General features: G+C 42.2%; 3 protein-coding genes and 1 long non-coding RNA gene across 17 annotated transcripts; 2 read left to right on the top strand and 2 right to left on the bottom strand.

The window, feature by feature from the left end:
- Nucleotides 1–5,674: 5,674 nt before the first annotated feature.
- TP53INP1 (tumor protein p53 inducible nuclear protein 1) lies at nucleotides 5,675–17,490 on the bottom strand. 6 transcript variants are annotated; one of them, XM_074815616.1, is made up of 5 exons: nucleotides 17,394–17,490; nucleotides 14,040–14,323; nucleotides 13,188–13,539; nucleotides 11,482–11,515; nucleotides 8,915–9,102 (listed from the first exon to the last, which is right to left on the bottom strand). In XM_074815616.1, exons 2-5 carry the CDS (start codon nucleotides 14,149–14,151, stop codon nucleotides 9,085–9,087), a joined length of 516 nt encoding a protein of 171 aa, XP_074671717.1. In that variant the 5' UTR covers nucleotides 14,152–14,323; nucleotides 17,394–17,490; the 3' UTR covers nucleotides 8,915–9,084. The 6 variants fall into 6 exon arrangements, with proteins under 6 accessions (XP_074671679.1, XP_074671689.1, XP_074671728.1 ...); XM_074815598.1 differs by lacking the exon at nucleotides 8,915–9,102 and adding an exon at nucleotides 9,110–9,512; XM_074815607.1 differs by lacking the exon at nucleotides 8,915–9,102 and adding an exon at nucleotides 9,110–9,512 and having other exon boundaries at nucleotides 13,188–13,536.
- Nucleotides 17,491–25,780: 8,290 nt separating this feature from the next.
- On the bottom strand, nucleotides 25,781–36,597 carry LOC141919625 (uncharacterized). 2 transcript variants are annotated; one of them, XR_012622035.1, is made up of 3 exons: nucleotides 36,479–36,597; nucleotides 27,907–27,974; nucleotides 25,781–27,323 (listed from the first exon to the last, which is right to left on the bottom strand). It is a non-coding gene; the product is annotated as an uncharacterized LOC141919625 (long non-coding RNA). The 2 variants fall into 2 exon arrangements; XR_012622034.1 differs by lacking the exon at nucleotides 36,479–36,597 and adding an exon at nucleotides 29,456–31,482.
- Nucleotides 36,517–56,853, top strand: NDUFAF6 (NADH:ubiquinone oxidoreductase complex assembly factor 6). Of its 7 annotated transcripts, none has more exons than XM_074815524.1 (10): nucleotides 36,638–36,735; nucleotides 37,545–37,649; nucleotides 40,130–40,233; nucleotides 41,126–41,248; nucleotides 45,966–46,022; nucleotides 47,617–47,719; nucleotides 50,440–50,573; nucleotides 52,352–52,453; nucleotides 56,141–56,197; nucleotides 56,708–56,853. In XM_074815524.1, the coding sequence occupies exons 3-10, from the start codon at nucleotides 40,213–40,215 to the stop codon at nucleotides 56,834–56,836; spliced, it is 726 nt and encodes a 241-aa protein (XP_074671625.1). In that variant the 5' UTR covers nucleotides 36,638–36,735; nucleotides 37,545–37,649; nucleotides 40,130–40,212; the 3' UTR covers nucleotides 56,837–56,853. The 7 variants fall into 7 exon arrangements, with proteins under 7 accessions (XP_074671597.1, XP_074671607.1, XP_074671616.1 ...); XM_074815534.1 differs by having other exon boundaries at nucleotides 36,639–36,735; nucleotides 41,067–41,248; XM_074815496.1 differs by lacking the exon at nucleotides 37,545–37,649 and having other exon boundaries at nucleotides 36,517–36,735; nucleotides 40,130–40,229.
- Nucleotides 56,854–67,897: 11,044 nt separating this feature from the next.
- Nucleotides 67,898–89,638, top strand: PLEKHF2 (pleckstrin homology and FYVE domain containing 2). Of its 2 annotated transcripts, none has more exons than XM_074815471.1 (2): nucleotides 67,898–68,021; nucleotides 86,211–89,638. In XM_074815471.1, the coding sequence occupies exon 2, from the start codon at nucleotides 86,225–86,227 to the stop codon at nucleotides 86,972–86,974; it is 750 nt and encodes a 249-aa protein (XP_074671572.1). In that variant the 5' UTR covers nucleotides 67,898–68,021; nucleotides 86,211–86,224; the 3' UTR covers nucleotides 86,975–89,638. The 2 variants fall into 2 exon arrangements, with proteins under 2 accessions (XP_074671572.1, XP_074671581.1); XM_074815480.1 differs by having other exon boundaries at nucleotides 67,934–68,051.
- The last annotated feature ends 25,875 nt before the right edge of the window (nucleotides 89,639–115,513 follow it).

The raw sequence follows: 115,513 nt of genomic DNA, 5'->3' as shown, positions 1-115,513 counted from the left end.
TAGGCTTTGTCCTTCTGAGTCACAGCCATGTTGTCAAAGCTTAGTTAAGGGAAAAGGCCTGCTACAAGACTCTTGTGTGGATGAACTTTATTGTTTTTAAGAGGTGTTTTAAGCTTATTTATTGCAGAATGGCTCCAGCTACGTAGCTTAAGCAAAGCACTGTTAAAGTTTTATACCCCCCCTAAAGAAGAATCCTTTAGTAGGAAGTTGCACCCTTCACAAACCGTAATGTTTTTTTCTCTTGAACAGCATGGGATAACTTGAAACCCTGGGGTTTCAAAACCCTTGTTTTCTATTTGAACCTATAATATTCTTCTACTTTTCTGCTTGTTTCATTTCAGAGAAGTTTTCAAACAAGGTATGATCCAGTTTAATATGCATTAAAGAACATTTTTAAAACCTTACAAGATTGACTTATTTTGGGGCTTTTTTTTCTGATTTGGTGGGGAGAGAACCCATATTACAGTTATTAAGAACCTGTTAGCTAAAATATAACACAGAGTAAACCATATAGTCATAAGCATGTGAATATGTCTTTCTAAGGTCAATGCCAGCAATGCAGACCATAGGCAATGATGAGCTATTGATAAGCAGCCTGTATGACAATCAGATCAGCTTAAGACAACCAGTACTATGAGTTATTTTTATAATAAAGGAAGAAAACTCAAGTAGAGATCAAAAATAAGTTAAAAGTTCCCTTACAATTTGCAGGGTCAGACCTATGACAGAATGGTACGATAAAAGGATTTCCTCTTTGACTTGATTTTTTCAAGGCATGTTTTTAAAGCGGGGAGGGGAGCAGAAAGAGAGTTACCAACCTTTTAAACCCATATTCAGAAGTAGATGCTATCACTTCCCAGCAGTCATAAAACAAACCAGTGGACTGCATCCTTCTCACTCTTATTAGTAGCCTCTTTCTTCTTGAGTTGATGTACCTCTCTCAGCAGTAATAAGCCTACAATAAACATTATCTTGTCCTGAAATTTCATTCACACAGGAGATCTTTTATCCATGTCCTGTCAGAGACCCATATCCTTTCCTGTACGTGAACATTTAAACTTTCACTTTCAAGACATCAAAGGTGAAACACCTTTAAAGTACAATCCTTATGGCTGATCTCCTGAACAAAGCCCACAGTCACACCCCAGTAAGGACAGCATCTCTGCAGTGGGAAGCAGCACCTGTAACTAACAGCCAAACATTGAGTTTATCTTCACCTACCCCTCTGTTGGATCTTCTGTCTGCAGCTCAAAGAAATCACAGAACATACCTTTCTCATGTTTTTCAGCATTGCTTCGCCACTGGGCTGTAAGCATGACACCTTCTGGACCAGGAGATAAGTGTAGGTAGGGGAAAAGAAAGAATCTCAGGTCACAGAAAAGAACCACATTGAACACAAGTTGGACAATAATTCAGTATTTTTAAAAAATAATATAGTATTTTAAAATAGATTAACTTATCCTCACCATGGCCTCCTAGGGTGGGCAGCATGTTAGGAGACACCCCTTGCCCCTGCTGCCAGAAGAAGCAGGCAGCTGGCTGCAGGGGCAGACCCTCTTCTCCGCAGCTCAGCCTCTGACCTAGGAGTGTGTGTGGTTCTCATTCAGATGACTCACATCACCTCATCAAACCTACAGCTGCTGAGCCCTGGGCTCAGAACTTTCATTCCCAAGCATGCAAGGTGAAGAGTGTTTACTGGTGATGGTCCAGCTTTCAAGCACTGTAGCAAACACCTTTTCAACACTTGGGGACTAAGACTTATGATTCTCCATAGCCCCAGCCTTGGCTATGTTTAGGGCACATCATGACGCAAAGATAGCGTGCAGGAGATAATACCCCATCCCAAACTACCCACCATTAATAAAGATGTATGTACTAATTCAGCTGTTTGGCAGTTTGCCACTAGCCACAGAAGCCAAATTCCTCTCTCCTCCCTATTTAATACAAGACACATCCATCTCCTTTTCCTCAGTCTCACACCACAGACAGAGGAGCTAGAGCTGAAACTCAGTGCTGGGAATAGACAAAAGGATACCTCTGGCCGTGTCAGTCCCTGCTTCCTTAACTGTGATCTCATCTTCTTTATCCACCTTGCAAAAATTGACAGCTGTTGGCCATTACCCACATACCCTAAAAGTCTGAGGCATCCCTCTTTCCCACCTCTCTCTGCCTCTATTAATTTTCTCCAGAGCCCCATTCCAGGCAACCTGTGACTCTTAACGTTCAGATAGACTGATTTTGGGGCATAATTATATTTCTTATTATATTGCCTGACTAGGTCATCTTGCTTAGAAACATCAATGTTTCTTTATCCTTTCAGGAGAAAGTATAGACTTATGGCACAGCCCACATCTGTAAGTTGAGATCTGCAGACTGCTCCTGGCCACTAGCCCAGTTTTGTTACTCTTATCTGGGTTTTCTTTTTTGGCTATTATTATTATTTTTTCTTAGCTTGCCCATTAAATTACAATATAGTTATCTGCCTCATTAAGATATTTGAGCATTCAACTGTCAATCTGCCCACAAAACTTTGGAACAAGTCAAGAAACTTTAACTTCTTAAGTATTAGTTATACAGCAGTAGCTCCAGGACAGTATTTTCATGAAGAAAAAGTCTGGCTGAGAAACAAAATTTTACACACATCCTGTTAAGTCTCAGTTTAGTCCTATTTATTCTAAGACTGATTTATCATGACCACATCATGGAAACAACAGTGCCATAGGAGCACTGGCCTGTTCTTTTCATGAGTCATTTCTATGTGTGTCAAAAAGCCTGAACCCTCCTCGCAAGTATCGCTCAATAACGGAGGTGACAACATTTTGTGGTTATAAACACACACCAAAAGTCATGAATGTGACAAAGAAAGCAGATACTGAACAACTCAGTGAGGAAAAAGAGTGCCTCCACCAGTGTTATGTGTCAGAGAGAACAGTAATTAGTACGCTAGCTTCATCCAAGACGTACAAGGATTTATATAAACAGGAAAACTAGAATGTAAAGTGAGAATTTAAGTCAATATGGTTACGTTGATATGACCCTTTGTATGAACATTTTTGCTTTGGTACAGAGAAGTTTTAAAAAACACTAGTTCATGATGTTTTGGAAAGCATCCAACCTAAATTTAAAAAGCAGCATTAAGTCTGAACTAAGCACCCTCAAGAGGAACACTATCAGTATAGCTATGTCAGGTTATCTGTATGGATACAATTATATTATATAATTGGTCAAATTTCCTCCTGCAGAATACTGTACAGCTCTCAGCATAGAGTTGCTGCTTTGATAAATGTACAGTTCACAAAATCTACATTTGAAAAGGAAAGGTTTTATTCAGTGCTTGCTCTGAGAAGATGGATGCTTTGTTGCACAAATTCCTTTTCACTGCTGTCAGTTAAATAGATCATTTTGTCACCCAGTTTGTTCAGTGGGCAAGAATCAAGTCAGGGACTACTTGCAACAACTCAGATCATACAAGTCCATCAAGCCCAGCAGCCTGCATCCAATGTGCTGACTGATGTCCTTGCAAGGCCCCTCTCCATGATCTTTGAAAAGCCCCAGAGATCAAGGATCCCTGATAACCAGCAGGGATTAAAAAATATTCACACGCAGTTTCAGAAAAAGCCAAAACAACCAAAGACCAGTAACCCTATTTCTTACATTTAAATGGAATTTCCTGTATTTCAGCTTGTACCCATTGACTTTTGTCCTTTCACAGGGCACCACTAGAGCCTGACTCCATCTCCTTTACTGCCACCATTTGGTGTTTATACACCTTGACAAGATCCCCCCGAGCCTTTTCTTCTTCAGACTAAATAATCCCAGCTCTCAGCCTCTCCCCATTATTTCAGTCTTCAATACTATTATGATCTCCCTCATCTCTTGCTAGATACACTCCAGCATGTCCTTGTCTCTCTTGTACTGGGGAGCTCAGCACTGGACACCAGCACAGAGTGGAAGGGAAGGATCACCTCTCTCCATGCAGAGATTGCAACACTCTTCCTAATACATCCCAGGAAGCTTTTAGTTTTTGAGGCCACAAGGTTGCACTGTTGGCTCATGGTCAACTTGGTGTCCATCAGGATCCCCAGGGCCTCTTCTGCCAAGGTGCTTTCCAGCCAGTTGGCCTGGTGCCTGAAGTTATTTTTCCTCCAGGTTCATGACTCCACATTTCCCCTTGTTGATCTCCAATGAGGTTCCTGTCAGTCTGTTTCTCCAGTCCATCACAGTCCTCCTGAATGGCAGCACAGCCCTCTGGTATATAAACAACTCCTATCTTCTGCAGTCGTGCTGATTGTGCACTCTGCCCCATGACCCAGGTCATTAATGAAGGTTTTTAACAGTGTAAGATCCCGTATTGATAGGGTACACCAGTAGCAACTGGCCTCCAGATATGCTTCATGCCACTGATCACAACCTTTCAAGCACAGGGGTTTAGCCAGTTGTCAACACACCTGCTCACCATCTACTTACATGGTCCATAATTAATCAGTTTGCAAGGATGTTATGGGAGACAGTGTTAAAAGCCTTGATAAAGTCAAGATAAACAACATCCACTGCTTTCTCTTCATCCACTGAGCCAGTCATCTAATTGTAGAAAGCCATCAGGTTGTCAGGCATGCTTTCCCTGCATAAATCCATTCTGGCTACTCCTAATCACTTTCTTACTCATGTTTGGAAATGGTTTCCAGGATTATTTTCTCCAGAACCTTCCCAGAGATCAAGGTAAGACTGACTGTCTTTTAGTTCCCCCTATTCTTCTTGTCCTTCCTATCGTCAAGAAGGACATTTGCTTTATTCCAGCCCACAGGAACCCTGTCCATTGCTACAACCATTAAGATAATGGCAAACAGCTTCACAGTAACATCAGTCAGCTCCTTTGCCAATAATGGATGTGTCCCACAGGTCTGTGTATGTACCATCTCTTTAAGCATTTCTTAACCTTATCCTTCTCAACCAAGAGTTGATATTCCTTACTCTAGCCTTTCCCACTGGCCTCAGGGGCCTGCAGTTCCTAAAGGCTGGTCTTACCAGTAGAGACCAAGGCAAAGACAACATGGAGTACCTCAGCCTTCTTCACATCCTTGGTCATGAGGACTCCTGCCCCATTTAGCAGCAGGCCCACATTTCCTCTGATCTTCCTTTTGCAGCTGATACACCTGTAGAAGGCCTGTTGTCCTCCACATCCTTTGAACAGATTCAGCTACAGATGGCTTGGCTTCCCTATCCCTGGACATTTGCACAGGATCTGTTGTCCCTCACAGGTTACCTGTCCCCACTTCCACCTCTTGAATGCTAACAGCAGCCTTCCATATGGATTTTTGTCAGTATGCATGGGTGGAAGATGATAGGCAATGGGTATGAGTTGAAGCAAGAGAAGCTCAGCCTAGATAAGGAAAAACCTTCCCCCCACCCTGTGCACATTTTAAGTGGTAGTATGTCCTGTTCGTCTATGGTACTGCTGCATGCTGATCAGGAAACACAGCAGTTGGCAGAGATGTGTAACACTACTTAGTCCACGCATTGTCACTTGATCAGCAATGCAGATTGAGTCCCAGAGGAACTTCTGCACTAGAACAACCATTCTGAAATACTCAGTACTTGTACCTACCACACTTGAATGGAGTGCCCAGGCATTTGGATTTTGACCAACCTGTAACATAAAAGAACAGACTGACAATTTTTAATAGGCCATTTTTTATTGAGAGTTAAGACCATGGTGCGTAGAACGCACTATGAAAACAAAATACAGAAGATCGCTTTAGTAAATACACACTGGTTAAGCAATGCTACCTTTTGGCAAAGTGCTGTATTTTGTCGGTTTTCAGCCTGTGTTGAACTATTAAAAATAAGAGCCAGACATTCTTCCATATCAAAAGGACTGCTACAAATAGAGAAGTGGCTCTGGAGAGAAGCTGCCATATATGCATAGACTGATGTACAGTATTAATCCTAACTGAAATGTCCCTTTTGAATCTTCAAGTTTGCTGTGTAGAAGGCACAGTTTAAAATGCAAATCTGTCTACTGACCAATACATATGAAAATACAGTTTCAGCAAGATTCATGAATATCGATTGGTATGAGACAGTGCAAGGCCTCCACTTTTACAAGAAAAAACAACACACTTTAATACAATTCAAAAGCCATATAAAAAGCCACACAGCTCACTATTAAAACAGAAAACCAAAACAAATCTAATTGCCCAATAGCTCCAGGCATAAAACAGGGCTAGACCAACATAAATACTTAAAACAAATTAACAAAAAGCCATTGATGCAGTACTATCTCACACAATAATATGGTTTCCAATATTACAAATTGAGAAGCACAGCTTTGTGCAACAAAATAGTTTATATCCTGAAAGATATAGGTTTTCATCACCAGAAAGTCATCTAGTAATGTAGTATAAAAAGATCAGTATCTCCCAATTCTAGGAGCAGTCTAAAGTTGCATTTACTTGCCTAGAGAAGAACAGACCAAGGCCCTCATTGTAATGCCTGGGAGCCTTATACTCTCAACTCCATCTCCCCGTTAAGAGTTAGAGGATTACTCACTCCTCCTAACACAGGGCGGTGGAGACTCCATCTTCCTTCATTTCACTTTAAGAAAATTAAAGCTGAAGGACTTTATATTAAGAAAAATACAGGAAAGCAAAGAATTTTCCTGAGCTAGAAAGTTGGCAGTGAGGAGAAGGACGTTTAAGACAAAAAGTTGGAGTGATAAAAGTAGATAATCTGAGACAAGTAAGAGTGAACAGATGAGAGACTGGTGAAACTACAGCTATTGCAGATAAACCAGAGTATTTGGACCACAAAGGAATTGTTGTATGGCCACGGGCACATACTGAAAAGAGTAATAACAAAATCTGGTTTAGAAACTCACGAAGTGACAAATTTTGTTTTCTTTCACTGTCCACGTGAATTCAATGTGTCTTAGAAAAATGCCTAGCATATCCAGGAAAGCACCTCTTGCTTTTACACATTTAACTATTTGTCAACATTCCTTTGCAACAATCCTAACTAATCCCAGTGAAGCAGCACATCTGCAGCGAAACAGAGGTTATGAATGCTGTTTCCTGTACATTAAGTATGTTCCACAACAATTCCAGCTGCAGAATGTGCAACAGTACCACTACATCAGGGTCAATCCAAATTGTTGGGGTTTTGCTTCAGTGAAATTGAAGCTATTTGGCTGAATTTAAAATACTTCACAGGTCTGGAATAATTCTCATTATTGATCTTGTCTAATTTCAAAGACTCCTCACACTAACATCTGTATAAGGACTACTGGAAGACATAGTTTAAATGTTAACACTTTAATGCCCTAGGCACTAAACACAAGGGAAAAACAGTAAGTCACATTCAGCACTGACAGAAAGGGGGATAAACTTACTTATACTTCCCCTCTTCTTTCAGTGCAGATTTCTGCTTCCTCACCTCCATAGCCATTTAATCCACTTCCCAGATTGATCTATCAGAGTTTGGCGTGCCATGTGGCTGCTGTGTAATACACACTCTTTGTTAACAGGTGAGCTTTACTTCTTTTTTTTTTTCTCTGTCTAAGTGCCTGCCAACTTCCAAAACAAGTTGCACAGTGTTCTTAAGAAAACTCTTGTTAGTTTTGAATGGCTTTTCTTTCCTGTTGGCCCACAGAACTACCATCCAGTCCTTCTGCCCACCATGGGCTAGGAGAACAACCACTTGACAATCCATCTCAATTTTTATACACCCTGTTATCACTGTGTTTAGTTCTGTAAGACTGTTTTTCAGCATCCCCTTCTCCCTGCCACACACAGCCCTTCATTTCCAGTCACAATTAACTCAGACTTCATTTTCATAGGGAAAGAGAAAATTAGGAGAACTTCAAATAAAACCTTCCTTCTAGCCACTTTTGAGCTACTCTCGATCTGTAAATATGAGACAATCGAACAGCAATTAGCAGCTCAGAAATAGCTATCCATCAGCCTGACTTCTTTAAAGAGCAGTCAGCTACTGATGGGACTAAAAGAATGGTTGATCCACCATCTTTTTCCTTTAACTAGACTAGAGATTAAATGAAATAGGGTGGGGGAAATAGATCTTTCAAAGACAGAAAGAGCAAGAATTCCAGAAAGGGAGTAAGAACTTGAACTGTGCCAAGTAAAACCCAGTTCAGCTCTCTGGGTTGTGCGTCTGCACTCAACCCATAGGTCCACTTTTCCTTCTAGTCCACTGTGAGGTACTACATCTGTAACGCCAGTGCCATATCACACTGCAACAATATTGGGGGGACATTTAACCCTTTTCTGATATCCATATTAAGTACCCAACATACCTACACAGACTCCACTAACACAAATAGGTACTAGGCAATTCAGATTAGATGTCCTTCTTGTAACAGTTCAGCATAGCTATGTAATATCCACCGGCAGCTACAGTATTTCCTTGTTAGAAAGTAATCATTTATGCTGAATACAGACAGATGCACAAGCTGTCGAGTACTGGTCATTAAAGCATATGGCTAACCTCAAATTTTCTAACTCCACTTTGATTAATGCAAAATGTAACTGATTTCCATCTCAGTTAAGTTTCTTTAAAATACCAACTAAGAATCCATCTATACATCATAGTTTATAAAACAGCACACAAACTATCATACTGATAGGCTTCCAAGACATTGATATTTAGCATCAACATTTAGGACTTGCTGCAAGATGTTCAGAGATTTATGTGTCATTTCAAAAGAATGCAACACTAGTTATGATTGTATTTGAAGGATTGACGATCAGCTTCAGATTGACCAAACTTACTTACTTATGTATGAAAACAAGAGCAACCTAAAAAAACAATTAGACCATAGATTAAAACCACAAGAGCCATCAGTAATTGAACTGACGCTGGCAAGGCTGGTGAACAAACAGTCCGTTGTGCTTGATATGCCGAGAGTGGCAATCCCTGGTAAGGTTTTGGCGACGGAGACCATTTTTGTTGAGATAGTGTCTTTCATTATGTTCTTTTATCCAGTGGGTAGGACGAAAGCTCTTGTTTTTTTCCAGAAAAGTTGAACGAGTAGCAAGAGCTGTGACGTAGCAGTGAACACGCTGTCCTGTTTCATTTTGGGCCTCCAGTCTAGAAATGTAACAAGCAGATATAATTCATTACTGAGGTGCATTGGGAAGACACGCAAAGTATAAAGGGCAGAACATGGACATCAACATCCAGCATTTCAGAAGGGCACCCTTATTCTGATGGACAGAGATTTGGGCTAAGGCAAGGTCAAGCCAGTTTAGGAAAAGCACACTGGTAAGTAATGTGTAGTGCTGTTAACTCATTGTGAAGGCACCACAACAGCCTTTGGACTTTTGGTGTCTTATACCATTTCACCCTTCCTTCCCCACCCCACCTCCCTAAGCCCAAGATGCAATATAGATCAGAAATACAAAGCAACGTGTGTCACACTGCTCCAGCTTTAGAAGACTTGAGAGTTATCCACTAGGCAAAGTTTGGTTTAAAATCATCTTGAACATAGGTGGTTCAGCCTGAAAACAGAAGCACACGAATGATAGTGTGTTTGGACTGCTGGCTACACAAGTAAATCCAAACAATGTTCATGCAAAGGAACGGGAAAGATAGACCAGTGGTGACACACATGGGAAAACTTCTAAGGATTGTTCCTCAACCAGCCCTCCAGATTTCACAAGCAGAGAGTCAGCAGTTTTGGCAAACCCTTACTCCATCATGCACTAGTGAAAAACAAACCCAGAGCCTAGGCAAGCAACTGACATATTGAAAAAGGATTTCCCTACTTGACAGAACAATCACTGGTGTTTCCTGAAACTTCCAAAGTAAAGCTAAAAATAGCCTGGTAGTTTTAAAAGCAAAGCAAATCCCAAGTCTGAGTGCCACAGCTGGTGTGAGACCAGTGGCACCAGAGTTGCCTGCCTTCCCTCTTCCCACACAGGACCCAACGACAAGCTGTCAACTCAGTGGTGCCCAGGAAAGATGCCTGCAAGACCAGGAGCTTGCTCAGGCATGAGCAAGAGATCTCTTGGGAAGTCTGTTTTTCAGCAGTAGCATGACTCTATAATAAAGCCTCTTCTGGAAGAGCTTAACTTGCATTTATCGCATGATGTCTCTGTAGACATAAGTCTAGACTGCCATGCCCATGGTACGCCCTTGTACCCTTGCTCTTGGGGGGCTGCAGGTGCCTGGCATGGATGTGAACTCTCCTGCCTCCCCCCACTCCTCACTGGGGTGAAATACTACTTGTCAGCAAGGGAATACTCCCTCCCTTCTACTTTCTTTTAAATATCCAAATCAACTTGCTTTTGGCTCCTTGGGTAGCTTGATATGGTCAACTGAAGCCTACAGACTCCAGAATAGCCTTGTGTGACATGCTGGTTTCCCCCTGTTCATTCACTAGATATTGTCCTAAACCTAGCACTTGAAATACAAAGCAAGAAATAAGCAAATAACACAGCAGAGATCAATTCACAGTGCCTTGTAAATACTTTCTATGCAGATTACACCAGCTTAATTTACACGAGGGCGTCCACAAACACTGGGCTACCGTTTTCTATATGGTGCAATCCCTTAACATGTTCAACACTGCTGGAGGTGGAACTCTAAGTGAAGCTTTTCTGGGGAAAGCTGTAAGGAGCTAGGAAGCCACACTACACTTATCAGAACCCGTATTTCCTAAGATGCCCTTGCTGCATGTCACTAGCTAGCAAAGGGCATCAACTGCTAATACAAAGTGCTGTGGTTTGTTATGGAAAAATATGACTAGCCTGATGAACAGGTGGAAGTTTATACAACATCCTTTCACTTTGAAGAGAATTTAAAAGGAACAAATAACTTTCATTTGCAAAAGGAGAAAAACTGGTTTAAAATTGCTGGTTGAAGATATTTAAGCTTTTTTCCTCTTATCAAATACCCTTCCAGGACTAGTTTGCAAACCAACACTCTTCTACTTGTCATCACAAAGTGAAACTGGGATAGCAGAGGTGGTTTGAATTCGCTAAAAAGGCCACATACTCCAGAAATGTAGCATTTTGGTATCTTAGCAGTTGCTGTTGGTAGCCTAGCACTAGTGAGCCCTGGGCACCGAGAGAACAGGACTGATGAGCCTCCATCAATATTGTCAAAATGTAATTTTAGAGGGGCTGTGTCTAAAGCCAGACCACCACTACATACATCTGCTGCTGTGCCCCCAGCATCTATTTTGCTAGAAAGCATAGGTGCCCTGCTAGTTGTGCTATAGAGCCAGACCTCACAAGAAACATTAAAGACTTCAGACCCCACCCCAATTAACATTTAAGTAATTTTTCTGCACTTAGCATTTTGGCTTGTTAAAGCAGATGTAGTTAGGCTTGATCAAGTAACATGATTTGGCACAAAGGTTAGTCCTAAAACCAGTATTGTTTTGGCAGACAAGGCTCTAGAGGAAGCAGTGTTGCTAGCAGCCTGATCAAACAAAAAGCATTGTCCCAAAACAGTAGTACTTACTGTGCCAGTGTGCCTTAAGCAGCTTTTCTTGGCCCTACAATGTTAAATGGCCAACCATTAAACCACTAGACTTTCAAAACAGCTTTTGAAACTTACTGCATTCAGTGCAATTGACGTTCCCAGTTTCTGTAGTCTACCTCAGCTTTAGACTTAAGTCTCCTCCCATTTCTGCCACACAAAATAACCTATACAAAAGCCTAGATCCTCTGATGAAGCAATAGCACAGAATACAGTATGAAGAAACTTAATCACACAGTTTTCAACACAGTTGAAGATCATCACACCTTTAGCTTCCCCATTAAAGCAGCTTAACTGTACTGCATAACATGACAGAATTCTCCAGAAGAATTTATACCAGTATCCCCAGTTTAAGTCACTGAGAAGTCAGTATCCAACTTTGTGTATTACTAACCACTGAAAATTGGTATTTCAGATAAACTGGTCTACTGTTTTCACCGGGTCATGCCTCAGCCTACAGTTCTCTTGCAGGTTCCTTCAGACGCTCATTTTAACAGGTGCTGTGTGCTCATAGCTTCCCACCAATTTAAGTTAAGCTAGATCCTTGATGCTTAGCATCACAAACTGCCCTCCCCAAATAATTACACAGATCCCTCACTCTGAGATTAATGGTACCAGCACTATACTTCAATATTATACAGCAGCATGTCATCTCAAAGTCACCTGTTTCTTTGAACTAAGAACTTTAAATATGACAAGGAACTGATGAGAACAGTCAATGGGCATCTACCTAGAGCAACTCTACCACTACACTCATTTTTTCCTGTATAACAAAAGCTTAGTATGAGTTTGGGTTTTTTTAATTGTTTCTAAGGGTAAGCACCAGACAGGACAAAAAGTCAGTCTTTGTTATTAACCAGGATTCAAAAAACACCTGATTATTTCCAAATCAATGAACACACAGGTCAGTGTGGAGTCATAACAGCAAAGAAATACTCTATTTGTATACATTTATATATACTGTACTTGTATAGCTGTATATACTGTATGGTTAACACCGAAGAAGCAGTGCATGGCAACACGCCTCTACAATAATCCCACATGGCTAGATCTTTAGGGCCCAAAACCAAAAGCACAACTTCTTACCTTGCTAAGAGTAGAAGTTTGCAACACAAATTTTTACCTTGAGGGCAGTAAGTTTTGCAGAATATTTCAGTTTGCTTTTGTTCCACAAGCCACCTGTGGAAAAATTTAATCCTACCCTAATCTATCACTAGGCTAATAAAAAAAAAAAGATTACCAAAATAGACTTCCTTGTCAGGATAATTAAAGTAATATTTTTCATGTCATGAGGTGACTCAAAAATTACTGACTAATAGTTACGAAAAATGCAAAAAGCTATGAAGGGGGCAAAGTGCTTTCAAATCTGTGTTACCAGCTATACAGTTAACTGTCACCAGTTCCAACAGGACCGGAGCGTATTCTGCAAGGCAATAATTAGGCTCCATAAATATTCATTGCAGTGTCAAAATTGCATACCCAACTGTTTCCTGACACGGTCATCTTGTATAACATTTTTCTAAGCAGGCAGGCAACCCTGACCACCCTACCCACCTTGTGTAGTATTCATGCTTTATTCACTTGCTCTGAAATAAGCTGGAAAATTCAGTATTAAATGTCTAAGCTGATCAAGTAGAAACCAGATATTTTCAGCAACAGAGTTCCTTGACAAGAGAAGTCAGACGTACCTGGGACTACCTGGGCTGTGAAATTCCTCATCTCCACATCCAGTCTCATTAAGGCTGTGACAGGTATCATGGACAGCATACACAGACATGCTGGGGTGCTCTATTAGGAGGTTCTCCATTGGACTGGTTTCCACTTTGATAGTGGTTAATCCACCTGCAGTAAAACATGGGGGAGGGGTAATAAACCAACTCTCCTCCATGGGACACGACTCAAACTGGATGAAGCAAGATTCGTTGGCCTCTGGCAAGTGTTCCAAGGGAGACGGTAAACAAGAGAAGACGGGCGAGCTGTCTGTGGCCGATGCTTCAGCAATGTCCGCTTCCTCCACGGAGCAAGTAGTGCAAGTGTCTGCTGTAGGTGGCAATTAGTCAGTGGAGAGGAACCCATGAATGTTGGTGATTGCAGGTGGTCAAAAACAACAATGTTGCACGTAGCCAAAAATGGAATATAAAAAAAACAGAGAAACAGAAATAAATCTTTATTAGCATGTACACACATTTTTTTTTTTTTAAAGAGGAGGGGAAAAGGGAGTTCCCTGATAAGTCACGCTAGACACGTAAAACAACTGTTATCAGTAAAGCAATACAATTGCATAATAGGTCAAATATATTTTATCTGTACAAGTGGTTCTGCTGAAGCCTGTGTCAGGCTTATAAACCTGACATCATTTTTCTCATCAGTTTACATAACATGTTTTGGTACATTTATTTGGAAGACACCCTATAATCTAATCTACACTGGTTTTGCTTAGGGAAAGTTTCTCCCAAGCTACTGGTTTCTTCACATGGAAGACAGACAACTAAGAAGCAGATCAGGACAAAAACAGAGCTTATGTTTGACAGACATCTTACCTATAAAGTCAACCAGAATCCACTCATCATCTTCTTTCTCACTGAACTCTGGCTCTTGGCTGGACAAGCTATCAATCTCTCCCATGAGCATGTTATTTAACCTCTGGAACATTACTAAGGCAGGAACAAGACTTTGGCTGGCAGGTCTTTATATCCAAGGTTCAAGGCACAGCTCACACTGTACTAGCAGAGTGGCATAGACTTGAGATTAAAGTGCATAGATGCTTTATCAGCTTCGGTACAGGACATGCAGAGGCATGACTGGTAAACAGTTTATACAAAACCTGCAAAAAATGATGACAAGAGTCTTAATGACAAAGAAACAGGTAACACCCCTAGGGAACAAATTAAAAACCCTCTCCTTAGTGCAGTCTGAGGTACCAGTGAACAGTTTTCCTTAAGAGGAGAGGCAGCTTCACAGGTATTCACTGTTCCCTCCCAGCTAGATACATACAGAAAAAGCCTAGGTCTCTCCTCAGAGCTAAACACCTTTTTCTTGATTCTCCTCCCCGTGCAAATGTCTGTTCAGCTGTCGGTTCTCACCTTCTCCTGCGGGAAGAGAGGACTCCTGTACAGGAGTCTCATGCCTACACTCACCAAAGTGCTCCCTGCCTGTCTTCCTGGTCAGAAAATGATGCAAAGGGCAAGTGCATGCTTTCTGCTCCAGACAACACATCTCCTCTGTTGACACTGCCTTACGCCTCTCCCAGAGACTCCTGTGAGCTTCTCATCACACACAGCTCAGGGCCACTGCCTACAAGTTAACATAGCAGGAAGGCACGTCCTGTCTTCAGGGTCGAAGTGCACTACATAGTTGCCAGTGGGATCATTTTCACAGCAACTGCCCAACTAGTCATGTGTGGTAAGTCTAAGTAACAAGGAAAAGTAACTTATATACTTAATTAAAACATGGGTTTTTTTCTCAGTACACTTCCCTAATTCTACGTGAAGTTAGTCACCATAAGCATAAACTCTACATTTAGCAGTTAAGATGAAAAATCCCGTTAGTACTGAGAAGCTGAATGTTCAAGCCATCTCAGATCAGCATGCTTCCAGCCTTTGAATATTTATGTATGAGCCAATAAATAGAAGCCATTGAAGTAGCTGAAAAAGTAAAGGCTACACACGAAAAATATTGACTGATTTAACTACAAGTTAACTTCACCATTGCAATATTTCAATTATCACAGCATCTCAGGATTATTACAGATTAAATACCTGTTTCATAATTAAGTAGGGAAGAAGACAGGCATGTAAGGGGGCATTAGTGTCTGCATTCAGAAAGAGAAAGGGAGTAAGGCACACTATAAGAGACAAACCCAGCCATTAAGTAACGTTCTTTATGGATTGTATCTTCTTTTAAGGCCAGTATATACTGCTTCACCCTATAACTCTCAGGTCATTTTGGCCTCCTACGTCATCTTACCCCAGGACACCAGAACCCATCACCTACTTTTTCAATGCAAGGACAAGCACCTGCTCCATACAGTACAGCTCCTATAGACATTTATGCAGCTACCTCCTTATTCAAACAGCACAAAAGGGTAGGATTAGAGTTTAAAGTAGTCTTCAGAAGCAATATGAAAAGGAACAGTGTAACTCAAGAAGTTATGCACTCTAGTTCTTCAACAGGAACTATCAGCCACAGGAAAATACAAGACTAGGAACAACTAGCTCAGCTGCAGTAGTGATAAAAGGCTGTTTTTTAGGGCCACACTTGAAAAATTAAACATCTGGGCTCTCGTTAAAGAGAGCTACAAGAATGACCAGAAGTCTAAAGAAAAATGGTAAAATTTAAAAAAAGAAAGGCTTAACAGAGGGAAGGAAAAAATGACAACAGTAGTCAATTATGTGAAGAAAGAGGCAAACATTTATTCCCTTCTTCTACGTTCACAGCAAGCAGAAGTGGCTTTTAACTGCAGTAAAGTTCAGTTTTCAGTGGTTACTTGCAGGAAACACTTTTAACCATTAAGGTTGCTAAGCCCTGAATGGGTTACCTAAGGAAATGCTAAATGCCCGCAGTGTTCCTATGCATCTTCTTGAGAAGGTTTATTATAGCCAGAGCTTGCCCCGGATAAGGAAATAGACTCTAAGTGAAAGCTTAAAGTCTGTAGCTTTCCCATTATCTTCCACATCCATCCCTAACCCTTTTCTGGCACAAGGCCCAGGAACAAGAGAGTTCACTTTTTCTTTAGGCTAACTAGCAAGCCATAGTGTAATTGCTGGTCAGTGCTGGCTTTCCCTGTACTCCCACACGCATGCATTGCCTCTTTCCTAGCTTAAGACTGGAAGTACCTCCAGGCAGAGGCTTTTTGTTCTGTGCATAGAGTGGAGCAAGATGAGAGCTCACACTCCTATATTAAGACTCCACAAGCATCACAGAAACATCAAATAATTAACCTCTAACAAGCAAGTGAGCGATCACTGTTCCCAAGAACGTAAGCAAAAGAAACTACAGCTTTTGACCCATAAACATCTTTCTGTAGATCAAAATCAGTTTGTCCCATTTTCCCCTTCCCTCATCCCAAGGAAGGGCCAAAAAACCATCTGAATCATTTAGAAACCAGTTGATGTTTTGACATTCTTTTGGACAAGTGCCTTTAAAAATGCCACACTTGCCTGCTATTGTGCAAGTCAGATGGGGACCAAGAAGTGACACCGTTATCAAGCACAACCGTTAGGGGAGGCAAACGAGACAGAGGCTGAAAGAGAGGGACTCCAGCTCTTAGACAGGAACTATCAGCTCAAGAAATACAAGACTAGGAACAACTTGACTCAGCTACAATAGTGATTAAGAAGTTGTTACAGATAACACACCCAATGCACGTCAACAGTATTGTATTGTCGCATAAACCACCTTTTTCTTTCTATCCTAGCAGATGAGATGGGCGCACGCTAAGCAAAAAAAAACCCCACAACCCCAAACCGAAAAGAGACAGCCCCCCAAATCACTTCTGCAGTTCCCCGTTAGAGCTTGGCTGCTGATCTTCCCGTGCCCTCAGCTCGCAGCCTTTTAATTACCACCAGGAGGCTCCAAAAAGCCGCTTTCCGCGGAGCCGGCGGGTGACCCGGCCGAGCCCGCAGCAGCTGCGCACCTTCCCGGAGTCCAGCCCCACCGCTGGGCGGGGGGGACGCGACTACCGGCTGCTCGACAGCCGGGAAAACGGCAAAACCCTCCCGGTCTCGGTGTTTTCCGAGGACAAGCCGGCACGGGCGCATGGGGAGAGGGGAACTCTACCGCTGCTGCTGCGTTTCACCGCCTCGCCCGGGCGCTCAGACCGCGGGACACCGTTAAACCCGCCGGGGAGCGAGCAGCGCGCTGAGCCCCAGACGCCGCTAAGCAAATTCACTCACCCGCAGCGCTCCCAGCTCCGCCACCGCACCGACTCCGCACCCCGCGGAGCCCTTTGTTGTTATAGCCGCGGCGCGCAGCTGACGGCCCGGCCGCCCCGGCCCCGCCCCTCCCCGCCCCTCCGCCAATGGGCGCCGCCGGCGGCTGTCGCTAACGCACGTGACGGGCGGGCAGGGACGGGGCGAGGCGAGGCGGACGCGGGGGCGGGGCGGGGCCGTGGCCCCGCCCCGCCCCCGGGCCCGCCTCGCCTCGCCCCCGCGTTCCCGGAGCCGGTGGCTGCGGATAAATTCGCGAAGTTTGGGGAAAATAAAGCGCTGAACACAGAGGGGGTGGGGGGTTCCGTTAAGGTGGTAGTTATACGGTTAACTTGGAAAGCAGGTGGTTAGGAACAGAGGTAGTTAAGTACACCAAATCTTAACTAAGTAGTTAAATATGCAAATTAATTATTGATTAAGCATGTGTGTTTAAATATGCACAATCTTGATTTATAGAGTGGCTTGGGTCAAGAGGAGTCTTCAAAGATCATCTAGTTCCAACCCCCCTGCCATGGGCAGGGACACCTTCTACTAGACCAGGTTGCTCAAAGCCCCGTCCAACCTGGCCTTGAACACTGCCAGGGAGGGGGCAGCCACAGCTTGTCTGGGCAACCTGTGCCAGTGTCTCACCACCCTCACAGGAAAGAAGTTCTTCCTTATATCTAATCTAAATCCACCCTCTTTCCATCATCCCTCATGCTATCCCTACACTCCCTGATAACAGTCCTTCCCCATCTTTCCTGTAGCCCCCTTTAAGTACGGGAAGGCCGCTATAAGGTCTCCCTGGAGCCTTCTCTTCTCCAGGCTGAACAACCCCAACTCTCAGCCTGTCCTCACAGGGGAGGTGCTCCATCCCTTCGATCATTTTTGCAGCCTCCTCTGGACCCACTCCAACAGGTCCACATGTTTCTTGTACTGGGGATCCCAGAGCTGGATGCAGGACTCCAGGTGGGGTCTCACAGGAGCAAAGTAGAGGGTGATAACAATTATTAGGCTGAAGCACCTTAGCTGGGCTGTAAAGTTTCTAAGTCACACATCTGAAGCCCCAGAAAACTTCTGCATTAGGTCACTTACCCCATCCAATCCCTGTTTTTCTTTACTGAAAAAAAGAAGAGGTGATGAACATAAATGCAATGCTCTTCTGAGAGATGAACAGCTAAAAGGAAAGAAATTTCCAGGCAGTGAAGTTACAGTCCAGGAGAGCTGGTGTAGCCGTGCTGCACACCTTCAGTTGCTTTAATACAACTCTGACTATATCAGAATGTTAATAGTCACTCCAGACTGAGCAAATCCAGGCAAATATCTGTGTCCTTCAGAAGATGCTGAAATAAACTGGTGATGTGTAGCCAAGCAGCTTTTACATGCGACACATCTTAACAATTTAGGATTTTTCATGTTTTCAGTAGCACTGAGTAACTTGATTTGTAACAAGCAGTTTCTCCTAAAATACAAGGTGTGCAACATGAGTGTGTTACAACACAGATAAACTTCTTGATCTTTTAACCTCAGTATTTATTAATATATTTTTTTTACATTTTTTTTTCCTTGTAAGGACAAAGTTTTTCTATGTAAAACAAAATGGAAAAGTAAATTTTGGAAAAACACTGCAAAGTGTCTTCCTGTGGCTGTGAATAGGCTGTGTAATTTGACTGACAAACTGCCTAGCTACACAGTTTGCAATATTTTTGCAAAAACTTGAAATATCTGGTATTTGATGACACTTTTCTAGGCTGAACTAACCCTTCCTGGATTATGAGATCAACTTCATTTTTATAACATTGGCACTATCAAGGGGCATAATCTGATTGTATGTTTGATCGTACTTTTGGTTTATAAGTTGAAGCAACTCGTGAAGACACCTACAAAGTCTCTTTGATTTTCAGTGATAGTGGCTCCAAGATTGAAGGGGGGAGGGGAGATGGCAGAAGCAGCGCGTGTCTGCAAATTCAAGATAGGCGAGACAGAAAATTAAATTTACAGAATAAATGCCCCAAAGGATTTATCTGCATTGCAAAATTACATTGTGTTAGAACACGTTAATTAAGGCGATACAAAGCACTTGGTGTAGACAAGAACTGTCATGTTTGGCAGCTGGGTTACATTGGGTCAACAACAACAACAAATGTTAAACATAATAGTCTTTGTTTATAATGACTGTTATATTAAGCATTACGTGTTAATCAATTAACATAATGTATTTTTCCAGTGTAGGCAAGCCCTAGGAAGGCTTGGGTTGTGTTTGAGACAGAGACTCCTAATGAAGTTAAAAGGCCAGCGTTCATATTTTTTAAAGTCCCCTGAGAAGTAATTAAAGGGATAGAAGCTCTCCTCTTTCTGTAGTGTTGCTCTCCATTTCTTTCCTCTTCATTTCACTTACCTTATTTCTTAATTCCCTATCGTCACAAAATGGTGGAAACAATGGACTTGCTTATTCTTTCCTCCAAATCGCATTGCTGTTGGCAGGAGAGGGGCAGATCTGAAAGGTGCCCCTCTTCTCAGCCTGGCAACCAGTGTGCTTTTGTTCCAGATCTGACAAGTACTTAGGCATATGAATGGTTTCAAATGAAATAAATTATGTGTGTGGACTTAAATACCTGCTGACCAAGAGCCTGGGTATTTCATCCTGCACTCACTGAGGTCAATGACAAATTTTCTGGTGATTGCAATGGTGCAGGTTGTGGCCTTAGATGCTTTACCAAAGTCTTTCAAATCAATTAGCCTTTCTATTGATTCTAATGGTTGTTAGATCAGGCTCTCAGACAGCAAAAGAAATACAGTCATTTTGGTCTGGGGCTTGCTGGACACAAAAGTTGACCCAGAGATTGGCCTTCCCTTGGGAAATTTGACTTTTATAATTGTATTACAGAAAAAAAAATCTGAAAAGATCTCTGGAGCAAGGGAACCATTCATATTTCCAATAATACGTGCCCTTGCATGATTCTGAATTATTGGTAGAAGCTAGCAGAGAGTCTGTTGTACTTTCTGTGTGCTCAGTGGCAGCTTAATGGCACAGCCATTGCTGTGCCTGCAAAAACTTCCCTGAGCATCCAGAGTGCTCTGTGTGTCACAGGAATAGTAAACAACAGGGCAGCAGTCCCCTGTTACTTGAACTGCATTGATTTTTCAAGATCCTACACATTAATGCAAGGCATGGCCTATTATCCGGGTTCCCACTGCGATGAAATACTACAGCAGTATTTAGCAGGCACAATGTATGTCTAGCCATGGAGTACAGAAACACTGACCTTCCTACCACAAGACCTGCAAGTTACAATGAGTGCATTGAGCTTATAACAAAGCACTGCCATGTGTCGTGCCTCTTGGAGAGGCCCTGCTCTGCAGACATGCCTGTTTAAATGGTAGGTGAGTATGCAGATCTATCTCTGTGTTAGAAACATTGAGTAGCAGGAGGGAGAACAACACCAAACAGAGCTTGCACAGACTAAGAAAATAAACTCCCTCTAAACTTTGGAGCTGTATCCTCCAGACAAAGAGAAATAAAAATTCTTTCCAAACAATGTGTCACGAGCCACTTTATATCACTCTGAGTTACCTGCATGAACAAACCCACCATTCCCACGCAGCATGAACCTGACATATTTGTACAGGAACCTCCGCACCATTCACTTTTGCTGACGTGTGTCATTGATTTAAAGTCAGTGCAGCACAGCTACCAAAGTTTCCATTTAATGTTCAGTTAAAAACTGATGCTCTGAACCTTATCATGATTAAGACCAAGTCTAATGCCTTCTGCCCCATGGCTTCTCTCCGGCTGTGTCAGAAAGTCGTGTGTTGTATGGGAAGAGATTCTGCGCAATTCTGCAAGATCACTGCTGTCAGATAGGTCTTGGTCTGTCCTGCTGAATGCAATATGCAGAAATAGCAAGGGTTTATAATTTTAAAATTATCTCAAGTTTATGATTAACCACAATGAAATACTTTTTTCTTTTCCCCTATGGAAAAGATACTAACTGCTGTTCAAAAAAGTCCAAGCTTTTCCATCCAAATTTAGGTACAAACATTTCAAACCTGTTGTTTAAAGCAAGAGCAGTCTGAACAGATCCGAGCTTAAAAAAGCACAGTCTGACATTTGTGTCCTTGCACAAATGTCAATCCCTTTTTTGAAGTGGACTTTTAGATTTAAACATCAGTCCAATGAAAATGGGCACCTCCTTTTCTGCTCTTTTTCCTCTGACTTTAGTGCAAATGTTTCTGCAACATTGTCTTAAAGATACCAGATTGATTGTTCCTGCTGTAAGTCACAAATTTCTAATGCTATTTTCCCAAGCAGCAAGTTAAAATCTTGAGTAAGAGCAGGCCTTTCCAGACTTTTACTCAAAACAGGTGCTAGAGACCTGTTTCTGTATTTCTAGAGCATTGAACTCAGCAAATTCAAGAATCCAATTTTGACGCGACTAGGAGCCTCATGATTTGGCCGGGTGAAATCCAAGGAGGCAGAAATTACTGGATATGATCCTCTAAACCAGACTGAAAAAGTTGGGGGATTCAGTTTTCTGTGGAAGAACTATTGTCTTAAAACATTAAACCCACCATCCTCTTCAGAAGAGTCCTTGGTTAGAAAAACTCTTTTTCCTTAGAAACTGTCAAAATGCAGTTCCTGCTTTTCATATTGTTTGAGAGCAAAACCAGGTATAATTCTGTCTTCAAATTGCCATTGGCAGGAATCCATTGTAAATCATTGCCAGATTAAAAAAATAACGGTAAGCTTTAGCCACACATTGAGCTCTTTCTCTCCATTCCGTCAAAATAAAAATACTCTAAGAAGTCAGTATAGATTTCCATGGTCTGAATAACTCTGATTTTTTCTAGAGCACCTTCAATGACAGCATTTGAATTGTTAGCTTGGGCTGGAGTGTGTCGGGCGTCTCAGCAGGTAGTGCTGTACCACAGTGCCAGCCAGCAGAGAGCCAGAGGCAGATACCTCTTCTTGTGTCATTATGTGAATGATTTTTCTCCTGAGCCCAGACTCGTTCATCAAGTATTTTCCATTGGGATTATCTGCCCTCTTTATATTTGTCTCTTGTACTAGAAAAAGTCCAGCATATTTTCACTGCTCTTGCCTGAACCTGCCCTCTCTTTCAGCACTTGGTAATACAAGACCCTATTGTACCTCTGGGTACAGCCGGGAATCATGCTCTTCTACTGTTTTCTTCTTTGCCCTGTGATTAGAGAGGCTTTCCAGAAGCACACCTCCCACCTCAGACAGTCAAGTAAAGTGTTCTTATCATCCAAAGGGGAAATGACCCGTGAATTTTTGACTATGACATTGAACATGCATTTGTTACATTTATGAAATTTCTGTATGCTTCAGATGTTTGATGGGTTATTAGCCCTTCATTTTTTTCATTCTTTATCTCAGTGGTGATGTTAGGACGATGGGCACCCCACGGTCAATGTACAGGTTGAGTTTAGGAGGAACTTACCTTGGTGCCATAATTTATTTTCCTATGCTGGATTTATCTTTGTAATGATTGTCATTTAATGTTCAGTGAGAGGACAAGTAGGTTTCTTCATCTGTGGCATATCTATGCTTTAAATCATGTGGGAATGACAGACAGCGTGCAAGAGAGCTTCCTCCTTAAACTGTCAGCCCAAAGCGTGTTTTGTTGTGTGGCTAGCCATGCTTAGAACCCTTCCTTGAATTCTTCTGCACAACCGCAGAGTCAGCAGACACACACTGTTCACATCTCTGAGGCATTTTTAGTCTCACCAGTGATCTATTTGTTTCCTTTCAGCTTTCCCACTGATTCATATGCTTCCTAAAATAGTGAGCACTATCTTTGTTCTGTTGTGACGAGTTACAAAAGAATTAGCAACATCAGTTTAGCACCAAGTAATATGAATCACATCATATGCTTGGATGTGCTTGGATTTCTACTGTAAGACTCCATCCAATTGCAAATTACCATTATTTTTGAAAGATCTCTTAGTTTTTCCAGGGTACAAAGCCACACACCATGATTCTGTGTTGTTATTCTTTTCAGTGATGGATGTTTCTTGCAAATACCAAGCCCAACATTTCTCAACATATCTCAGACCAGCTCCAAAAAATTAAAAAAAAAAGGCCAAGTACTTCTGAGAGAAGATCAAATAATGTCTATTGCAACAGAGCCGGAGGGGATTATAGTGGATAAAAGACGAGACCCTTCCTGCTCCCAGGTCTCAGGCACTGCATCGGTAACAAAGCCAATCAATACTTCACAACGTCCTTAGCTCGCATGTTCAAATCTAATTTTAGCGCGGTATATATACAAATATATATGTGTTTCTCTGTGTATTTCATAAATTATTTATACAGTGTATTACAGTGTATATGTATGTATATGTAGTTTACACATGGAGGAATTGACTTGGGATCCCCAGCACTTATTGACAGGTTTCTTGCTTAGGTCAGCCACGACGAATGCCAGCACTCTGTGCCAGCTTAGCTCTGCTGAATGAATAAATAGTGTGGGAGGTCTTGTCTGTTGAGCTAAGCATTTCATAGAAGCCAGGTGCAAGCGTCATCGTTGCATACTGAATTGCTGCAACTCAGAATCTGGTATTACAGTCATCTGAAGAGCTCTTTTCAGATAGCATTTTAAAACTGGCTCTGTGCAATAACAAATTAATGAGGTCTCAGTCTCTGCAACATTTGTGCTAATGAAGCCTCTAGGCAAGAGACAGATTCTGCCACATGCCCTTCCAGTTTGGAGAAGTTAGTGTTCACAGCAAGGTATAGCCTCCCTGCATAACAATGTAACTCCCCAGATGACAGCAAAGATTTTAGTAAGACTTGCCAGCAAGATTGTCTTGTCCAGCCATCACGGCAAGAGACCTGTAGTTCCAGATTTAGTCGTCAACCTGTTGTGTGGCTTTGGGCAGACTACATAACTGCCTAAGTTCCTCATACCTAGGATGTGGTCAGGTAGTCAGGCACTCCACTGGGATGATGCAAGACAGCTGTTTGCTCTTAACCCTTTTTACTATAGGCTGTCTAAGAACGTTTCAAATAGCTGTAAGTTGTTGGAAAGGTTCTTGGATAAGGTAAGGTAGAGCTGCTCCTGGGGTATTCTTCCAGCTGACGGTTCAGCTGGTGTGAGGCCCAAAACCTAGAGAAAGTAAGTTAACATGCTCCAATTCTTAAACATATACACTGGAACGGCACTTTCTTGGCTATGAGTGACAGTGTGACAGAATGTGACAACTTGACAGTGATGCCCTCAGTCTCCAAGCACCTGGTATCACCCAGAGCTCAACCCCAACAGCTGACATGCTAAGAGCCATTTGCCTCACCTGTGCCAGTGCTTCAAAACATGCCACCTTATGTATTTTAAAGATACATTTTTCATCCTGCCGTGGTGAAAGTGGTCAAGTATTAGAAATGTTTTTCATAAAATTCCTGGCACAAGCAGGGTCTTACAGTGTCTTCCAGAGTTTTTCGACAAACATCATGACTGGTTGTGACAGAGTGAGGAATACGTTGTGAGAAAACAGGCAATTCAAGAGAAGAGTTAAATAAAAGACGCTGAAGTTGAAAGAACTCTTTTTCTCTGTGCCTAAATTTTAGACATCACTCAAATGTCAGTGCTTGAATAATTAAGGTGGTGTAATGAGATGTAATTGCCAGAGCTGCAAGGACAGTAAACATAACTGCACTATTATCAGGACAAGCTGAGCTTCCAATGGTGCAACAGGTCAAACAGCTATAATCATACCATCGTACCTGGAATAGGATAAGTGAAGGGGCCACGTGCAGGCTGCACATGAACATACTGTACCTAGGCTCTGGAACTATAATTAGAGCAAAGCTGGAGGTTTATAGATCCCAAGCTTAAAAAAATTTGAAAGCAAGTTGGAAGAAATATAAGCTTAATATTCAGCTGAGCAATGTCACATTAGCTAACTACATAGCTGGGATTGTTAGTGAAGAAAAGTAAGATGCTATTTAAGAACAGGAAATCTGAGATTTTATGCCTGGTCAAGAATAATCCACTGCAAAAACACAGACTGAGGAGCCAATGAGTAGGGAGCAGCCCTGCAGAAATATTCTGGAGGTTGCATACTCCTTCAAAAAAGCAAACTACATATTGAGAGGTACAAATATAAATAGAGGCTATAAAATACATGAACTAATTCTTGCACTTTTCTCAGTATTGGCAAAGCTTAGCTGGAGCTCAGCGAGCCTGGCTTGGGGCACCATGCTTGGGAGAGATAAAGCACTCATCAGGCCACAGAGAAGAGCAATGTGTATGATCAGAGCTCTAGAAGAACACAACTTACACGGGAAGATTGGAGAAATAGAGGGTGGTGGCTCTAGTGAAGAGCAACCTGACAGAAATATGAGAGCAGTCTTCAAAAATAAAGATATTGCAGATTATTAAGACATTCCGTTGCAGCAGAAATAGACTTTCGTTAGACATTAGGAAAAACTTTCTAAAAATAAGGCTAGTAATGCATTAAGCTAGATTGCCTGGGGATTGTAAATCTTTTTAAAAAGAGATCAGATAAAACTTAGTCAGGAATGACAGAGATAAAATTCATCCATCTGTAGAGAGTGGGATGGTATAGATGACTACTTGAGATCTCTTTTCATCTGTATTTTCCATGATCATCCAAAAGATGAGTGTTTGGTTTTTTTCATACTTGCTTGTTTATTCATGCTATTCACTTGCTTCTTCAACTTGGAAATGGAAATCCCATTATTCAGTCCCAGGTAGCACTGACTTCAGGTTTTTCTTGTACTCTGTAGCAACACAGTGTGACTGTTCAAGTTGCAAAGACATCAGGACAAAGTTTAAAATGGTGTTAGTTAAAACAATAACTTTGAAGTGACAATCATACCAGTCAAAATACTTATGGCTTCTAATCAGAAGATTTCATGAAAACAAGACTTAAGTCATGAGTCTCAGGTAATTCACGCGGCCCCTTTGACAAAGAGACTGCGCTGTTTGGATGAAATGTGCAAGTTTACTGGGACATGCAAGACAGAGCCAGGAACAAACCCATTTGGATCTGCTCTGCAAAGCAGCTGTTCCCACTCCGGTGTGCTGCAGGGGAAGCAGGAGACCTGTTACCGTTTCATCACACAGTCGGTGCCCATCAACACTTGCATACATACCCATATCCACTACCAACAACATGGAGCGACTTCGAGTCCCTCTAACACAAAAGAGGTGGCAGGTGGATCTAAAGCCTCCCCACAGCGCTCTCACTGAACAACTGGGCCCTTCAGTAGGATAAACCTGAGGGAAACTCAGCAATTTAGAGGCCTCCTCCTGCTTCCATGGATGTCTTTGGTGTTTTTCTTCCCCCTGTGTTCTTACAGCAGCAGAATCAAAGCCTTGAACAGATAATTCTCCTGCCTATATCCTGGGAGATTTGGACAACATTTGACTATGCTTCTGTTTCCATGTAATTTTGGTTATTACTGAGAGAATTTTAGCTCACCTTCAAATTATTTCAACTCCATTACAGTGATCCTTGTTGCAACACGCTAAGGCACTTGGCTCCTGAGCAAGCGCCTTATAAAAAGGATAAAGTGCTTCTACCTATTATGATTAATATTATTTTGCTAAATATGGAGGGCACTTAGGCTGCCCTCCTCCCAGGTTGCTACAGCAACACACATCTGTAAGGAGTCGTCATTCTAATTGTGTCAATTAGGCTTATATAAGAGTATTTCAGTGATCCAAACGCTATGGAAAGCATGGTCTGAGGTTTGGCTGAAGATGAACCTTATGCTCCAAACGCTAATGAAATTATTTTAAACTTCCTTCTGGTGTAATTGCGTTAGTCATGGCGAGCAGGAAGCAGTGCAGTGGCTCGCTGAGCTGGGCAGGTTTGTTTGCTTCTCTGATGGAAAGGAGCACAACAGGCGGCTTCTGAAATGCATCTCTGGAATAGAGGAAACAAAAAGTGAGCTTGCATTTTGTTTGCAGTAACACTATTTTACCATCAAGACAAAGGAAATTAGAATGCAAACCCAGCATGTAACAATGCCAGATTATTAATACTTTGCAGCTAAATGGTGCCAGATTAATGACTAATATTTTACAGATATACATTGTGTTTCAAATAAAGCCAATCTGTGAAATACATTTAGATGTACAAGCCAACAACAGTGAAAGTACAGCAAATTTCTGATTGACACCTTTGACTGGAGCAATCTGAAAGCTGCAGGGCCATATGGAAACTTTCCAGACAACAGCAGTGCCTTTCTCGTGCAAGAAAACTATGCCACTTTCCACACAACAAAATTAAATTAAGAAGTTTATACTAACTAGCTGCTTATTTTATTAGCTCTATCCTCCAAGGGTGTTTTTGCAACCCCGATCATTACGTGTGAATATCAAACACTTTCTGAAAACTTGGTCTGCTTGAGATGGTTGTCATTAAAATATTAGCAGAAGACACTGACTTGCTGTTACATGACATTACACCACCACACTTGCCATGTTTTGCCAATGCTGTGACTCACCGTAGGAGTTTGCTAGAGACTGGCTATTGAAATGCCATCCAATTGCAATAATTGCTGGCTGAAACCTCCTGAAACAAAGAAAATTATATCTTTAAAGTGAGACAACTATGTCTAACTACAGCCAGTGATGGTCATAAAAAATGTAACTGTCCAAACATAACAGTATGATTGTTCAAATATGCAATTCCATTAACACAAAAGAAGTTTAAAGGTTTCAAAAATCAACATGCTAACTCTTCCCAGATTCTCATCCTGTGTTGCAATGAAATTACAGATCAGGCTGGAATATTAGTTATTGTGTAGAATATGGAGTGACGGTCTTTTCACACAATGTTTTCAGATTATTAGAAAATGTAAAAATGGCACTTTGAATAAAAGTTTATCCTCACTTTATTTTTCGTGCAATTACTGGGGGGGGGGGGCATAAAGTAAGTCACAGTTGTGTATGCGTATGAGATCGACCTTGAAATGTTTTTATGTTAAAAGATGATTGTGGCTTACATAGGATAAAAGATGAGAAAAGGACTCCCTACGCTCACAGATGCCAAATCCCAATGCCAGCCACATTTAATAACTTGCTAACTCTAGGCTAAAATAAGAATCACCATGCTTGGAGCAACTTATTTTATCTTTGCATCAGGCTGCCTAGCGCTGGAGTCTTTGGTTAGGAATTAGACCATGGAGCTGAATGCTCAGTATGTGAAACCGCAACACTGAAACGCACTGGCTTCCCTTTGTCAAAGAGGGGGTGGGGAGGAGGCAACACGGGGCAAGGAGGTGACCAGAGAAGTTCCCCAGCTTAGCATTTCCAGTGCAAGCGTTGACCTACATTGACCTGCCTCCCAGAACTGAAGCTTTGCCATACTGATGCAGAAAGGATTACTTCCCCATGCTTTTTAGTGTCAATCTTCCAACCTAAAGCTCCTTTCTCCTTAAGGTTCTCAATAATTCTTCTGTTTCATCAACAGAGAATTGCCATAAATCACCTTTCTACATCAGCACTTTTCCCCCTTCTGTGCTCTCTAAGGGTGTTTTGTTATTGATCTCATCTGCCCTGCAACTCTTTTCACTATTTTAGCTGCATTTAATTAGTACGACCATTTATAATGCTCAGAACTGAACTCTGAACTGTTTGTGGATTTGAAAACAGTTGGTTTTTTAAAGGTGTTTTAGAAATGCTTTGAGACCCCACATCACCAGAAAAATGTGGGGAAGTGAAAGGCAGGGCAGTAGCTAGGCATCTCATTTTTTCCAGCAACTGCTGTACTTTGCAAGTTATTATGGCTGGTTGATAAGGGACACTTCTGGAGGAAAATGTTTCTACCTACTACTGCAGATTTCAGTATTACAAATCCCATGTATGTTTGTGTCCTGAAGTCCTCTACAGAAGATCCTGTCAGCTCCTGCCCAAGTGTGTCTCCTCTCCTAAGCTCCCTGGATCTGGCAAATTGCTTTGGCCAAGCAGAGTTGGGAGAGATTCTGAGAAATAGGAATGCCATTTGTAAACTAGCAAGGATGCTAACTGGTGAACAATGTGAAGGTTCCCTACCTGTGATGGCTCTGCTTTGCAGCTTCCTCATGTGCTCAGGGACAGCGGATGGAATAAAAAAAAAACCCTTGAAAATAAATTCAGCATTACTCCTTGGCTACATGGATATTTTACTATCTGTCCACTTCCCTGAAGCACTTCATAAGTTATTTCAGTTTGGTGTCCACAACTAAACTGTCAGCTTCCTTGTTTCCTTTGCAGATTTCTTCAGTACTTTCCATTTCTAGTACATTGTACATACTATTCCTAAGGATACTCAAGTGCTTTCTGTCCACCCAGTGAGGACTGGTAATATCATTTACATTTTTCACAGTCACAGAATGACAGCATCAGTGGATTCTGTCAGAGTCTGGGAGGTGCCTCTGGAGATCATCTAGTGTCCATGTGTCCGTCCCCCCCTGCCCCCGGCCCAAAGCAGAGCCAACCAGAGCTATTCTCTACCCCATGCCTGGCCTTTCTTTTGTCATGGAAAGGGAAAACATGCAAACACAAATGCTCATGTGGATGGTTGAAAGAGTAGGATCTCGATGTGAGAGGGAGCAGACCAATGTGACAGAGTGGAAGCACTCTGTGTGACCTCTGAGAGACCAGGCTGAGTTTCAGAAGGGGACATGGTTACCTGAAGTAAAGGCTAAGCAGAAAGCAGTTTGACTGGACATTCAGGCCCTGTGAGGAGCTGTAAGTGCCCAAGATTTTGTCAGGAAAAATATTTAGGCACCCAAGATTCTGTTTCTGCACATGGCTGTAGGTGCCATTGCCCTGGTAGAGCCAGCTGTCACAGCACCTCTTGCATGTCAGCATCCCTTACTCACTTGAGGGACCAAGCCCAGGAAACCCTGTATCCTCTCAACAATCATTTCAAAATGAGCATAAATAGAACAAGTGCTGCAGTGTCTCAGGAGCCTACGTGGGTGTCTCTACACTGTATTCTGCAGTCCTGTCCCTTCCCTACAATTGTTCCCTATGGTCTACATTGTCTAAAATCATCAAATCATGTAAGGGTATTTCAGTTGGGTTGGCAGCCTTGCACCCTTGCACAATGGGTTTCAAAAAGAAACTTTTTTCAAAGAGAAGCTTGCAGGGTTTGGGGCGCTCTCCTGCTAAACAGCTGACTGCATGGCCTGCTCTCACTGGGACTGCCTGGCACCTGCCATGAGGGGCTGGGATGAAGGAAGGAGAGAGGAGATGCTAATTTCATACAAGGACTGGGGAAGGAGGCTGCCACTGGGAGGCAGAGAGCAAAAGTCAGGGTGGAATGAATCCATGCATGTGTCCTTGCAGCTCTGTAACTTTTGGACATGTTGCTGCCAGCCGTTGGTTACAGGTGAGCTTCCCAAAGCATTGTCTCATCCCCATCGGCTGGCACACTGCCTGGCCTGCAACACCCCAGGAGTGCCTGTTCTGCACAGAAAGTTTTCTCTGAGCCCTTTTACAAGCTGTTAAAGGGCCCTGGAGGCAGCAAGGGTGCCTGGGATGCTGCAGCACTGTCAGCAAATCTGTAATGTTTTCCTCAGCTGCCTGGCAGCACACTCAACCCTGCAAGAGTTTGGAGCCTGGTTAAAGTTCCTGGACAGGTCAGGGGTCAGGCTGAATTGACCATAAGGAAGAGGGATCCCCTCAGGCCACCAGTTTTTTAAACAGCAGAAGACAGAGGAAGCTCCTGGCTTGTGTCTGGTGGAGCATATCCAAGTGCCAAAAGATGCCGTCATCTTGGACTCTGCCAGGGTAGCCAGTTTATTAATCATCCTCATTGACTGACAAGGCTCGGGCAGATCAGGGTGCAGTACCCTTCCTAGTTCTTGCTGATACAGACCCCATGTGGCAGGCAGCAAAAAGAATGTGGGTCCTACCTCTGTCTCTTGTTTTGGTGAAATGGCATTGAGCAAACTTCCTTACAGCTCAAGGTCTAGGACAGGGCACTCACGATGCCAAGTTCTACCCTTTACCTTGCTCTAACACACAGAAGCAGCAAGCACCAGCATGTCTGCGCAGGGAGTGCAAGGCAGAGGATGAACAGCACAAGAGGGAGCGGTCCATACCCAGCCACAGCGAGTGCTGCTGGTCTCATCCCCTCTGTCTCAGGTAGAAAAGCTGGAAACAGGCCTGTGGATGTTTCCCCAGTGGGACAGGTCTCATACCACCCTGTGTCCTTGCTAATATGCAGTAGTGATGTGTCCTGTGCACCCAAAAGGCCTTCAGATGTGAACACTAAAGATGCAAGTCAGTTAAAACGACATGGCCCAGGGACCATGAAGTATCAGCCACTCTCAGATGTGACCATTACCAACAGTACATGTGTTGCCACAGGAACTCAGTGACAGGACTTCAGAAGCCAAGCTGCCAGCCTTGCGCTTCAATTACTCAATAATGCTCCCTCCTGTAAGTCCCTTAAAAAAGAAAACATAGGAAAATGTAGAGATCTCAGTAGAACATGATAAAGTTCTGGAACAAGTTGTTCTCCCCTACTGTTGCCTCTTTGTCAGAATGCCTGAGGGCTCTCTCACCTTGCTACATCTGCTGTCACTTCTTTCCAGACTTGTCAGGGACAAGTCCGAGTGACGCAGTTTCCCATTATTCACCTTCCCTCCTTCTAAGTGCTAGTCTGGTTTGCAGGGATCCAAGCAAAAAGATATAAATAAGAGCAGCATTCACAACAAATACACCTGCCTCCAACACAGCAGGCACAACATTTAGTTCTATTTTGGCTCTGGTAAAAAAGCATTCACTTGGTGGATTCCATTGAAATCCTTGTTATATGTGCAGCTGATCTCACCTGCATGCCAAAACCGAGTTTGCACACCCTCAGCTTCCCCCCTCTCTCTCTTCTCCCTCCCAGTAACTTCACAAGAATTTCAAACAAGTAAAGGTTGGCAACTTGATGAAAGAACACAAAGATCATGCCCTTGCTAGCCAGAGAAACAGTGCTGATACCCGTCTGTCAAGAACTTGCGGCTTTTCAGTTTGCATGTTTCTTGCTAACACTATTTATACAGGTAGCACAGATGGGGTGTATCATTTGGAAAGCTTACCCCTAAGCTTTTTACAACAAAGATGATAACAGGTGCAAGATAAGGGATACATACAAAACCAAGAGTTCATTACAAATATATTTGCATCCAAAGCAGCAGCAGCAGCAGGACTTGGCTCTACTTTATCTTAAAAGCACACACTTTGTGGATTCCATTCAAATACTCACCGTATTTGCATCTGATATTGTATGCATGTCACCCCAGGCAACAACATGGAACCAAACTGTGTTTGCGTGGGCCTGCGCTTCTGTGCAAGGGCAGTCAGATAAGTCATCTCCTCTCACGACCGTATGGAGGTTTTAAGATGGCTCTTGAAAAACTAGAGACAAAATTCTGAAGAGAGTACGTTGTCCCCACAGAAAGCAGGATTTTCAAAAGAACTCAGATTAATAGCAAAGGCTTCTTAATTCTGAAGGTCTTATTTTGATGTCAACGTGGAAGCTGGGCAGTTAGGATGCACTAAGCCCTTGAAAACTTGGCCCCAAGTTCTGCTTCTGCCTGTTTGAGTGTTCAAAGAATGTGGCACAGCTGTGGAGAGGTTCCTGGTGAGAGAGGGTCAGTACTCTACAACTAGTAGGGAGACCGAGGTTAATTAGCATGATCTGAGTGCTGAAGCTATGTCCTTATTCTGAATTACTTTCTGTAGAAGTCCTATTTTAATCCACTGGCTAAAAAGAGATAAGAGACTATCTGAACAAAAGATAGGTATCAAAAGGTATCATGCAACAAAAGTTGTATGACCTGAATACCCACTGTTTCACTCATAAGTCTACAGTCTGAATCAGGAGTAACTGAAAGTTGGTAATATCTGGCCTTTACTTCATGGTGTATGTAGAGCGAGTTGTCAGATCCATCTCACTCCATAGGAGTAAAACTGAATCTGAGGTAAAACCACAGAAGGCTTGAGAATATCAGATGAGCAGCAATTCCTGTTGAGTGCAGTGGAGTATGCCCACGGTTGGCAATGGTGCTGGTGGGTAAGCAAAAATCGCTGTTTCCTTTCACTCTGAAGGACAGTCACACCAGCTCAGTCCTGCAGCACACAGCCAAGGAAGCATGCAGTGGTCCTCATCCTCCATAAATCACCAAGGTCTTTGTTTCCCACTGCTGTTAGCATAGCACCTTTTACAACCTTTATTTGTGTTTGAAACTGGGGAGTGAAAGAGCACAATGGTAACAAGAAACAAATGAATGTTTACTAGCAATTTATCTACAGAAAAACCTACAAATAACAAACAAATGCAGCACCAACAATGATGAAACCCCTTCACTGCAACGTCCTTTTGGAACTTTCCATCTACTTTGTAATTAAAGACTTAGATGTTTAAACCATGGAAAATGGGAAAACTGCATTTTAAAGTGGCCCAGTGCTTGTTACCACATGCTTTAATGTATTATTCTGTGGCCAGGACTGAAATGACTTCAGTTAGACATGTTTTCTTAGTGTACTCCTTTAAGCAAAAATTTTTGGTTGAATATTTTTAGCAGTCCAGGTAAAAATAACTGCATGCGCCTGTTTGCTGTGGCATGGAACTGGACAGGAAACACTATTGTTACTACATACAGATTTTTCCTTAACTCTGATACTGGAATGAATCCAGGATTATTCAGAAGAGAAAAATGAGAGAAAGGGAGAATATATCCTTGCCCATGTGAATGTAGAGAACAGAACTGTCAGATCACTGTTTATATTTCTGCTCTCGTTGCTACAGACAGGGGATCCTAGTGCCAGCCTCCCATATCCCAGTGAACACCTCAGCCTCCAGTCATTGGACATTCTGAGGCGGGTCTTTCTCTACCCTGTTCTCCTCTGTGTGAAGACTTATTTTGGTACAAGCACATGAATATATGTAGACCTTCTAAACTTCAGCCTCTGTTTGGCCATCATGGGATAGCTTAGGGTCTCTTTTCTCATTTATATGTTGACAAATAGTATCTGGATGTTCTTTTAACAAGGGTCAGCTGTAACTGATTGGTATTTCTTGACAAAAAACTTGTTTTTTTCCAGGAATTCCAGGTTAGAGCAATAACTGAATTATCTCTACCTAAACCAGCCATTGCTGTCACTAGCATTTCTGCCCAAGGATTTCAGAGTTTTATCTGAGGAGTCAGCGGGACAAAATACTTCAGTGAGAAGAACGTACCAGAGAGACAGGCAATCACCTTTCAGTTTCTGAGAGAGACATTAAAAAAGTGATGAAATGTGGTCTTTATCACAAAGAGATCATTAAAAAAAGTTTGTAGACACTCCTTACTAATCTTAGATTTTCATATACAGTGTTAAAATCTCACTAAAACGTTAAGCCAAATCATTACTCCCACTGAGCTGGCAGCACAAAAGGCTTACTAGAATCTATACAGACTTGAAGAAGCTTTTCAGTAACTATACACGACACGTGAAATATTTGTTTAAAGAGAAAAAAAAGTAATTTAATGAGAATAGTAAAGGTACAGAACAACAAGAAACAAATGTCAGCACACCAAGAAAGAGGTCAGGATTATTGTTTTTTATATGACCCCTGGTTTATTCTTTTCTTACTAAGGGTTTAAATCAGTTTAGCACCATTTTGGTTCATTCAGAGATTAACAAAAGTTAATATTTTATAAGATTTATTTATAATACCCTTGAGATTTAGAGTATGTTTATGTAACCCTTCTGCCAGGAATTGGCAGCAGCTGAAAGAGCTGGATTGATTTATCTAGGGGTTCTCCCTGAAAACTTAAACAACAGTAGTTTCAGCCTCCACCCAACTAAATGACCTCCTTTGGGTGCCCTGACAAACAATAAATCCTGCTCAAGGCATAGCAAGGGTTTAAAACAAGGTCCAGAGTTTCAAGACAAAGAGAACCTTAGAGATGAGGGAAAGGGAAGAAGAAAGGCCTAGGGTAAACCCGTAAGAGCTGCTAATCAATAAAACAAATAATGCTTAAGTGAGATCCCTACCCTCCCTCTTCTCATTATCTCTATGACACAAAATAAAGGCTTGCTCTCATTTCCAAACAGATGACTTGTCACCTGAATGTCACCACCCACTCAAAACTCTCCCTGTATTTACCACACGGCTTCACTTTAAATGAACAGCGGTATTACTGTCCACAACCCGAGAGATCATACCCTGTCTCCAGCCCACAGCCCCTTGCTCGTGCTAATGCCCCGTGCTGGCGCTGATGCTCAGCTGACCATGCACTGAACTGATTCAGGCCACCAAACTGGCAGAAAATGAACTCAGGAAAACCAAAAGCAAGCTGTGGATGTGTTTCTGCTGGTTTAACTCTGTGAATCAACTCACTGTACTATAAAATGAAGGTCAAAGCTGGCACCAAGGAAGAAGATGGCAAGGCTGGGGATAGAAAGAAAGCCAGACTGCTGGTACTTCTAGTAAAAACTAGTTTTAAGATGAAACTGCTCTTAAGCATGGGTAGCACTTTTGTATGAATTTGCTGGCTTATCCCCATATAGGCCAAACTTTGAGGGAGCACGGCCACTCTGTCTCTGACTACAGGACTAACAGGACCATCCTGTCTCTAAATAAACTCCAGCCTGTACAGTACAAGGAGTCCCGCTCTGAGGCAAGAGGAGGAAATTGGCCCTCTGTTGCAAAACTTAAACATTTTACCAAGGACTGCGCCCTGGGGTCAGCTTTGCTGCCCAGGCAGAACTGCTCCACTCCCTCATACAGCAATCTGGCCCTGAGGCCTTTTCCCAGTCCCACAGACACTCCTGTACGTCTCCTATGACACACTGCCCATAGCTAGGAGATTTTTACAGTTCAGATTCCTCAGGCTTTTTGGGCTCCCGGTTTAAAAACCCATGTGGCTGGTTTCCCCGGGAACGGAGAAATCCGCCTCGAACCACCACCCCCACCAGTGCCCGCCTCGGGAGCCGGGGGAAACTGAGGCAAAGGCGGCGCGACGGACGCCATTTGCAGGACAACAAAAGGCCGTACGGCTCCCAGACTGAAACCGCGCATTCTCGAGTGCCATCTACCGGTACCTTCTCCGTTAAGCGTTTACACCGGAGCGGCGCCGCGGGGCCGGGGCGCCTGGCGGGAGGGGCGGAGCGGCGGGCAGCATGGCGGCCGCTGCCGTGGCGCGGGGTGGGCTGCGGGTCGGGCCCTGCCACCGCCTGGCGAGGGCGGCGGGCGCCCGCGGCGGGCTCCCGTGGCCGGGGCTCGGCGGCGGGAGGGCGGCGGCGGGCTGGAGCCACCCGGCGCCCGGAGGAGAGGCGCAGTACTGCGCCGAGCTGGTGCGGTGAGTGCCCGGGGGGGGGCGGGCCTGCACACGCGTGGGTTTTCCTCCTCGCAGAGGAGGGCGGCGAGTCTGCCCCAGGAAGGCTTGCGAGCACCTCCCTACGGACGGGGGGCAGCCCAGTTCCCCGGGAGAGGTGGCTGGGGTTTCCCCCGGCTGCCCGGGCCGCCCTCGGCCTCGCCTGGGCACGCCTGGCCGCGAAAATAACCCCTGCGGCCCTGAAGTGAAGGGGGCCGGGGGATGGGGTTGCTCCCGGACCTCGGCGTTTCGGGGGGGAGCAGCAGCGGAAACTAGACTTAGTATTTAAACGACGTGGATGATTTAACCTGCAAACGGCAATCTTCCTTCACCCCCTTCTTTCACAGCTGCTTTTCTTCTGAAATACCGAACGTTTCCATTCCATTGTCTCGGGTTTTTGGAGAGAAGGATTATTGAAGTGGGTATTTTAAAATAATGGGTGTTTTCAGAGCTTCTTGACTACTGGGAAATAGCCAGACTTCCCAAGTACTTCTTGGAAAAATGAGCAAAAGCAGAGGAAATCCGACAGCTGGACAGACAACTCAAGTACCTTCTCTGACCTGAATACATGAGGCAGAGGAAGTCTATGTTTTCAAAAGCGTCCATTTTTGGTCAAATCCAAAATGCTCACACATGTTCAAAATGCTCAGACACTTCCAGGCCAGGCAACATTTCCTGCTTGGCTTCTGGATGGTAAACAACATGCCAGGCCCCGTAGCTGCTTTCTAGTCCACAAGAGTTAAAAAGTAAAAAGTCTCTTTGTAAAGACTTAAATAATTTCTCTTTGGTTGTAGTTGTCCTAGATGATTGACAAAAGCAGGGAGAAGGCTTCCAAGCATGTATAGAAAGAATGGAACAGGATCATCTTCTCCAAACCGATGCTTGTAAAAAGTATAAAGGTGTGTGTGGGCAGCAGTAATGTTTGAAGTAGGAGAACTAATGGAAAGAAATATGACAATCTTAGATTTTCTGTGCAGCACCAAGCAGCAGACCTTTACAGATGCATCAGAGTTCATAGCCAGGTTGCATTTTCCTTGATAAAACTTCAGATTACAGTTTTGTTTTCCTGGTTATTATACCCAGGATTTGTTCACCTGTTACTCAGGAGATCAGAGCCCGCGTGTACAGTTAATATACAGGTAAAGTTAACATGTTCAGGTAAAATGTTTTCAGTAATGAACTGTGAACAGAACAGTTAGGTTCCAAGGCACAGAAGCTGAAGCGGTTGAATTTAACTTGTTTTTATTTTTGTTAAACCATAGAAAGGATTACTTATAAAAATGCACAAACACTCAATAAACTGAAAAATGCTTATGCTTTTGGCATCATTTAATTGAAGCTGCTGTTCACAGTAGCTCATATATTGCGTGGAGATCATAAGTTAGAAAAAATAAGAGGAGGGAGTTACTGTTCAAACAGAAAACGCTTGAGGCTAGCAGCTCCCCAGTTCTGAATTTGAGTCTCCCACACATTAGGAGGAACAACTGAGTTATGTTTTACATATTACAAAAAGTTGCAATATGCCAGATATCCTTTCTCTTGGGTTTTTCTGTTAAAAAACTATTTCAAAAGTAGCTTTAAGCTCTTTGATTAAAAATATATTTCCTTAGTAGATATGTTTTCTGTCTCTTGCTGTTTATGATGTCTGCTCTGGAAGACAAGCTTGTGACTTAGTGGGATTATGGAGTTTTATAACGTGAAAGAAATTCATTGTACTGAAAGTCTAGTAATGGTCATAGCCAACTTTTCTTCTGTCTGTGGGTTCATATGTAAGCTTATGTGAGAGGGAAACTATGAAAACCACTCAATACCAGAGTTAAGGTCATTCCTACCTTTCTTCATTCTGTACACTAATACACGAAGAGAGTTGGCGTTGAACATGATCTATAGCAATATCAATTTTATTTTACAGCCTGAGGCTTAATGGATTTGCTTTTCTACTGTTATGTCCAAGGGCACACTGTCAGCATAAAATTCACATTTCTTTCTGATTTTTTCCTTAACTGTTCTTTGCTGCACTTAACTTTTAAGCTTAGAATAATTGGAAAAAAAACCCCAACATGCCAACACCATTACTAGAGGGGAGACAAATGTCTCTATTGTGCTGCTGTATACTCTGTGTAATGTGTTTCTTTGTTTCCTTTCTGGAAGTAGAGGTGGTTCTGTGTTGTGTGAACAACTCAGGCAAACTATGTAACTGGAACTGGGAAAATGTGGCTGGGAACCTTGCAGCTCTGCCCAGGGTGGACAATACTGGGTATTACTACAATCAGCCTTGAAAAAAATACTAGGTTTTGAGCTGATAATACTTTTCAGAAAGTGTCTTAATTGAGGGAGGTTTGATGCATCTGTTCTTTAATATGAAGGTGACCCTTAAAGCCTGATAAAATTCAAAAAATATCATTTTTTTTTGTTGATGCTTCTGGATTTGCATCGAGCTCTAAAACAAGTTTCACAACTGTTGTGAAAACTCTAAGCATTTGATAGTTATCAGCTGCTGTGTATTGTAGAGGTAAGAACCTCTGTTAAATCTCACTTCCTTTTTGTTTAATGATAAAAGTAGCAACACTAATAACCCTTGGTTTTAGTTTGGCTTTGCTGTTTTAAGCTCACATTCAAAAGAAATATGAGTACATCTAAGAACAGCAGACTTCATGAAAATGAGTAAATGTGTTTTCCTTGACACCTGCTTCTCCATTCTCAAAACGAAACTTGAAGTTGCTGGTCATGTGCTAATCAGATGACAGGCTTATCAGAAAGTACACAAAAATGTTGTTCAGAACAAGCAATTTAGCTTTTCAGAGGTGACCAGGTGCTTTTGTTAGCTACAGTTACGTACAATTTTGCAATTTATAATTCTGTGTACTCTGTTTTTAATTTAATGGCACACCCAAGTGGCCAAACAAAGGCATATCACTCCCGATTGGCAACAAGTTACCTGCAGCAAAACTGCAGAGACCCAGAGTTTTTCTGCTTTGCATATAGTTGCCAATAAACAAAAACTTACTGGTTAAGCAAAGCTCTTCTGTCAAGTTCCAAAGCACAATCTTTTAAAGAAATGTGGTTTCATGTTTGGAACAGAAGACTGGAAGTTGGACAATCTGGATTCTGTTTGTGCTTCTGCCACAGCCTTGCTCCATGTCTTTACCCAAATATCTTGAGATCTGAATTTGAGAGGTGCACTGAGAATTCAGACAGCATCCCCTCTCTCTTGGCGTTTGTCTTATTTTAAAATAAGCTTAAAAGCTGCTGGTTTTGTAAAGTCAGAGTTTTGAACTATAACTTATTGCTACTATTTTAGGAGTTGAGTGCTAAGCAATAGCACACCCAATTTGCATAGAGCTATAAATAATAAATGTGTTTTTTCATCCTTTTATAGAAAGCGTGACTATGAAGGGTTTCTGTGTTCTCTGCTGTTGCCTGCAGAATCTCGAACCTCTGCTTTTGCCTTGAGAGCCTTCAATGTGGAACTGGCTCAGGCAGGTATTAAAATATATTTGTGAAATCTGGAAATGTAAAATAAGTTTCAGTATTCTAAATTATGCTCGTAGGTGGTGTTTTGCCAGGATTAAATTTTTGTACTATAAGGGGCAATGAATAAATAGTGCAATACAAACTTGGAAAGTATCCAGCCTCTCCCAGTTTGTTTATGTACATAGTTTGTCTGACTTTCCTTTTTAGTCGTGCATTTTAAAGTTAAATGATAACAAACAGGCTGTGGTCCTTGATACTGTTACGTGATTGCATATATGTCCTGACTTGGAATGCAGCGACTGAACTGGTAAAGTGCAGCTAAATCCTGTCTGTAGGTCTGTCAAAAACTTGGATGATACAATCGGTCCCAGGTCTTTGTTGGCAGAAGCTAGGTGAAGGAAGGGCTGCCGGGAGGGAAGATTGTAATTAAAGTTGGGAGAGGGGAGTGGCTGCAGTCTCTCCCCTTCCCTAGGTGGCCAGAAACTGCCAGTGCAACCAGGAAAGTTGGTAACACTTGCCAGAAAGGAGCGATCCAGGAAATGTGCCGACCAAGCAAAATCCTGGATCAGCTTCTGTGGGCCGTGCTTCTGGCAGCCCGTGGTGCTGCCCTCCCTCGCTGCTGTTACTGCTGCTTCTTTTCCTTCTGGGAAGAAAGCCAAGGTGTGAGGGTCGCCCACGGCTTAATCTCCATGGGTTTGAAAGAGGTTGTGGTGAAGATGTTTTTTTTTTTTTTTTTTTTACTCTCTGTAGTGTTTGTACACTTTATGAGGAACAAACATAAATTCAGAACCGAGCACTTTCCCTACTGAGTTTGGCTATGTCCTGTGTGTCTGTCTTTTCAGTGTAGATAGACCAAGTGCCTTAAAGACACTGAATTTCACTCCAGATGTATCCTTTCCAGATTAAAGACTCCATAACTCAGAAGACTATAGGTTTGATGCGAATGCAGTTCTGGAGGGAGGCTGTGGAAGATATATACTGCGATAACCCACCACATCAACCAGTTGCTACAGAACTGTGGAGGGTAAAATACAAGTTTGTTGTCCTAAAATTCACTTAACTAAAATACTACTGTGGAAATAATGACAATGTTTTGTGTGTGCTGTGTTGCGTAGTTAACAACATTGTTTTATGTAAAACAGATAAATTGTCTGTGTGTGATACTGTAAAATACCTACAACCGAAGAGCAGAGTTGGAGAAGGAGGATATTTAGGTGGGACTTACTTGGAGGGTCTGATTTCTGTGAACAATCTGCCTTTTTCTGTTTAGGTGAAGAGAGAGGAAATTGTGGTAAGCTGTAAGTTTGTAGCAAGTGAAGTGCATAAGTATCCTCCTGAGCCAGTGCTAGTCCTGCCTGAAGAGATTAAGCTGTACAAAAAGACAGGAGGCTAAGCACAGAGGTTGAACTAACAAAGAGGGTATGAGGAAAAGCCCAGGATCTTCATAGACACAGTTACTGGGTAAAAGGGAGAATCTTAATACAGTTTTCTCCTCACATCAAGAGTTGCTTGATGACTTCTATTTATGTATTAGTTTTGCACGGATCCTTTTGTGTGCATTGAGTAACAGGGAATGTACTTGTGAACTTAACAGTTTATTTTTACCAAGATGCATGAGTTCTGCAGGCACTAAAACATCACACATAAAGCACACCTACAGATCTGTTCCTCTGTTGGTCATGGCCAGAGAAACAGAGGCTTTCTTTCAAAGTTTTTTGTTCTACTTAGATCTGTCAATGATAAGTTTGATAGATCATTGAAGGTCTGAAGGCAGTGTAAATGGATTTCCTCTTGATGCTGATATAGAACCACAAAATAATTTAGTTGGTAGGGATCTCTGGTTGTCATCTAGTCCAACTTGCCACTCGGAGAAAGTCTAACATCAAAGTTAGATGAGGTTATCAGGGTCACATCGAGTTCAATTTTTAATTTCTTCAGGGACAGAAATTCCAAACATTGCTAACTTGTCATTTTAGAGCCACGAGCCACAGTAAGTATTAGAACCTTCCAAAAAATCAGCTTCCATAAGGCCTCTACTCTTAAGATCAGAATTTGCATTTAAACTAAAGATCTCCAAGCTCCTGAACAGGAAGAGCTGCAGTTTGTCTAGATCTCAATAGCTGAATACATTTAATGTAGATCCCATAGGCTGTTAGGTTTATGGACCTGCTGAAAAACAGGCAGTGAAATGAGGAGCCTTCATCCAAATATTCACTTGCATTATTCCTGTTAAAATCCCAGGAAAAGCAGGACACTCACTGTAATGGTGGGTTAGGACAATGCAGTTCCTGCAGTATTAGAGCATTTCACTTGTTGCCATTTTGGCTTCACATCCACTCTGCTGCACCTCTGAGACCACAAAAATGAGTCTTTTTCAAGTCCTCTTTCAGTGATTTTTGGCAGTGCTGAAACTGGCCTCTCCCTGACTCTTCCTCCTTCAAATGTGAAATAAAGCATAAGTGAGCATTTGTTCTGTCTATCAACACTCATGTTTAGATTAAAATTGGGATTTAAACAGGATACACTGTGTTTAACTAAGAGAAAACATAGGTAAAGCCAACAATTAAAATAAAACACCTGTTACAGTCACTTTTAGGAGGACCAGAGCTATTCATAGGTGTTTCCAGCTCAGATAAAATGTGTGCCTTGGCCACCACAAAGCATTCATACAGTTAGAATGAAGACTGGCAAATTTTGTGAGCCTTTTTGTGGGATTATGGGTGCTGAAGATGCACCTAGGGATGATACTTTAATGCAGGCATTAAAATGCAGAATTGGTCATTTTGCATGTCAATCTGTGCCTTTGCTTTTTATTTCCTTCTTTCTGTCTCTCTTCCAGCATATGACAAACTTCCCAGGAACAAGACTGTTTGCTCCTCCTTTCCAAGGAGGAACTTGCTTTATTTTTTTGTTTCTGAAGATATCCTCTCATTTAGTTGTCTGATTGAGTGGGTTAGGTACAAGTTAGTTTTAGGTATGACTGTATATATTCTTTTGACCACTTTCAATTTCAGGTGGCTTGTGTGTGTATCAATGTGGAGGGGGGTGTGTGTATCAATGTCCAACCAGTCTCTGAGGAGATGCCCCCCCCGCTGCCAATGTCCCCCCTAGTATTATTGCTGAGCATGACATCACATGGTATGGAATATCCCTTTGGCCAGTTGGAGTCAGCTGTCCCAACTGTGTCCTCTCCCAACTTTTTGTGCACCTCCAGCCTACTTGCTGGTGGGGTGGTGTGTTGTGGAGGCTCTCAAATAAACAACAACAAAAAGTTAAAAACTTATTATCAGCACAATTAACTAGCACTCTGCAAACATTCAATGGCAGATCTGAATGTCCATGAGAAGAGAACAAAGCTATCACCACTTCCTAGGCTTTAACAACCCAAAATGCTCTGTCACTTGCCTAACAAATAAGGGCTGGCAACCGCAAGGAACTTTGTAGGCAGCGCCCTGAGCCATAGGAACCTCAGGGAGTTTCCTTGAGTGGTGCCCTGACCCAAGGGGAGAATCCTTGACCGCAGCATGCCGCTCCAGTGGGAGGACTAGCTCAAAATGGCTCCCCCGAGGACCTCCATTTATACCCAAGCCAAATCTGATCTGTGGTCAATACTGGCTCCTATTGGCCAAGGGCCCCAAGTACTGTAGAGCCCTGAGAAGGGCCCAGGAAAAGGAAATGAATAGCTGCTACATTTCCATCAGTCAAGAAGCCCTGTTTTCATTGAGTGGGTGCACCTGTCACGTGGTGTGAGGAGCAGAAAAGGCTTTGACTCTGTGTAAGCACTGCTCAGCAATAACTAAAACAGTGTATTAGAAACACTATTTTCAGCACAAATCCAAAACATAGCCCCGTACAAGCTACTATGAAGAAATTTAACTTTATCCCAGCCAAAACCGCTACAACATTCAGATATAAATCATTTGGATATTGAGATACCAATTGCAACCCTTTCCAACAGCTAAGACTGCCAGTCACACTCCTTTCTCACAAAACAGAAAACTGATTTTGAAGTGGAAGAAAGAATTGGCCTATCTCTGTGGTAAGATTTCACCCCACATATGATTTCTCTAAAGGAAGAACAATATAAGACAATCCAAACAGAACTGGTTGTGAAATAAGATGTTGAAAAATATTTCAGAAAGTATTTCTAGGAGCTCTGATAGCTCTGAATACTGCAAAGCCCTGGAGTGAACTAATAATCCAACCTGACCTGGTGACCTTTGCACTCAAGATGTGATTTTATTTCTATGTTTCAGCAAATACCCCAAGAATGACTTATTTGAAGAACACAGCTTCACAAATGTTCAAGAATGTCATTGCAATTCTTAGAAAGGGTTTGGAAAGACACCTGGACTCACAAGCATTGCAGAGCTGTTAATAGAATTAGTATGTCTTTTGCACAGCATATTTTATGTATACTCTCTTCTCGCTGTTGAGTTCGTACGAGGACAATTTTGATTTTCCAGAATAAATACTAATTTATCATGTTAAATGTATTCCCGAAGTTTTGTATATCCCAGAATACTCACATTTGGATTCCAAGAGTTTATGCACTAGTGAAGTATATAAATAGCCTTAAGTAGTATTTCTAGCATTATAGCTCAACTCTCAGACTTTAATATAAACTTATACAGCAACTGTATGATACTTGTTCTTACTTATCTGTCCATTTTGAACGTGCAAAAAATGAGGCTTAATTCTTCATTCATTTCTGTGGGAGAAGACAATTTTCAAAACTTTCGAAAAATGAGGACCTGTATGGTTGAATGAAGGTAGCTCAAAATGGATGTAATGTACAAACTAGGTAATTTAGCAGGACTCAGTTTGGTGCTTTAAGTCTTGACCTGTGACTGTTTCAAGGATTTAATTTACAAAATGATACTCAAGACAAACGAGTGAGAAGCAAAACTGACATTTGTAGTTGTAACTTAAAATTTGCCTTTTCACATACCAAGTATTTCCTCAAGCAGATTTTGCTGAATCAACAAGAAGATCTAGTCTCGTCAAACCTTGAAAACTTATTTACAAATACAGTGGATGTAAAGAAGTTGAAAGTGAGCTATAAAGGCTAAGATTGTGAGAAATCCACTCCATAAGTTTTGTTTTTAAATATTTATATCTCTAATTGTAACCTTTCTGACAAAGTGGTCTGCAAAATTCAGTGTGTGTAAGTAAAAGGATTGAAGGTAGGTTGTTAGAATGAAGTGGTACAGGAAGGAAGTCAAATACAAGATAAGAGCCAAAAGAAGAGATGCTGTGGGATATGTTTTTAAACAAAACAACAATATTGCCATTATACATGCTGTGTTTACAGTATGTATTGCTGTGTTGTACTGATGTCTTCTTGAAAGTTTACAGGGGAAATTTTTTATTTCTTGACTCTGGAGGAAACTATGTTCTCTTTGGAAAGTGAACATAGCTGTCTGCAAATATTTTGTGGGAACATATGACTCCATGAAAGAAGAAATTACTTTCAAAAATATTTTTAAAGAAATGCTTTTGATTAACTGGCTTGATGTCCAAGATTTCATTTTTTATGTGCAACAACTAGTAAGAAATACCAGTTGAAAATTTTTGTATTTGAAGATTCTCATTGTCCACTGACATACGACTTTGATTTAACCAAGTGAATACCATCCTTGTAAGAAAAGGATTATATAAAATATGTTTCAGCCTTCAGAATGCAGTACTACCATCTCTTTGTACACATTAACATGGATGTTTTATTTAATAATTTTCAGGCTGTCAAGAGGCATAACTTGACTAAAATGTGGTTCATGAAGATCATTGATGAAAGAGTAAGTATTTACCATTCAAAGTCTGATTCTGGTTTTAGTCATATTTGGTTTTTTTCCCCTTATTTTTTATGTGTTTGTGTGTAAAACAAAAGCTTAAGTAATTAATCTTTTCCTGGCAGTAGTATTTCTCTTTCAGAATGCTACTGCTATATTTCCTTTTAGTTCTTCCTTGATGCTCCTACTCATAATTTCTGCTCTTTCTGGGCAAAACAGCTAATAGAATCCTTTGTTTATTTTTGCTTTAAAATAGATGTAGTTTGTGAAGTCCACATCTTTCTTGTTTCCTGCTCTGATAACCAATGTATCAGTGCTCATGTTTTCTGTTGCTGGTCTCTAATCCTGATTTGAAGTGGTTACCCCTAGATGTAATCCACTGGGAGTTACACTTAGATACCTTTCTGTATGTGAGTGAGTGAAGTTCCATCCTATGGGGTTAAGTAGTAAGGTCTCCAAATACAACTGTTAAGAATTCTGAAAAACTACAGTTTAATAGAAATGGAAATGAAGATGTACAAGAAGAGAAAATTGTACATGTTCTCTTTTTGTGCCGTTCCAATCCTGCCCCAGAGAAAAAGCATTTTGCATATTGCAAAATGTTGCACAAATCTACATCATTGGCATCATCTTACTCCTCCTCACCTCTTTTCTTGCCATGTCAATTTTGTTCCTAAATAGCCTTCTCTTGAGATGAGTCATGGATATAAAATCTCAAAAATTAAATGACCCGTCTGAACCTTTCTACCACACTTTGCTGCTTCTCCTTAACATGGCTGCAGTTTTTTCTAAGCAGTGCTGTAAATTGAAGCATTCAAATCATATTAATTTTAAAATATTCATCATTTTTCTAGGGGCGGGGGGGTGGGGAAGAGGAAGAATTTCACTGGTACAGTGATGCTGCTACCAGCTCTGACACAAGGGCAGGAATGAATAGCTGAGGGCAGGAATTTCTTGCTTTGCTGCTAAAGTTAGTGTCTCATGAAGTTACAACTTGAGAAAACTGATGGTCAGTTACTTGCAGAGTGTCATTGCTATGAAAGACTTCAGAGGTTTTTAACCTTAAGACTGGTTTTTAATCTTAAAACTGGTACGTTTTAACCACAAAAGCCACTAGGACAGGAAGAATGATGGAGGATATTATATTTTTGGGTGTATTTTCGTATGACTTTGAAACTCATGTGTGTATTTCATGGATTGATTTTTGTGCATGTTTAAAAAATATATTCCTATTTATCTAAATTTCTCTGTGCTTCAGATGCAAATTAAGTATTAAAATTGGCAACCCCATAGTGTAAGAATACCATATGATGTTTTGTTTTGGTTGTATCTTTTTTTTATGAAGAATTCTGATTTCTTATTATTGCAAAATGTTATATTTGCCCTAGTAACCAGAGATGAATGCAGTTGCATTTAGCTACTCAGTTATGTTAGACTTGCTATAAGCTTTAATGACTACTTCTGAGTTTATACTCTATATCTCTTAATTTTGTCCTTTTTCTTTTCTAATAGTGAATTAGGCTGAGATGACTGTAGTAATAAACTTGTACAAATAGCAGTTATGTTTACATTTTACTGAAGTTCTGCGTTCATATTACAGGAGAAGAATTTGGATGATAGAGCGTACCGTAACATCCAGGAGCTTGAAACATATGCTGAGAACACTCAGAGTGCTCTCTTGTACCTCACCTTGGAAACGCTGGGTAGGAGTTTTCCCCTTTTTAGATTTTATTGATGATTCATTAGTGCAGGTACAATATTTACTGATGTTTCAAAAAGCCCACTCTTTTTCCACTGGAGTTTATTCTCAGTAGAAGTTGTTTTAGGTAATACTTCAGATTTCTTTTGAATGCTCAACCATAAATCTGAAATCTTACTGCACCTATCCTAGAACTACATACTTTCCTTAGAAACTACTCAGGGAAAGCTCATTGAAGTGTGGTTTCCTACTGCTCTGTTCTTCGTTGCTTTGTTTTCTCTTTTCTTGATCTTATTACAGAGTGTGGTAAATTCAGCTCTTCACCATATTTTTGAATTGTCCCACTTGTCAGAACACAAAATGCTGTAGTCATTCTGCAGCTGTTGTTCTATATTGGGCTGTTGTACACTGGTTATCTTGAAACAGCTGATTTCCCAACCTATAAACTTTCCTTGGTGATGTTGTAAATTTATTTCTGAATCCTCTTCTCTTCCTAAAAGTGGGTTAACTATCAATAATAGAACATCTAGAAAAAATGCAATGAAGATGATACGATCCTTGTGGTTAAGAGCTAGTATCTGTGTCTTGTCTAATACTAAGAGTCACAGATTGGCAAAGAACTGTCCATTTGCAGTGAAGAAGAGGGTAACTTTCTTTTAGGTGCCTGTTGCATTGTGAAAGTATTTCCTGTATGAGCTCAGGTGTAAAAGAAGAGTGAGAATAATTATTATTTAGTAGTATTTAATATTGTAGTAGCAAAATTTTCCTTATCAGAGTAGTCTGATGGAAAGCCAATGCTGAGGTTAAAAGAGTTTAAAAAGCAAAAAGAAAGAGAAGTAGAAAGAGAGATATGGTGAGCACATTCTTCTTTGGAAGAAATAAGGAACCTATCTCTTAACATCTGATGTTTGCTTCCTCAGCAGGAAATCAGTGAAATGTTGCAAGTGTCTTTCTGAACTTCTAATTGAAGAAATGTCGGAGTATGAGAAATATCAATGTCTTCCATTCTGAGAAATGTACTTGATTCTGAAGAAGTTCAATCATGCTTGGGTCACTTCTGATACAAGTCAGATGATCCTGTTCTTGAAAATCTGTTATGGGGGCTCCAGATTTTCTAGGTGCCCTATTGTCATGTTTAACTTCTCTTGAATATACTGATGTAAGAAAATATCTAAGCAAAAGTCTCCTTCACTGCATATTAAACAGTTAACTTCTGTGGTTTTTTTTCACAAATGGAGAAATTAACGCAGCCTTTTTCTTGGTGTTTCCCATCTAGTCTTTTCTAGACTAGGTGGGCCTGGTTTAATTACAGGTCATGTTTGCTAAATTTCTTATTCTTTTTAATTTCTTTGTTCCTGAGCTGTCTCCTGTTTGTGTGTGTATCTCCCAGTAGTAGTGCTGCTTTATTCTTACTGGCTTTGGGTTACTTATTTTGTCAAGCTCATTTTGACTGGTAATCTTGTAGTCCAAAGTCCTGGTACTTCCTCCCAGCTCCTATCATTTAAAAATATTAATATTGTGCTCTCTGATTCATTGCCTAAGTAGTTAGGAGTCTGGTACAACTCAATAATTTTGTTAAACCTTTTCAGAACCTCACTTTTGGGATATATTCCCAGGCTGAGCATGAGTCATTGCTAACTCTTACTCTTTGAGCTTTTTTTTTTTTTAATTCCTAGTTATATGTAAAGCCTGAACTGCCCAGTCAGTATCAGTAAGTTATATCCATTGATTCCTCCAAGCCACACTCTGCTTTCTGCTGCCATTGCCAAAATAATTCCACGTAGTCTACCTATAGCCACAGTTTTGCAAAGGCTTCTGTGACCTGTGCAAGGCTCAGGCAGGCTTGGTCAGTGAATCTGGTATGGCTAGTATTGTTTTCAGGTGTTAGTTAGGCTCATTGTTCTGTAATTCTTGTATCCTTATTTCTTTCTTTGTAGAATGCTGCTTCTGTTAGAGTTTTTATGAATTTAAATTTCAATTATCCTTTAAATTTTCATTTTATTAATTTTTTCCTGTGAAAACATTATGGCTTTATGATCAGTCTAAGCCAACCTTGTATGGTCTTGCCGTGAAGAGCAGTGGTGCTGCTCTGCCCCACTCATCTCCCTCTTCTTTCAGTTCTCACAGTTGGGTGACTGTGCAGTAACTAAAGTTAGTTTTCCATTACTTTGGTGATCTGATTCAGTTTGCCATGCTACTGCCTCATTGCCCATGACAGCACAAGGGAGGTGGCAGAAATACGGGTTTGGTGGGGAAGCGTAGGACCATTCTCTTTGGCTTCAGTACACACTGAATCAGCTGCAGCTAATCATGAAACCATGCTCTAAGTATTAATGCTTGTCAGGAATCTCACACTTGAGTGATTTTTCTGGCAGGAAAAACAGTTCTTAGAATACTGTTATCCTCGGAGAGGACATGCCAATGAAAATGAGTTTGTGTACTGATGTATTATATCTGAATAGGTGCTGATCTGCTAAGTATACCCTTTGCAGAAGCTGCAACAAACTAAGGTATCTTACTTCTGAATGTGGAAATCAATGAATTTGCCTGCTGCTTTGCACCTTTGAGATGAGATCTCAAGGCCATTTATGAACGTAGACAGTTCTATTGTGGACCAATGCACTTAGCTTTCCTTAAATATGACTGTGATACCCATCAGGGAAGACTATACCCCTCAAAAGGCCTGACAGTATGTTTCTAAACATATTATTTCTGCAATTTTAGGTGTGAGGGACATCCATGCCGACCATGCAGCCAGTCACATTGGAAAAGCCCAAGGCATAGTTACCTGTTTAAGAGCAACTCCGTATCATAGTGCAAGACAAAAAGTCTTTCTTCCCATGGACATTTGTATGTTGGTAAGAGAAGCAAGTTGTCTGGGTATAGCGTTTCTAACTGTCTGCAGGTGCTAGGTACGAGATCATAATTTATTCGGCCAGAAACAGAACACCTTTTTTCTTTAGTTTACTCTTTCTGCTGTGGCTTAGTAATATGCCATTGTCATGGTTTTATATCTTTTGGGAGGTGTGACCTTTATGAAACTATGGTTTCAGGTGTTGTTTTTTTATTAAATGTAGTAGTATTTTAGCTTTCAGAAATTTTTCCATTAATGTGTAGAAATACACATATGGAATGGGGTCTGGGTTTTGTGTTTTTTTTTTTTTTTTTTCCTTTTGCTGTCCCTGTAAAGGAAGCACTATGAGAAATTTTACTTCTGAACAATCTTCTCAGGTTTCTCTTTGCTACCTTTTCATAACTGTGCTGGTGGTTTTGTGGTTTTTTGGTTTTTTTGGGGTTGGGGTTTTTTTTGTAACATATAAGCATACATTGCATACCTTGTTGTAGGAGATAGTGGGGTACTCCAATTTAAACTGTACACCTAATTTGCATTGGAATTTAGCAGATTTTGCAATTTGGGTAAAATGGGATTAAAACTCAGATTTTTTTCATTAATGTTCTCTGCCTAGATCTGTAGGCATCTCAGCTGTTATTCCTTCATCTCCAGTCTTTATTTTTAAAGTGTTAATGCTGTTCTTTTTAACTTAAGCATCACCATAATTACATGAATTTTGGTTAAGGCAGTTGTGTTAGTATTTTCTGAATATCATTTCAATACAATTGAAAGTTTTGATTTGAGGTTTAGTAATTTAAGTAGTTGCAAAAAACGTAGATAGTAATATAGGTCAGGGTTATAAGACTGCAGAAAGTAGCTGCACCCTGCTTTCAGCCCTTCTGGGACTGGATGGTATGGGAGTCCTTCCAAGTTTTTAGCTTTTCAAACATAGCCTGAAAATTCACAGTCATTCCTTGCCACGGAAGGTGTTTTACAGTGAGACTGTAAAAACAGCTTGGATCCCTTCTGTGGAGACTGAGCATCTTGTAAGCATTTCAGCTGCTGGCAAGTATCACAGAGTTCTGCCAGAGTCTATCTCCTGTGAAGCCTACCTGCCTAGCTTTATACAGCTTTCACATGTCTGAGTGTTGCTGAGATCAACAGGCAATTGGTGCAGTTCTGAATATACCATGTTATGTCTTAACATTGGTCACTATGGTCAAAGACTAAGTTTGGTGTTGGTTTTTTTGGGGGGGAGGGTTTGGTGGTTTTGTTTTTTTGGTTTGGGTTTTGGGGGTGGGTTGGTTTGGGTTTGGGTTTTTTTGTTTGTTTTTGTTGGGGTTTTTTTGGTTTGGTTTTTTTTGCAAGCCTGGTGGTCCACACCAAACCCAAAATAATGATTTACTTCATAAGCCAGTGTGGCTTCTGTGTTAGCTGTTACTGGCTTGCTTCTGCTTAATACTGTTTCTTGGATTAGCATTCAAAAATTGGGCATCTAAACTGATCTAAATTCCCAAAACTTTAAAATCTGTCTTGGTTTATCTGAGTGACGACAGAGTTTTTAGGGAACAAATTAATGCAGAGAGAGTCTTTACCAACTGTTCCCTTTGTTCTCTTGAATTTTTTTCCAAGTGACTGATAAAAAGGGAAATAAAAAAGGAGGGGGCAGTGGTAAAACATTTAGGCTGTTTCAGTCTTGTGTCATTAGTTTGGTTGCTGGGACAGGTTTTTGAGAAGCTAAAATGGAAACTTGATATTTATTGAGGTTTTTTTTCTCTTTTTGATTTTCCTTCCTATGTCTAGCATGGAGTTTCACAAGAGGATTTCATAAGAGGCAAGCAAGAGAAAAATGTGAGAGATGTAATTTATGACATTGCCAGCCAGGCCCATATTCATCTAGAACATGTGAGATTCCTTCCCTTTATTTAAATAAATGTGATTGATGCTAATCTTCACAAAGCATTATGCATATGTGTTGTGAGAAGACTTACAACTGCATGCTTAATTTCAAATATTTTACCTTTAATTACTTTGAGAGTTTAAAGTAAAAAAAAACACCACACAAAACCTTTAAATATTACAACTACTTCTGTACAAATATCACACTTATCTGTATGTACAGGAGCCAGTTTACTTGCAGCCAGGTCCAAGTGCATATATATAAATACTGCCTAAAAGCCTTATTACTGGGAGAGAAACTTCAAGCAGACTTTTATAAATGCAACTATATGCCAGCATGGGATCAGCACCATAGAAAGCACTTTTGCAAATGGTATTTCACAGCACGGTGGAGTGGCTGCCAGGAAAGCAGAGCATGTTGCCTTTAACTGCTGGTTAGTGTGTGTGGGAGGGGGATTCATTCCCTAACATGACCAGCCATGCTCAAAACTATGTTGGGAAAGGTGCTTTCTGTTTATTTTTCTGGCTCACAGCCAAGTGAGTTAGGAAAGACTTTATTTGCTTGGAACAGTGGATAATGAATCCTGAAGAACTGCAGAGTCCTACTCCATTTTTCTTTTATGCTTATATTTTCGCTACACTCTGAATTGCTTGTTGGTACATAATACAAAAGCAGAAGAGTGTTTCATCAGCAGTGCTGTGTCTGCCTTTACCTGGAAAACAAAACTTGCAAGAAGCACTGTAAAGAGTTTCTTATGTCTACAAATACATGTGTGCATATACGTTGAGTATTGCACCCAATACTTACAGTCAATGTAGTCTGAAAAGATACCACTTCCAAGTAAAGAAATGCCAGATTTATCTCTGCATTTACACCATTAATATAATCCTCAATTACCGCATTACCTGTGATCACAGCATTTTATCCTGTAGAGATAGGAGAACTCTTAATTTTTCTGAAGGTAAAATGAGGCATCCCTGGTTTGTTCAGTCGGTCATTAGTTGATTCATGTTTTTATTTTTTGTTAATAATATGTGGCCTTGGGCTTTATTTTTAATACGGACTATTTATAATTTGCATTGAATGCATTCCTGTTCATGTTGTTTCACCTGATGTCTCAATTTTTGTTGTCATATGCCCAAGGAAGCTTTTTTTTCCATTTAGAAGCAGGGAACAGAGACAAAGAAAATGTAACGTCAAAACTGTCCACTATCTTTGTTCAAGCTGAAATATTTTGATTTTTCTTTTTTTATTCCCCACCCCTCAACCCATAACGCACACTGTGTAAAACCCATTGACTTTGGTTGCAATTGTGGCTTACAAAAATGCCAAGTGCCTGGCCTGAAATGCCTCATGTCAGGGATGGGAGGCATGGAAAACGAGCAGTGTGTATTTATTGTCCAGATGTTTAAAATTTGGTTGCTGGTATCGCATGGAAACTTTGGGACAGAAGCAGGGAGAGAATTCAGTTCTCCAGAGCCTTTCAGATAATTGATAATTCTTAGTACATTGGTCCCCTGTCTCCCAGCATGCCATCAGCTCCTGAAGAGAACAGGCAGAACCTTACCCCCACTTTCTTCCCACTCTGTTCCTAGAGCCCTGCCCATGTTATGCACTGGGAGGGTCCTATGGAAAATATGCAGTGTGATCATGTAATTGGAGACTATACAGAAAAGTATAAACACAAGGAAAACAGATTAGGGCAGCATTTTATTCAATTGAATGTTGATCTTGACACCCTCCCCCACCCCTTTATTTTTTTTAAATGGATGGGTTATATCATCTTAATTCAAATTAAAAAATTCCTCTCTGAATACTTGTTTCTAGCCTCCATCATCATCAGTGAAGAATAATTGACAGTGCAGGATCTCTAGAGTGTTTAAACCACTTGAACTGGCAATAACTGGCAGTAATAACAGGGTATGAGGCTCCTTGATAATCAGATGTCTTTGTTAATGCAAGGATAAAGATACTTTCACTCCTAATGGATGAAATAGGCTTTTGCTGGCAACATTTGCTGGATATTTCAAAGCTTTAGGTGAATGTAATGGGCTGATGCCTTTAAATGCATCTGTTCTCGTGTATAAAATCACCATCTTATTTTGCCTGAGGGTCTTTTCAGCCACTTGCCCTCTGTCTTAGTTGGAATTACAGGGTAGGGTAAAGCTTGAACCTGCAGAGAGGTTTCAACAATCTCAGCATTTGTTACACAAATGACATATTTTGGAGGATGAGGGTAACAGTTACCAGCACCATTTCACAGTCAGAAGAAACATAGTCCTCAAATGCTAAATTCAGTCTCAGCAATACTATATGAAGCATATTGTAGTAATGTGGCACTTAATCTTGGGAGAAAAGTTTCTGAAGTGTGGCCAGGTCTTGCTGATGCTGTGACCAGCAGAGGGCAAAATAAGATAATGAAGACTGCAGTTTTCTCTAGGAATTGTGTGTTTTATTAGAATAAAAGTGCTCTGTCAGTCCCACAGTGATCACTTCAAAAGCCTGTGAATACATTTACATGTTCCCCCTTTTTCTCTTAAGCTCCCCTCCCCCTATTACTCTTTTTAAAAGAGGGTCTCCTTTTGGCTTTCTGCATTTATCTCAGTTATGCTAGATCATTAAGGACTCAATTTACCAAGGAGGATAACGTGCTTTCTGAATGACATGCAACCCATTCTGGGTTAAGAAGGTCAAGCAAGATTACTTTCTTTTTTCATCTTGCAATTAATAATAATAAGGCAGAGCATTAGATAAGGCAAGAGCATTTTCTTTTTTTAGAGATACATATACACACACATGCACACATGTTATTACATCCCAGAGTTTAAAATAATATGCCTTCTGAAAAGATTCAGTATTTTTCTGCCCTAAAGTTTCATCCTGATTTTCTCAGTTGTCTGGAAAGATCCATGGAAAGCTAACAGAAGCTCATACATTCTCATCAGTATTCGTAGAGGGTTGGTTAATTTGTTTGTATTAACCTGTAAGAAAAGGGAAAACAAAGAGTGATTCTGTATTTATAAATAAACATTACAGGAATATTTGCTTCAGCTCTGTTAGATGTACCTGAGTTGTACGTGGGTTTAAATTGTAGATTTGATTCAGCCATGGTTTACACTCTGTTTATGTGTAGATACTGAGGACCTGAGGCATTGAGATCCTTTCGAAGTCCCATAAATGTAAATGGAGTGTAACTGGACTTCTGGGACTGATGGCAACACTGGAGCAAAAAGATGTACTCAGAGAAATGCATTTCTGGTCTTCCATTATTCCTGTCTCTTGGGATGCAAAGAGTTATTTGGTGGGGGGGAAAAAAGGGTTAAACCGTATTTATTAAATGAGGTGCAGCTTGGAACTTTGTTGGAACAAGGGATGCTAATTTACATTGGTTTATTATAGGTAAACTGTAAGGTTGTCAAACAATATAAGAATTTTAGCAGGCCTCTCCCAGTATTACATACTTTCAGTGTCATAGTTTTGTATACAGTAAGGGATGGTGCTGGCTTGCACATAATGAAAAATTATAGTGTCAGGATGTCAAAATAAGAAGGGACGAAGCTTGTAATACAGTCTGTTGCCTTCTAGCCATTATATGTAGTACTTATTGTTTAATCTGAAATGTTAAGTTCTCCTGATAAGTATATTTGTTTTTTGTTTTCTTTTTTCTCCCACCTCACCCCATTTACTTTCAGGCTAGATCTTTCAGTAAGAAAGTTCCTGTGAAGGCATATCCTGCTTTTTTCTGTACGGTGGGTGTGATATCATGTACTCTTTAAGTGATGGACTCATGTCTGTGCTAATACGTTTGTGAAGAGTAGAGTATCAAATTAAGCGTGGTTAACTAATGCTTCATGTGTTTATTTTGGGAGGATGTAGTACCTAAAATTTGTGAAAATCATAATGTGGGCCTGACTGTGGAACCTCATAGTTTTGATCAACAATTCTAATCCTTCTTCTTTAACTACATCATTTTGCCCAAGATGTCTGTATATCCATAGACCATTGTTCTGATGCAGAGGTCCAAAATCTTGTCTATTTTTATAATTTGCTGTTTGGTCTAGTAAATCATCATGCTTCTCTTTACAAAGCCTGCCTTTTTTATATCCTTTGAATGTGATGATTACGCTACCACTTAATAAAAGGGGCAAACTGTCAAGCCTTTTTGCAGTTCCTCATTAGGTTTCATGTATTGCTTTTTAAACTTAATGCCTAATTATTTGTGTGCACCATACAGACTAAGCTTTTTTCTTCTCTTCTAGGTTGCTTTAGATGATTATTTATATAATATGCGAAAAGTGGACTTCAATATATTTCATCCAAGTTTACAAAAGAAGAGTACATTATTACCATTGCATTTATATATTAGATCTTGGAAAAAAACATATTAAAGTTTTTTCTAAAATGGGTTCAGAGTGCTGAGTTTTTTCTTTGATGTCTTAACTTGATAGAATTGTTAAGTGTCTAACTTCACACTTCTGCAAAGTGCAGTTCATGGGAAATAGCAGATGCGCATGAACTGTAGCTGTCAGCTTGCTGGCAGTAGTTAAGTTTGTTCTTGGAATATTAGGCTGATACCTCTGCTTCACATGTCTGCCAAGTCATATGTCCTTGTCTGGGACTACTTGTCTTTCCTGTAATAACATCAATATGATAAGAATTCTTCTTGGACAAATTCTGTGCTAATGGATACTTCTGACAGTTCTGACACTTTACTGAAAAAAAAAAAAAAAAGACTGCTTTGTTTGTGACCAAAAGCAGTTACAGTAAATGCCTTATAAATCATCTAAGTAATTCTGTTCAGTGCAAGGAGCAGACTTCTTGCAAGTACTAATGAAGTTATGAGCACATATATTTGAATGCAAGAAAACTGTCAGGAAAAGCATTAGCTGTTTTAATTATGTAGTGTTTATGCAGAATTTCAGAATGGTGAAATAGAGTTGTAGTACAGAAATTATTTAACTGTGTGTTGAGATTGAGCATTGAAGTGACCATAGGTAGTGGGAGGATAGCTTTACAACATAGGAGGAGAACCCTTATGCAGTTTTTATCTCCAGCTCAGCCAAAGGCTTTTTCACTCTATTCTTAGCTTGGCTGTATCTTCCTCCTGGCCTCTCGTCTCTCTGTTGTTGCCTGCAGCTGTCATTGCAATGTGGGTTCGACTGCGCCTTTGTTCATATTCACCATGTTGATCAGGACACCCTCCTGTGTGGCTTCCCTGAATTCCTTTTCTTCAGTACTGTAAAGGAACATATTCCTGAATGTTACAGGTCATTTTAGTCCTCCCTCTCTGTAAAGATACTGCTTTGTTTTTTTGGTGGGAAATGACTGGGAGATTTGTACTCAACTCAGCATCTCTTAGGATCAAGGTAAATACTTCTGTTTGATTTGTTGTTTGGTAAAATAATACTTCCTAACATCCAGCTTGATTCAGTTGCACAAATCCAGTAGTTTATTCTGCCGTCATCCTTGTTCTATTAAATAGCTGCTTTTCCTAGAGATTTTTTTTTTTAATCAGGGTTAATCTCCCCAGATGCTTGGTTGTATAACAGCATCCTGTATTTTAGTGTACAATGCTACATAATGAATTTCTGAGAACAAGATTCGTGGCTTCTTTAATCACAGAAATGGTCAGCATGGCAGAAATCTTAGGAACCCAACATTAAATCCTTCACTTGGTGATTTTATTTTACATGTTTGAAGTTGGTTTGTGATACAGATCTTGGTTAATTCTGCAGTTTCCTATTCCCCAGTAAGACATTTCTCTGAATTTGTTCAGCTTGGGATCTGTATTACTAGAGGTGTAATAATCAAGGTTGATATGAACCTAGAAAAATCAGTGTATACTGGATGGGGAGTATACTGGCTATTTTCTGAAAGTAAAATCTTAACAGGCTCTGTCCACTTCTCAAGTCAGCTGCCTTATCTTATCGTTGGTGTTCTTGAATGTGACAAAGAGGTCTGGTGAAAAGAAAATATTTCCTTCCTATGCAGGCACCACAGCTCTTCCTGCCAAATGAAGAGCAAAGGCTTAGGCTCCGTTGCTGCTACCAGGCCAGCTGTGCATTCACTCTGTTTATTTTATGTTCTGGAAAAAGTATTACAAATGTCTCTTTCTGCAGTTGGTCCTTGTTTTGTTCCAGGTGCGCTGACTCAGGACAATAGAGGCAGCCCTGTCTGTCCTCTCGAAAGGAATCATTCTCCTGTAAAGTTAACTTTTGGCAGGAGTGCAGTACAGTAAGGAGGAAGAGAAGGGAAACCATGCAGTATGACCAGTACATTGAGTTGCTACAATGGTATCTTGCTTCCACGCCACAAGGCCAGTGCTTTGCTTTGCTTCCGTGTTGAAGTGGAACAAACTTGACAATGTGCTTACAAAGGCATCAATGGAAGGGCTGATTTGTTCTAGTGTAGAAAAGAAGCCATGTGATGCAGTGGTTAGCATGGTGAGAGGGACTTATCAGTGAATTAGTAAACAGGATATGGAATAAATAAATTCAAGTTATGACTTCAGTCACAAGAGAGTTTGAGTGACCTCAGAAAGTAAAGCAGCACTTTGAATTGCAAATGACAGGAGGCTGCTTGAATAAGCAATCTGTGTCTCCTTTGTATCCTTCAGGGAACAGCTCTCTCTCTTGGATGGTCGAGCCTGATTCTGCCCTTAGGGGCAATGTTGTGAATGGAGGCATTAAATACCTGTCAAACAAGGTAGTCTTAATTTGTCTGCTTTCACTAGCAGTATCTCTTATTTCTCGATAGCATTCGGTGCCATATAAGAAATTCCGTTCATCAGTTCTGATGATTTATAATTCTACATCCTACAAAAATTTGTCCTATTTCTCCTTTTTGTTGTTGGTTTTAGTTTGGGTTTTTTGGTTTTATGGTTTTTTTTGTTGGATCTGACAAAATATTTTCTCATATTGGTGCTAACCTATTGGTCGTTCCTATCAGAAAAGCAACTAGTAAATCTGTTGCTAGCTGCTAATTATATGTTTGAAAATAATTTCCATGTATAGTTAGTCTGGTCCATGTAAAGCAGCAGTCTAGTGGGTATTCTCCTCAGTGACCTCAGTGTGCAAGACCTTTATGGTCTTGATTGCTTTTGGTTAAGCACAGAATTGTATCTCCATCTTTCTCTTCAGAGCAGTTCACTGGAGTCTGTTCCACAGTGTCTTTCCACTTAGACTTGTAGGTTTAAGCTAGCAAAACATAAGAATTGTGTTAGTCCTGTAACAGATCATATTTTGTCCATGGTAGGTAACAGCTATGGGATCAAAAGTCCTGAATGAATTGAAATACATCAGACATCACTTGACTAGTGATTTTACAGTTGAATTGGCTTCCCACTTAGCCATTTAATAGTTTTAGAAAATCAAACCAAAGAAAAGATTAATTTTCAAGGAAGAATGCAAAAATCTCTGTCATCGCTTTGGAGAAATGCATCCTCCAGATTGTCCCCATTTCTCTGGCAGCTTAGCATCTGAATATCTGTATCTTATTTTGGTCCTCTCTAGTGTCAGAACGTTCAACAGTGCCAGAAAATGCTTTCCAGCCATAAACATAGGAACTGCTATACTGCAGAGGGGGAAGGCTGTGCACTTTTGTCTTTGTGTTTTTCAAAAACACATTTGTGTCTGCTTTTCGAAGGAAGATACAAGAGGAACCATTTAGATGAGTATGAGCAGTCTCCCAAAATAGGAATTTTTTTCCTTACTGTTCTGATGCCAGGTTAAGAACTACAAAGGTGTAGTTATAAAAGGATTTAGAAGGGGATGCAGTGTTATGCTGAATGTTCTCAGAACCTGTTTTCCATCGTGTTGCTGATCACAGTTGTGCATTCTCAAAACATTTGTCTATCTCAAAACATCTCCATCTTTTTTTCAGCTTTCATGAATCTTGCTCTAAGTCCACAGATTTTTTTTTTTAAATGTGGCTGACCCTCAACCACATTGAATCCATTGAAGTTGATCCAGTAAAAAATTGTGATAAATAACATTCACAGATATATAAATTAGGACAAAATATACAAGCAGTCCTTTATGCTTCAGGCTATACATCGATTGGTATTTACCTTTATAGACAGGCAACAACTCGCATATAATCATCCACTGATTTATGTTCTCAGCTGAACCAAAGGGTATTTAGCATTCTGCTCCAACAGGGGCATGTTCTATATTCAGTGGGTTAATCTATGGATATTTTCGTTTCCCTGTTCTAGGATAGGCCCCTCTGTATCTGCACAAGTCAGAAAGGCAGGATAGATGTGCATTTCTGTTTCATGAATAAAAAATCTGAGAGTATTTTTAGAGGAGGATACAGGTTTTCTTTCTTCATACTAGAGGGGAGACTTTTGAAACCTTAAATTGTGCAGTAGTAAGTGGTTGAGCTTTTTTTGTCAAGTCAGCAGTGGAAGGCAACTTGTAATTGGTAGCTACTCCTGTATAACCTGCTGTAAGGTCTAGGAGCAGATACTCAAGCACTGCTGTCTGGAGCTGAGGATTAATTTGCTCTGTGCATCTTAGGCTCAGCACACTCCCTTCTTACTCAGGCTGTTCAGACTTCCTATTTTATTAACCTGAAGACTCCAAAGGAATAATAATTAAAAAAAAAAAAAAAAAAGTAAAGCTCCAACTGTCAGTCACTATCCAGAAGGTTGGAATTTGCCTAAAAACAGAAATGCTTTTTTTTTTTTTTACATAATGCACAAAATGCACAACTTATTTCAAGTTGCAGGTAGGCAGTGTGTAACAAGACAGGGCATTTTTGTTAGCTTATCTCTAACTGATTTGTCCTTTTATTAAGTTAGCTCAGTTCTAGTTCATCAGCCTAAACATTTTTTTCTTTAAGCACCTAATGAATTGGTATGCCCACTTAACCTTCATATTTACTGACAACTTGTTCTAATAGGTTGAAAGATCTCCTTTTCCCAGGTAGCCACAAACGCATGTCTTCTGTTTGCTTTTCCCTATGGGCAGTATCTTAGTAGGAACAAATCAGGTCAGTTGGGCATACAGATCTGTTATGCAAACATCTTGATGATTCACTCAGATATTCAGTACAGCATCATAAAAATAGGGCTGAAAGGGACCCTGGGAAGTAATTAAAGTACCAGTCCATCTATTAGCAGAATAATCTATAGCAGTAGCATCCAGTTACCCATTTTATGGATGAAATGTTATGCATAAATGGATTATGTTATGCATTAAATAACAGGATTTTTTTTTATTGTCAGAGATTTGAAATTTATAATTTATTATAGTTTAGGAAGATGGCAGAAAGGACTCAAAATAATTTTTGCTTTCAGTTTTTCGGGATTTACAGCTATTCTCCAGGATTATTTTAAAGCAACATAAAGGATGTTTTAAATCCTACTGGGTTGCCAGTGGAGCAAGGAGGGCAATATTTCCACAGGTTACTCTCAGTCATATAGTGACTGTTGTCAGGTTTGCTGTCTACTGCTGCTCAGTTTATAATCTGTGCCAGCGAGAGAGGGGCTGTAATAGGGAGGAGAAATTTTGTGTGCTGATCCATCTCATATGGTTTTCTATGCCAGAATCAGAGTGCTTTGGAGAATCAAAGCCAAAATGTTGGGGCTGGGATGGGGAGATTGTTTAGACTTCTCTCAGTCTATAGTTTTTAAAAAACCCTAAAATCTCAAATGCTTAAAAATTCAGAGCGTGTGTCTAGTTTTGCTAGAGTGTATCTAGATGTTGTTCTTTGACATATTACTGCATATAATCACTTAAGGCTGAAGCGTGAAAGCTTAGATTTTGTAATTTCACACCTCCTTTAGTTACCCCAGGCAGAGCAAGACATTGTGGTCTCGGACATCCTAGACCTAAATCCTGTTTAGATTGCCATGCCTAAATAAGCATACAATTAAATAAAGGAGAAAGAAAAATAGTTAAGATATAACTTTTGGGCTTCTTCAGTATCAGAAAGACCATGTTCCTTTAACAAAGTCTTTGCATACAGCATTCTGGTTTAGAAGGCTGGTCTCTCTGTTCTAACCAAAAAGCCAAGCAAAGGTTGGCTGCTGTTTTTACTCTGCACAAATCTAAAGATTCCCAGATACAGTCAGACTCCTCCAGATATTTTCACTCTAACTAAAAAAACCCCAACCCTAACAACATCCCCCCCCCAAAAACCCAAAACCCAAACAAACCAAACTCCATAGGAAAGCTGGGCCAACGGTGGACATGCATAAGGGGCTCCATAACAGATGCAATGTTTGGAAATGGAGAGGTCTGAACTGTAGCTACAGAAGTTGCATGAAATCTGCTTGCCTGCAAATACTGCTTTTTGTGTAGTGTAAATGAACATAAGCAACTAATGTGGGGCAGAGGAGAAATTCACCCCATGAATCTGAAGTCACAGTGCAAGTAACTGCTGCCTTAACAGCTGCCACTAATCTTTACAGACCTCTGTCTTTCAAGTTCTTGAGGTGCCTGCAGCTGTCTCTGAGCAGGCTCCAAGCTGTCCCAGTATGGGTAGTTTGATGTTTCTCTCATTACCATGTCATACAGGCTCTGGATATACTATGTCCTTCCGAGGCCTCTTGAGCCCCTTGGCAAGCCAAAGACATAACAGCATGGCTGGACTTTCCCAGAATACAGCCGTGGCTGCTGTCCTTCACAGACATCCCAGGAACGGAGACCCCAACCCATCTTCCCTCTATTTTGTTGCACTTTCAAGGCCTCATCATTTAGAAGGGTGCCTTATCCACCAGGAGACAGCTAACCTGAAGCTCTGGAGATGTAAATAGGCTGCTTTGTGCGACTCAGCTTTTTCCAGGGGTTATTCCACGATGCAGCACAGGATTCACAATGCATTTGGAAAGAGGCGAGAGGGACCATGACCGTACAGGCTTAGTCGTTGTATTTGTCACCTCCGAGAGGAGAGCAACAAGCTCCAGTGTCCGCTTCTGAGACCGGGAACTAGGCATTTATGTGCCTTTAAGACATGGGTTTGGGCCTCAGTCTGTTGGGAAGCTTCATTGCAAACCATTCCTGGAGGGATAGAGGTCTGAAACTCCTTCCCTGCCAGTTTATGGTCAGACACTGTTATCATTGCTTAAAAATCCCCAGAGATTCAAATCCAGTATAACATCTGTTTGTTGTCTTCTAACGTCGGGAGATGTAAAAACACCCTAAAGATTTGTCCATCCACACTTTCTTAATTGAGCTATTGCTTGTTACTGCCCAAGCTGAACATGGGAGTTCATCGTCTTAAACCAGAGCTCCAACCAGGACAGTTTAAGGATGGAATTCCAAATTCTGGTGAATGGTTTATTCAGAAATGAACACATGGGACTGAACTCCTTCAATGTTTTGTAGAACCGTCCACAAAGCTAGATTCATATGATTTGTATAGTTAACAAATCCTATAGTCTAAACTTTTAGTAAGGTAATATGCTTTGAACTGCAAAAATGCTATGCCTTTATGGCAGTTGGGAAGCCAAAAAGTACAAAACTTAGCACCTATTGAGGTTTTTCCCTTAAAAAAATCTATTTTACCAGATTGACTTCTAATAAGGAGTAGAGAATCATCTTTTGCTTTCAACAGTGCAAGTTTAGAATTCAGCATTATGGAGTATTTCATGAAAGCTAAAGTTAAAAATGACATGTATATTTGAGGGACAAAATGAGACACATCCATCCCTAGGAAACGAACAGTTATTTCTGGTTCAGCTTCTGAGCCCTTTCTTCTCAGGCTGTTGGCTAGCAGTTTGGCTGTGGAAACTGAGGAAAAAGAACACTATTTGGAAGAGAACTGAGTTTCTGCAATGAAAATGGGATGAACACTAAATAAAAGGTTGTTCTATGTTTGTGCAAATTTCTATTATAAACATTATTTCTAAGGAAAGGCTATGCTTCTTGTGGCTTCTTCTTTGCCAAATTCTCTCATACCTTAGGTGTACAATGAGTGCAGCCTCTCACTTATGATAAATTCTTATAATATGAAAACTCAGAGCAAAAATAATGGATTAGTTAGTTTTCCCTTGGCTGATTGGAAATTGCCCTCGAGTAGTTCCAAAGAGCTTTTAAATATACAGATGGTGAGCAGAAATCTTTATTGTGTCAGAACCAGCGATCCCTTTCTGTCAGTGTCAGAGAAGCAGTCCATCAGAAAATGAGCTTGGCTTGAGCCTTTCTGGCTCTGTTATTTGTTAAGATACAGTGTTAAATGGTTATTGCTGAGTCTCATCTGTATGGTATGTACAACAGAGGGGCAGAAAGAAGCAGCACTGCTTTGCCATCTATTTTGATCTCACTTCAAAAATAACCTACTAATTTGCAATTTAGCTTTTAAGGTAGGTTAAAATGTTAAACTCTGTTAATAGTTGTACATGGACAAAGCTCAACCAAAGACTGAGACAAAACCTACAGATAACCATCTGGATTCAAGTTCACAGCTTGGGGCTAAATTTACAGAACACACTTAAGCAATTTTAACCCAGAGAGGTTGGGAATCAGTCTGAGGTCTTGAATCTGAGTCCCCAGGTTTAGTTTCTATGGTATGTGTACAGATACTTGCTCTCATGATAATACACATCAGTGCAAGCTCTTCATTATGCAACAGTATATGTAATTTTAATGCAACTCTCAAAACCTTTGCAACACATTTTTTTGGAAGATATCTAACAGCCAGAAATTCATGCTACTAGCATAAGCTTGACAAAATATTTTAAAATGATATAAAATTACAGATGGTCCTGTTATACTGGACATGTTGTTTATAATACATGAGATAGACAAACATTGTGCTTTTTCACAGCAAAAAAAGAAAATGTCCATACATTTACATGTTTTTATTTTAAAAGGGAAATGCTTAAAGCCAATTACTAAATTAAGTTCTTTGACTGCCTCTTCTCATTAATGTTACATGGAAAATAAGAACCATAATACATCATTTTAATGAGTGTTAGATGCAGTTCCATAAAAATGGTGTGAGAATATTTGTCACTTGGCTATTTCCATTGCAGCTGTGGTCTGTTTGCTGCTAAGTTTTTTTTTTTTTCCTATGCCAAGAGTAAAATTCTAAGCCCACGATGACCCAACTGAAGGTAAAACACTCTTTGGCCTGGGTTCTGTTTAGAGAATCAAGGTGTTCAGAAATGATTAACAGCAAGTTTCTGCAGTTCATCCTTGGCTCTAGTCAGCTGCTTAGTTGACTGTGGTGGGTTTTCCAAGAACTAATTGCTCAAAGGTTAGCAAGCAGGTGTAATAATTTTCCAAATACAAACTATACTCTTAGGTGTGCTGGATCCTATAGAATGAATAGAAATAAATGGCAGCAAAAATTTAGTAATGTATGTTTATAGATGATACATAATTTATTTTGAATTAATGAATTGAATCATTCAATCATTGAATAATGAATTTTCAAAGAATAAATAAATTGCCACATGATGTTATGAAGGTGAAAAAAGGAATTAGATAAATTTAGGAATTCATTATCAGCTGTGTCTATTAAGGAGCATATTAATTGCAACCTCTATCACGTGAAGCCCACATTCTTTCATCCCCCCTGCACCAAAAGAAGACTTATTAGAAGCTCAGTTAATGAGATAAATATGCAATTGCTCTATTTTTACTTGTTTTTCTTAAGCCTCCAGTAGTGGTCACTGTTGGGGACAGGGCACAAAGGTAAACAGATGTCAAACACCACTTCTTATGGCTGCTGTTGAGTTTCAAGAGAAGAGTGGTCTCTTTTGAGCGTTATGGAACTTCTTTTTTTTTTTCCTTCTATTTTTGTCTACAACAAAATGAACCGATCTCAAAAAGGAGTAAGGAAGAGATTAGAGTGATAAAGAAAACTTACGTATTTTGCAGAAAAGCTCTAAAAAAATAAATTGTTGTTGACAGGCAACATATATGGGTTGACATCAGGGCTTAAAAAGCTACCACAATATTATTTAGAGAAAGAAAAAGCATTAATAAAAAATATTTTTCACGCATCCTCTTTGCTTTCTGCAAAGAATCCAAGCAGCTCACCATGGGTTTCTTGTCTTGGTGAGAGATTTTGTCTCCTTCACCAGGCGCTTCCTCCTTAGCACTGTTCATTCTCTCTATCAGGATCCATTGGAAGGGGTCTGATCTGTTACTTGCAGAAGGGCTGTGGGTTCAGCAGCCCTGCTTGCTTTGGTTCTGTAGGAGATTCATTCATGGAGCTGGGAGCACATCTGAACATATGTCAGTGGTCTTTTACAGCTGTCCATGTCACTTGTCACACCCCCACACAGAAGCTTTCAAATGTGCCCCATGTCCAGAAGCTACATCTGTCACAACAGTGAAAGAGTGCCATTCCTTCATTTCTGTCCTTCAATAAACCCTTAGGGCAGCATTTGGCTGGAGCTGCACGCTGGGTGGATTTTAAGGGAGGAGCAGACAGCCAGGCCGCTGTACTGTAGGGTGGGAGGACATGTGTGCTCAGCCCTCCATGTTCTGCCCCCTTCCCCATGTTCATCTCCCACTGTGGGAGAGATCCAGCTCTATGGTGTGGCTCTCGCCTATCTGTATTCCCTGAGCTGGGATAAAAAACTCAGATGAAATTCAGGAACTTCAGTGGGTTCACTGCGTGGAAAGCCCCACCACCTAACTACTCTATTTTTTTTCCCCAGAAAGGCCAGCTGCATTATTGCCAAATAATGTGAAATTTAAAAAATAAAACCCTGCTATATTGTATGTAAATAAAACTTTCTTTAAAAAAAGCCCCTTGGGCCATTTCCTGGAGCAGCACCACAGCAGTGCATGGTGTTGCCACTGAAACAGGGGAGCTGTGCCCCCTTCCCTCCATTCCACAGCTCCCTGAAACATTCCAGCCACCCTCCCAGTCTGGTAGCACCCACCGGCGTCTGGAAATCTTGGAAGGACCAGGTCAGTTGCTGATCAGATGGCTAGATTTGGAAAATGCTGCTCTGGATGATTTGATGTGTAGACACTGAAAATGGTAATACCAAGGTGGGAAGGGGGTCCTTGTGTTTACAACTCCAGCAGCGTTTCTGGTGGGAGTCGTATTAGCAGACCTGCTGTAGTTTCTCCAAGCTGACTGGCAACTCTTCAAACTAAAACAAGTTAGTAACTCTCTTCTGTGTACCATAAAAGGTTTATGTAGAGTTAATGAAAAACGTGACCATCCTTATTTACTTCTGGGAGGGTATGCTTGGAGCCATGGACATAAAACACGGACCTGGGATGGTGCACAAAGAACGGAAACGTGGGGTTTTTCAAAACAACTTGAAATAATGCTCTCGTGTCCTGACAATCCCTCTTCCACGAGGTGCCACTCGTGGGTCGAGAAGCGCCGAGCCCTTCCCTGCTCTCCCCACGCAGGGCGCCTCCTCGGGGCCAAGCCCGTGACAAAACCTCCGGCCGTGGAGGGGAGGACGGCGCCGCCTCAGCCCTTCCCGCCGTCCGGCTCCTCCCAAGATGGCGGCGGCCCCGCCCCGCGCGGGCGGTGTCCCGGAGCCCGTCCCCCGGCGGTGGGGTGTATGACCGCGGCGGGGCGAGGAGAGGGTGGCGGGGCTGGTGGCAGCCGGGTGTTGGGGCGGCAGCCGGAGTGGAGCAGCGCTGGGTGAGCGGCGCGGGCCCGGCCGCCTCCCAGGTGGCGAGGGGGTCGGTCGCCGGGGTCGGTCGGGGAGGGAAACTTTCCTCACGGAGCCTTTCCCCGCTGGGGTTCTGGCCGCTTTTCCGCGGCCATGTTGGGAGCTGGGGGCTGCCTGGCGGGGAAGGAGCTCCGCTGGCGGCCGCCGTGCGGGGCTGTCCCGGCCGTCCGCGGGGGCACTGCCGCTTCCCGCCGGGAGGGAGGCGGCGGGGCGGGAAGGACCTGGGGAGGGAAGGGGTGGCGGCGGCGGGCGCTGGCTTGTCCCAGGGCGCTGAGGGGAGTTGCGGGGCCTTGGAAACGAGTTCGTCCTCTGGAGCGGGGTGGGGAAAACAACAACGACAGCGGCCCCGCGCTGTTACATAAGTGCCCGAAACTCCCCAGCTCGGCCGGGGCCCGTGCGGCGGCGGCCGCTCGCCGTGGGGCGGCGGGACGGGCTGGGGCGGAGGGCGCTGCCTTCCCCGGCGGGCCCCGCGGGCAGCTCTCCGCCGGAGCAGCGCCTTGCCGCTTTAAACTCCTCGTCGTTCTCGGAGCGAGCCGCCTGAAAAAGTCTTGATGCTGTGGTAAAAGAAAAAAAAAAAAAGGCAGCGGAACCGCGAGTGGTGCGGCTGTGATCATAAGGTGCTATTTTTTTCTGTGAAATTGGCATATTTTTGGAGAGGAACGTGACTGGTCTGCTTAAGATATGTATGGTACATAAGCTGTTGTCTGAAAGCGGCTCAGGAAAAGCTAGCCACATGTTTTTCCTCTCGCCTCATTTGAAATACTGTGTATATAGGCACTGATATTTATAAATGGTAAAACTGCTCATCATGGCAAGAAAGGGATGAGTGAGTGCTGAGCAGTGCGTCTTGGCATCGTCTTTGTCCCTGCTAAGAGAAACAGCTGGAGCTCAAGTTTTGGTGTGAAGCATCAGTGCAGTAATTGTCGATAACCAAAACGACCTGTTATATCCTTAACCAGAGATCAAGGACTTCTTCCTTGTCTTCTGGTTGAATTGATGAGAGTGGTTCCAGAAGCATCACTGAGTCCTAACTCAGGCTGTCAGGTGTGCTGAGTAGTTACTGTAGGGGTTGATGCTTACTTGACTTAATACTACATCTGAGGCTGCAATGTGCCTAACAGCTTAAGTTCAGGTGAGGTTAATACAGTAGGTAAAGTGGGTCTAAAATCAAACCCTAGAATCAATTTCAGAACTGAGATTGCTAATTCCTCTTTTTCTCCCAAAATAAAGAGAACTGAAATACTAAGCTTTCAAGTTCTAAGACTTGTGTATTGAATTGTTTTAGGGATGGCTGTCTGAAAGAAGGGAAGTATTTAAAGATGGCAGTGTAATCAGTGCTGAGATCCTACTGATAATTTGCTTTGTATTCAGTCATCAACATGCAGAAAGGAATCGGTTCTTCAGCTCAGAAGGCCATGTTCTTCCTTTTAACCTGCGTAATCGAAATACTGTTGACCAATCGAGTGAGAAGTAAGAATCCCTGTGTAGTTAAATGTCATGTGTATCTGCTCAGCTTGTTAAATAATAAAATGCTGTGCTGCTTTTGGTGAAAACAACAGTGAAAGTGAAGCGTTGTGAACCTGAGTCCCAAATTCTTGCTTCTGAATGCAAATCAGCCATGTGCCTTTTGGTGTGTCTGTGAGTTTTGCTCTGCACAGAAATCCACGTAGAGGAAGTCCCTTAAATGTGAAATGAAAACCAGTGAGTAGAAATTTGGAGCTGGAGAAGCTGGATCAGTTTCCTCTGTTGTATGCTCTAGCAAGAGACAGAGTAGTGTCTTTTCACCTAGAAGCAAGCTTGCATTAGGTGCAGTGATGAAATCATTCTTTAGCAAGAGCAGCGTTCTGTTTCCCTTAAATTATGGGCTGAGACTTAACTCTAGCATTACATATATCCTTGGACTAACAGAAGATTTACCCATAACATCCTGAAGCCCTTTAGTTTACAAAAATTATCATCAGTAAAATGGTTGTTACATTCAAATGGCATGGTGACTTTTAGGTTTCACCATTGTGGTTAGTGGATGTGGGAAGGTTTCAGAGCAGTAAAGAGAGATGGGACTGCAGTTTCAGGTGAGGCATGATATACGATGGAACTTAGCACATCTCATTTACCTTGCAAAGAGCCAAGTGACAGCAATAAAGGCAGGGCACAAGCACTGGTTTTGTTACACTTGCAGGGTTTTGGTGACTTGTCTTCACCAAGAGGGATAGAGGTGATAAAGTGAAAGGTTAGCGTCAAAGCATGGCACGTGGATGAGGGAGAGTTGAAATTTTTATCATGTGCAGATGTGATTTTCTGAAAATGTGTCTGTTAGCTCGAATGTTGGAAGTGGTGGTCAAGCAAACAAATGGCATGCAGGTTTTTGTTCTTAAAGGCCATTTATTAGCTGGTGATGTCAAATAAGGAAACCCCAGTGCTAACAGTGGGTATGTTTCTTAGATGTAAGAAAGCTAGTTAGCTTCTTGATTTTTGTGTTAAGAAATGAACCTTATTCTGTACTGCTTCAAGTTCTGATACTGCATTTGTGACTTATTTCAAGCTGTCTTAATATTTAAGCTTGCTCTTTCATTTATGTAATTTTTAAAAAAATTGTACATGATGCTTGTGTATATGTTTTACTGCTTTCAAGGATTAATTCAGTACTTTGATGGAAGTGTGATAATCTGGGGATTGTTCTGAAAGACAATATATAAGGTGCAGATAGGCTTTTGAAATAGAACCGTATATTTAAAACTTTCTTTCTATGCAGCAAATGCAAAGTTGGCTATTGTAGAATAACTTTTGTTTTCATGATTTAGCGGAGGACTTGTTTTTACAGTTGAGGGGGATGAAAAGCTATTCTGTAGATAGATGTGGTAGAACACATTTACCATACTAAAGATTATTTTAGCACTGTCATAAGCTATAAGATGTGATGACAACTGTGTTAGCAAGCAGAGTCCTGCAAATTCTGAGCCACAGGAGTAGTCCTGTTGAAATAAATGAGTCTGCTTGCATGAGAAGTGGCTTGATTGAGAGTTGTAGGACAAAGATTCTTCTTTCATGAAAATAAATAATATTGTGCAGAAGTGTTATTGAACAGAAGAGTACTTCATGTTTTTCAGCCTGCCACTTTAGTACCACATAGTCAAAAATGCACTCATATGTTTACTTTGGTTTTTTGAAGTTGCATAAATAGGTAAGAGTGCTGCTGCCTTGGATGTAGTGATGGTGTGTGGTTTTTTTTTTTTTTTTAAGCCTACTAGTGATTGTAAATAAGGGTTTTAAAGATTATTTGGAAGAGACATTTTTTGCTTTGCATCATTATGTTTTACACAATGTGCTTAACACTGTTCTATTGTACGTAATATAGCAGGACTTTGGCATTTTGTATAAGTGTGAAAAGAAAAAACAGTTGAAAGTTAAGGTCTTCAAATACAGGAATGTTCTCTCAACACCCCCCCCCCCATTCCTGTATGTAGTAAGATAACATACAAGCAGTTAGTTACTGTGTTGAGATACAATCTCTTGAGAAGTTGGACTGATTCAGACAGATACAGGGGAGTTGCTAGATAGTGGGGTATCTGATTTTTCTATCAGCAGCTTTAGCTTTCACTAGATACCTCTTGTACTTCAGACATATCATCTAAAGGTAATAGTTTTGCTTTTAAGTACTTAGTATGCCTTCTGCAAAAGTTACAGCATGTTTTTTTGACATTTGCATTTCTAAAGTGTACGCATAATTTGTTAATGCAAATTAATATTAAAGAGTGTACTGTACACGCTGCTGTTCAGGTTGTCAGATAGCATCTTTCTCGGAACAGTGAGCTGTGCACGTTAACTTCAGTGCAAACCTTTGTGCCGTTTTCAAAGTTTCCTCTATATCGTGTTATCTTTGCTGCAGCAATAAGAGCCTAAGAGCAAAGGAAAATGGCCTGTTGGATGAGAATCACGTGGACCACGAGCCCCTGCAGTATTCTGGAGGCTGTTTATTGCACTCGGAGGACTGGGTTGTGCTGAGTGCTCTAATGTCTGTGCTCCAAGTGCTTTCCATATGTCTTTAAAATGCATCAAACACATTTGACGAGCAGTAAAAGGACAAAAAGGCCAGTGAGTGCATTTCCCAGGAAAGCCACCTACAATAAGCTGCTGTGATTACAGGGTTCTTTCAGGAAATTACTCCTTTCCTTCTCCTTCTGCTTTAAATTTCTCCTGACTTAGCTGTCAATACTTGGTAATGTAAAACTTCTGAGACTGATTTGCAATGTACTTCTGTTCTGAAAGCTGTGTGTGACAGTGAATGTTTTTTCCACCCCTCTTTCCCCACCACCCCAATTCTGATGTAGGTTAGCAGCATGGAGGCAAGTGAACTGCCCCTTTAACACACAGGTTATGGCTGAAAAGCTGCTTACATTGAAGACTGACAAAATCTATTTGTGGTATCATTGTTAAAGCTTTCCTTTTGGCTTTTGTCGATAGCTGTCAGATGTCAGTTTTCTAGACCATCACTGTCTGCTCGTATCTCACCAAGTAGCAGCATTGGCTATAAAAAAGGGCTTATGTCCCTTTCTCAAGAAAGAGCAATTCAGTGCTTGGCTTATGTATTTTAAATATTGCTGGATAAATAAATTTTAAATCTTGCAGCGGGAGGCAACAGTGATAGGTCCATCATTGCAGCACTTCGGTGTTGTCAAGCTTCCCGAAAATCACAACATGTGGTTTGATTCCAAGCCCCAAGCTGTGTTTCGGCTGCTTGCAAGCCCCTGGTTTCTTCTGGGCTGGTGGTTTGCAGCCTGATGACAGCCCTGCTGTGCTCATGGTTACTGGGGCTTGAGCCATTTTTTGGTACCACTTTAAGCAACTTCTTTCAGGGGGTTTAAATAGTAGGAAAAAGATTCCTTGCAGCCTGCCATACTTGCCCTTAGTCTATTCTTGCTGGAGAACTAGTGGTAGAATTTGTTTGGGGTTTTATTTTCTTTTAAGGAGTTAAGAATATTAAGGGACTATGTATGTCTGAATATTCTGGTTTTCCTACTATAATACTGAAGATGTGCTGCAGCAGTGCTTTGTCTGACCCTGCTTAGGTAGTGGCCAGCTGCCTGACCTCCTGAAAGTATTTCTGCAGTATAATATAGTATTGGTTTGCCCCCTGAAGTGTAGATTTCTTAACTTGGGTCAAGAGCAGCAGAAAGCTGAGGTGATTGCTCCTGGTCAGAGAAGAAGGTTGAGTGGTGTTACTTGGCTTGTGTTTTTTTAAAAATTTGTGGAAATGCTTGGAATTACTGAACTGGTAAAAGAAACCTCTTTGTTGTGCAGCTTCTTTTTCTATAACAGGGTATCTGAATTTTTTAAATTCACATGCATGTGAAAATAATATTGATATAATAAAAATAGTGATGATGTGGTTATGCTGCTGTGCCTATAAATTGTGAGACTGCATGGGAAAACTTTGCTCTGTTTTAAAACACAGCTAGCTAAAAACAGAAGTCCTTTTGTGTAGCAGTTATTTGTAGGAAGTTAACAGCTCTTTCCTAGCTTTGACTACTTGATAACTCTCTAGTCCAGTCCTTGTTAGACTGTTAGTAAAATTCAGAGACTTCTCTCATAATGGTAACAGAAGTAAACTAACGAAAATTTAAAACAGAATTATTATTTTTTTTAACACTGGCCACTTTAAGTACCTGTGCATAGTGAAAAGACATAAGCCAGTGAAGAAAGTCAGGTGTGCCATAGGTGTGCATTCACAAAGAAAGGGAAAACAAAATTCTGTTAACTTGAGGAAGCTCATTTGAACATGTAGATAGATGTTCTGGTAGCTGTCAGGTGCTAAAACGTGCAGGTACTCTGAAAGCTAAGAGGTGCTATTTTTATTTTATACTTGCATATAAGAGATACACATCGGAAATCCTTCTGTAAGTATTCTCTACTTGTAGGTTAAAGATGCTGCAAGAAGCATGCTGGCAAATACTATTTATTTCAGTCACTGAGTACCAAATCCGCTTTTACACATTGACTGAGAGATGGTCTAGCTAGCCCTTAGCAAGTTGCCTCCGTGTGTGCTCTAAATACAATAATCCATAACAACAACAAGCCACACAACCAATCTGGTTTTGGAGAACTGCTTGCAAGATGGATTTGGCAGCACCTCTTGTGGAACAACTGTATCTGGATCTGTTTTTTCTATATTAATGATGCTGTGTCCCCTCCCTGAAAGAATTTAAATAAGTCTATTTCAAGATTTAAAAGGTATATTGATGCTGTGGATTCTCTTCATTGTGCTGGGTTGGCAAAATTTAAGGCAAGATCTAGTTTGTTCTGAAATTGGTCAAACCCTTTTGACTGATTTTTTCACATCCCTCACCAATGTCCATTTAATGTTAAGTGTGGTATTTCTATATGTCAAGTTATTTGCTAGCCCAGCTACCCAGATGGGTGCCTCGGTGCTGGTGAGGCGGGCTGTCATCAGTTAAGCTGTTCCTTCGCAGGCAACGTATCAGATGGGAAGGGCACACCCGGCGCCTGTCCAGGCAGCCTGGAAGGGAGGGGTAAGTCACTGCTGCCAAACTGGAAAATAACATTTGCTGGGAGAGACTCTTCAAACAGCTAAACAACTGGAGTAGGGAAACATTAAGTTGTAAACAGAAAAACGTATTCCAGTGTTTAGTATCACAGCCCAGTCGAGTGGTCCTTTAGGCATCGGCCCAGCATGCAGGGTCCACGTCTGCTGGAGCTTTTTGAGCTGGAGCACAATGCCAGGCTCCTGTCCTCTGCCCTCGAGTCTTCTGGCACATTTGTAAGGTGTTGGTCTGTTGTTCTCCTGATGGCTTTTAGCTACTCAGAGCTGTGGAGAACTTTGGAAGGAACTTTAACTTTTTTGGGCTCAAGATCTGTGGTTTTGAAACCATATTCTGGTGTGTATTCCCAGTGTTTTGGTTAAGATGAAAGATGCAGTTTGCTGGCACCAGGGGCTAAGCTAACCACTGCTAGTGCTCCTAAACACATACAAATGGCAAGTCGAAATGCTAGGGTATTTTCCCATGACAGAAAAGATTTGATCTGAATATTGGGCTTTTTTCAGTTAATTGTTTGTTGATTAATTTAAAAGGGCACATGTGTATTGCATAGTTTATAAATACATAGTTTATATAAAAGTGTACAAAGCCTCAGCCTTTTTACTTATACCCATTTCAGTATGCTGACAGCTGGAGGTATTTTATATGCCCATAGTTGCCTTAATCTTGCTTTCTGTGCTTTGCCAGTTGAGTTTGATGTCAAAAACTGTTCATCGTGGGTCAGGCCTGCCTGTTCACCTCTTCTTGCAGAACTCAAGCTTTCAGGGTTGTGCTGGTTTTGATTTTTTTTTTTAAATTCCTTTAATTCTAGCCATTACCAGGTTTGCACATGCACGTGCTGGCTACCTCTTCTTTCACATCTTGAAAGGTGTTAAGAATTTTCTCATCTAAATGGCAGCAGTTCGGCTGGCAGTACCATGTTTCGCAAGTGCAGTTCAGAGCCATGTCAGCCTGTATTGGTGCTTGGGGAGTACTCAGCTTGTTCACAGATGGGTAAGGACACAGAGATGAAACAAGTTTAGGAAGTTGCTCCCTTTGTTGCTCCAACCCTTGACTACCAGGTGGGGGGTGGAGAACTGCATATTTCTTTCCAGCAGCAGCTCTGTCTCTATCATGCCAGGAGACAAAAACAATATCAGCTACCATGGTTTATTATAAATAGAAGCCTGACAGTGGTAATAAGCAGCTGATTTAATGAAAAAGCTGGATCTCTTACAAGAATGTTGCTCCTGGGCTTATGCAATGAGGTTTCTCCTCCCCTATGAGGCATTCGGGGACTTTTTCCAGTGAAGTTGGGGACAGAGGGGAAATACAACCACTTGCAGTTGGTCTAGGAGTGGATTGAGGCACTCCTGATTGTGTACTTCCCTGTGGTAGGAACCCTTTAGTACTGTTTGGGTTTGCATCTTTCATATTTTCTGTTACTGCCAAGGAGGAGAAGAAGATAGTGGGAACAGCTTTGGGACTCAGCAGTTCCGGATTTCTGTGTCTCTTAAAGGGTGCCACATGTTTCTTGCTCGGAGCAGGGGTGCTGGCATTATGGCACGTGGCGTTAAGGCCAGGGTGGTTCCTCTCACCCTTTGTGCAGGGCTGCTGTAAACTGGCTGAACTTGTCTGGTGGGGCATCCCGCTTCCGCATACCTTTATTTTCCTCAGGTGTCCTCTGTGGTTATTTAGCATTACAACTCATTTGGGATGTTGGAGCTAGTCTTTCTCTTTACAAGCAGGTTAAATTGGTGTTCTTTTTCCAGCTGAGGTTTATTTTGTTAAAAAACAAACCTTGTGAGAAGCTAATGTGCAGGATTTAGATGCATACAGCAGCTCAGGCAGTGTGCTAGCTGTTCAGCAGAGTAGCCTGGATAGTAAAACAGCATTGTTCTGCTCTTGCTGTGCTAATACGTATGCTGCTTGGCAAAACAGAGAGTTTATTGCTAAAAATAGCTTTCTGTACCCAAACTAGCTTCTGAGTGGGTTGGGGAATGTAAGGTCATACATCTTGAAAGATCTACCTAGAAATGACTTCCATCCCCAAAATGGAGTTGACCTTTCTAGGCATTCCTAGCTCTGTTGAATAATGGCTACTGCAAATTTGAAGAGCAATGCACTTGCCATGCAGGCTTGATAATAAAGTTTTTTTTGTTGTTGTTCTTAATTTAGAATCATTTACATTCAATGAGCAATTCTTACACAACTGGTCAATTAAAGTGAAACGGAAATCCTTCCTTGTAAGTTAGAAATTAGAGTATACTAAAATTAACTGTAATGTATTATTATGTTAGGCAGTTAAAATGGGGATTTCTACCCTCAAGAAGAGTTCTAGTGGGACTAGACTTAAGACAATCATTTGCAGCAGTTTATAAACAAAAACCAAACAGATCTGTCTGGGTTATTACGGTAACTATAGGTTTATGATGACATCCAGCTAGACAAATGCAGGGATTTGCTTTTGTGGTGTATTTGGACGTGACTAAATGCTGGGCTGAGAAATAATCTAAAGATTTCTAAAATATTGGCAATGCAGAGTATTTGCAGGTCATGCAGTATGAAGTAACGTGGTTGCTGTTAGCATATTTCCAGCATGGTTTCTGTGAGTCCATGGCTGATGCCAGAACATTAGCCAACACATCGAGACAAATGAAAGGTTAAGGCTGCTCGTTTGTACTGGATATACCAGTAAGGGAGGGAGTTAGCTCAGCTGTGTTTCCCCACACCACAGCCATTGCTTCACAGGCTTGCGCAATGCAGGAAGCCATGTCTTCACAGTGGGGAAGAAAAAATGAAAAACCACATTCATGTAGAAAACATTACTCTGAGCATCATAGAAATGAGACTTGGGAGAGGTCCACAGTATCATCGGTTCCACTTTCCTGCGGGTGTAGTATTGATTGATGCTTATACTACGTTTTCTCTATAGTGTTTGTATGAAAATGTCGCAAGCATCTTTGCTTAGAGTAATCCAAAGCAGCTGTGGTATTGCCACCATCTTCTTCCAGTTTTTTATCTTGCTGCGTTTTTGGTTTTATTAAATGCCAATAATTAATAAGGGTGTGAAAATGGTGCAGAGGCAACAGCATACATTGCCTTAAGGAAAAGGTAATCTTTTTGTCTGTAAATGAACTCAAAGTTTCTATCCCACTACTGGTACCCTTCTGATTGCTTCAGCTGTTAACCAGATTAGTCAAAAGTGATTCTGGATAAAGACTATGTTGAAGAAATTCAGAGGGATCTTACTGCCTCCTTTCCTGCTGCCATCTCTACCTTGATGTAGTCTCTTTAATCTGTTGGTCCTTACAATTTCTTTGCAGTATTGTGATGTAGCTTTTTGTCATTCTTGGTACTCATCTTTCAGGTGTCATCAGGGTTATCCTCTGCCTCCTTAGCAGCTGGTTACAGTAGTGATAGCAGGACAGTTTGTTAAATACAGCAGTTTTGGGAGTACTTTTGTGAAGAGATTTATTAGAGAACTGCTTGTTAGAAGGCTGTATTTCTCTTTCAATGACAGTTGTTGTCTTATGTTTTAAATAGCATCCAGGACAGCTAGCTCCAGCACAGTACAGGCACTTAGTTACTGTCATGTCAGCTTTTAGCAGTGATAAAGACCTTTAGAAAGCATTTGTCACTCATATCTCCTCTCAGCATAATATTTTTGGGGGTGAAATTTCTTTTAATTTCATTTAACTTTATGGTTAAATTGGTCTTTTTGCTGTTTCATAAAAAGCAACTGGCGAATATATAATCAGTATTCAAAACACCTGCAGTTAATTGTTACAGATGTATTTAAGTGTTAAATATAGAATGAAATATTAATGAATTAATAAATGGGTTACTGGATATTTAAAACTTCATTTTCCTCAATGTTCTACATACTGAATGATAGAAATAAAGTTTAATTAAATATCTCTTGCTGGTATTTCTGTATCATCTTTAATCCAGCTCTTGTTATTACCTTTATGGTCCTTGACAGCTAGTGCTGACTTGTGCATGAACGTTGGGATTCTGATTACAGCTAATGAGATCTAAGTGCATAGAAAGCTTAATTTGCCAACAAAGATGACGCAGTGAAACATTCAGGACAAGTGACGGTATCATCCTTCTCTGTATATATTGAAGGAGACTATGTAGGAGGTGGAACTAGTGAGGCCAAAGTAAGATGTAAAATTTATGCTGATTTCTCTTCTGACCCGTATCAGAAACTTAGAACATCTGCTGTGCATGTGTTTAGTTCAGCAATTTTCTGTACTAAAACTATTTTCAAAGAATTAGACATTGTTAAGTTTCCTTAAACAGGTTGCACTTGAGAAATTTACACTGTGTTTTACTTGGCAGTGGTGCAAAAAGTCAAGTGTTGCTCTTAAGAGCAATACATCTGATATTGAGATTAGAATACAGTATTACAGCCCTGAAATGCCTTAACACCTGGAAGTTTGTCCACAAAAAGTAGTGATACTACCATTTTGGACAGAGCTTTGAATCAGAGGGATGTATGAGGGTTCTGTTGTGTTTTGTTCAACTGTAAGTCAAATTAGTGTGTCTTCCTTGCATAGGCAAAGTGCAAGAGGAAAGCTGAATGAGTCTAATGTGATAATATAACGTATAGCAATTATTGGAAACCTACTACTAAAAACAAGTACGTAATTATGTACTAAATGAGTGATTCTGCCTGATGAACTCTTTTTAAGGAGAAGGTGATATTTTTCTCTGTAGATCCAAAAGGTGAGTCATCTTGAAAACCAGTCATTTAACACACGTTAGATATTTGGTCTGCAGATAGTCCTTGTCTTGTTTCTGTCTTGTAAAAGTTTTACTGATCTTCTGTACCTTTCATATATATTTAACTTACGTGATTAATAAAACAAGATTCAGTTCTATTTGAAATCTCTATTTTAATCAGAGTCTTCGAGTTGTGGAGTCAAACATGATAAAATATTTAACTTTCGCCTTTTATTAAGTGACTGTAAACAGAAACTTTTATTATGAAACATGTATGTTACCCTTAGGTGAGAAAGAAAATGGTTTAGTTTGAACGTATGTGGTGGAACACAGTTGCTGACTTTGTATGTGCAAATGCAGGTGTGAGAGCAAGGGCTCTGACAACGGGATAATTATTTAGAAGTTTATTGGATGGCAAAGTGTAATATCCTTTCATTTAGATCTGCTGTTTCAAATTTTCTTTCTTTATGCCTTTTGTATTCCTCCATTTCTGAGTCTTCTCTATTCTCTACATTTGCTTCACTGAAACAATACCTAGATCTCATTTCGTCTGTTCTAATGGTGTGATCAGATACTGTGGTTAGTGAAATTTTTTTATTGGACTTGTGTTACTGAATTTGGCTTGGAAACATCCAGGATCTGCTACTGCTTTAGGACTGGATGGGCCTCTGTATGTTTAGTTTTGAGCTCTTGTACTTTTTCTAGTAGCTTAAATACACTTTTTTCTTTAAAGCTGTCAGTTTAACTGTGAATGTACATAGTAATGGATGAGCTGCCTGCATCCTGATAACCATGGCTCTGAGAAATCTAGACTGCCTGGTTTGTATTAATGCAGTGTGTTGAATGTAATTGTTAACAGTCTAATTGCTAATTGTAAAGATGATGATAGATGAACTGGCAATTATGGCAAGGCCACTAGCATTTTCCTCCCTTGAAGGAGAGTTGAAGAAAAATAATGCTAAAAATTAGTTGCTTATTAACTAATGCTTGTTAGCAGGGACTGTGTACTGGACAAAACTTGTTCTTGCCCAGGCCAGAAAGTAATGGAGCACTGCTGGTTCTTCTGTATTGCTGAAGAAACTTGGGAATTTGGGTTGTTTCCCTCTCCTGCATACCTTTTGTGCTTGTCTGGCAGTCTAAGGGAAGTGCTGGTTCTGATGGTAGTATGCTCTGAGCTGGGGTGAGAAAATGCTTTTGTGCTGAGCTGTATGCAGTCTGCATCACTATGCCATTATAGCTTTTTTTCATCTCCTTTCTCCCCTCCAGCACCTTTGTGTTATCTGTGGTTCTGCTCTGTGGTGATCATGCCAGCTGCTACAGCGCTAGTGTAGTAGTAGAAGATTTTTCTGGCAGTGTTGAATTAAGCGTAGCTATGTCAGTCAGGGTTTCTTTCTTCTTAGTTGACTCCTTATGTGCGTCTTCAGCTGTTCTTCTGTGCAGTTTAGTCTGGCCTCTATCAAGAGCAGAGCTAGCATATGAAATGAAAATTCTCCTAATTTAAACAAGACCTGTAGAAGCATTGAGTCCTGGGAGATCTTTGGTTTGGTCACCAGGATACAGCGGCAGAAAGAAACAATTATGTGGGAGGTGACTTGTCAGTGCACAGCAACCTTAACAGAATCATTTTCCTGCTGTGGTAGCCTGGAATGTTAATAACTGTAATAAATATGTGACTTCCTCAACATGGGTTGTGTTTTAGGTAAGTGGGTAACTTGTTAGTTCTTCAAAGGTTTCTGTAACATCTACATTTGCTCACTTTGAAGATGACTCTTCTCACCAACAGGATACAAATGCAAAACTGGAGTGAAATAGGGGAGCAAGGTGATTTTGATATCTTGATAACAAAATTGTTATTTCTGTAGAAGCTTCTTGTGAGTAAAGTAGAAATAACTTAGTGTCAAAGACAGTTCTGCATATGGTAGAGGAATATTTTGTCACCTTTACATAACTTAGTATACTACAGAGATGAAAGCCTTTGCCCCAGCATCTTTGTTGTGAAATGGCCTTACTGAGAGCAGTATGTGAGAAGGAGAACAAACTGAAGGTACTGCAACATTTTGAGAGCTGAGATTTATTTGGAAAGGCTGCTAAACTCTGTTCATGGTGCAACTTTATGTAGCTAATTTTTCTTACAAGTTGATGTTTATTTTTGTGATGTTTTGACTAGCAGCTAGTACTACACTGCAGCCTGGACACAAAAAATGAATCTGATGTGCTGGACTGATGGTCCTTATAGACAGATGGAGTCCTCCTTGCATAAGGGCCTGGGGACCTTTGGGAATTTGTATGCAAAAAGTGTGAAACTGGAGTCAAACATGATAAAAATCTGAGAAATAGGTTTGAGTTTTTTGACTTAATAGTGGCCATAAACCCAGACTACGTATAAAATGCACCCACTCTCCCCTTAAGTGGAGCTGTCTAGCCTGTCACAGAATAACAGAATCGTCAAGGTTGGAAAAGACCTTGAAGATCATCTAGTCCAATCATTAACTTAACACTGACCATTCTCAACTACACCATATCCCTAAGCACTCTTATCCTTTTGGAGCCCATGGTTCTGGCTTGTTCCTCACTTGCTTTGGGGAAGATTTGGGGCATCTTTTCAGCAATTTGCCATTGCTTGGGAATTGCTTTGTTTGATCAGGTCTTGAGATCCTGCATCTTGAGGACAGTAATACAGTATCTCTTCTTATAGAGGCCAACAGTAGAAACTTCAGAAGTTCAGAAGAAAATTTTAGCTGGCAGAGAGGGAGGGTATTGCCACCCAGTTCCAGGGTATGATCTGTTATCTTTTACCATATATCTGAATATACTTTAAGAAAATATTGTCGTCACTTCAAAAGATTGGTAGTTTGTATAGCTCTTGGACTGTGACACCTTGGGGTTAAAAGTTCCTTTGTGTGTCCAGATGGTATTTTAAGTTAATATCTCCTTGGTATGTGTGCTCATGAGAAGAAGAGGTGCACCTCTTCTCCTGATTTTACCTCTTGTGACTTATGGGATGGCTTCTCATTTGTATTCCTGGTCTGTTTTTTCCATGCTTCATTACTATGTGTAATTGTGATACTTTCTGGGTAATTTCTCATTATCCATTTCTGAACTTACTTCCTTTCTCAGAAAAGGCTAGTGAAGGTGAATGAGCATTAGTGTGCATAGGATTTCAGATGGATTTTTAATTTTTAGTTCTCTAAAAACTTATGAGAAAAACGTCAGAGTGCTTATTTTAAAAAGTCTAATCTGTTAGTGTGGGAAAATACAATTCATGCTCTGGAAAGGTAGAATAATCCATCAGCAGTCTGTGGCTTTTACTGTCTTAACTGAGGCTGATAGGTGAGAATTTGTTTCAATTTAGAAGAGATGTGATTTTTTTTTTTTTTTTTTTTTTATCTGTCTTAATAGTCCTTACCTTGCCCCAGATTCTTGCTTTAAGTGTAGTACGTATTTTCACAAGCTGACAGTACAGTCTTCAGCACAAGTTCTGGAGTCATGTGTCTTGGTTTGAAGCCATTAAACGATCCTGGTTGGTGTTGTTTTCTCTTGGGTCATCCTAGAGAACAGTTAATTAAAACCTTTAGCCTTTTCTCCCCCTGTTTTTTTTCTCCCAGTGACTTGTATTTTGAAAGCTTTCATGGTGACCTTCAGCCGAGTTTGCTGTTTATTGGCAGGGAGTGCAGAGCGCCATGAGTTGGAGTTGCGGAGCAGCGAGTACTTCCTACAGGTCGCTGCAGCTTTACACCAAGAGCTTGCTTCACTGAAACGCATCAGTATGATTGTGGGTTTTTTGGGAGGGAGGGGGGTCCCCCTTGTGGACTAGCAAAAGCATTTAACTTGCTGTAATTTGCAGATAATTCGTATAAAAGTGGAAGTTTAGAAGTAGTTTAGAAGTATTGATTTGTACCTTCAGAAAAGCGTATTTTTCTGGTCTGTCCCCTTTGCACTCTGCTGACTGATTTCCTTCCCCACTTCACAGAGATCGTGGGATTACTGAATCATTTCAGACTGACCCTGTGACTGGCTCCTTGCTTTCTTGTTCAGCTTTGGCACCTGCAAAGGCTGTTTATTGCTAGCATGTTGTTAGATGGGAATGGCAGTTAACGGCAATTAACCCTCATTCCAAATCCTGGGCTTTGTCAGTCAGGCACCTGAATTTGATTTTTTTTGAGCCTAGGACTACAGCAAACACACATCAAAAAGTTCCTACTTTATCTTTTGCATTCCTTTCTTAGCACTTTTGCCTTGCTAAAGAGAGTGATAATAGTTGGGACAAGCCAACAGCGTTTCTGTGGAGTGGCATCTCTGCATTAGACAAGGCTGTAGTACAAGTGAAGCCCAGAAATAACTCCCAAATGCCAGTGTTGTGCCTCCTTGCCATGTGGTAGTAGGTAGTTGGAAGGTGTATATTTAAAAAAAAAAACCCAAAAAAAACCAAAACAAAGAAAAACCCCAAAATGGCTAGATCTTAATGCTGAATAAAACATGTAAAGAGTTGTTATTGTGTGTCCCCATCTGTATATAAGTTAGTATTGGTGCTTGGAATGCCTGAAAGAAATAAGATGTCTGTTGAAAGGTGTATTTTGGATGTGCCTCTGTAGTCATAGCATTAAAAAAAATGAATCACAGTGATGTAATTTGAGTCTTTGGCTGTTCTGTGGGAGGAGAAAACCCTACAAAATGTAATACTTCTGTTTACTGATCAGTTTAAGCCAGTGTACTTCTGATGCAGGGAACTGTCTAAGCACTTCCCATCCCTCCATCGTCTCCCTCCACCACAGCTATCCTGGAAACCTGTGCCCTAAAACTCTCTGGTTTGTTTTCATCTGATCAGCCCTGATCTAATTCACTGTGTAGCTTTTGTAAATGGTGTAAGGGAGCAGGGAGGGGGTCAGATAGCATAAATTGGTGTCGCCACAGAAGGAAACAAAGCAGAACTGTATCAGCTAAGTTCGGTGTTGCAGAAGGATTTAGGGATTTAGTACAGTGTCCACTTGTGGGCATCTCTTAAAGGGAACAATGGACAAAGCTTATAGATTCTTCTGTCTTCAGTGTCTTTGATACGAGATGATGTCATGTGCAGAGCTTAAAAAAAGGTCAGTTTAGTTATATCTGAGCAAGCCCAGTTGTCAAACTATTTTAGTGTGGAACTAATTAAGCGTTCAAAGCAGTAACTTACAAGTTATTTTTTTAATCATACTTAACATTGGGCATGTGGATTTGTGTAGTCAGGGGTCACATACTTATTTAGATGAGGCCTCATGAGAGGTTTCTCTGAGACCAAATTTCTGTCAGGAAGCTTCATCCCTGTTTTGTAAGGAAGTATCTGAGCTTTGATTCATAGGAAGAAGATCAGGTTATGGCAGAGCAAGAGAGTCTGAGCAGCATCAAGTCTGAGCCTTGTTTCAGCCTCGTTTCATCTTGATTATAGGCTGATGCTGTACTGATAGCAGACAGTGTCGATCTAAAAGAAAAGGTAGGTGAACACAGAGGACTTCCCAAACTGGGATCGTGTTGGGAAGCACAGGTACTAGGCACTGGAGTATTGGGTACTCTGCTTTCCTCCAGGCCTGTTCAAAGCAGTGGTTGTACCAAAGGGTGTTGTGAGCATCAGCCCTGCGGTAGCTGGAAGGGAAGGCACAGGAGAGCACTGCTTCTGCATGCTGAGAGACAGGTCTGTTCTTGGTACTTGACTCTGCCAGCTGTTTCATGGCTTTGGCAAGCACACGGTTCAGGTTCATGGCCATACTCAGGAGGGGCTTGCCGGGCAGAGATCTGGATCAAACTGGCAGGAGTTTCCTTTGCCTGACTTCTGCCCAGGAAGCTCTAGGGTATAAGATAGGCTGAAGAGTGGTTTGCTGAGGTATGAATCACTAGAGTGACTTCTTATTTTCGGTTCCCTGTTGGATGTCTCAGGAATCTTACCCTTACAAGAGACAAATCTTATTTGCTACTTGGGGAAGGATGAGGGGTGGTTTTAATCTGTATGTAATTGGAACATATGTACTCTTTATGTTTACATCAGCACTTCCTGAAACACGAAGTCTTCTTGCCTAAACTTTAAGGCAGTGCAAGTCACTTAATCTTTCTCAGGAGCAGTTGCAAGCTGTATGAGATGTCCTCTGTGCTGGTCTGCCTGTGTATGTCACCTGATCGTGATGGATGCAGATGTGGTGTGAGGAGGGGGGGACCATGCAAAAAGAAGGCAGCAGCAAGCAGGGAGTGAGCCACCAGCAGTGACTCGCTCCCTGCTCCTGGCTCGAGTTTGCCATGAAAGCAGGTGGTGGGTGATGCAAGCTGTGGCCTGTACAAAATGTTTCTAGTAGGTAGATTCATGGGTTTGGCCCATGATTTAAGGTTTACGTGGTGAAAATAGAGCAATACTGAGTTTGGGAATGGTGGTTTCCTATGTGAACATCAATTATATAATTTTTGTTTATAGTGTTAACACTAACATGGGTCTCCAGGCTGCTCAGTTAAGTTGATGTTTCTGTCAGTATTAGAATTTGGAATGATGGATGATACTTTCTTTTGATATCCAGAGAGTAGATGCAGGAGCATATACAGAGAAATACAAGCATTAAACCAGGATGCAGTAACCTTACTAGAGAGGAAGCCTCCTAGTCTGTTGCCAGAGGCTCTCAAGAACAGTGCTGTAGGTGCAGTCTGTGTGATAAAGATAGCTGTCAGCTGGATGGAACATTTTTGCTTTTGAAAAAAAGACTAATCGGTTGCTAAAAATTCTTAGGTGTTAATACTTATTTAAATCTAGTCCAAGTCGGTGCCTCTGAGCCAGCGGGTTCTGTTACATATTTTAAGAAATGCGGGGTTGGTACCTTCCTTGGGGATGGCTGCTGTTGAATCAGTCCTGTTCTAACAACAAACTTTTTTTGCTAATTTTAGGATACTTGTGAAAGATGGTGGATCGCTTGGCAAACAGCGAGGCAAATACTAGAAGAATAAGTATAGTGGAAAACTGCTTTGGAGCAGCTGGTCAGCCTCTGACTATTCCTGGTCGTGTTCTGATCGGAGAGGGAGTACTAACAAAGCTGTGTAGGAAGAAGCCCAAAGCGAGGCAGTTCTTCCTGTTCAATGACATTCTTGTTTATGGTAACATTGTCATCCAGAAGAAGAAATACAATAAACAGCACATAATCCCACTGGAAAACGTCACTATTGACTCCATCCAGGATGAGGGAGACTTACGAAATGGGTGGCTTATCAAGACACCAACAAAGTCTTTTGCAGTTTACGCTGCCACTGCTACAGAGAAGTCTGAGTGGATGAACCACATAAATAAGTGTGTTTCTGATTTGCTTTCCAAAAGCGGGAAGACTCCTAGCAATGAACATGCAGCTGTCTGGGTACCAGACTCAGAAGCCACTGTGTGCATGCGCTGTCAAAAAGCAAAATTTACTCCTGTCAACCGTCGTCACCACTGTCGCAAGTGCGGCTTTGTTGTGTGCGGGCCTTGCTCTGAAAAGAGGTTTCTTCTCCCGAGCCAGTCTTCCAAGCCTGTGCGAATTTGCGATTTCTGCTATGATCTTCTTTCTACTGGGGAGATGACTGCTTGTCAGTCCACTAGATCAGACTCCTACAGCCAGTCACCTAAATCATCTTTAAATGATGTATCTGATGATGACGATGATGAAGACAGTAGTGATTAAGGACCAAATGTTTTTTCCATGTGTTGCAATTTGTGTTTCAAACCATATGGAGCTGCTTTTGGGGAAGTCTGTAGTGAGGTTCCTCAGAAAAATCCTGTTCTAGCCATAAAATATGCCTGAATATCTTCAATTGCGATGTGCCTCAATCTATGAATTCTCTAGACAATAGTTTTTTCACTCCTCTGCAGGGATAGACTGTTGCAAATGTTATCAGAATATTTTCCAACTTCTTATACTTGAGTTGTGTCTAGGTTAGACTTTTGTGGAAGATTGGAGAACAAAATGTACTTTCTTAATTTAACAACCCATACTTCCTAATGCTTCATATTGATATGTTAAGTGGGCTTTTTCAGATACAGGGAGAAAAACTGTAAGCATGCATGGAAGAGTGATGTTTTGGTTAATCCCTTAGACGATCTTGTTTTTCTAACCATCGTATATAATAAGTTGAATTGTGACATAATTTACAAACTTAAATGTCACAAAACTTGGAAATTGTCTTGTTTTGCTCTTATTTATGACTTCCTATGCCAAGCAGTGCCTTGTACCAGTTGTGCTGATTCAGGCAGAAACAAACCTATTCTATGTCGTCTGTTATCTGCCTGATGCTGGTATCTGAGAGATTGTTGGTGCTATTGAAAATAACTGCTGTGTTCAAAGTGGAGCTTTGACAAGGTCATAACTGTACCCCGCGGTGGGTGACAAAGACCTGAATCACACATCCTCCCCCGTGCAGGCAGACCTGAAGACTCTGCAGATTCCTACAGGCTTCAGCGGGGTTCTTCTTTTAGGAATTTCATTGCGGGTTGGGATCTTGAGATGAGAAGCTTAGGGTGACTCTTCATGGGGATTTATACTTGTTCTTTTCAGAACAGTTTCTAAGTTTCAAATTTGGCAAATGCATACGGAAATTTTAGTTGGGTGATAAAGCATTTGGATGTGATAGCCTATCTATTTTTTGAAATAATTCCCCAAAATTACACTAAATTGTTTCTTAAAACATTGGAGAGAGGGTTGGGGGTTTTTCCCCCCAGGAGTTTTATTGACTTGTTTAAAAATAACCTCATATTGTCAACAAAAAGCCTGCAAGTATCCTTATAAAATTGGCTTTCCTTTTTACACAGCTGACCTCAGGATAAATGTGAGATGCAAGTTACTTCATTCTAAATGTATACCCAGGACCAAGAAAGATGTATTTAAGAACTATAATGAAATTGTCAGTGCAGAAAATGTCTCTACCATAGTATTCGTTTTTATTTTTAACAAGTTCTTGAATACAGAAGTGTCATGTTCCTGTATAAATGTAAGAATTAGACTTGCAAAGACATGTTAAACCCCCAAATACTACGTTTCTATATTTTTATAATAGTAGTGTCAATTTTGAAGCAGAAAAACCTCTTTGAAATAGTTGTTTGAATATAGTAGCAACTGACTTTATAAAAACAAAGTTAAACTTTTGTATCTCTTTGACAATTTCTGCACTGTTTGCCTTGGTTGGCAATAATTGGGTTAAATATTTATTGAATAAACAATCAATGCTGCATATTGCACTAGTCTCCCATTCTGTATGCTGTAAATGTCAGTCATAATTTTTTTTATAAGAATTAGCAGAGCACTTCAAAGTTGTAGCCCTCTGAGATTTCTGATAGGTAAAGATGCACTTAGCGTCTTTAGGGCAGGCATTCTGCGTTAATAGTCTGTGATACATTGCTTCAGGTGAAAATTGCATTAATATTTTTAGCTTGGACAATTTCTAAAAATAAGGCTTTTTTTGAAAAGCACTGAAGAGTATTTGATCTACTTTGAAATAAGCATAAAAATGGAAAATGCTTTCTGATGGAGACTAGGGACCAGAAAGATTCTGTGAAATTGCCAGATAAGCAATAAAGAATCATATATACTCAAAGAATAGCTGAAATAAGTAGTTGCATACACTTATTCCTTGAAAGATGAGGGAATGGTGACCTGCAGCAGGGGAAAACGGGCTATTCTGAGAAGGCACTTCCAGTTAATAGTGCTTACTTCTTGTACCTCACTTACTCAATATTTGTATTTCAGGAATGGAGACATGTCAGCTTCAGTTTTTCTACATAATCAAAGTACAAACTTCCCTTGTACATACCTTCTAATGACTAACAGTAATTTTCTTCCTGATGCAATTGTTTCCTCTTTCTTAAGCTGTCAAATATTAACTTGTCTTGTTAAAGAGTCCATCTCCCTGTGTACTTTTCCTTGTGATTCTATATGTTGTGCTCTACTTTTCAGCACTTTTTAGGGGGCGGGAGGAGGGTTGCCAACAGTTAGATCACATCCTATATTTTGCAGAATGTTCTTGTACCTACTTCAAATATCTTTTTATCTGTGAATGAAACTTGCACTGTGCTGCACTGATCCCTGAAGCTGTAACCAAACCAATGTGTGCGTGTGGGACTTCTAATCTGAAATTGATGTATATGGTCCAAGCTTTTTGAGAAAGCATTAAAAAAAACAAAAAGTGTTTTATGGTAATACTCCTATCCCTCAGTGGTATTTGTTTAAAACTTTACAAAATGGACTTAACATCAACTTCTGTTGTACTTACAAATTCCTGAAAGGGCTCGTTTCGTACTTTGTAATCTTGTTCTGTCAAATTATTTTATTTACAAATATACGATGTAGCTTCAAGCCTATGTGTTTAATTTTCTTTAAGTGTGGACCTTCAAGGGTGACAAAAAATAGGGTGGCTGTTTTTTATCTTGATAAGTATTTTAGCAGCAAGTTTATTATTCAGGGTCAGGAGGGATTAGTAAACTTAGACTATAAGCATACAGGAGGAGATTTAAGACTAAACTAGAAATAAATGTAGTTATGGATTTAGAAGCAACATACAAATTTGAGTAACTGTTTAAAACAGGGATCACCAAATGTGTTGCAAAATTTGACTTTTGTTGAACCAGTGTCAGCTGAGCCACTGGAAGAGGCTGGAGGATGTCCCATGTGTGGCAGGGTGCCAGGTAGCCCAGCCCCAGCATTGCAGGTCTTGGCTCTGGGCCCTGTCGAACCACCACTGGGGACAAGACTTCTTGTGGTATCAAACTGGAGAGTAACTTGGTACTTTTCCTGGAGCTTCTATACTTTTGAGACCTTAAAATAGAGATTAAATAGGGTCAGTCTCTGTATATTTTATGTACTTTTTTGTTTGTGATAGACTTAACCCACTCTTTTTTTGATAACTTTTCCAATCCAATGGACCGAAAGCAACAGCAGTGCCTGCAGTGTGTCTCTTGTAAGGCTCTGCAGTCAGCTTCTGCTTTGTAGAAGATGCTATATTGAAGAAATAAGTACTTAGTTGCTTTAGCTGAGTTCATGTTTTGCATGCTCTTTACCGGTACTTCATAGTTTGTTTGTTTGAAAGTATTAAAGGAAAGGGAAAAGTCTCTCTTCTGAAGGTTTTAATTGAAGCCTACTAATTTTAGCCTCTGCACCTAAACTGCTGTTGTTGTCTTAAGAAAAATTAGACTGTTTTCCTTTCAGGCTTGATGAAGCTGAATTTCCTGTAGCTAACGAGTAATCTGAGGGTCAAGCGCTTAAAGTTTAACAAAATGGGTGAGTGGGTGAATGAGTGTTGAGTTTGCAGCAGGGCTTTTAAGGTCTTCTGTAACAGGTATATTATGAAAATGACATGCAGAAACCTTGCATTTACATGGGGCTTTCCTCCCGGGGGATACGCTTTAGCTAATCTTTTAATGCAAATGAAATGGTGGTTATCATAGTTGCTGGTTAATGTTTAAGTGGAAGGAGATTATGGATCGTATTACTGTAATTTTTGTATTTTCCTGTAATTTCCCTGGCCTGATAGAAGATGCAGCTGGAAAAGAGTTGGAGTACTGATTTCTCACCCCCCCCCCACCACCCCCAGTAGCAAATTATTGTAGTAAATATTAGAAAGTCTCTTGGCCGTTTACTGTCTTTCGTTTTGATGAAATCTGAGCTACTTGTTTGTGCCTGCAGCCAGTCTCTTGCCAGCTCTAGCTCCCGTGACTCATCTGGTAGCCAGTGCTCTCAATGCAAAGAATCTCCGCTCTGTTCCCTTGCTGTGATTGAATTTGGAGCTGCTGGGGAGTGCAGCACAGTGATGATGGGTCTGCTGTACAGTGACAGACAGCTCTGCTGTACTGCATGTATCTGAAAATACACTTAAGCTCAATCAGGAATAAATCTGAACCTCAGTCTTCAGAGTTAGAGATTTGTTGCTTTCTAAGTGACTTTCTAATTGTCTATGAAATACTACCTGTGCCCAGAGTAAAAATCAAAATGCTGCAACTGCACTTGGACACATTTAGGATAAAAACTAAAGATGTAAATTGAGTTGACAGTGAAATCATCTGCTAAAGAGCTGGAGGCATTTCAGGGTCACTTGGTGCATCTAGCTGCTGTTCAGCCTACCTGAATGGAATAATCTTTCCACTGGGATGAAGTTTTACGTTTATAAAACTTGCAGTTACTTGTATCTAGCAGGTTAATTTCTGCAAGCATAAAAAGCTACCAAGTAGCAGCAGCAGCGGCAAAACCTAAGATGATGCAAAGAGATCTGATTCCACCTGCTCTGTTGAGAGTCATTCTCAGTTACAGAGGGTAACTGGATTAAATGGTAAGAACATATCTAAGTCCTTTCATACAAGATGATACCCCCAGCCTAAGTAGTGTACCAGCAGAAAGCAAGAGCTCATTTTATTCAGATGTTCTGAGGCATAATGCTAACGAGTTCAAGGGCCTAAATCTTTAAACAGTCAGATCTTCAAGAGCATCTGTTGACCTTTCTTAGGTAGTCTATTTTGCTGATGAAAAGTAGATGTGGTCAGCTTTATTACAGGTGTGAGTGGCTTGCTAGCAGTTCATTTTAGCTTCTGGCTAGACTTACTGTTTAGATTCTTCTCTCCAAAAAACTGTTGCCTGCATGCAAATTTAAATGTAGTCTGTGTTGTAGTAGGAGAGCTTTGCTGGCTGCTTTTTTTAGAGCTTGGTGCTGCTGTTCAGCACTTCTAACCTGTGAGCTTGTGACAGATTTGCATAACACCCCCAGCCTCTGAGAAAGCTGTCTAGCAGCGAAGGAAAGGTCCGCTTGGTCCACTTGAAATAGTACCTTCTGGTACCTGTTTGCCCCAGTCCAGGTCTATGCTGTCTCTCCAGAATGACAGCTTCAAAATGACCTGGGACACCTGCTTCTTTATATAGAAATATATAGGTAGAGTCATTTCCTTCCTTCCCCACCTGGCTTGCTTCATACTTGCCTTATCAGGATATTGCCCTGGAAGATAATAACCGAGGGCTGAGGCTGCCTCTCCTGTCTGACAGAGATGATGTGAGTGCTGTTGTGTTACCATGGGTTGTGGGATGTGTAAGGGTGTGCCAGGAATAAGGAAGACATCAGAGCTAACTGCTATGCTGAGAAAACGTATGCACTAGTAAATTAACATTGTCTGGAAGGAAAGACCTGGCCCCTCAGTCTATCGTGAGCATGCAAAGTGCTGTGGAGTTTACTGCCAGATGCAGAAGGCAACCAGCTTCAGTGAGAATGGGCCTTAGAGGGCCTGTAGTCTGCTCTGAGACTTTTCTTCTGAAGCTAAAGTTACTATTTAAAAAAACCCCTCTGTAGCAGGTCTATAGTATTACTCATTGTGTGCATCTGACCTGACCTTTATTATATATAACTTGGCATTTTGAGTAGAGGAGTCTTTAAGGTTGGAGGGACCAACCTGGCTTTTAAACAGGAGAGTTTTGTGTAGTTTTTAACAGCACTGAAACAGTAGCATACAAGAGGAGGAACACATGAAAAAGTCCATTTTGAATAGAGTTCTCTTTTGGCTTTTAGTGATGGATATAGCTCCTCTCATATGAGATCTCTGGAAGAGAGGAAAGTTACGCTCTGTTGGGGTATTTGCTTCCTACTGTTTGTAGTGCTGGTAACGAAAACGGTTTCTTGCCTCCCTTAATGGAACCTAAACGTGGTAAGTCCAAGAAAAACTTTTTTTTGTGAATAAACCCATTTTACTTGTTGCAGGAAATATTTATCACAATTCAAATGAGTGCGGTTCTGCTCATGCCTAAAACAAAGCAGCTGCCGTGTGCTGTGTAGTGGTAGCCGGTGGCTTCAGGCTTACAGGATGTGAGAGACAACTTGTAACTCCCTGAAACAGCAGGTTTTGAGCAGTGGATGAGTACAATGCTAACACGGTCCCTGTCACCCTTTGTTCAAGGGACAGGAACAGTTTGGGAAGGACAAACAGTTCCTGCTGTCACTGGTCAGCATGTACAAATTAATGCTGAAAAGTGCAACGTATGATCCTTAGCGGCTGCAAATGCCAAAGGTTCCTTTGGTGTAGTTTTGGAGACTGGTAACTTCCTGCCACGCTGTCCCAAAACCACAAATGGGGAAGGAGCCATGCCTCGTCTGAAACGCCCCATGCCTCTCCGCCCTGGAACGGGGTGTGCAGTACTGTCGGCTGCTCTACAGCAGCTCTTCAAAAATGCTGGGAGCTCTTAATGCTGCCTGGCTGTGCCTTTGCAACCCCACCTGAGCAGGGTGGGTAGGTCGGAGCTGGTGAGGGGGTGTGGGCAAGGATCACCCCAGGGTACAGACAGGTTTGGGTGAAGTTTGCAGTTGATTAGTAGAGTGAGTACAGAGACTGCAATCTGCTTGTAGCAGCAAGAGTCAGCATGTCTTGTGTGTGTCGCCTGGCTTTGGTCAGGTAGGTGGGGCTCAGCAGTGAATACCTGGCACTGAAGCTGCTGCCTGAGAAGCTTTATCTGCAGTTTCTGTCTTGTATCCAGGGCTCTTTGGCAGTACCTGTGTTAAGAGGCTGTTTCGGTTGTGTCAGAAGAGCATCAGAGGTGCATGTAGTTGTTCTCCCGCTTGTGCAAGCATCAGTGCCTGGCATACAGGTGACTAGTGCTTGAGGCCAGCTTCTGCCCCTGCCGGTTTTGTGGCTGATGCTATTCATGCAACCTAAGCAGGGTTAAAAGGGAGCTTGTTGGTTCACAGAATATATATAACATGGTTGCCTGCAGTAGCAAGTGCCACACAAGGTCCCTTCTGTTCCTTTGTCCTGTGGGATGTCAGACCAGTGATGTGAGGCCAGGACTGACTGGAGCTTCCCTGGGTAACCTGTGCCAGTGCTTGGTCACCCTCACACTGAAAAAGTTTCCTGATGTTCAGAGGGAACCTCCCGTCTTTCAATGTGTGCCCATTGCCTCTGGTCCTGTCACTGGAAATCACTGAAAAGAGCCTGGCTTTGTCCTCTTTGTGCCCTCCCTTCAGTTATTTACACACATTAATAGGTCCCCCTTCAGCCTACTATTCTCCAGGCTGACCATTCTCAGCTCTCTCAGCCTTTCTTTGTAGGAGAGATGCTCCAGTCCCTTCATCATCCTTGTGGCCCTTCATTGGATTCTCTCTGATATGTTCACGTGTCTCTTGTACTAGGGAGTCCAGAACTGGACCCAGCACTCCAGGTGTGGTGCCACCAGTGCTGAGTAGAGGGGAAGGATCACCTGCTGGCAGCATTTTCCTTCCTGCAGCTGGGGATACTGTTAGCTTTCTTTGCTGCAAGGGCGTATTTCTGTCTCATGTAAGTTGGATCGTAAAGTGCTGCTTTACATCTATAAACTTTTGGTAGCTTCATTCTTCATTTCAGTTTTGTTGGTCCCTGTTGTTGTGTCCCTCTCCCCCCAAAAGAGAGAGAGAGAGAAAGCTTAAATTTTTCTGGGTTTGGAAATATGGAAGAGATTCTAAAAGTTACTGGTATTTTCTTTATTTGTACCCAGGTTTTTCACACAAGGATGTTTCCCTCCATCCTTTTGCTCTGCCATGTATTCTCACCCATACTGTATTTCTTTCTAGGTGGCAGAACTATTATACAACCTCTTAAATAGTTTTATTTTCTGTTTTCTAGCAGAAGTGCTGACATTGGTTTGATTTGGCCTTGCCAGCATAGCACAATGATTTGATTTGCTCCAGCCTGGAGTACATGGACCAAAAGTCTTGGCATAGCCTGCTGTGTTTGGGGTGGTTGCATCCCACATGGCCCGTGGCGCATCATGCCCCACCTGTGGGTCTGCCTGTGACTAAAATAGTACATCTGTGGGTGTTGGTACCATGACAGCTTATGGTAGTGGGAAGAGGACTTTCTTCACCTGACTGTGTTTGTCCTTAATGACCAAAGCAGTTTAATACAGCAGAGGAATATTCTGCCTGGTGCAGTAACCATCCAGAAGCTGACGGGAGGATATGGTGTTCAAAGCAAGGAACCACCGAGCAAACCGGGATGGGCATTTGCCTTGGTGTTAAGCACTCGTGTCTGCCCTGGAGAAGAAGTGAGTGCTGGTGCAGGCCTTGCCCAGCTTGTGGGCAGGGAGGCTGGGGAGCAGGGAGGGATGCTGCTCCAGCTGGGGTGTAATGCCTCTGCGAGGCAACACCCTGGCTCTTACAGAAACAGCCCTGCATCTCTGCTGAGATAAGGGCTCCTTTGTTGCTTCACTTCATATAAATGCCTAGACCTGCCTTCTCTAACAAGTTTGGAAGAAAAAAGGGCAGATAAAGGAGAAAGGGAGATGAGTCACAGAGAAGCAACTGGTTCAGGGCAATGCAAGAGAAGCCCAGGGCAGGGTTTGGAGTCGTTGGTGTGCTCCTTTCCTCCTGACTCCCTTTCCTTGCTGTATGCAGTTTCTTCCTCTCCTTGATCAGAGATCTGGTGACCAGGCCCAACCTCCCATTTCTCACAGGAGCAGCACCCTCAGCTATCTCAAGGAGAGGGAGGACAGGGCCAGGGATCTGGCTTCAAATCCATCCCTCCAGTACCAATGCTTGTGCACTTGGGAGCATGCTCAGCACTGCGGTGGCTCCAGGAAAGTTGCACCAGGCTCCTCTTTGTGTTAGTCCTCCACTATACAGGGTGCTTGACCCATACAATGGTGCTATGTGGGCGTTAGGAGCTGCATTTTGTGGGTATTGGGATGTGGGGAGAAGGCAGCGTGTGTACAGTTTAAAGCAAACTCCTGTTGGAGGCCAAGCAACTGGGGCTGTCTTTGTGCATGAAGTCAAAGCAGAATTACATGCACATTTCGCATATGATGGCATGGGGGTAGCTGAACCAAGGTTAAATAATAAAGTAACACTGCAGACGGGATTTTTCTCTTGTAATTCGTGTAACTGCTTGTGCTGGGAGTTGTAGAGGCCATGTAGGGAAGGGGAGAGGGTTTCCCAGGCTGTGTCTGCTCTTGTGGTGCTGGCTGCTAGAGTCTGTCAGGGCTTTTTTAGCAGGTGGATGTAAGGTGCAGCTTATGCTCTGCAAAGCTCTAAATGGTCTAAATTCCTGCTGCGTCAGAGCCCACCTGCCCCTGGATGACATCTGCCTGGTTCAGCCGCCTGCTTGGCAGCAGCTGTGTCCCTGGGCTGAGTACGGGCCGTTCCCAGGGACGTGACTGGGGTCGAGTGGAGCCTAGTTCACAGTGCAGTGTGCGATGCAGCCTTCAAGGAAGCTCTTCAGTGCCTTCAGAAACCCTCCCCCAAATCTTTAAGTCCCCTGCTCTACCCAGATTCATTCATCCTATCAAAGACACCATTGATCTCCCTTTCCCCTCACACACACACTGCAGTCCCTTGCGCCTTGGCTTGGCACTGTCCATAATTTGAGCTGTGCTTAATAGATTTCCAATGCAGCTTGTCTTAAGAACAATGTGGGGTGGTGGGAGCTGCAGAAGCCGCTGCGGTTGGTGGCTGTGAAGCGGGGAGCTCCCTGGTGGCTGGGCTGCAGCCATTTTCTGTCCTCGTGCTGAGGTGGGGGCTGTGCAATGCCTCTGCTTCGATGCACTCTGCTCAGGAGGAGGCATGAAACTCCTTGCAACTGTGAGGGATGACAGCTCTTTCAACCTGGGGAGCAACCACAAATAAGGGAATGCTTACATCTGATGTGAAAATGGAGGCTGCTTCCCAAGGGGTTCACAGAGGAGCACCTGTGAAAGAAAATGGGCTGCTCTCTCCCTAGCAGCATGATTCAGTGGAAGGCAGGAAAGGTATGAAGGGGAAGGGAAAGGCAGCCAGTTTTTGCTGTTTGCCCATAAGCTGAGGGCAAGGAGGAAAACTTAAGTTTTTAGACGCTGCCAGTTGCTTTTGCAACACAATTCTTAATAGAAATGGAGTCAAAACCCTTAGAGGGAATCCTTATCCTTGTGGGCCCGACACCAATACAACTATTGTGAACACAGATGCAGTTTACTTGAAACCCATGAATATGAACTCCCACCCTGACAAAATGCTTGGGTGTAAGTGACTGTCAGTTGTTACTGTCCCCTTGGGAAATTGTTCAGTACCGGAGCAGATGCTGAGCTGTTGGTGAGACCCAGCTGTGTTACTCCTCCAGAGTAGAAGGTGGAGGGACAGTCACAGTGATCACTAACACTTGGCGGGCAGCCAAAGCTGCATTTAGGCGGTGGGGCATTAATTTTAGGTTTTTCCTCTGGCTCTCAAGTTTCAACTCCTCACAGATGAGAAGGTTTAAGACTTCATTGCCATCTTGGATTTGCTGCTTGCAACAAAGCACCACTCCAAATTAAGTGCCTCTGCTCAGCCCCAAATGTGCCATTTTCAGGTCTGGTTTGTTCACTAACTATAAATAAAAGTTTCCTTATCTGGGTAGGAAGGCCTATAAAGTAACTTTGTAGAGTGTGCTGGGTATCATTTTGAGGGGGATAGGGACACTGATGAACTTGTGACTTGTTGAATGTCAGGCTGGGGCTGGACACAAACCCTCTCTGCCGTTTCCCATGCGGACGTTTTATACAAGGGACTGTGTCCCTCCTTAGGTGAAATGACCCCAGTAATGGGGGAAGGAGAGTTTACCCCCCTTACCAAGAGCCACTGCCTTGCCCTACAGAAGGTTCTCCTAGTGAGCTCTGGTGGCTTGCAGAAACTGGTGGATATTGGCTTCTGGCTGGTCCTCTCAGGGACATCCTGTGCTGGGACTGGCACCTGCTTTTGCAGGGTCCACAAGCAGGAAAGAGAATGTGTCTCCTATTTACTCTTTCCTCCCTGTTTTGAGCCTGGGCTGTGTAGCCATAGTCTCTCTAGAGTTTTTCTTTAGTCTGAGTCTATATGAATGGGGTCCTGCCACTCAGTGAGGAAGCACACAGGAGATGGCAGCCACCTCCTCTCCTGGTCAGAGACAGCTTGGGCAGCCTGTACTGACTTGAAGGATAGAACTAAAAAGTAAGCACAGGAGAGGAGCCAGACTTTGGCAGGCATCCAGCTCTTCACCATCACATTACCACGGTATGCTGTGGAGCAGTTGCCTCGCCTATTTTTTGTGAAGTACAAAACTCGTAGTTGCTTATTTATCTGATGAGCTGAGGGAAGTGCTAAGCGAGCAATCTTTTCCCCTGCAGGCTGCATGTGTGGGTTTTTGTTTTTAAAAGGGAAAGAAGAAAGATTTGAAGATATTTGATCTGTAATCTAGCTCAGAGTTGGTTGAATATTTACTTTGTTGTATACGCAGTTAGTTATTAAAAGCCTTATCGTGAAAGGAAATCAGACAGGAGGCTTATGATTCAAACCGAGTAGGCACCTAGACGTGGAGAACATCACAGGGAGACTGTGCTGCATGCAGAGAAACCTGCTCATTGCCATAACCTTGCTTACTCTGTGTTTTCCGTGGCGCAAAGGGCATCTGCTGATCATGGTGCAGAGTCATCGGATCCTCCGGGTCCTTTCTCCATTGAACCCTTCAGCCCAGCTGGTACCCATGTAGGTGACATGTAGTGCCAGAGCTGCTGTTTTCAAGGTGAAGCTGTTGCCACATAGGACGAGAGAGATGCTGCATGCGTTTCTGAAATGCTGTAACTGTCCCTAGCAAGAGTTTTACAGAAGTGCTGTAAATAGGCAGCGGCATGAGCCAGGAGAAAGGGGTTTCTGGGGGCGCACTGTAAGCTGGCTTCATTAATCAGCCTGTCCTGCCATGAGAGTGACAGCAAGATCTTTATTTGCTATCTCTGCCTTCATAAGACTTCCACTTCTTTTTTTCCTTGTCATACTATGTTAAAAGATGGTGAGCAGATTCAAAAGCTGTTTAGGCACGTGAGTGTGTGGTGTAAGAGAGAAGGGTTGCTTTCCTCAGAAGACCTGCCTGAAACTGTAACTCTGAGTGTTGAAACATAAACTGGATGAGTAAACCAAGAATGAGAAGAGCCTTTGGAGAAGGCAAGAGTTTGGCTGGAGGCTGTGCATACAGAGACCCCCAGCTCTGCTAACTTTTGGGTAGCAATACAGTGCTGTTTTCCTAACGCAAGGCAAGGCTGGGTGCCTGTCTGCAGGCGGGCAGGATGATGCTGTAACGTTACCCGGTGTGAAGGCAGCGTGCTGCTTTAGTGATGCTTCCTACAAAGTTGTGCGGAGTGAATGATGCAGCTGGTTGTTAATTTCCTTCCTGACCAGATTTTGCCCCTCTCATGTTTTCCTGCCATTTCTTTTGGATTGGCAACACTGCACAGCTTTCCCCTTCAGCAGAGAAGTCAGGATGGTTAATTTGCTCCAGCAGCCCGCAGCAGAGGAACTCTCTTGCTGGCTGTTAGCATCATAGCTGGCTGCAGAGGGCCGTGAAAGTGGTGCTGCTGGCTCTTGATATATTTGGTGTTTTTCTAAAGCTCCACCTCCCCAGAGTAACATGAAGTACATCAAGATGTCAGGTTTCATTATGCAGTAAGTGGTTTGGGAGGAAAACTGAAACAGAACCCTAAAGGCTCCCAATCTGAAGGAGAAATAAAGACCTCGAGTGTATTATACGTAAATTTTTGCTTTTTAAGCATTGAGTTGTGATCTTTGAATTCTTGAGAGGAGGCAATTCTGTTCAAGGCACTACCCTGCTCCTGCTTTTTATCTTCTCTTTTATTTGGCAGCTTTGGTATCTTTCTTGGTTAAGCCACGGTGTAGCTAATAGCTTTGAAGCCCTTTCCAAAGCCTGATCCCACCACCTTGAGCACATCTCCACTCTCCTCATCTGTGGTTCTCCTCCCTGGGTCAATCCATTCTCCTCCCTTGGCCTCCATGGAAAGTGGCATAATGGCCTAAAAGTACAAATCCTTTACACAAGTCAGCCCACTTCTCTTGCTGAATAATTTAGAAGCATTTTTCATTGCTGAAGTTCTGACAGCAAAGGGCTGGGGCTGGCCTGGGTAAACCCAGCCTCTTCCTTTTGGACGGCTGCTGGTGATGTGACTGCTGCTGGAGGCACTGCACGGGCTCCTGCCAAGGTGCAGAAAGTTTCATTAACTGCTGCCTGCTCAGATGCAGACAGGGAAGAGCTGTGAGCCTGCAGTATAGCTCCTGAGCCTGCAAGGTAAGAGTTACAGTGAGGGCACACGAGGCCATCATCTGCACTGCTGAATACCAGCAGCTGTGTTTAGGGGTGATGGTTTTCCCTGCAATGCTGTAAAAACGGAGGAGAGGACAGCCAGGGAAGGGGCTGCAAAGGGAAAAAAGGGAGAGAAAAGCCTGAAAGTAGGTAAGAAAAGTTAAGAAAGAGGATGGGGAGATAGATTAGAGAACAAGAAGGTAAAATGGGTAAAAAAAAAAAAGAACCACCATGATTTTAGATGTGGTCAGGCTGATCTGGGACAACTCTTGTCCTGCTGGACGTTTCTATTGGTGGGGTCGTCTCTCCCTCAGGCAGGGGGAAACAAAGTCATAGTTTTGTAGAAAGTGATAATGTAGAAATTACTATTAATTTGCCAATATAAAATACTGTCTGAGAGGGAAGCTGGAGTGGCTCCACTAAGGAGCACTTTTGCTCATCTGTTCTAATGCAGCGGAGGGTCTGGTGCTCCTCTGGGGCTGGTGCTGAGGGGGACCCTGCCGTGTCCCTGCCCTGTCCCTGCCTGCCAGCACCACTGGTCTCTGCTTCGGCTGCAGGTGCCTGGATGCAACGCGGCGTCCCTAGCACCACCAGGACCAAGGTCTGGATCCTGCAAGCCCCCATCCCTGTTTGTTGTTTGGGGACTGGCTCTGGGCCTGCTGCTCTGAGTGCTGCCCGGCACAAGGGTCTGCCCAAGCGTGAGTGCATCTCCTTTCCGTGCCGATCTCTGTCCTTCAGCTTCCCATCACGTACCTGAGCGGAACCCAGCACCAGCACAGCTCATATCAAAAGCTGAAAGGGCTTCAAGCAGCCGTTTTCCCTCCAGACAGCTTAAAAACCACTTAAACATCCTGATTGAAACAGAAATTTTCTGGGATCTGATTTTTCTCTTTCAAAAACAGTAAGAACGTGCACTTTACAGCCCTTCTTGTAATCATGTGGGCAGCTGGCTGCTCGGACGTGACTCCCTGCACCCTACGTCACCCCAGTGGGAACTCCCTTGCTAAGGTGAGACACGTGGTTTTTAGCCCTTCATCATGTATGATTTTGGGGTGTGTGCCAGTGTCTGGCAATCCTTGGGCCAGGAGGTGCTGCTCATAAACCGTCCTTTGTTGGATGAGATGGGGAGAGGGAGATAGCTGGGTGATGAAGCTGCTGTGGGCACAGAGTTACTGATGGACACAGCCCAACCCCAGGGGATGGAGGGTGCTGGAGAGATGAGCAAACACTGCTTGCCCATCAGAGAGGCGCAGGATTGCCTTCATGCTGTTACCTGCAGGAATAAAATGCTCATTAGTCATTTGGCCAAGTGAGCTATCTGCTGCAAAAACTTGGCTTATAGAAGAGGTTGCAGGGGTGAGGTCTCTCCAGAGTTCACATCAGAAAATCAGGATAATGTGATAGAAAATGCACAAATTTTTCAGTTTCTGTAGCCGTTCAGACTATAAAATGCCCCTTCTCACCCCCCAGCACAGGGCTGGCCCTAGCCTTGCTCTGTGCTGCTAACAGAAAATTGGACTTTAAATAAGACCTGCACCTGGGAAAGGGGGGAGATGCCCAAGCATAATTAATATGAAATTAGCTGCATCTTGGAGAAAGAATCTGAGTCTGCATTAGTGTGTGATAAACCACCCTCACCCACTTTAAAACATACCAGTCATGTTTGTGGTTTGCTTTTGTGTTTTTTTTTAAAGATAAAGTCATGGTTTCTGATGGTGTGGCAAAGCATGTAGGGAATCAAAATGCAGTTTCTAGCGTCCAGGATTGACTTAGCCTCATCATTAGGTGACTGATCACTGGTCAAGGGCAAGCTGGTGCCTGGCTAAATAGCAAATAAACTTGCAGCACCCGTCTGAGTGTCCACAGCCTGTTTTACACAGCTCCTTGCCCAAGTTTTGAGTAGGGAGGTATCAAACAAAATAACTGCTTGAGGCCATGGAGTGACTGTCCTTTTACGAGGCAAAGCTACGTGTGTTGTAATGCTCCAGCAATCCTCTGCCTGGTTGCAATCTTCCTGAAGTCGCAAGGATTATTGAGTGAGTAAAACCAGACTGGATCCAAAATAACACCTTCTTTCATGGCACATCTTCCAAAATTCTGGAGAGCAAAGAACCAGCACTGCTGCAAACAGCAGCTCCTCCAGGACAGTCCCCACCCGCTGGTGGTGGCGGCTCCTCATCTGACTGCGCACGGGAAGGGTCATGCTCACCATTGTGGCCATGCAGCCATGAGGCTTTTTTAATTTTGATCCCATGGCTGGACACCCACAAGATTCACCATCACTGTGTGGGTGGTACATCATCATCAGTGAGCAAAAGTGGACGGACCGGGACTCACTTCTCATGACAGCCAGAAGCATTTGACATCAGTGAGAGTGTTCCTGCAGGGCAGAAGAGCCAGATCTCACCCAAGGACCTTGTGATGCCTCCTGCTCCTGGCTGAACTGCTTTTCCCCCAGGCTGGCAGCTCGGTGTCAAGACATAAAGTGCAGTTGGCTGCTATGAGTGGAGGGGTAGGATAGGGATGCTCCAGCACCTCACGGGGCAGGGATGGTGCTGCTGCTCAGTGACACAGGCAGCCCCAAAGCAAACCCACTGCGGCTTTCCATGATGCTACTAAAACCCCAGGGTATTGCTGGCTCAGGGGCCACCACTGATCAGGTCTTGATATGGCCTCAACTGAGACCACCAAACCCAATTCTCTTTCTTTTCCTATTAGCTATTAACTGTTATTAACTGGTGGTTTTAGCAGAAGCTTAGCATCTTTTAGCCATAAGGAGGGACTTGACAAGCTCTTCTGCATCACCTAGAGGTACATGCCCTCTGTCCTCACCCACACCAGGACAAACTCTTTCAAATGACAGGGGTTCATTAACAAGCAAATCCCCTTGCCATCCCTGTAAGTGGTTCCTACTGATTCGCCAGGCAAGCATGGTCCCTTCCAGCATTTGTGTGTGCTGGCAAGAGCAGGATGGAAATCTCAGCCCTGCCTTCCTCTCCTAGCCTTGCCATTTCTCTGGCTGACAAGGCAAGCCCCCTCACATCCAACATCTGGTGTGAGTCAGCAGAGCCCATGCAGCCTTCATAAGCTAGGTTTTAATTTAATTCCTGCCTTGCTGAGATGGGGTAAGCACAGAGCCAGACTACCTATGTGAACCTGTGGATCCTGCCAACCTCTTGCAGCCCTTTTCCCTCAGCTACCCATTTTACCATTGACTCCTGGGGCTGGATCAGAGCCTGTGGTGCTGCTGGGCCAGTCCCCACCGCAGGTCTGGTCTCAGTGGGAACCCCAAGAGCACAGGCACCTGCATAACCTGAAACAGCTATAGGCAGGATGCATAAGCAAGGTCATGGTATAATTTGGTTTCCTAAGCCTGCACTGAGTTTTAGGGCAAGGCCTACGAACACATCCCTGGGCTCCAGGTGGTATTTAATGTGCCTGAGCTGCACGGCATTAGGTGGAACCGATGGGTAGATGTTTGCTCCACCCAGTTTTCCCTTGATGAAACAGAAAGACTGTTTGTGGTGGTTAGGGCTGAATCATAACCAACCTGGCCTATTTGTAAAGTATCGTCTCTCTAACCAGAAGCACGTGCCAAGAGAAGCAGACGTTCATGGCTCCTGTGCTGGGAAGGAGGCTGCAGCTACAGGACACCTGGTAGGGCAGCAATAAACCACCATTTATTAGCTGCTATGAAAACAGGTTCTCCCATCTGAATCCCCGCCAAATTACAAGCAGCATGATGAATTACTACCAGTTAATGCACTTGTCATAACTACTTCAAGGGAAATTACTAGGAATCACAAATGCACTATTCATTTAAATATTATTCATTTATTTTAACTTGCTGCAAGTGGGAAGATGAGAAGGGACGCATGAGGTAAACAGTGATTAGCACTAATTGGCATGGCGCGTGCTTCTTGGACCTCACGTTCAGATGGACCTCCAAACTCAGGAAGATCCTGCTGGATGTCAGGGAAGATCCTGTAGTCTCAGCATGAAGACGGTGGTAATTTTAAATACTGTGGCCATTGAGTCCGGCACATGCGACACAGGGGCTGGCTGAGAGCTGGAGCTGCCTGGGCGGTTGCATGGTGTCACGGGGCTAGCCCATGCCATCCTCCTCCAGGCGCTTTGGGGTGAGGAGCTGTACGGTGCCAGCTCCTGGTCCCTGTCCCGTCCCCATGGGGCACAGGGATGGTGCTGAGCCCCAGGCAGGCACTGCCTGGCACTGCTCTGAGCCATGGGAAGGAGAGCTGGGCCAGGGTGCAGTTTGTCCCCCCTGAGATTGCAATAGACATGAGGCTGTGTGACAAGTGCATATCTTCAGTCTTTGGTCTTTCATGGCACTTAGGGAAAGACCAGAATAAATAACCAGAAAAATAACCAGAAAACTGGGTGTGGTGGTTTAGGCCCTGCCAGGGTCTGAGACCACACGGCTGCTGCCCCTCCCCCACAAAGGGAGTGAAATACAAAGCTCCGGGGCTGAGATAAGGAGAGGTTTAATACAGCAGCACAACTGCAACACAACAAACAACAACAATAACAATAAGAATAACAGTAATAACAATGAACAGAGCAAAATATCTACCAATACAGCAGTGAGAGAACTGGCTGCGCCAACCCACGCAATCACCGATGTCAGCATGATATATGAATAACCTGGCTAGAACTTCCCCCCCACTGCTGGGGAAACTTAACCCTATGCTGGCTAAACCAGAACACTGGGTTATTAAACTCATGGGATAGGGAGCAGCGTCTGACTGCAGCTTCCTGCCCCTCACTGGCATCTCCTGCCCCCTCCCAAAAGACCTTCTCTGGTGTGGGAAATACGGTCCCCCATCTTGGCCCTTATGCATGCTTTGGGCCAATCTGGACCAAGCTCATTTCGAACATGTGTCAAAGGCACATCTGATTTTACACTTGTCTCCAAACTTGCAGACTTTCCTCCCCAGCGTTATTCCCTCCAAGTGATATTAGGACAAGAAAAATCAATTCTGTAGCTCTTTAAGAGCAACCCAACTGTGGCAGCTCTGCTGTACAGATGCTTTGCAGAGCCTCCGAGCAGGCCAAAGCAGCTCTCTTAGTATTTACACTAGCGATGCCCCACACTGACAAAGGCATGAGCTTAAGAAAAGCTTCAGGGCAGCGCAGGACACGGGGTGAGGGTCTTTCCAGCGGGGACGAAGGGCAAGCCCTGCAAGCTCAGAGGAACGTCCCTTGTTCGTCATGTCTTGACTGACCCAGAAAATGGGAATCTAAATACAGAACCTTGCATTCCCTTTGCACCCGCTGGCAAAGGCCACCCTGCCAAGCTCCTGTGCTGCTTGCAAGCCACTGCAGAAGCTGTGGTTGAAAGATACCTCAGAAGGCTTTGAGGCTGAAGCCACAGAAACTCTGCTTTTTGACAGCCTTCTTGAGAGGGAAAGAAAACCAAATGAATTATTGTTTTTCTTTTGCTATAACCATTTCCCTGATGAAAAAAAGCAGGGCTCATGTCTCTGAGTGGATTGGAGCAGCTGAAGCATCAAGGACCATCACAGTCAGTACCTGTGAGGGTAAAATTGCTTCAAAACCACTCTAAAGCATGTGGGTTTGGGTAAAGATGTGTGTCGGCTTCTGTGGTGGGTGAAGGTGGGTGCTGCCAACCTGGGGGCACCCACACAGGCAAAGGAGTGACATCTGGAAACCCCAGGACATGCAAATAGCCTGGAAACATGGGGATGTTTGCTCAGGTGTCTCAGGCTAAACTTGCTGCTCTGAAAGAGACATTGATGAGCATCCCCAGCCAGGAGCAGGGCCTGATCCAGCCCAGCCCAGCAGGTGTTTTTTTCCAGTTCCATGGCACCTCCTCTGGGGGTGGCTTTGGTCCGGCAGGCGGGCAGCATCTACTGGAGAAGAGCACTTCAGGCCCCACAGTGCCCGGTGCCATTTTACACCCACCTGCCTGGTTAGGAACACCCTGTGGGACTAGAGGGTGTTTTTCAGCAGTCTGATGTTTCAGAACAGAACTTAGGTTTTGACTGAATTAAAAAAAACAGCAATGAAAATGGTGTTATACAGGCAAGGGTATTACCTGCTGCTCCCAGTGGTTGGCAGTGCCGTGGCATTCTTGCCAGAGGCACACGTAGGGTTTAAAGGTCTAGGCTCTGGGTTATATTTTCTCTTTTAGTGGGATACTCACCTCACATTTTTTGATCATCCCATTTTTGCTTGTAGCAGGGATGGGATCTCCATGCAGTGTAGAGCACCAAATTAATGAACAAAGATCTGTAGCTTCTTAGGGATTCTGACTTTTCTCATTCCTGCAGTATCTCAGCTTTTCTTCTGCAAGTTAGGTATTCCCAGTGGAAATCAGAAATAGCTCAAACCTGTACGTAATTCATCCAGCATGTTCGTAAAGCTGCTGTTTCTAAAGTTGCTGCAGTGTCAACGTCTAAGTAAGCAGTGGTAGGCAGAGCATCCCATGTACCATACATCCCGCTGTGTCCTAAAGGGGCTTTCTGCTCTGAGTGCCCCATTGCTTGCGGTCAGGTTTAGTGAGGACCCCTTTGTGCAGGCCACACGGCTACAGGATTCATGGAAAATTCACTGTTTGGAGACAGCCATTGAGCCAAGGACCAAGAGAAGAGGTGCACACAAGTGCCAAGAGGAACAGCATCACTTCTGGGGGCCCAGAGGAGAGAAAAGGACAAGGGAGGCACTTACCTGGCAGTCATCAAAGGAAGCTAAACTGCATCCTCCCTACTGCGTTTACAAGGAAAATAAATGTCTGCAAATTTAAAATTGCAATGTTTAAAAGTATCTTTTTTACCCTGTTTGGTGGGATAGAAAGAGCTTATGCATTGCCCTTCTGCAGCTCGACAAGCAGCAACCGGAGGTAGCTCAAACCTTGCAATGGCTGGGTCATAGGAGGGAAGCACCTCTGGACTTGTGCAGTGCCCTGGTAAAGTATAACCCTGTGTACGCTGGGGTAATGCTCTTCGCTTGCAGTGTGTCTCCAGCTGCTGGAGTGAGAGAAGGGAGCTCTGAGGGGGACTTTGGGAATAGGTGTCTAATTTTGCTTAATTTCCATTCCTGTACCTAAGTTCTTTCAGGAAGCTAGAGAACAACAGCTACACTATCAGTTGCTAACACCCCTTCCCAGTTTCTGATAGCCACTGAAATAGAAATATCCATAATATCTAATGCAAGAGGAAACAGCACATGTCTCCTCTTCTTCCTCCTGCGTGAGGGTGGGATAGTCCTCCAGATCTTACTGCTGATGCCCCCCTGTACTGTGGTAGTTAAAAAATGAGAGGAAGTGTAGTAAGAAGGTGTATTGGGTGTGTGTAGCAAGGTTTTGGTAGCGGGGGGGGGCTACAGGGGTGGCTTCTGTGAGAAGCTGCCAGAGGCTTCCCCTATATCCGATAGAGCTAATATCAGATGACTCCAAGACGGACCTGCTGCTGGCCAAGGCCAAGCCCATCAGCAATGGTGGTAGCACCTCTGTGAGAACATATTTGAGAAAGGGGGAAAAAAACTGTGGGAGAGCAATTGCAGTGGAGAGGGGAGTGGCAATATGTGAGAGAAACAACTCTGCAGACCCCAAGGTCAGTGAAGAAGGAGGGTGAGGATGTCCTCAGGTGCTGGAGCAGAGATTCTCCTGCAGCCCGTGGTGCAGCCCATGGTGAGGCAGCTGTGCCCCTGCAGCCCATGGAGGTTAATGGTGGAGCAGATCTCCAGATATTTTGTGGTGTGTGAAGGTGGGTGCTGCCAAGCTGCGGGGTCACCCTTTGCCACGCTGCATCCATCACTGTCCCTTGCAGTTTCCTTTGAACAAATATTTGCCACCATCCCTCCCTGTGTTTCCTCTGGAAAGATGAATCAGTCCTGCGCTTCCAATGCACACTTCAGCTCTTCTTCTCTGCTATGTGCTAATTCCTCAAGCTTCTTCATTAGTTATAGTCAGTCTCCCATCTGCTACTTGGCTGCTAGTGATGCTCTATGCTCCTCAGTGTCACCTTTCCTCATTGCAGCATCACTTGTTTCCCAACAAAAAGTGCCTGTGGGTGAAATGCAGGTGTTAGTGACAGCACAGCTGCTGGTAGATTATTTCTGTGTCAAATAAGAAGTCTCTCATCTGCCTTAATGCCCATCTGCTTTGATGTCAAGAGAAAAGTTTGTGAGCTTCAGGCACTTTCACTGACCAGAGAAAACATCTGCAGGTTGATATTTGCTGTTATAGAGCTGATCCTCTTGCATTTTAAATGCATGATGCTTTAAATGAATGTTAAAGAACTGCAGGAATGGGTGAACTCCTTGCTCCAGACTCTCTCTTTTATGACATATCTAAATACTGGTTTGGTAAAAGGACATATACATACACAAACACCCCAAAGTTTCTCTTTCTTGATAGATTTTCCCCTCTATTTCTCATATTCCTTAGCTACATTTAAGCATATCAATTGGTTTGGCTACTTACAAGCAAGTAAAGACAATGAAAGTCTACTTGATTATTTATGCTACTTTCTTGCCTCTGCAAAAACAATTCCTAAAAAAAATGTCAAATTGAGAAAGTAGTGAGTGTATGGTAAGTGAACGGACATTTCAGTGGGCAGAAGTTATCTATAGCTTATCTCTATTTCTAAAGGTTAAACGCTTTAAGGAGAACAGCTCTGCTGGGAATGGTTCTGCCAGTCTGGGATCTGATCAGATGTGTGATGTGATTTCTATAATTTGAAAATGTGGTTTAAAGAATGAAAAGGGATGAAACCCCAGTAAGCCTTTGTCTTTCCCACCATGTGTCATTTCCCCAGAATTTGCCTTAGAGGGAATCTGAAGTGTGCACTTTCATACAGTAATAATTCTATAAAATAATCAGTGCATTTTAGCATGGATGCAGACTCTAAACCCTTCAGCCTCAATGTTTTGTATTTTAGCTGTGAGAAGTACTGAACAACAAATCACACGTGCAAAATCTACCCCAAAGAGCCACCCACCAGCAAGGCTGAGGGCTCCCTGGAACGCTTCACTGCAGCGGTGCAGGGACATCTCTGCAGTCCTGTGTGTAGGAGCACATCTATTGGCAGGGGACAGTGGGAAGGGCAGTGCCACATAGTGCCTTGTGTGTGCTGGGGGTTGGTTGCCCAAGAGCAAGGACCAGGTTTGCAGCTAGCCAGCAATGCTCTGGAAACCACAGTGGACCTGAGCAGCACGGGGCTTAGTGGAGGTGAGGTGGTGAGTGGCTGTGATTTTTTTATTTTTGAAGCACCCAGCATGAGGAAAAGTGACAGGGTGAGATCCCACTTTGCAGCTACTCGATCGCCAGCGAGCGCCTGCCACGGCACCTGTGCCACTGCTGCCATACGTGCTGGCCAGGCTGCTCCCAAGGCCTCATCGTCTGAGGGAGTGGTGGGTTTTATCCCCAGGCTTTAGCTACACATACATTTAACTAACTAAAGAAGCTGGTGGTTTTTTGATCTTTTAAAATTTGTCATTCACCCAGATACTTTCCAGTGCTTACCTCAGAGGAATTCAAACCTGTTGCCAAACTGCTTTTCTCAGTTATTTTTTGTGACCTCTCTGAAGGTGGAGGAAACATGCACTGAAAACCACTGGAGCAAGTGATGGTGGAGGCAGATATGAAAGACACCTGTTTGCAATGCAAGCGGGAGTATGTGTACAACGTTTTGCAAAAGCTTCAATTAGTTTAATTGTTTCCATTGAATGAATGAAATTTTACATTCAGATAAGCTCCTGAGGTATGATTCTTAAACTAGTTTTCTTAGGAGAGTATCAAAGTCTGGATGACTCTTCTTATTTCTGGCTTCCTAACTCTAGACAGAGCTGAAAGGGATGATGCAAAATCATCCCAGCTGGTTTGATGTAACCATCATGCTCTAAACCAAGTGAAGGCACCATCACTTGTTCCCCAGCACACACTAAACTGGTCCTAGCGAGAAGCTGTCCTAGAGCCATATTGCCTTGCTTAGTTATAGGATGTTTTAATGCTCAGACACATGATCAGTTTAGGGGAACACATCAGCCAAATGTCTTCATGTTGCCTTTAATCAGTGGCAAAGGAAGATTTTTTTCGATGGGCAATTACATCTTAACACCATTTGACTCGGGCCTTTTTCTGTTGCAATTCTGGGAGCTAGTTTTGAGGGCAGAAGCCTCCAAAAGCTAGCAGTGATGATGGTTGAGGGGATACGTGTGTGCCAGCCCTGCTCATCCATCAAGAAGTTATAAACATGAACTTCACCGCAACAAAACCATGGAGCCGCATTAGCATCATCAGCAGAGGAATGCTGACAGGCTGGGAGCTGCTAGTGCAATATGGAAAAAGAGTGAGCCAACACTTGGGACCCTCAAAATCCTCGTCTAGTGGGCAAGACCTTTGACTGTCGTTCTTCTCTTAGCTCCAGAATATAATACACTTAAACAGGGACCAGTCTTCCCTTCACCAAAGGCTACCCTGGTGGGCACCCCTTGCAGTAAGCCTATTTAGTATGTTATCACATTGATGAGAGGGTTAAGTCTGTGCTGTTTGTCAGATACAAGGCAGTTCTGCGAGGGCACGGTTTGTTACAGGCCCTACACAGGCAGTAGCATCTTAAAATCCATTTTCAAGGTACAAAGCACATGGACAGGTTTGTTCATTGGAGGTATCACTCAAACTGAAGCAAAGCTGATGGATTTAACTCAAATGGCATTTGTGTATGTGCTATTGTCTAAATTCAGATTTTAGCTCCCCAAGGAAAATCTGGAATAATCCTGTTGAAGGGCTTGGGATTTAAAGCAGTGCCTTCGGTTGGTGTATGGCCTTGCCTCCGCTCTCATGGGAGGAATGCCTCCAGTGGATGGACCGGCTGTGGCAGGCATTGCTCTGGTTTACACGGCCTGACCCCAGATGAAGATCAGGCTCTACGTGACTTTGGTGCATACTCCATTTTTTCCATGGTGCGGCAGCAACTGCCACGTGCTGTATTTTGAGCAGTGAGTTGAGAGGATTACTGACAACAAGCAGCATTGCAAGGGAGCATTCCCCCGCTGTGATGCACAGGGATTTAGGTATGTAACTCCTGACGCAGCTCCGTAATAGACACAATAAACTGGTTTTGCATCAGCCCCTAATGCTTTGTCCAGCTGCCATCCCTGGAAAGCACGGCTTGGCTCTGCAGAGAGCCACTGCAGCCTGTGGAGTAAGCAGGGCCAGACCAGAGCCATGCCCTCCAAGCACTGGGTGCAGACGTGATGGGGTGGGGATGCTGAACCCCTCTTTGAACCCCTCTCCTTCCCAGCTATGGCTGCCCTGAGAGATGGTCTGATCCTGCAGGGAGAAGAATCCCTTGCAAGAAAACTGTGGCGCTCCTCAGTGAGTTTCTGTATTTAAATTATGGTCTTGCAATTTCTCTAATATTTATCAAGGCCTCAGCAGTGACCAGGAGTGTCGCTTGATCACTGCCCAGCTGCCCAGCCGCCCAGCCACTTCATCATTTAATTCAGGTTCATGCTCCAAAGAAGTACTGTACTTATCCCCATTACACAACCACACATCAGGCCATCCTGCTGGGAGGCGTTTCAGGGCCTGCATACCTTATTTTAGCATCAACTCCTCTCAGAACTATAAATTCCTGATGCTGTTTGCATCATGTTGATTTATTTTATGAATCAAATGGAGACAACTTCTCAAGGCTATAAAATGTAAAAATCTCTACGTCAGGATCATGTTTTAATTTACACTGATTTAAGGGTGTGGCTGTAGCTTATTCTAATTCTTACGTTCTTTATATTTTTTTGGTTTCCTCACTAAAAGGTGTGATCTTTATTTTTTTGTTTTAATGGCGAGCAGTTTATGGAGAGATTTTAAAAGGTAAGCAATGTATCTGACTACTCATTGTCTGAACTCCCTGAACTTCTAAAAAAGTGAAGCCTGCCTCCTTCCTCTCCTCTTTCTCCGCTCTTTGGCTGCTGACATCTCCCTTCCCCAGGCTCAGTGCACTCGTGGCTTGGCAGACTCCTTCTTCTTACAAGGTAGAGGCCCAAATCCCTGCTACCTGTGTGGGATTTAGTGGAGGAGGATGTGTAGAAGGACTTTCATCTCTCAGCATCCTCCTCCATCTCCTTCCCCTTTCAAACCCATTGCTACTCTTTTGGCAGCAACAACCAAGGAGCTCCTGCTGGGAGCCCCTTTCTTTGCATTTAAAGTGCATGAAAGGAAAATGGAGCCCAGTAGCTGGCAGGATGGTTGGTGCTGTACATTGAAACTTCCTAGAGTATAATCAGCAGAGCGAGGGGGGCTCCTCAGATGTGCTTTTCCAGTGAGCAGGCTCCTCAGTGCTCACCCACACCAGCAACTCATGTGAGGATATTTGTACACAAAGGTGTTCATGGTCTGTAGTTTACATACTGGTGCTGAGTCAGAATATATTAGAATGAAAAGATTTTCCTGCAAATATCTTTGCATTTCAGGAAGAATCTGCCTCTGTATTTCAAAAACACAACAGCTGCTGCTGCCCAACTTGTGGCCTTGCTCTCAGACCTTTCTTTCAATCTGCAAAGCCCTATTTTTTCCCCCCTCATCAGTACAGACTCCAGCACAGCAAATTTAAGACTGCTGACAACAGACTTGCTTTTCTTAGTTACCCTTCTCGGGCCTCTCAGATGTGGCCTGTAACCTCCTGGGGCCCAAAGCTACATTAAGGGCCCACAACATTAGACCGCACATCCCAGAGCAGCAAGCTCTTTCTCCATCAAAAGTTTAAAAGGATGGTTGTCAAATGTGGCAGTTGAATTGGTTAGACTCATTGAGAAACTAAATTTACTTCCTCAAAGTTTGCATTGCAAGCATGCCTTGAGCTTTTCCCAGGCTGTCCAGACCAAGATAAGATTTTTTTCTGAAGGATGAATAAGCATAATTTCATGTCTGTAAAGAAAACAACAGCCAACAGGAAAGAAAAAAAGTGTGGGAAGAAATGTTTTATTTTGAAATGGTTGAAGTGTGAATGTGCTCAGTTAAGGGAAGACTGTCAAAAGTACCACTAAGTACCTAAATCCCACTGGTGTTAGCTTATTGAAATTCTCCCGCTTTCTCCCATGTACTTCTGTTCTTGGCTAAAATACAACCCAACACATCAAGCAGCAGGGAGAGAGGAATGTTCCTTCTGTCTGTCCTGGGACACCCTGGACAGCTGGCATGGAAGCTTGTGGTCTCTCTTTCTTTGATGTATACTATGTCCATCTGCCCTGCAGAGTGGAGGGAGATTTCTGGTGGCAACCTGCACCAGGGTTCAGCCTTAGCTTCCAGTAGGGGCAGTCCTGTCTCAGGGCAGAAGGCACTACCCGCTCCTCGGAGATGCCTTCCAGACCTGTGTTTATGTCATTTATTCAAGTGTGGCTGTAGAAAGATGGGAAAATATTTCATTTCAGACAAGTTAATGAACTCCCATTTTCAGCCGTTAGTCCTTTAAATAGCAGAACAGGAAATATGAGTAACTTGCAACATCTGACAGAAAAGGAAAGTAGCTGCTTAGTTCTTTTATGGCCTGTTACCCTATCGAACAATGACGTGAGAATGTGTTGGGACAAACCTGATGAGGTGCTCTCTGCCATGAGGTGCCTATTAGGCTGTTCGTTTTTCCCCTATTTAAAGGTGTCATTTGCCTTACAATGGATCCTGAAAATACCCAAGGTAACCACATGCCCAGCACTGGCCGAGAACCCCAAGTAGTGAATTGTTATTGCAAGGTCTGAGTAAGGATTTGACATCTGGAAATTATCCACTTTACAAACATATTCTTTACAAAGAAGTAATGCTCTCCAGGTTTTAGGAGGGATTTCCAATACACCATGGGGGAAAAAAGTCTTTTGCAAAAACAGAGCGATTAATGATTTTAGCTTACGCTAGCAACCCTGGCATGAAGCACCTGGCTGTATACTCTGGGTGCTAAGACTGCTGACGACTGTGTCACCGTATCCTCCTGTGCTCAGGAGATTGGTGATGTGCAGTACCCACATTCAGTTGGCACAACAGATGGGCCTCAATATCTTTTTGGCTTAACTTGTTCAGCAATTCAAATCCAGAATTTGCAATTACCCAGGACAGATCTATTTTATTGCTCTTCAGGACATGGGTAGACTCCTTTATACCATTCTCCTTTTTCATAGTTTAATTGTTTCCAGCCTTCCTCACGGGAATTGAACTAAATATATATCTAGCATGGAAAAAAGAATAAAAATGAAAAGAGGTGTTTCGGACATGTAGGAAGATGCAACTAAAAGACTGCTTTAAAGTGTTTCCAGGTCTCAGTCTTAGCTTGAATAAAGTTTTGAGAAAATCTGAAATAATTTTGCAGTATACTTTAGGGAAGACCAGAGATATGAGTAATCATTCATAGGAAAATCAATACAGAGGACACTACAATTTTGTGTTAACTCTTCATTTCAGCCACTGAGGAGCATGTATTGATTGAATGGTGCCTTGCTGCGCTGTAGGCTCAGAGCAGATGGATTTCCCAAGATACACACAGAAATCAAAAGGAAACGGCATCATACGTTAATGAGCAACTGATAACACTGCAAAGAATGTTCTGAAGCTGTTTATCTTCCACTTGTAAACAAGATGCCTCAATGATTCAAAGCACATAAACTGATGCTACAACAGCTTTTATCTCTAAAGTGTTGGAATCAGACTTGTGCCACCTCTGATATAAACCAGATATTGCAGTGCGTATTAGGATTCAGGAAAGGCTTATATTTCTTTAGTGCTAATATGACTAATAATAACTCTTACTATGATAAAAATTTTAGTTTTAAAAAACACGCACTCTCCTACTTCATCATGCAGATCAATCTCTTCCTGCAAGTGACGGTAACTGAGAGTGAATGAGACTGTAATACACCATGGTAACCATTATTTTGGATAACTGGCCCCAGGATATAATCTCTTCCTAAACCATCTGCATGCGCAAGATTGTACCCTGATTACATCGATGTGAATGGTCTTCCCAGGAAGGGCCAGGCAGCTATCACAGTCTGCTGTAGCAATTTGTACACTTTTTCTTACCAACATCCTGAGCAACCCGCTCTGCCTAGATAAGTTTGATGCTAAATTCAACCTTCCTGTCTCTGGTAGCTGCTTCCATCTTCCTGTGAATGCTGTTTACATCAGGGCAGT

Source organism: Strix aluco, chromosome 1 (assembly GCF_031877795.1).
Source record: "Strix aluco isolate bStrAlu1 chromosome 1, bStrAlu1.hap1, whole genome shotgun sequence".
Classification (NCBI taxonomy): Eukaryota; Metazoa; Chordata; class Aves; order Strigiformes; family Strigidae; genus Strix; species Strix aluco.
The sequence above is the reverse complement of the archived record's forward strand: the minus strand, read 5'-3'. Positions and strand labels throughout refer to the sequence as shown.

Bases quoted from the DNA above. Each gene is read 5' to 3' on its own strand.
- TP53INP1 (XM_074815578.1), bottom strand. From the start codon at position 14,151: ATGTTCCAGAGGTTAAATAACATGCTCATGGGAGAGATTGATAGCTTG. The intron at 13,540-14,039 runs GTAAGATGTCTG...TGCCACCTACAG, and splicing joins GATTCTGGTTGACTTTATAG to CAGACACTTGCACTACTTGC. The intron at 9,103-13,187 runs GTACGTCTGACT...TTACATTTCTAG, and splicing joins CACAGCCCAGGTAGTCCCAG to ACTGGAGGCCCAAAATGAAA.
- NDUFAF6 (XM_074815496.1), top strand. From the start codon at position 36,557: ATGGCGGCCGCTGCCGTGGCGCGGGGTGGGCTGCGGGTCGGGCCCTGC. The intron at 40,230-41,125 runs GCAGGTATTAAA...TATCCTTTCCAG, and splicing joins TCAATGTGGAACTGGCTCAG to ATTAAAGACTCCATAACTCA. The intron at 41,249-45,965 runs GTAAAATACAAG...AATAATTTTCAG, and splicing joins TTGCTACAGAACTGTGGAGG to GCTGTCAAGAGGCATAACTT.
- PLEKHF2 (XM_074815471.1), top strand. From the start codon at position 86,225: ATGGTGGATCGCTTGGCAAACAGCGAGGCAAATACTAGAAGAATAAGT.